This window comes from Cyclopterus lumpus, chromosome 21, assembly GCF_009769545.1.
Source record: "Cyclopterus lumpus isolate fCycLum1 chromosome 21, fCycLum1.pri, whole genome shotgun sequence".
Taxonomy (NCBI): Eukaryota; Metazoa; Chordata; class Actinopteri; order Perciformes; family Cyclopteridae; genus Cyclopterus; species Cyclopterus lumpus.
Window position 1 is genome coordinate 25060759 of NC_046986.1, and position 119546 is coordinate 25180304.

General features: G+C 44.7%; 4 protein-coding genes across 14 annotated transcripts; 3 read left to right on the top strand and 1 right to left on the bottom strand.

Annotated features, from left to right (window-relative positions):
• Window positions 1–43861: 43861 nt before the first annotated feature.
• On the top strand, window positions 43862–52067 carry gtpbp8 (GTP binding protein 8 (putative)). Of its 8 annotated transcripts, none has more exons than XM_034562036.1 (9): window positions 43929–44127; window positions 45057–45251; window positions 45365–45518; window positions 46840–46938; window positions 47303–47433; window positions 48966–49065; window positions 49737–49793; window positions 51141–51259; window positions 51882–52067. In XM_034562036.1, exons 2-9 carry the CDS (start codon window positions 45082–45084, stop codon window positions 51970–51972), a joined length of 921 nt encoding a protein of 306 aa, XP_034417927.1. In that variant the 5' UTR covers window positions 43929–44127; window positions 45057–45081; the 3' UTR covers window positions 51973–52067. The 8 variants fall into 8 exon arrangements, 7 of the variants coding, with proteins under 7 accessions (XP_034417930.1, XP_034417927.1, XP_034417924.1 ...); XM_034562033.1 differs by having other exon boundaries at window positions 44116–44220; XM_034562037.1 differs by lacking the exon at window positions 43929–44127 and adding an exon at window positions 44142–44220 and having other exon boundaries at window positions 45023–45251.
• Window positions 52068–67242: 15175 nt separating this feature from the next.
• On the top strand, window positions 67243–71933 carry slc10a2 (solute carrier family 10 member 2). The gene is made up of 6 exons (XM_034562295.1): window positions 67243–67746; window positions 69374–69492; window positions 69727–69815; window positions 69937–70112; window positions 70253–70410; window positions 71746–71933. Exons 1-6 carry the CDS (start codon window positions 67349–67351, stop codon window positions 71931–71933), a joined length of 1128 nt encoding a protein of 375 aa, XP_034418186.1. The 5' UTR covers window positions 67243–67348.
• Window positions 71934–78751: 6818 nt separating this feature from the next.
• si:dkey-3d4.3 (ras guanine nucleotide exchange factor F) lies at window positions 78752–93591 on the top strand. The gene is made up of 8 exons (XM_034561647.1): window positions 78752–78844; window positions 82233–82412; window positions 87972–88054; window positions 88150–88228; window positions 89699–89745; window positions 90416–90536; window positions 90978–91167; window positions 91912–93591. The coding sequence occupies exons 2-8, from the start codon at window positions 82253–82255 to the stop codon at window positions 92540–92542; spliced, it is 1311 nt and encodes a 436-aa protein (XP_034417538.1). The 5' UTR covers window positions 78752–78844; window positions 82233–82252; the 3' UTR covers window positions 92543–93591.
• A 4954-nt stretch (window positions 93592–98545) lies between these two features.
• mmadhcb (metabolism of cobalamin associated Db) lies at window positions 98546–106452 on the bottom strand. Of its 4 annotated transcripts, none has more exons than XM_034562201.1 (8): window positions 106408–106452; window positions 105825–105871; window positions 105057–105201; window positions 104620–104822; window positions 101243–101351; window positions 100911–101041; window positions 99965–100051; window positions 98546–98912 (listed from the first exon to the last, which is right to left on the bottom strand). In XM_034562201.1, exons 2-8 carry the CDS (start codon window positions 105831–105833, stop codon window positions 98718–98720), a joined length of 879 nt encoding a protein of 292 aa, XP_034418092.1. In that variant the 5' UTR covers window positions 105834–105871; window positions 106408–106452; the 3' UTR covers window positions 98546–98717. The 4 variants fall into 4 exon arrangements, with proteins under 4 accessions (XP_034418092.1, XP_034418093.1, XP_034418091.1 ...); XM_034562202.1 differs by lacking the exon at window positions 106408–106452 and adding an exon at window positions 105975–106123; XM_034562200.1 differs by having other exon boundaries at window positions 98550–98912; window positions 106195–106445.
• Window positions 106453–119546: the final 13094 nt, after the last annotated feature.

The window sequence follows — 119546 nt, forward strand, 5'->3', positions numbered from 1 at the left end:
ACAGTCTTGTTGGTGGAATTGTGACTAGGGCATCTCAAAGGTTAACAAGGCCACAAGTAACTATCTCTCTGACCCCATTTCTACCTGGTATTATCATGTTAATCGTTATGTATGCATCATTGTCCTCACAAGGAAAACAAGTCAACAACAGATGTTGCCAAAATACACACTGGTTTATTAATAGGAATACCACCCAATTGGCTAGGCTACATCTGGAGGTCACAGAGATCGCATTGTGATTGGATCTCAAGCTGGCAATAAAAAAATTACAACCTCTGTTGGTTTTTGTGTGGCTCAGATCAACTTCTTTTTCAGGACATTATGTTACTCAACAAAAGTTAGGTTGAGCCAACAAAACAACTTAGTCAGGTCCAGGAAAAACATCACGGTTGGGCTCAGGACAAATTTGTAAATGTTTTTGTACTGTTTAGAAGAAGAATCATATTTTTATTATTAATACAATTATTAATAATTGGGACAACTGTGGCACAGTGGAAGAGCAGGGTGGCACCTTGCATGGTGCCATCAGTGTGTGAATGGGTGTGAATGGGTGAATGATGACATGTAGTGTAGAAGTACTTTGAGTGTTCGGAAGACTAGAAAAGTGCTTGATTGGTGATGCACCATCATATCTTAAGGAGCTTGTAGTACCATATTGCCCCACTAGAGAGCTGCGCTCACTAATTGCGGGGCTACTTGTGGTTCCTAGAGTCCTAAAGAGTAGGATGGGAGCCAGAGCCTTCAGTTATCAAGCTCCTCTTTTATGGAACCAGCTTCCACTTTCAGTCCGGGAGGCAGACACAGTCACCTCATCAAGAATAGACTTAAGACTTTCCTGTTTGATAGTGCTTATAGTTAGGGCTGAATCAGGTTTGCCCTGGTCCAGCCCCTTGATATGCTGCTATAGGCTTATAGGCTGCTGGGAGATGTTTTAGGATACACTGAGCACCTCTCTCCTCTTCTCTCTCTCCTTATGGACAGATGTACGTCTCTTTATTGCACATTACATACTCTACTTCTTCCTCGGAGTCTTTGTGCCTTCTCGTCTCACAGGTTTCCATTGGTCGGGGCTGTGTCTGGATCCGGTCCTGGCTCCTGGGCCCTGCCCCCTGTCTTCTTGCCCCTGCTTCCTGCCTCCTGCCTCCATGGCCCTGCTGATGCCTCTCCTCTCTACCTCCTTCTGTTCCATGGATTGTGGAAATCTGGATTGTGGTCCATGCCTACTACTAATTAATCATAGATTTCTGTCATATTCATTGAATGTGTTGTAACTATATAATGCTGTTCATCTGTACACATGACATCTATTGCTTCTGTCCATCCGGGGAGAGGGATCCTCCTCTGTTGCTCTCCTGAAGCTCTCCTGAGTTGTTCCTGTGAGGTCAAAGGTCAGGGATGTCGTATGTGTACAGATTGTAAAGCCCTCTGAGGATAATTTGTAATGCGTGATTATGGGCTATACAAAATAAACTGAATTGAAATTGAATTATACAAGTACAGTTGTATATATACTCTCAACCACACACACACACACAATACTGCAAAAAAGATAGATGTAAACTTTTTTTTTTACTGTGATCAAAATCAGTAAATAAGTCAAGGCACTTAAAAAATATATATAATCATTGTAAATTCACACAGGGCATCTAAGAGGTTGTCAATCTTGTTCTTTGGTCTGTGATATTTTGTTTATTTATCATAATTTCTAGTAACGTCAAAGCATCATCCATGCTACAAACAACGCTCAATGCAACAGATTAACAGAAAGAAAGAGAACACGTGATGTTATGAGTACAGAAACGTGCAGTACTTTAATTAAAATAATGTCATCCCCATTTTTCAAATGTAACATTGAGACAAAGATAATGTCTTTTATTATGTAACGTCAGCCGAGTTAGCAAGACTAAGAAGCCTATGGATTTGGTTGGCTGTCCCCAACTGTCATGTGATCTAACAATCATCCATCACTGGACATGGCCGCCTGATGCTGCCTTTGTCTCTGTGTAGGTGGTGGCGTAAGGTTGGGGGGGGCGGGGTGTGGGGGCCTGGTAAGAGTAAAAGTGTGTAATCATGTGTTACGTCCCCGTAGACCAACTAACCAGACAGAAAGAAGTCAAGAGTGAAAAGAATCATGAAATCCCTGCAATTCCAGAGTGTACCCCGAGGAATCTCATTAAGGAGCTCCACAGGTCGATGGCGCAGACTCACTCTGCTGTTTTTCTTACAGAGCAGTCCATGGAGGATTTAACTGGATAATGGTATTGGTTTCCCATCAGGGCAGGAGCAGGAAGACCACAGTGGATGAGGACGGCCTCCCTCTCTCACTGCGCTGTTCTCCGCTTCTTGACTGAGTAATTATTCCTTAAGCCCACCTTCCCAGGCAACAAAAATAGAATTGATTTCCCATTATGTGAAGCATCGCTCCTGCTGGGGAGGTCCTGTCAGGGTGACCGGGCAGCAAGCCGACATGTTTAACCCGGGAGCCCGGGACTGGCTGTGAGCTGCCGCGCGGCGCTATCGATGTGATCCTCTGCTTCATTTCCTAAAACAAAGCCGACGCGCTGTTGGTCCACCTTTCTGCCCCCAAAGAGTCGCTCATCCACGGTCAGAAAAGACAGGGGGAGGGGCCAGGCCCACACACTCATACACTCCTGTGTTTATTGACTTGAAAGAGAGTGAGTTTTAAAAAGGTCTCTGCACTGATACAATGGGTGGGGTTGATTGGAAATCATTCAGTCTGATGTCAAAGGTTAAAGATGATACCAAATTGTTATTTCTTGAGTTGATATAACATTTTGTGAGAGCATTACACAAGAGCCTAAACCTAAGCTTCCGCTGCATACATATGTTTATTTATCTATGCACGCCGCAGTAGTCTGACGAAGTTTCGCTCCACTGGTTGTTTCAATGCTGCGTAATGCCTTTAAGACGTACTTATGATACGTAAATGATACTTTGGACTAACCTAAAAAAATCACTCTAATTTGTGACAAGTAAATTTATTAGTTTTTCTCAAATTATATTTTTGATTTGGTTGAAACCTAAAATTCATACAAAGTAAAATTATTATTTTTTATAAAGTCTATTTTTTTACTTTGGTACAACTTAATTTTTTTATTTGGAAAAACCTAATATTTTGTATTACATGAAAGCAAAGATTTTACTTTACACTAAAGTAATTAAAACACTCCAATTTTGTTACACCTAAATTTATTAGTTTTTCTCAAATTATATTTTGTTACAGGTTATTTTATTAATCACAAGTTACATTACACAATAATCAGACATTTAATTTAGTCCAAAGTAAAAAAAAAGTTACTTTGTGTAGGGTATATATATATATATATATATATATATATATATATATATATATATATATATATATATATATATATTCTACAACTTAAAACTTTTACCATGGACAAAAGCAACATTTGCTAGAGTATAAAACATTTTGTTACAATCAGTGTAATTTAGTTTACACTAAATAAAAACCAAAATATTGACAAAAGATCAACATAAATCTTAACATGAACAATATGGTTACATCTCTAAATTGCTAGTGTGCAATCTTGGAACAAGGGTTTGTGGATAATGTTAAATCCTTTGTTATGCATAACAAATATGTATAACATGCATAACAAGGGTTAAACCCTTTGAACAACTGTTTGTGCATAACCCACTGTAACAAAAACATTACCAGTGCTACTGAATTGTCGTGAATTTAGCATTTTTCACATTTTCAGTGTGCAGAATTAATACAAAATGAACATTTTTCAAACAAAGTCTGTTTCTTTACCTTCCATTATCATGGAGTGTATTTTAATACAAGTTATATAACAGAATAAAAACACATGTTGTATCCAAATGTCTTTTCATTGGTCCAATATTTAGAGTTTGAGACTCAGAGTGCACACTCTGCGCGTCATCTTTTTTGGTTCAATCTCCATGATTATTTTTTGGAGAGCATCAAAAGTGTATTTGAGGTCACTTGGGTAGCTCAAGTTTAGAGCATAAATGAGCCCAAATAACATAGCACATGCATGCGCTACTGATGGCAAATCATTAAGGACTTTCACACCATCGATAACAATTCCAATGTCGTGTGGTGGCTGGAGGCGATCCTCCTCCTCCCTGAAGACAAAAACTGCCATTTTGCACCTCTCAAGCTCGGACCAAGCTTCATCCTTTTGAACAACCTGATAAAAGACAAGACCCGTTAAGAACGACAGCAGTTGTTGCGGCTATGAAAAATTCATATCATAGAGGAAATTAAAACCAGTATACTAATGGTGCGTTCACACCAAACTTTTTGCAAAGTCAATGCACAGACGCGTTTAGACGCAAATTCTAGCGGAGCGACACGATAGACGGGAATCGCGTGGCGCGAATTTTCAACTTTGGCGAAAGCCAAATCAGCGTTGAGATGCTCCGCCCGTAATCACTGTCCTGCCGTTGTTGAATAAGAAAAAAATGGAGGACACTCATCGTACCCAGACGCAGTTCCTGGAGAAGACGGTGAAATTCACCGAGCTGTGTGCGGCGACGGGTGATGTTATGAACCCAAATACGAGGGACTGATGTTTGTGGTATTTCCAGAACAAGTATAGAGTAGGAATAGTAGTTATTTATTTCATGGTGGATGGCAGAAGTTATAACTATTTTTACGGAGACAATCCACGCCCTCTTTTCGCATTTAACGCATCTGTGCATTGACTTTGCATGGGATCCACTCACGTTTGGTGTGAACGCAGCACGCGAATGAACACAACTTGTCGGGCGACTAAACTCACGCGAATAAACCGTTGCGAATAAACCGTTGCGAATAAACCGTTGCGAATATTCGCGACGCGTTTGGTGTGAACGCAGCATAATGGAATGTTTTCTTTTGTCTAAAGCGTATGTAATTAAAGCAAAATTACTTACCAGATAGTCCTTGATACAAGCTACACAATCAGGCACTTAAGCAGACACACTCTTTTTAGATTCACCTCAAGGCTCTAGGTAAAAGCACACACGCACACAAAATTATATTTTGTAAGGCTAGTATTAGGTACATTGTTATCTTTTAAATAACAAAGATGACAGTTTTAATAATTACTTACTTAATTGGTAAATGCAGAACACAGAAGGGAACTGAGATGCCGATTTTGATTTTCTCGATAAAGAAAACAACTAAACATGAAATGTGCCGCACTCACTTGACATTTGATCGGATGGTCAATAGCAATATTGCACTTTTTGCAAGGTCCTAATGTACACACGCTTTGAGCAAACCATTTTAAAGACCTTTGAAACTAAAAAGATTAACGTAATGCATCTGTCAGCAGGTAAACTCTGACGCCAAAGTCGTAAGCAAAGCAAGTACATACGTGATCAAGAACTTCCAGTATATTCCGGGTTTTCTCTCCGGTAACTCCTCCCTTTTTTTTGATGATCTCCATCAGTCTGCCTTAGTGCTTGTTCAAAGAAGCGAGGAAGCGTGGTTGAAGTGGCACAGTTGTAATTCTTGTAAATTCAGCATTGATCTTTAAAAAATAAAAAACATGTTATAAAAATTTTATAAAACATGTTGCATTGCAGATGTGAGTTTGTTAGGTTTCTTATAATAGGAGAAAATATTGTTTACTTTACAAGCCACCACTGACTTATTACTACCATTGATTGAAAAAGTCACATACCTCATCCACCGAGAACAATGCAGGCCATCTCTCTTTTAACTCTTCCACGCAGCACTAAGGTCTAATAATACCAGTACGGAGATGAGTCCTTTATCTGATGCAATTAGGAGGTCATTATCCAACTATGTAGTGACTCAAAGGATAGGGATCTGTCAGTTCATCCACACCAACAAGCCGTAGTTCTTTAGGACTAGATATGACCAAGCCACAAGCTCGATAATGTTCCAGGTACCAGACATCCACTTTTTTGAGAATGAAAATGAGTTCCTCTTGTAGAACAATCATTTGAACAATTTCCCAAAACTCTGGAAGTCCAGCCAGCGACCCATGGGCTACCACCATTCCAATCCTATAGTTGAAGCCGCTGTAGGATACATGTTTTGCCAGGTTCACATTGTCCATATGTGGGTGTTTCTGTTTCACTGCAAGTGCAATATCTTCATTAATAACATCAAGGGGAAGTGTTGACACATCAGTAACCTCCAAAGATGGCTTAGAAAATCTGCACATATAAAGATTATATGCAGTCTGAAATTGGTGCCTTTGCGCTAATGAGTACAGTACATTTTTGTAACAGTTTGTGTGACGGATTACTCTTTTGAAGAAGCTATGTTTTGATTCAAATCTCAAAGTCCATAGAGCAACAAGGGGGCCAAACTGGCCTATCAACTGTGCATAATGCTCCAAGTAATGATCCATCCATCCATTTTTAATACCGCTTATCCTCATTAGGGTCACGGGGGTGCTGGAGCCTATCCCAGCTGACATAGGGCGAAGGCAGGGGACACCCTGGACAGGCCGCCAGTCCATCGAGGGCACATGTAGGGACATACAACCATTCACTCTCACATTCTTTTTTCATGGGGGAAAACTTCTTTGAATACTGTCCTGTGTTCAGATATCTTGAAGTCAAGATATGAAATAGAGTCCTCAGTGTGAAAAGGTGCAACCACAAGTTCTACAATGTCCTTCAATTCACAAAGAACATGCCACGCTGGTTCGTTTGAAGGAACTCTGGGTCCGACCAAGAGGGGAAGAAATCTCAGTAGGCTCCAATTCTCGTGGTCATTTCCTCCAATTGTTCTTTTTGTGGCATAGATGATCGGCACACGATGAGGACGATTTGTCTTATCAGTACACTTAAATGGAAATGTTGTTATGGCTTCATTTAAATCACCCAATGTAAAATATTTTTTTGAGATTAACACAGTAAGATAAAGAGCAAGCTCAACAGAGATAATGCCTTCAAAGAGATCATGAGCTATATCTGGGGGAAAACTTTGCGTCACATTAAAATATGAGAAATGTTCTGACAGCACACACTTCCTTTTTACACCAAAATGATTAACCAAGGATTTCTCTTCAATAGCTTTCAGATGAGAAACATGAATGTGCTCAGTTCTCACACAAAATGCTCCTGAATTGACTTCTTTGGTTTGAATGTCTACATTTTCTGCTGTACAAAATCTGCAAACATATTTACCATATGTTTTCCAAGAAACCTGCAATACTGTGGGCCCCAAGATTGTCTGCTACGACACAATGAACAAAGCCTTTGAAAGTGTTCCCCAACTTGGCAATAAATAGTCCTTGTTGTTCTAATATAGTAAGATCATCTACCTAGGGCTTTAATACACTGTCATAACCATAGCACTTAACATCCTCACTACGAATAAGTGCAGCTAAATATATATTAGACAGCGATGAGTTAAAACTACTAGCTAAGTTCCCCAATACCCAATACACTCCAAAGATTTTATGTTTTTTTCTGGATGTCCCCAGTGGATTACAGATTTCAAAATCATCTACATACAAAATAAGTGTGCAAGTTATTGGTGTTTAAAATTCTACAAATATAATAAATATTGCAAAAATACTGAAAGTATTGCTTTTAATTTTGTCTATAGGGAGTGCTTTTTGCTTTTAGGCAAAGTAAAAAAACATGTTTAAACCGGAAACCATGATTTTTGATTAGACCAAATTAATAAATGCACTTTACATGAATGACACAGTTGTTTCACTTTTTTCAGTGTGCTCGTAGTACTTCATGTGTGTAGTACTTCATGTGTGTAGTACTTCATGCGCGTAGTACTTCATGTGTGTAGTACTTCATGTGTGTAGTACTTCATGTGTGTAGTACTTCATGTGTGTAGTACTTCATGTGTGTAGTACTTCATGTGTGTAGTACTTCATGTGTGTAGTACTTCATACGTGTAGTACTTCATGCATTGAATTTTTTGTCAGACTTCTGTAGCTCTTACATCCACCAAACTATCAAGTTGCGTTGCTCTATATTATGAAGGTTTTTGAAGAGGGGTTTATTCATATATCATTTATAGCCGGATTTATGCAACATTGTATTACTAAAAACATGGAGAAAATAGATTTTTATGGTTGTTGACGGTATTTTCTCATTCATGAGTGATACGAAGAGGTATCCAAAATTCCCTCTGTGAAAACCTTTGACTCTAATATGACAACGAAATAAGAACCTGGCTTTATCTAATGTTCAGATTTATGTTCTGAAAATATATGTAAATTAGTGCATAGGACATGCCTCATTTTCATCTGTAAACGCAACTTTTAAAAACATTGAATACAAAAAGTAATTATCTTTATGTAAGTAATCAACTGGGGATATTTAATGGTGTTAATTATTAGTTAACTATTTAGTTATTTTTTTAATTAATTGTTATTGTGGAACAGATGTGAAATGTCATAAAAAAACAGCATTTCTTTTCACTCTGCCCCTCCACGTCTGACTGGATGATTTGTACAACAATGACTGTGCCACCTTGAAGAGCAAAGGATTTGCAAATTAGGAAACAACATAAAACAAAGGCTATGAAGTGCAAACTAATGTTTGTGCATTTTTTATGGGAGTCATGTCAGCTCAGTTTGTCTGCCGTCACCCCTCATGGCACTAAGAGTGAGAACCTGTGAAGGTTTCTATTCAATAACTCCCTTTCCCTGCAGCATCATATTATCCATCTGATAGAAAAGCTGAAGGCTTGGGTTTCATTTCAGAGAAAAAGACTATGTTTTTTGTTTTGAAGCAAAGAAAAACTCTCCACTTTTGTATTTGGTTTATGATAATGGGGAAAGCATTCACACACATGTCTCTTCTCAACACATACCTACCTATTTCAGACCCCGTTAGCCAGGATGCTCGGAGGCTTACCATTAAAAGCACTGCCGGTGCCTGTCATTGTGTTCTGTATGGTGGACTTGGCCGGCTCTTTAGACTCACTATTACACGCTCTTTTACAAAGCTGTTCCATATCATCTACATATTCTCTACAATTTTATTCTCCCAAGTAAGGCGAGGAACTAACTGTGCTTCTGGATTTACATCCTGTTTTTTCTTTCTGGGCACGATTGAGACAAGCTTCCGTGTCTTTGCACCCTTAAAACATCTTTCTTTTTGATTTGGTGACAGGAAGGTTTTATTCATTCATAAAATGTATAATATTTATTAAAACCCACCTCCTACTCCACCTGTATCGTAGCATTATTGAACTCCTGTACTGCCCCACCTGCTACTTCACCACGCTCCCCCTCACCAATAGAAACAAGCTCCTGAAAATCACCAACAAATCTTCTGAAATAATTGGCCTCCCCAGCACACCCTGCCTTTCCAAATTAATCTGAATTCGTAATAATCTATTTATTTTTTATTTGTATTTACAGATTTATTAATGGCCTGATATTTAAACCAAAATGTACTATATTTAATAATTTATTGCGCAAAACCAATCAGTTCTGTGTAAATTCATTGTGCATCCCCATATAGCGAGAATGGAATAATCCTTCGCTTCATCAATCAATTTTTCCCATCACTGCGACGATTCAGTTCTGAGATTGTCAGTCAACATCTTCCTAGACCAAATCATCGAATCGTCACCACTTGTAAGAAGAATCGATTCATTTTTATTTTGGCCCCTCTCATGGGTTGACAAGAAATATGGAGCTCAATCAACCTCTATTATTCTTTTTTTGTAAAGGATACCAACGACTGAGCAAACTCGGAGACACAGATATCTGGTAAACTACAAATGTCTTACTCCAGTACACATCTGTGTTGTCGAGCAGCCCGAAACACGAGAACATTTGTAACATCAAAGTTTTGCCACAGTTTCATTCAGTCAGTCAAATACTCTCTCGTTGCTGATTGCTGTGGGATGGACTCAGTGTTCCCTTTGCTTAACACTGTTTTCATCCCAGTTCACAGCCACACTGTCCTCCTAAGCAGGTGCCAACCACAGCAGGCTGACTCGCCCAGGGCCCCGAGCGGCTGGAACTCATTAGAAAAGGCGGAGCATGTTTTGGTGCCGGCACAGCCCGTATTCATCCAGAACCCAATGTGAGACATTCCTTGGGGCGGGGAGAGGTTAATCAGAGGGGCAAAAACAATGAGCTCAAGTCCTGCAGATAGGAAGGGGGAGGAAGAGGGGGAAGAGGAGGAGGAGGTGGGCAGATGATAGTCGCTGTCCGAGGGTGTACGAAGGACGGCGTGGTGGGTCGCCTGTGAAATGAGGAAATGCATCAGGAAATGCACAAGGACGGTCAGGATGCTGCGCAGCATATTTCTGTTCTGTATACTGAGTCACAGCATATCAAGACATGGGAGAGGTTATTATGTATATGTGTTACAAGGGAAAGCATTGCACCCTAGATACTAGCACACACACACTCACACACTCACTCCGTTGTATTGTCTCGTCACAAATAGAGACTTGACACTGACAATCTGACTCACCTTCAAGGTGTGGTTTTCTATACAGCCCCCTTACCCTGACCAATGGGTCCTCTACAGCCCCCCTACCCTGACCAACGGGTCCTAATGCAACCACATTGGCCAAACTATCTACATTGGTGCTGCTGTGTATGACGGCCCAGTTCTCCACTGGCTATACCTCGCGTTGTGTTCCAAGGCTATTGGACAAGGGAATTCAATGAAGCTAGCCCCTGAATGTTTGACAGCTGAATTGCAGTAGCATTGAACAGAAATGCACAAACTACACCACCTTTGCAAATATAGAAATCAATATCCCTCCTAAAAATAAAATTTCACAAATGAAATTGACTGGAAACCCGAGGAAATGTTCTTGTTCGCTTTTAGATCATATTTATCTCACCCCATTTCTAACGGGAAGCTCCATCCATGTAACGTGGGAGCAGATCTCAAATATAATGGATTGCGGCTAGCTTGCACAGTTGGATATGCACACCACGGCCCATTTCAACCACTAATGGTGCGGCCGAGTGTCGGTCCAAGGCAAGTCCAGCTGTAGGACTCAGCAGTTAGCTTTTTATGAGACACTCAGTGGACAACCCCTTGGCCCCCGGCCCACGCCAGGCCCACCACATTGTTCTGGCCCTGCCAAACACACACATGGCCTGTGGGACACAAATACAGACTGGCAAACATAGCTACGAAGAGGAATGCGTCAGGGACTAATCTACACATTTTCCTGGATGACTGGGAAAAATAAGTAAAAACACACTCTCCCCTGAAGGATCTTTAAAAAAACCTGTTGATAGCACCCTTCTCCACCGCAGCTACTGGACACACTCATTAGCATATCTGGGGATTTTCCCTTGTTAACATGCACCAGTCTTATTTGTTTGTGCCTCGGTTATCAGCCGGCACCATATGCTGTGTAGGTGGTAGCGAAGAGTCTAGACAGATCCTTTGGCAACTGTATCTGCTGGCCCCCTGAGACGCTCCGCTTAGTTAAACTGCTTCAAGAGATGAGTTTATTCATCCTGTGTGTGCATCTGAAAAGGCCAATGATACAAATTCTCATCCACAGGCATTAGGCAAAAGTGTGTATGTCCGCATGTGTGCACTACATTCACTTGTGTTCAGGGTTTCTCTTATCTCACCTCTTTTGAGGCTGGATGTGTTCTAGTCCACCGCTCCACCTGTACAACTCGGTCTTTGTTGCTCTGCAGTTGCAAGTGAATTCGACATAGGGACACGGTTACAGTCTATTTTTCTGACTGTATGTCCTTCTGGCTCAACTTCTCTGTTCAGTTCTTCTACACTACAATGCAGACAGAGACAGATTTCCCACAACCCCCATAGTTACTTATGCCTGTTGGGCTTCCCACTCCAGTGCGCAGTTTTCAAAGATAACAGTGACAGATTTACCTTAGAATTTGTGAAAACTTTTGAGCCAATTAACTTCAGAAAAACTAGACCAAAGCAGGCTTCACATTCCTTTTTTATTTTACCAGCTGAAATGGTGGATGCTTTGAGGTTTTATCAGCTGTGGATAGCAAGCTAACTACTGGTTTGAATGTTTCTTGCCGACTCGTGTGAAAATAAATAGCCTCCAATTCATCCTGCACAAGTGATTTTGTTGCCAAATGACCGCTCTGTCCTGTGGGAACATATGTTCCATATTTAATGATTCGTTCCATTTACTGTGGTTAGTTATCCTCAAAACCTCAATGGAGCTTTGACTCACATGGATCAATAGTTAGTGACTGAATGACGAAGCTAATCCTTTGAAAGCACGAGTCAAAGAGATGGAACAGCAGATGGAGCATGGAAGCTTTATAAACACTTGTTTATAATCTGTGTTCCCGTTAATTTGTCAAAAGACTTATTCTTTTACAAAGAGTTGATGGAATTTTCCTCAGTGTAGTGTGCTACATGACCAGTGTTACATGACCACACCTTCCTGGTCTGTAGGGGGGAGACCTCATCCACCAGCAGCAGAGAAGTTACCAATGTGACATCGGATCTCACCTGCAGGGGCTCCGTGTTCTCAGTCGAAGCCAGATTTCCGATAGCGGGGACGGGTTGCCCGGACAGGCTGCTTGGACACGGGCCAGCATCACAAGCTGTGAAAAGGTCCTGGGCCGCCCGCACATATCGCCGGCGTCACATTTGTTCTAGCTCTTCTTTGCTTCCCCTGCCATCTGTGGTCTTAATGAAGCTGTCGAGAAGCTGTCATTCACTCATGGGTGGCTGTGCCTCACAGCACGACGGCCAACATTTAGCCAACAGGGACTCGGCACAGCCTTAAGCACCAGACGGTGATGCTTGTCAGCAACTTTTTACCTGTGATGATACAAGCCGGTTAAAATAAAGATCTTCGCTCATGCTCGTTCTGGGGAGAATCAGCTCACAAGGGTGTTTGAACTGAATGAATAATGACGAATCACAGCATGCCATAAAGCCTTGGACCAGAGTGAGATGGATAGTCGCAAGGAACAAAAGAGAAAGTCCTCCTCTTGGTGGCGGAGGAGTCATGGCAACAGCGGACCACTGGGAAGTTGCTGAATGACAGAAGGGATTTTGATTCTTGTTTAGATGGTGTCACACATGGCTACGGCGTAACCGGCTTTGTGGCGCTCTGCATATCCACGCCCTCCTGTTTATTCACTGCCAACGTCCAGTGGCAGAGTGGTGCCTCCCTCTGCCGAAAGGTAATTCACCAAAGACAATCCGGAGCTGGAGGGAAGGGACCTGGGTTTATTAGACATACATTTGCTTCTTTGGAGTTCTTTTAAAACAACCACAACGCCTCCGCTGTTTTAAAAGACCACACTCTGTTATGTCACAAGCTAAAGTGGTGTCCCCCTTGGAAACCAACCCTGGAGAAAACCTACCTGAACCAGATGTGTATAAGGGGTAGGGCGTCCCCGACTAAGAATGTACACACTCAAACAATGTTTTTTTTGTTTTCTTGCACATTGATCTTTATCTGTTTTAGCTTTACTGTCTGTCTCTCCAGAAAAATAGTAGAGAGTAGAGTATTGTTTGAGATATATGTTACAATATTGGACATCCCTGTGTGTGTGTGTGTGTGTGTGTGTGTGTGTGTGTGTGTGTGTGTGTGTCTGTGTGTGTGTGTGTGTGTGTGTGTGTGTGTGTGCGTGTGTGTGTGTGTGTGCGTGAGCGTGTGCGCGTGCGTGTGTGTGTGTGTGCATGAGCGTGTGCGTGTGTGTGTGTGTGTGTGTGTGTGCGTGAGCGTGTGCGTGTGTGTGTGTGTGTGCATGAGCGTGTGCGTGTGTGTGTGTGCGTGAGCGTGTGCATGTGCGCGTGCGTGTGTGTGTGTGTGTGTGCGTGAGCGTGTGTGTGTGCGCGTGCGTGTGTGTGCTTGCGCGTGCATCCAGACTGGATGGAAACGGCAGAGAGGTGAAGGGACAGTCAACGAGAGAGAGAGACAAGCCATGAACAGCTGGTTTTAGAGCATCATTCATGAATTCAAAATATATATAGCGCTTTGATAGTGCAACATTCTTATGAGAGTTTTATGGTTAATAAATATTTTGATGTATGTAGTCATTTTGAAACATTAGCCTCATGTTGTTGTTCATGAGTCGTTTGCCAAGCCCCTGCTCCAATATCCTTAGAAATCCTTAGTGTGCATGGTTCATTCATGCACACTAAGGAGATTGATTGAAAGCACACAAGTTATTTTTATATTTTTAACAGTAATATTAATGGCTGATATTTATTCTGAAGTAGGAACCTCTGGTTATGACAAGTGAAGCCAAAGCGGAAGTGTCGTTTAGGGCCATTAGGGGGCGACTCCTCTTGTTCCATAGATGTTTATATAAAATGACTCTACTTCTCTCTTGATTTATTCCCTCAGTAAACATTGTAAAGATGAGTTTATGGTCTCAATCACCAGTTTTATGATGATGTTCATTTAGTAAATGATGGTCCATTTAGAGTCAAATAGACCTTTAAGCAGGGTATGCTTCAGGGTGCAGATACAAGAGCCGTTTACTGCACGTCACTCCTCCGCAGTCTAAATATGGGCACTTCTGTTCATTGGTTGCACAACTCCGAAATGCCGATGGCCAAAATGCTGAACTTGAAGCATTAAAACCACAATCCACAAACCAATGGGTGTACTCAGAACAACCACGTCCACTTCTGATGGGTAAAACCAAGCAATTCTGCGTAAAAGCAGACATTCAGCACCCCCATATAACCAGAATGGAATGGTCCGTCGTTTCATAACCACATTTGTCTACTGTGAGATTAGCAGCCAAATAGATTGAATGGTTGAATAGTCGACTATTTGGGGTCCCCTTTTTTAAGAGAGACCCGGTCCAAAAAGCCCCATCTGAAATGCTTTTGACCCAAACAGCCTGCATTGAATGTCTGTGCATGTCCTTGGTAAAAAAAAACTTCACTCTTAATTACTGTTCTAACTCAGTTTTACCTCTCATCACACTAATGTCATAATCACCCTCAGGCGGTAGCTCTGCCATGACGGGGAGTTTAGGAGGAAAAAGAAAAAAGCACAAATAGATTTCAGCGTCTTTGAGGGGAGACCGTTAACCATGAGAAAGTGTTGCGGGAGTCACTTTCTTTTTCCACTGGAGGCTTTGTGAGAGGTGGAGGCATTTTGGGGAGATGCGCGGTGCCAAATGGGGGAAGAGTATGCGGTCCAAAGAGCCAGAGGTTGTTCTGGACTATGAAGAGTGTGGCCACGCTGACGTTAGCCAGCGGCCCCCTATTAGACAGAAGAAGGGTAGTGCCGAGCCAAAAGAGGCAGAGGGAGCCGGCCAAAGCCAGCAGCACATCTCGGCGGCTGTGGGCCCTTCTCATCTGCAGGCTGCTAAGCCTGGACAAACACCCACAACCACAGAGGCTTGGAACGCACCGCTGCTCAGTCCCTTTCATTTAACCCATCACTCTTTCATTCATCCAACTCCAGCCTCTCTCTTTCACTCAGTTTCTCCCTCCACCTTTTGGCTCCCCCTCTATCTGTTTTTTGCCCTCACGCTTTTCTTTGTCTCCCCCACTTGTCGATATGCTGAACCTATTTAGTATTGCTAAGAGGGCAAAAGAATGTCGGATAATAAAATAACACAGAGAACGAGAGTGTCGTGGGTGAGGATGGAACTGCTCTCTATTTAAGAGTGCAGGGCAAATAAACATGGCTCTGGAGGGTGAGCCTGGACTACCTCAGCGTGGGGCCCCAGAAAACAGAGCTTTTCCATTTAATAAAGCTGGAGGAAAATTCATTTCACTCCCATAGCTGAGGTCTTTATGAACAAAGACCATTATGATGTTCCTGCCTACTGAGCCTGAGGCACTCATTTTTTTAAAGGGTATGTATCCAGGATAGACTTAGCTTAGACTCAGCTTCATAATTTACACATTAGCAGGTCGCAAAAATAACCTTCTACTGGCGGCCATTAAAGAAAATATCCATCCTCAAAGCCTTTACCGTTGGTAAAGAACATTTACAGCCATCGTTTGGCAAAGTATATCTTTTTTATACAGATAGCTGGCATAATGGAGTTTGATGTTGAATCAAAGAGCAAGTGCTTCTTTTCTCTTCATGGCAGAGGCAGAAATACCAATACCCTGTCAGAGTGCCTTCAATAGACCAGAATGCATTGCAGCCAGAGGAAATGCAGCTTGAGGTCGCTGCTGCTTCCTCCTCCTTAAAGCACAGCCAGACATCTTCTCTGAAGATTGTCGAAAGGCATAATGACAATAACTTGTAATTTAGCGTGGAGCACGGATATTGTTGCTCTGGTTTCCTGTATACACTGGATAAGAGCACTGGTTCTAGCATGTTCGACGCGTCCTGAAGTAGTGAACGCACCAGAGAAGGGCTCAAAGTCATTGGACCAGTCGGTGGATGGCTGTAGATTCACTTGTAAAGAAGGCCAGCTGTGTGCTGGGATGCCCACTAGATCCAGTGGAAGTGGTGGGAGGGAGGAGAATGGTGGCTATGCCATCATCCCTGATGGAGAACATCTCCCACCCCCCAAGCAGGACACTCTGACAACTCTGTGCAGGTCCTTCAGTGGCCGGCTGCTTCACCCGCAGTGTGAAGGAGACACATCCCTCCGTCCTGCTGCTGTCAGGCTGCACAACCAACACTGCTCCCAGTAGACCACACTTACCAGAGAACAACACGGCGAATTACTCATTCATTCATGTGCAATATCACTATCAATACCAATGTATGTATGTGCAATATAAACACTTCATATGTCCTACGTCATATGTGCAATAATGTCTTCTATTTCTATTCTCTTGTTGCACTTTCCACTTTGCTTCTGTAATACTCCAAATGTCCCCGTTGTGAGATAATAAAGGACTATCTCATTTTATCTTATCGTGTCAGGGTCTGGACCCACAGGTGGCTCGCAAGAGATTTCATTAGGTTCACTAAATATATGAGCAGAATTTCTTCCTTGTTTCCTACTTATAACATTGAATATAATATGAAAGGTGAGCATATATTCTGTTTGTTTTAATGATTTTAAAATGCATTTATTTGGTCTCATTTATAGTATTTAACATGTTTGTTAACATTCATGAAATGTATATAAGTCTTGGCAACCAAATGGCTGGTTGACCTATTGAAGATGATCTAATAAAATGTGGAAATGGCTACAAAAAAGAATGAAAAGAAAGAAACCTTCATTTCTGCACTAATTTGCTCGTCTTACATTTTTTAGATGAGGCCTGTTGTGAATTGGGTTGCGACATTTTATAATTTCTAAAAAAACACTGATCTATATGACCTTCATAAGTAAACAAGACCATCAGCGAGTAGATTATCTATTTCTATGTAGTTATTCCTAATGCTCATCCTTGGTGCCATCAAATTGGATTCTGGTCAAATCAGATGACATCATGCAGGTTCACCAGAACCTTCGTCAGCAATCAGCCCACCACAGACCAGATCAGAGCAGACTGTCACAGCCCGCTGGAGGTTTCCAAAGGAAGGCTGGTGCTTGAAAACGTTACTACTTCTGTCCACAGGGAAAGGGTTTTTTCTATTTTTGGGGAGTTTTTCCTGATCCGATGTGAGGTCCTGGGACAGGGATGTCGTATGTGTACAGATTGTAAAGCCCTCTGAGGATAATTTGTGATTTGTGATATTGGGCTATACAAAATAAACTGGATTGAATTGTATAGCTTGAGATGAAACACATGAGGCCTGTTTTTCCTCTTCCCCTTGAGTTGTACAAGGCCTGTACTTGCATACACATGAGATTGGTATCAATCTTCTCCGGTACTTTCAGAAGCATAGCAACTAGGCGAAAATGTTGAAATATTCCATGACCATAATGTTCAGTGCTACTCAGTTTACACTCCTCCTCTGCCCTCTCGGCGTGGCCTGAGCTGGGTGCTGGGTGTGCCCGCGCGGGTCTCAGGAGATGAGGCTCAAAGCGACAGGACGGAACAAGGCTGGATGCTCTACGGGGGCCAAACGGATCCTCCTCACCTCGCGGAGCAGCACTGTCCTTTGGAGCGCTGAGGACAAAGAAGGGGAGTGTTAGGTTGTAGTGGATTTTATATATATTTGCACATGTAGATAAGAGAAGTGTATGTTTTAAAGTAATACATAAAGAAAGATATGATAATTAATTTGGGATATTATGAGGAATATTCTGGAGGAATGTATTATGAAACATAAGAGAGGATCACTGTTCTATTATTCTGTTTTAATGACAAATGCAATGATTAACTGTATGATGCATGAGAATGAATGAATGTTTTATTGTTTAGACAATGGTTAAAATGGATGCCGATTGAAACCTAACGTGTTGCTTTTATTCTGAAGGCAGGATAAAAGGGTTTTATTCTGAAGGGGAACTTCCTGTCCTTGACCGGAAGAGTGAGCTTTGACACCGCTAATTTATCAATTGGCTTAGCGAACAGAACTGCGGCATCCTTTGAACTGACCAATAGAACTAACCTTTAGGTGTGAATTCATTTGCATGACCATACTAACGACCAAGCATTTGTTCTGGGGGTGATGGTTCTACTGGTCTGGAGACATGGTTCTACTGGTCTGGAGACATGGTTCTGCTGGTCTGGAGACATGGTTCTACTGGTCTGAAGACATGGTTCTACTGGTCTGAAGACATGGTTCTGCTGGTCTGGAGACATGGTTCTACTGGTCTGAAGACATGGTTCTACTGGTCTGGAGACATGGTTCTACTGGTCTGAAGACATGGTTCTACTGGTCTGGAGACATGGTTCTACTGGTCTGAAGACATGGTTCTACTGGTCTGAAGACATGGTTCTACTGGTCTGGAGACATGGTTCTACTGGTCTGAAGACTCGAGACAGTCTGTTGCTCCTTGGGAGCTGCAGTCCGTCTGTGGAGAGTTCCTCCTTTCTGGCCCCACGATCGTGAACGCTACATGAGTATTATCTTTGCCATTAAATATTGTTAAACTTTAACTCGAATCCTGAATTTCTTGCGGCCACGGGACCCGGAGCTTTGAACACGAATCTTACAGGAGCCACCGGGACCGTGCACCCAGCAGTACGCTGAGCGGGATCACCAGCTCCTTCTCTCTCATTACACACCTCCCTCACTTTGTCTCGTCACCTCCTCTGTCACTTTCTTCCTGTCTCTCGGTCTCACACACACACCACACATAGAGATCGCGTCGGTGAGTGGGTGTTGTAAACTGTATGGGGGGGGGGGGGGGGGGGGGGGGGGGGGGGGGTTTATTGACTGACACTGAAGAGAACTCTCACTATTACGATGTTATTTTTGGAGCCCCTTTGTCCGGTCGTCATTAGTGTCTGCTTGGAATGCTTTCCACTGTAGCCCTTAGCAACCTTTATGAACGGACATTTTAAACCTTCTTGTTAATCTGTGCACCATGTCAGTATTTAAGTTAATAATAAGATGAATTATGACAGCACATGTGAATTTAAATCTGTACTTTTCGGAAATGTGCATCATTTAAAAAAGAACAACAGTTCAATCAGGGAGAGACCAGTTCGATAAAGATAGGATGCATGTTTATTGTTAACAGATGATATGAAATGATGAAGTCTCAGAGTCTTTGGCACTTGGACTCCACGGGGAGATTTGTAATTGAGGGCCGACGCCCCGATCAGCAACGAGATAGATCCCCCCGTGGAGTCCAGACCTGGTGGTGATGAGCTGATAGAATGATGAGTTGATGAAGCTGATGGATCTGTGAAGACTGGGCGGAGATGGGGAGGTGGAGGGGTGCGTAACAGCAGCATGAAAGAACTGAAGGTAGAGAGACAGTCATATTTAAATGAGACAGCAGCAAGATGATTGGCTAACCAGGTCATTGTTTCCGTGTGCTTATTGGATAGAGGGGATCAGCTGATCTGCGCAGGTGGTGTCATGATTGACAGAGCGGAACAATGACAGCAAGTAAACAATGAGTAAGCATGGGTGAGGAATGATTGGCAGACATGAGGAATAAATGGCGCGCTTGAGGGGTCTGGTCTTCCTGTCTGAACTTGCGCTTATAGCTCCATATCTCTCCCCCAATCGGGACATTGTGATTATATATATATATTTTTTTTTAGAAAGCTCTTTACAAGAAGGTTGCCATCTTTATTAAAACATGCACGAGTTTCCTAAAGTTGAAATCATTAACCCTAACAGTTTCATTACTAATAATCTTAACAAATTGGCTAAGAAGCACAGGAGAGATTTATAAATTCATAATTTAAAGCACAATCTTCTTTAAACAGAACACATTTGTAATTATTGTTTGGCCTTAACTTTAACCTGAAACTTTTGGCATGCAGACAACCACAAACTGAGGTCAGAACATTGACGTGGCTGCCACATTTAAGAATACATGAACAATGTTGTTTAACCCTGTCCTGTAGCTTGTGCTGATGTACATGTTCTATACGGGCCACCACATGCAAAAGCATTGTTTTTCAAGTACTGGTCAAAATACACATTCAGGTGTTTATTTTACTAAGTTGCCTTATTTGCATCTGTATTTTCCTAAATTCACCAAAAAATGTAACCATTAGATAACACTGCATTTGCATATTTTAACAACATTTTAGAAAACTTGTAGTGCAAAAAAAAATGGTCTTAATGTAAGTAATCAAAAGAGGAAGTTTCATGGTGATATCTATTAGTTATTTTATTTCTCCATAGTCAGTGGTGAATTTTACAAAACATATTTTTGAAGGACATTCATTTGTTCTCAGACTCTGATCCAGAAATCTCCACTTCAGTCCAACTAGCACACAGCAAACGTTCCAGTTTCATTCCTCTCTATATTCTGAAGGTTTTTATAGAGGGGTTTGTTCTGATATCATTTATAGCAGGATGTATACAACATTTGATTACTATGGTTGTTGATAGTATTTTCTGATTTATGAGATAAACAAAATGTAAAAAATGTTGACTCTAATATGCCAACATCATGGAACAAGACTTTTGAACCTGGCTTCATCCAATGTGTAAATGTATGTTCTGGATATGTATGAAAATTACATTTTGATTGAGATAATATCTCATTTGCAATTTCAATTAGCTCAGTTGAGGTTAAATCACGATGTGTACTGCATGTGTGACATTAAACATTAAACATTTCATGAAAAGCTTTTTAATACAAAATAAATAAATTATCATAACGTAAGTCATCAATTGTGTTTCATAGCAATATGTGTTATTTGAATGTTTGACCATGTTAACATGCGGTTACAGCAGCTTCCCAAACGAGCCGGCTTAGTATCGGCTTGAATGCAACTGAAAAGCTGTTGATTTGTGTTTGACTTTTTCATTTGAAAATAATACTACCCTATAATTAAAATCAAGTATGCGTGATGGGGGTTTCTATTTTAGTCCCACTTTTCTCTCGACCCAAATGTTGGAAACGCGAAGAAACCTCAGCCTGCCTCGGGCTGTAATTCAAACTCCAATTTCAGAAGTGACCAGGAAAAACACGGCTGAGAAGACATGGCTGGAGATCTATAATAAAGAAATGATAATAATAAAAACTGGGATAAACCCGAGTAACAAGCTTTAGGTCTACCTCCCGTGGCTGCCATCTCCGGGGAACTCTTGCAGAGCAACAGATGGTAAACTCTGAGTGACTCGGCCACGGCTCCTTCATGCATGGTCCTCTACTGACACCTGCTGGTTACATGCAGCGGGGACGATTCCGCTTACACTTACAAATAATAAACACATAATGACCTTACTAGCCATGGTGTGAAAGGCTTAATGAAAACTACTATTGTGAAGCATCCATCTCCCCTCAAACAGGTTCAGGAATGGCTTAATTAAAGTGAAGTTCAGACATCCATTGTGAGAGGTGATGAAAAGATCTCCACACAGACTCAATGATAAACACATGTGAATCTTCTCACTATCTGGGTCAATTATAGACAACAGACACTAAAGAATATATCATAACCATATAGAACAAATGCCCCCCCCCCCTCCTTTTTGATACAAAAGAAGGATGAAAAATGACATGGAATGTGAGGAGGTGAGAGCAGATGGATTATGAACTATGAATGTATAACAAATGAACCGAGCAGGGGGTTTAGGACTGCCAGACCGGGTCTATCAATCAGCGCTCTAACAAGACAGTGGGCAGCGTGTTGACGTTTCAAAGAGAATGGCTCGCAGGAGGTACTAACTCTACCCGCTCGGCCTCTCAGTGGGCTTGTTTGTGTGGGGCTTTGTGAGGTTGTGACCTCATCATGGACCTGGCCCTCTAATGGGTTTTATGTTCTCAGATCTCTCTTTCTCTTTTCTTTTTGCCGGTTGTTGCAGATTGATATTGTTTTGGTCCAGAGTGAAAGGTCTTCATCGCTCTTGTGAATTGAGGTCCGGGCTTGTCTGGTGGTCCCATGTCTTCTCCTTTAGCGTCACCATCAGTTGTCAAAATGTGATCCATCACTTTAGCTGATGAGAACAAATTCCTACTGAACAAAATCTGGTCATCCACATGTTGAGGATGCTAACATGCTATGGCAGCCTGAGCAACCTGTTAGCAATGGCACAGAGTAATGAGTGTGCAAGATAATGTTTTTGGAATTGTTGAAGTGCCCTCTCATCTGATGACCCCTTTTTCTTTTTAAATATTGCCTTTGTGGGTGGAATAAAATTACAGTTGGTTGGAGTTTTTGATTTTGATGTGGTGTCATATTAAAATAATGTTAACCCTAATGTTGATATGGCTTACAGATCCCCCAACGAGGGGACACACACACACACACTACTCCTCCAGCTTTATGACTTCATCTACAGACACAAGAGGGAAGAGACTGAAGGAAAGCGTGTTGCGCTACGCTGGCTGAGCTGTCTGGGAAACACCTCACGGTGGGTGGGTGGGTTCTGAGGTAGCCGCCTCCTTAAAGTCTCGTTCCCTGGACGATGTTCTGGACTTTATGTATTTGACCTCACAAACACCCTATTCCTTTTCTTCCTCTTCCTTTTCCTCTTCTTCTTTGTCCTCTTCTTTCTTTTCTTCTTCTTCTTCTTCTTCTTCTTCTTCTTCTTCTTCTTCTTCTTCTTCTTCTTCTTCTTCTTCTTCTTCTTCTTCTTCTTCTTACCATAATTCTATAATAGGAATGAAGAATAGTTTCAGATGTTAATAATGTAATAATACTAACAATATGAATAGTATTAGTTAAAAGATGGGGTAAATATAGAACTGTCCTCCCTCTGAACACACCTCTCCTCCTCCTGCTGCTGCAGAGGGACTCCCCTCACTCTGTTTCCCTCTATGTCCAAATACAGACGATGTGGCCTCATTGTCCCCATCGTCCAGCCGGGGTTCCCACCTGCCATCGGCACCACACAGACGGATCTCGGGGGCCCGCGGGTGGGGTGGGGGGTTCTGGGACAAGCGTCCCAAGCAGCCGTGTCCAATAAACACATTGTGAGTGCAGGCTGTGCTGTCAGAGTCCAGCGAGTCACAATGAGAACGGTGCCCCGCCGCCAGGGCTCGAGGCATTGTATAGGGAGTGAGACAGAGGGGATTTGGAGGACAGTGCACCCCCTCCTCAACCCACTGTCCTCTCAAAGAGTCACAGAGGTGTGGAGAAGTGAACAATGGGCCCCCACAGTCAGACCTTTTTCTCTTCTCTCTTTTTATCTTGTGAAGCATGATACAATACGTTGACTCCGTACTTGGTTGTGTTAACGCAGTGCTGGAGAAAGTGTCGCTGTGAGAGACATACTATGCTAACTAACTACGATGCTAGGACGGAAACCGTCAGACATGTACACATGGAGGACAGTCCAGGACTTTAAAGCGTTACATGACTCACATTATTCTAGGGGTTCAGTCAGGTACAAAAGATGAAGACGTGTACATATTATCTGGTTGTTTGATAGTGAAGTCAGAACTACAAGCATACTTAAAACTGGGAGGGGGGCTGACATCAGGTGTGATGCATTGTGAAGGAATGATGAAACTATCTGCAGCTTAAATTAATTCTGTTTTTGAGTGTGTGTCAACTGCAGCTCTAGTTCCGGTCTGAAGGTGAAAACAAGTATGCCGAGTGGAACTTTCCACTCTCAGTCGGGCTCTCTTTGTTAAAGTAAATCTATTTGCTTTCTGCTTTTCTGTCAGAAAAGAAAATGACATCCCTCAATTCAAAAGTCAAGGTCAGTGCAAAGAAACCCTCGTTCTCTGGCAATAGATGGAGCTCACTGAATGCAGACACATGCGCTAAAGTGTATACGGCCCTCTCGTGCACGCGCACACATGCACTCCCCTCCTCTCAGCTTCCTTCCGGCTCAGCCTTTATGAGGAAAGCTGTGTGAAACGGACACAGCCATTATCTGTCTTGTTCTGCCCCTCTGCCCGTCTCTCACACAACAGGGACGGTCTCCTATCAGAATGAAAGGACTGCAGCCGCTTTGTTAAAGATCCTGGTTTAAGGTCACTGGTCGGCTTGTGAAGGCATGCAAATACCAGCATGAGTTCAAAGAGCTGGTCTCGGAGCAGTGGTCAGGCACGCTGCTCTGGGAGTTTTTGTGAATAGGACTCGCAGGCATTGGTATCTTTGTAAACGTAGCTGTGCTCGGCCTCCCGTCAACACCCAGTAGTCAGTAGGTCACTTAGGTCGTTTGTAACCCTGTGGCCAGGGAGATATAATCTTCACAAACTCACTTTCAGTGTTGATGACAGTAAAGGTTTTGGTATTAAAAAAAAAAAAGCTCCTCTTTTATGGAACCAGCTTCCACTTTCAGTCCAGGAGGCAGACACAGTCACCTCATTTAAGAATAGACTTAAGACTTTCCTCTTTAAGAGTGCTTATAGTTAGGGCTGAATCAGGTTTGCCCTGGTCGAGCCCCTTGATATGCTGCTATAGGCTTATAGGCTGCTGGGGGATGTTTTAGGATACACTGAGCACCTATCTCCTCTTCTCTCTCTCCTTATGGATGAATTTACATCTCTCCATTGCACCTTATTAACTCTGCTTCCTCCCCGGAGTCGTTGTGACTTTACGTCTCATAGGGTCCATTGGACCTGGAGGTGTCTGATGCCTGGTGAGCCGGCCTCCCGCGTTGGCCCTGCTGATGCGCCCCGCCCCCCCTCCTCTCTACCTCCTTCTGTTTCATGGATTGGAGTTCCATTCATACATTGTCATATTCATGTAATGTGTTTATGTAACTTTGTAAATGCTGTTCATTCTGTACACATGACATCTATTGCTTCTGTCCATCCGGGGAGAGGGATCCTCCTCTGTTGCTCTCCTGAAGGTTTCTTCCCTTTTTTCCCTGTCAAAGGTTATTTTTGGGGAGTTTTTCCTGATCCGATGTGAGGTCAAAGGTCAGGGATGTCGTATGTGTACAGATTGTAAAGCCCTCTGAGGCAAATTTGTAATTTGTGATATTTGGGCTATACAAAATAAACTGAATTGAATTATTCAGCATCACAGTGTGCATCGTCCTGTGTTGTTGAAACATCCACATCCTCTCCAGCTTCCCATACATTTCCTTTTTCTTTGTTTGGTACTACGTGACCAGTTCAGTGCATCATATCGATGCATTGTATTTGTGTGTCCACCACAAAAAAGGATCATTATTGTCTGTCCATTGGCATCGTTTCCGGGGTGCCAATAGGTTTTAACACATTACAATTGTATTTCTGTCACACCAGGTTGTATGGGGTCAGATCAGTCTCAATAATTGCAAATGCACACAGAGAGACTTACAAATGCAGACACAAAGATTTACAAATGTGCACAGAACAATTTACAAATACGTTCGATTTACAAATGCACACAGAAGGATTTACAAATAAATTAGACTCACAAATGCACGCAGAACGACGTGTCTGTGTTTGTTTATTTGTCAATCGCACTACATTTGTTTGTCACTTCAACATAGACCTAGCTGTAGCCAATCAGATGTCGCCCTCATTTTCAGCCAATCACATGAGCGCATCTCCCCCTCCCTCCTTACGGGGCTGCCATTAGTTTCGCATTTTGCAGAGGGATACACAGTTAATGTACACCCCCCCCCCCCCCCCCCCCCCCCCCATTGTTGTAAGTCATTGAAAGTTCGGTTTAATCTGTTAAATCTTGTAGAAAATCTTGGCGCGGCACGAATGACGCGAATAGAGCGAAGCGAAAAGTTCGCCCGCTGTCATTCAGACGTCGTCGGTGAAAGTCACCGAGCTGTGATGTTATGTATAAATATATATATATATATATATATATATATATATATATATATATATATATATGTTATTAATGTTATAAACCCAAACACGAGGGCGTTAGATGTTCCGACGTTTATGGGATGTCCACAACAAGTATAAAGTAGAAATAGTGGATGATGGAAGTTATAACTGTTTCCACGGAGTAAAGCCACGGAGATAAGCCACGCCCCCTCTAAGGCGCAAATAAAGCGAATGACGCTCATGTGATTGGTTGAAAATGAGGGCGACATCTGATTGGCTACAGATAGGTCTGTTTAAAAAAAATGCATTTGCGAATAACATCCACGGCAGGGGAGTCTCATAAATCTACACACACATGTGAAGAATCCACAAACAAATGCAGTGCGATTGACAAATAAATTAAAAAACAGACACGTCGTTCTGCGTGCATTTGTGAGTCTAATTTATTTGTAAATCCTTCTGTGTGCATTTTTAAATCAAACATATTTGTAAATTGTTCTGTGCGCATTTGTAAATCTTGTGTTTGTATTTGCAAGTCTGTCTGTGTGCATTTGCAATTATTGAGACTGATCTGAGCCCATAAGGTTGCCTTGACAGCGCTTTAGTCGTGTTTTTGCATTTTCATCTGGACGGATATTTTGTGCAGTAAAGAAAAAAAGTGTGTGAATAATGCAGCGTACGTGTGGACCAGACACTGTAATCTACACATCTTCTTACTGTTGTGCAATTTTTTCTTTTCTTTCTTATTTTTTGTATTCTTTATAATAAGATTCCCGTCACTTTCTGTCTCTATTACCATAACACTCCACGTCCTCCCTCCATTCACTTTGGAGTCATGGCTGACAATGACCTCCTATTGGTGAAAGAGCCATTATTTTTGGTTATGTGAAAATGGAGCCTCAGCTTTCATTATTTTTATGTCCTGCTACTTATATTTTTGTCTGGGGTCAACCATGAATCTTCCTTAGACAATTGCAGCCAAGTGGAAACCTTCCCGCCTGCGGTCGTGTCACCTCCCAAGGCTCCAGTGTTATAACTCAGAGAGCCTCTGCAGAGGGCCTTGCTTTGCTGCATCACCTTCATTAACCACCATGCTGGAAGCTTCTCTGTCATCCCTGGTTCAATGACTCGCCTCTCAACTCCAGCTTAGCTTCATCCAAGTTTATTTTTCCACTTATCTGTTGCGAGGACGAAGGCAGAGACAGAGGGAAAGAAAGGGGAGATACTCGGAGCTGGGGACGCATTTTTTAATCTGTTATTCCCCTGTATTGGCACGGGCGTCTCCAGTGTGGGGATTAAGTATCTAGACAGTGATGGAGCTCGGCGCTGACCCCGAGGGCGGCAGAGGACTGGAGGAGGAGAGGGGAAACAAAATAAATCATCTCTGTGGAATGAAAGAGAGAACGATGGTAGACACAAGGAGGCGGTGGAGCAGTGTGTGTGTGTGTGTGTGTGTGTGTGTGTGTGCGTGTGTGTGAGTGTGACGGACAAAGAGAAGCGATACAGAGAAGAGAAAGTAAGGTGCTGGCAGCGGTAATGGTCTCGTTGAGGGAGGGAGCAGTCTAAATCCTGAATCATGACCCTCGAAGTCTAAAGGTTACCTCACAGAGTTGCACAATACAGCTCTGTGCCCGTATCACCGTGCTTTCACACCTCATTTCCACATGGATGAATTCATCAGATGGATAAACAAGTTCAAGAGCCAATGCCATATTCTTCAGCATGCAGTTTTCTTTTCTTTCACAGCGGCACAGGGCTTCAGTGTTGCTTCTGAGGGAATGGTGTCCTGGGGTTTTTAATTGGACTCGGATGCATTTTCATATGACCCAGTAAGAGGAAGATCGTGTGTGCGCATGTTGTTTCAGATGTTATTTATTGTTGGAGCCTGTAAACATCAGTTTGACTCCATTTCCCCTCGAGCTGTCATAGAGTGTAGCTTCCAACTGAACCAAAAGAAGCCAAATGGGCCAGGAATCTAAACTAATCTTAACTCTAACACTGCAATCATCAAAGAAAAGAAGTTGCAGCATTTATGATTCTGTCTAACGTTTTTTGATTAAATGTATTTGTGAGACGTCAAAAACAAATGTAATACGGCAGAAGATGTGTTCCTTTGAAACATAATTAAGGCTGCAGTTTTGAGTGGAACGTCATTTTCAGGAGAACAGGCTGCAGCGACGTGCTGCTGCGCTTGTTTGTTTATTTTGTTCTAATATAAAAAAAGGTTAACACTTTTCCTTCATTGCCTTAGGAGAGTTATGAGTGCTGGCTCCTCTGTGATCCTCTTGCTATAAAAGGATGCCCGAATCAAACTTTCTCTACATAGATGCACATTTGCATGTTTCTGCGCAGCACTACATTTCCACCCTGTCTTCCCCCAGTGGAACACTTCTACTAAATCAATAGCATTCGGAAGAAAACCACCAAATACTCCAGATTCCTGATCTGTGTTGTTCCCCTCATTGTGTTGCTGCAGACCTCACAGCGTCACCCCCAAACCTCTGCACTCTGACATCTTCAGCGTTTTGTTTCCCTGCATTTCCTTCCCGGGGCTTTGTTTGTCAGGATTGCTTCCTGGCTCAAGGTCACTCCTCCTCATTCAACTCCCTCTCCTCTGCGTATCGATGCCAGTACAGCCTCTTGGCCGCTAAAGCTGAATCGATATCCCTGAGCGCTCAGCGCTTGTGCTCTAATATCCTCCAAACACCACCTGCCAAAATATTTATGCTATATTCATGGGAGATGCTTAGAGAGAGACACGAAAGAACAAGGAAAGACACAGCCGGCGGCCTGGTAGGATCTTCCTTAGAACATCGGGCAGCTCATGGGATTTATAGTTTAATGCAATTCTTATTAAAAGTTGCAGAGTCAGTATAGAGCTTAGTTTAGTTGTTTTTTTTCAGTCTGAGCTCCACACGACCGCCTGGTGAGGAGGCTGAATATTATTGATGTTCTAGGTCATTCACTCTTTTTTCACAAGTGGCCATTCCTCTGATTGTTCTGTTTACTTAACAGAGTCAGAGAGAGTAATGAGAGTGGAAACGGTGAAGGGAGCCAGCTTAGGCCTGATTAAATGATACAGCTTCTAGAAACAGTTGTCCACTTGTCCACACACTGACCACCGGTAGATTGAGGATGTCCGGGCCTGGCGGCTTCCAGCCCGGGCCAGATCAACAGACAGAACAAAGATACAGCCCAGGGTTAATCTCAAGTTGTCTTTCTGCCTTTGACGTGAGTGTGTGTATGGCAGCTGTGTGTGTCTGTATGAGGTGCATTGATGGTTTGACCTTTTGACTCCTCTGTACTTTATCCCCCTGGACAAACAAAAGCTCAAGTATTTGGCTTTTTGTATTCTGGTGGTGCACGCCCCATTGTGTGCAGCAGGAGGTTAACATGTGAATAAACGGTTTAATGGGTCTGGAAAGGTCACTTGGGTCAAGCTCTGTGATGATTCAGTGTCAGATTAGAGCTCCATCAGTGTGTGTGTGGGTGTTTGTGGGTGGCTGGTCAGCATTGCAGCTGGATGTGTTTGTTGCGATACATTGCCAAAAAGATCACAAAACCTGCTGCATGGTGCCTCAAAACCCTGCAGACTTTGTCTGTTGTACATCAATCAAGCTCAATGAGAGAACTGCAGCAAAACACATGGGATTGGAGAGAGGCAGACAGCGACTGAGGAGCCAAAAAACAATGTTGATGATGGTGATGATGATGATGATGATGATGATGATGATGGCGAGAGACTGGCTTGATGGCGTGGGTGGGCAGGTTGTTTGGAGACAATACATTTTGTATGATATCTTTCTTTTTATTTTATTGATATGCACCCTGGGGAGGTAAATGCCACCACAGCCCACGCGCCACAGATGTCTACTTGGTGGACAATTGATCGGTCTGGCATTTGATCCTCTGGCTCATGGTGAAGGATGCGCTGATGGAGTCATGAGAGCACCCATCGCCGCCCTCCCCTCTGTTCCCTGTCCGTCCCTCTTATTCCCTCCGCCCTGCTCCTTCCATCATTAAGCTGTCCTTTCTGCTGCTGTACACCCCTCACTGTCTTGTTTCCCACACAAGTGTCTCTGAAAAAAGAACAACGTCTGAGGTGTATCTTTTTAAAGGTTTTGTCCATGGGTTGTCTGGTGCTAAAAGCCTTATAAACGGCTGATGGCGAAAAAGATCCAACTATTAAGCACCCCATCATCTCGTCTTCATCTCCCTGGGCAATAATGAAGGGCTTAAGTAATGTAGCCGCCAGCCTTTAATGTGCTAAGTAATCCAAGGAGCACATAACTACTTTTATTCTTGTTTCAATTGAAGCTATTTAATTAACTGCCGAACACATGTGTAACACTCGTTTAACAATGCACAAGACACACACGCAATGAAGGAGACAGGAAAGATCGACAGAAACAGGGAATTAATCAGTTACATATTTAATTTTCTAGTTTAATAAGGCACTCGATTCATATGGTATTCTCTTAAATGGGTGATGAATGAAAAGAGGCGCAGGCATTACCACACGCCACATGAGAATATAAAAGACCCCACCGCAAAAGGACTGGGAGAAAATGAGAGCTGTAATTGGATACCGTGTGAATTAATTTGTTCACATGAATCACATCAGGTCATAAAAGCCAGATGGAGCTGAGGGGAGGATTGGCATAAGGTGGTGAAGGCAGATATTTAACCATGCGTAGCGGTGCTTTCACAGGTCTGCACTGCCACCGTGTGGAGAGAAGAGGGTTGCCAAGCTGTGGGAGAGCCATGAGTGTATCCCTGTGATTCATTTGGAAGGGCTTCCAGCTAAAAGCGAAAGAGGCACAAAATACGCAAAATATTCGACACTTCTCAAATAAAAATTGCTTTTCAGACCATCAATCAGAGCTAGCTAAATACGAGAGGGGATCTCTTGTCCCTGTCGGGAGGAATGTGGGGAGCAAGTACTGTGAGGAGGAGGCAAACCACTTGCTCTCATGAACCTGTGAAACCTGACCACCTTCCTGACCATTGATGACACTCCATTTCTTACGGGGAGACTCGAAGAGAAAGAATGCAGTGTGGGAGAGTTGCTCTTATCACTGCCACCTTCTCCAACCAAATCTAGGATGACGTTTCTTTGGCATGCTCTACGTTAACGTCAGTATTGTAATCCTCAAAAATCCCCACCTAGAGGGTGATGGAGGATGTATGTGACGGCTAGAACTGTATCTTCCCCCGTAGACGGAATGTTGCCGTGTGATTCAGCAGCCATGCTGCAACACCCTTATTTTAGCCTCCTCAGGGTGTCAGTCCATCATTACTTCCAAGGCACAATGTCTCTTTTGCATTGTGACATATCTCCCAAGAAAAATGGGTGTTGGGATGTAACAGTGCACAAAGGTTTGCATCTTATTTCGCGAGCTCTCTAAAATTTGACTGCAAATGTTTGCAAAATCAGGGTTTCAGGGCCAAACATCCAACTGCTTTTCCTTGTTACTTTTGTCTCAATTTCACCCCATATAGGGGGCAAGGTTTTTAAAAGGTTAAATGTGTCAGTTTGTCATTTCAGCAGTCAGAGGGTGGGACAATTATTCTGTAATTGCTTTATTAGCTGCAACCATTGTGCAGACTAACTTGTCTGGAACATAATTAAGAAAGGACATGACATTATTATTTACAAGCAGTAAAAGAGGACGTGTAAGTGCTGTTATAACACAACAAATAGACTATTACTACTGCTGCTGATACTACATATATTATGGCTGCTGCTACTACATCTATAACTGTAAGACCCTGTTAGTGTTGTGTCTGTCTCCCCAGTGTCTGCTAATCACTCATTCCCTTCACCTGCCCTCAACCACTCCTCTGCCTCCTTAATTACTTATGCCCTACACCTGTGGTTTTCCCCCTATATATACTCCCATTATTTCCCTTGTCCTCTGCCAGATTGTTGTTTGTCCTCCGTGTGGCTCTCAAGCCTGTGTTTTTTGCTTGTGAGTTCTCAGTAAAAGTTATTTTGTTCATGTGCCTGGACTCCTGCCTATTTCTCTCTGCGCCTGAGCCTTACCCTTCCATCCCGTTGATAGTACAATCTGGCCATGACTGGCTCAGCAGAGGACAGCGCCATGCGCTCAGCTCTCCAGGCGCAGGAAGGACATCTATTCGACCATGAGCAGTTGCTCTCCGGGTTGACCAGTGGGATCCAGGGGCTCCACGACTGTCAGAGTGCTTATCAGACTGCCATGAGGGATCAAATGCAGGATCTCCAACTCCAGGTGCGTCCAGTTGGACCAGCACCGCCAGAACCGCCGGCCCCATTGGCTCCAGGGCCCTCACCTAACTCGCAACCCGAGCCTCGAGTTCCACAGAACTTTACTTTAGAAATAGTGTTTATTTCTTTCATGGTGGATGGCGGAAGTTATAACTGTTTTTACGGAGACAAGCCACAGAGTTAAGCCACGCCCCCTTTTCCAGTCTAACGCGTCTGTGCATTGACTTTGCATGGTATCCAATCGCGCGTTTGGTGAGAACGCAGCACGCAAATGAACACAACGAATATTCGCAATGCGTTTGGTGTGAACGCAGCATGACTCTCCGACAGGGGAGCAGCCAGGCTGCTGATTATGCAATCTGCTTCCGCACCCTGGCTGCGGACAGTCAATGGAACGTCCCCTCCCTCTCAGATGCCTTCTTGTGTGGTCTCTCTGACGACATCAAGGATCAGATCGCACCTCTTGACCTCCCTACGGACCTTGATGCCTTGGTTGCCTTGGTTATCAGGATAGATAACCGGCTGCACGAGAGTAGAAGTGAGAGACACCAGGCCGATAGGAGACCTCCCGGTTCCTGGAGGCAATCTAATCCACCATGTCTGCCTTACAGGGACCCCTGGGAGATGGGAGGAACCCATGCAGTTGGGCCATACTCTGCTCTCGGAGGAGCGCTACCGCCAACTTAAGGAGGGGAGGTGCCTTTATGTCTTTACTGCGGGCAGCTGGGACACTTCCCGGCGAGGTGCCCGTCAAAAGATCAGGCTCGCCAGTCGGAGGATTACTGGTGAGCCGAGCCTCGTCCTCACGCCCTTCCAGACCCCTGACGCACAGTCTCTTGTCTTCCCCTGCTGTTTCCCTGGAGCTTGCGGTATTTATCGATTCAGGAGCAGATGAGAGCTTCATCGATCGGGGCCTGGCAGAGCAACTCCAGCTACGGTTGGTACCTCTCGAGGCTCCTCTGCATGCCAACGCCTTAGACAGCAGTCTGCTCTGTCGTGTGACTCACCGTACTCCACCTCTAGGCCTCCTCATGTCAGGTAACCACTCTGACCAGTACACCATGTCATTGACTCACATCAGTTACCCATCATTCTTGGTTATCCCTGGTTACTGGAACATAACCCACATGTTGATTGGCTTACAGGGTCCATAGTGGGATGGCGCACCCAATGTCATGCATCCTGTCTCCGGTCTGCCTCTCCTAACGTACCTTCCAGGCCTTTATGCCCTGTTACAAATGCCGCGGACGTCTCTGGGGTTCCCTCCATATACCAGGACCTCAGGGAGGTGTTTTGTAAGTCTCTAGCAACCTGCCTTTCTCCTCATCTACCCTATGACTGCGCTATCGACCTCCTCGCCAGGGCCTTCTCTCCCAAGGGACGCCTCTACTCTCTATCTGCTCTGGAGACACAGGCAATGAGCAGGTACATAAAGGACTCCATGGACGCTGGTATTATTCGCCCTTCCTCATCCCCAGCTGGAGCTGGTTTCTTTTTTGTGAGCAAGAAGGACAAGTCACTACGTCCCTGCATCGACTACCGAGGCCTCAACGACATCACGGTTAAGAATCGGTTCCCACTCATTTCCTCCGCCTTTGAACTATTGCAAGGAGCCTCCATCTTCACCAAGCTTGACCTAAGAAACGCTTATGTCAGAATCAGGGAGGGGGACGAGTGGAAGACAGCGTTCAATACCCCCAGTGGCCACTATGAGTACCTTGTCATGCCGTTTGGCCTCACTAACGCCCCAGCCGTGTTTCAGGCCCTGGTTAATGATGTCCTAAGGGACATGTTGAATGAGTTTGTGTTTGTGTACCTGGATGACATTTTTCCAAGAATGAAGGGGAACATGAACAGCATGTCCGGAGAGTTCTGCAACGGCTGCTGAAGAATCAGCTGTTGCCAAGGCAGAGAAGTGTGAGTTCCACCAACGCTCTGTCTTCCTGGGCTTCATCGTGGCACCCGGGAGCATCCAGATGAATGATGCCAAGGTGAGTGTTGATTCGGACTGGCCGGTCCCATCTGACCGAAAGCAGCTACAGAGGTTTTTGGGATTTGCTAATTTTTAAAGACTCTTTATTAGGAACTATAGTTCTGTGGCTGCTCCCTTCCATGCTCTCACCTCTCCAGGTACCAGGTTCCTGTGGAATCCTCAAGCTGGAGAGGCATTCAGAGTCCTCAAGAAGCGGTTCACCACTGCTCCCATCCTCAACCTGCCCGACCCCGAACTCCAGTTCATCGTCGAGGTTGACGCCTCCAATTTGAGGGTAGGATGGGTTCTCTCGCAGCACTCCCGCAAGGACAACAAGGTCCACCCATGTGCCTTCTTCTCCAAGAGGTTATCCCCAGCAGAGAGGAACAATGACATGGGCAACTGTGAGCTGTTGGCCCTCAAACTGGCACTAGAGGAGTGGAGACACTGGTTGGAGGGGGTTGGACAACCATTTCTAGGATGAACCGACCACAAGAACCTGGAGTATATAACAGCGAAGAGGCTAAACTCCAGACAGGCCAGGTGGGCTTTATTCTTTAATCATTTTGACCTTATCCTATCATCCGGGTTCTAGGAATGTGAAACCGGATGCCCTCTCCCGCCAGTTTGAGGCCGAGGATTCCCCCAGGGACCCCACTTCCATCCTGGCTCCTTGTGTGGTGATCTGGGGCATCGAGAGTGAGGTTAAACGAGCCATTGACGGGGCACAGTCTCCTAACAGCTGCCCCCCGAACCGCCTCTTCGTCACCGCAAGCCTACACTCCCGAGTCCTGCAGTGGGGACATTCCTCCAGACTCAGCTGCCATCTAGGGGTAGGGCGGACAGTCAGCTTCCTCAGGCAGCGGTTCTGGTGGCCATCACTGGAGGCGGACCTAGGAGTTTGTGGCCACCTGCCAGGTCTGCGCCCAGAATAAGACTTCCCGGCAGCGCCCATCGGGGCTACTACACCCTCCGGTGCGTCGACGGCCTTGGTCGCACGTCTCCCTGGACTTCGTGACCGGCCTTTCCCTGTCCGAGGGTAACTCTGTCATTCTCACCATTGTTGACCGGTTCTCCAAGATGGCCCACTTTGTTCCCCTGCCCAAGCTCCCCTCTGCTAAACAGACTGCTGAGAATATGCTCTCCCAGGTCTTTTGTCTTAATGGTCTCCCACAGGATGTAGTCTCCGACCGGGGGCCTCAGCACAGGCTCTGGTTCAGGGGTGTCACCTTACGTGGAGAAGGGCGTGAGCGGAGCTGCTTCGGACGTCGGACCGCTACAAGAGAGCAGTGGACAGACACCGCACCCCAGCTCCACGCTACCGGGAGGGGCAGAGGGTCTGGTTGTCCACGAAGGATCTTACCCTTCGTGGAGAGTCTCGCAAACTGGCGCCCAGGTTCATTGGCCCGTTCTCCATTTCCAGAATAATTAACCCTGCGGCGGTCCGGTTATAACTTCCAAGGACCATGCGGGTCCACCTGACATTCCACGTCTCCAAGGTGAAGCCTGTAAGGATCAGCCCACTGGTTCCCGCCTCCAAGCCTCCTTCTCTACACCTGAGCCTTACCCTTCTATCCCATTATTTATAACTACGGCTGCTGCTACTACATCTATAACTACTGCTGCTACTACATCTATTACTGATGCTGCTACTACATCTATAACTACTGCTGCTGCTACTACATATATTACTACTGCTGCAGCTACTACATCTATAACTACTGCTGCTGCTGCTGCTGCTGCTACAACATATATAACTACTGCTGCTGCTGCTGCTACTACTACATCTACATTACATTACATGTAATTTAGCTGACGCTTTTATCCAAAGCAACTTACAATAAGTGCATTAAACCATGAGTCCAAACGCAGGACAACAAGAATCAAGCAAGTACAATTTCTTCAATAAAGTTAAACTACAAAGTGCTATCAGTAAGAGCCATTTAAGTGCTACCAAAGTGCTACTACGGCTCTACCTTCCCTTTTCAAGGTATAGTAAAAAAAGATGTGTTATTATTTTGCGACAGAAGATGTAGAGACTTTCTGGTGTCTTGATGTCAATGGGGAGCTCGTTCCACCAATGAGGAGCCAGCACAGCAAACAGTCGTGACTTCGTAGAGTGTTTAGCTTGTAGTGACGGAGCTACAAGCCGATTGGCAGAAGCCGAGCGAAGTGAACGAGGTGGGGTGTACGGTTTGACCATGTCCTGGATGTAGACCGGACCCGATCTGTTTGCAGCACGGTACGCAAGTACCAATGTTTTGAAGCGGATGCGGGCGGCCCCCGGTAACCAGTGAAGGTCGCGGAGTAGTGTGGGTACATTTTGGGAGGTTGAAGACCAGTCGAGCAGCTGCATTCTGGATGAGCTGTAGAGGTCAAATGGCATTAGCAGGTAGACCTGCCAGGAGGGAGTTGCAATAGTCTAGCCATGAGATAACCAGAGCCTGGACCAGAACCTGTGCAGCCTTCTGAGTAAGAGGTTGTCTTCTCCTGATGTTGCAGTCAGAATCATTTTAAGTGCTGCTGACATTGAGTAATATAAGTTGGCACACACATAAGTAGAAGATTTTCTATTTTCGTTTGTGAAATAAATGCCTGCAGATGATTATAGGTGGGACTTATGGTCTGGAAAACACAATGGGAGCATAGCATAAAGCCTTACCTAGTCCAAGTAAAAAGTAGATTATAATTATAATATGTTTTACTAAGGGTATGTTTAGGCGTTTTTCCAATAGAGGCCATTTGGAGACTCCATTTTAGGTCCTAATGAAAGGTGAAACCGAGGTATCATATACACATTCACTATTGCACTATTGTTAGCGTCAACAAGAACGTATCATGCTACTTCCTGCCTTCAAAGTAAAAGCACTTGTTTCCATGCTCTTCTCGAGTTTTTTTTTTATTCCACAGGCCTTGACTATATTAGAAGCCACTTTGACTGTCAGGCTGAGAATCACGTCATTGAGGGCTCCCAATCATCTGAGGAAGAGGACTTCTTTTCCTCCTTGAAGAAGACCGGCCCTCTTGAAATGACCCAGCAGTTGGATGCGTACTTGGGGTGCCCAACAGGAGACACAGTAGTGTATGTACTGAAGTCCTTCCCAGCTCTGTGCCAGCTTTCAATTAAGTTTAATACGCCCTGCCTCAGCAGCCTGTGAAAGACTGTTTAGTGTTGCAGGGCTCATCTTCAGGCCAAGAAGAGCATACATTGGCTCAAATAACTTTGAGAACCTGCTGCTTTTGCAGCTGAACAAAACCTATTGATAGTGTTGTTGTACATACGGGATTGAGTCCAAAGGTCTCAAGGTCTCTTCCAATAAAGGTTATTGATAACATTCTACTGAAGTTTGTCTTCCGCTCCATGAAACGCATGTTAATGCTCAGTAGTACACATATGGTACTTTAATGTATTTGCATTGTAATAAAATGTGATAATTTTCAATGGGCATATATGCAGCTGAAACGGGTAGCCTAGTGCATCTCACATTTTTTAATACAACATTATAGTCATTATGGCCTTTAGAAAAATTATTGTTTTGAGGGGGAGGTGGGGTAGTGCACTATAGGCCCCTGAGACGCGGCTTAAGAGTTAGTCCTTAATGGAAAAAAAAATTCCCTTACATTACTTTTACTTTTATGCTTTTAAGTAGTTTTGAAACCAGTACTTTTACACTTTTACTTAAGTAAAAAGCTTGAGTTGATACTTCAACTTTTACAGAAGTATTTTTAAACCCTAGTATCTATACTTCTACTTGAGTAATAAATGTGAATACTTTTGACACTGCTCGATAGCCCCACTGAAGAAAAAGACAGTGAGTCAAAGGAGGTTTGCTCCCTGGTATAACCCTCAGACCCGCAAACTTCACGAAAGCATATGGCGTTCCACCAATCTGGAAGAATCACGCTTAGTTAGCGAGATAGCCTTAAAACATATAAAAAGGCTCTCCGTAATGCCAGAGCAGCCTATTACTCATCAGTAATAGAGAAAAATAAGAACAACCCCAGGGTGTCACACCTGTATGTCAAGTTGGGTTTTTGTCCTGTCTCCATGTTTGTTTTGTGAGTTCCTGTTTTATTTTGGAAATTAACTCTCCTCTCGTTTTCAGGTTCGTTACCCTTCCTCATGTGTCACCAGTCTGATTGTCTTCCCTGATTCCTGATTGTGTCCACCTGTTTCCCCACTTCCCTCATGTGTACTTATAGTCGGCGTCTCCCCTTGTCCTGTGCCAGTGTGTCAGGTCCTTTCACCTTGCATCCCCGCCTTATGTCATGGTCAAGTCCAAGTCTTAGTTTTGTCTATGCCGAACCTAGTTATAGAGTATTATTTTCTCCTTTCCTCGCTAAGAGGTTTTTTTGTTGTTTTCCCGCTATGTTCAGAATTTCCCCGTTCATCCCTTTTCGGAGGAGTTTTTTGTTTCCAGGAATGTTCCTGTGATTTTTTTTGTTAATGATGGTTAGGTAAACCTCTTCTCTGCGTCCGAATCCTCCTCAACAGTTCCCTCCCCCCGTGACAGTACACACTGGCCAGAATGGACTCGGGAGAGAGGGACCAGCTGACTGCGGCGCTGTGCACTCAAGCCTCAAGGCTGGCGCAGCATGCGGATCTGGTGGCTGGCCTCGATCGAGGAGTCAGGGGACTAGCTCAAAGCCAGGTGGGGTTTAAGGCCACCTTGACCACACAGGTGGGACTTCTCAGCACCCAGGTGGAGCAGATCTTCACCCTCCTCGCCACGAACCCAGCCGCTGCTCTCGAGCAACCTCCCACGCCTTCTGAGCCCTCTTCCGTAGCCACACATGCTGACGCATGCACCAGGCTGGCACCCCCGGAACGATACTCTGGGACCATCGGACAAAGTAGGTCATTCATCATTGAATGTGAAATGCACTTTGAGCACTCCTCTTCACTTTCACACAGAAAGATCCAAGGTCGCCTTCATGATGTCTCATCTCACGGGAAGGGCCAGGGCGTGGGCCACCGCTGATTGGGCCAGGAATTCCACAGTTTGTGCTTCGCCTCAGAGGTTTTCCGACGCTCTCAAACTCGTCTTTGACCGTGTAGCGACAGACCGAGAAAGGGCTGGGGAGCTCAGCCGGTTGAAGCAGGGAGGAGAGTGTTATGTGCAGCTGCAGGTAACTGGACCCAAATGCCGTCAACGAGGGAAAGGCAACTTTATTGCACAACAGGCTTCAACGCAGACAAAACAAGCTCACACGCAAGATCTTCAGCGATCAACACAAGACGAACCGACAAAGGGGAATGACACCAACAGGACTTAAATACAGAGGGCTGGTGCAGGTGATTGGACACAGGAGGAAACAATCAGGGACAGGGCAGACAATCACAGGGACAGGAAGTGCAGAGAAACAGAGGACACGAGAGACAAGGACTTCAAAATAAAACAGGAAACACGACACTACAGATCCACTACAGATCCTGACAGAGAGCCTGTTTGTGATTACGCCATTCGCTTTCGCACCCTGGCGACGGAGAGCGGGTGGAACACCACGGTCCTATACAATGTTTTTCTGAAAGGACTTTCAGATCCGATCCAGGACCTCTTGGTCCCATTGGACCTCCCTCCGGACCTCAATTCCCTCATCGCCCTCGCCATCCGCACAGACAACCGGCTGCGGGAACGGAGGCAGCAGCGCGGGTCTAGGTCGACAGTCACTGCATCGAGTTCTTCAGCGGCTCTCAGGCACGCCGCACCACGTCGGATCTCGCCTGAGCAACATTCACGACCTCCCGACGGAGGAAAGGAGGAGCCCATGCAGAAGGGAAGGGCCCGGCTCTCTCAGGAGGAGCGGAAGCGGCACTATCAGGAGGGCAGATGCTTTTACTGTGGCAAGCAGGGCCACCTCATCGCCGCCTGCCCCATGAAGGCCAACCTGTTGGTCAGTCATGTCCCAGCAGTTACTCTCACCCCACGACGATTAACCACAGTGAAGATTAAATACCACAATAAAGACCTTGAGCTGGGAGTACTGATTGACTCAGGGGCAGATGAGAGCCTGATCGACTGGGGTTTAGCGCAGAGACTGGGGCTTCGGGTTAACCCACTGAGTAAGCCTGTCAAGGCGAGCGCGCTCAATGGGAGTGCATAAGGTTGTACCTTATACGCTCACCTCTGCACCATCTCATCCTCGGGTATCCGTGGCTAGTTTGCCACAACCCACACGTAGATTGGCGGACCGGGGACATTATGGCTTGGGGGGAGAGTTGTAGGAACCGATGTCGGGAATCACAGTTCCAGGAGAAGAACCCTACTCTTAACAGTGTTTTTACTCACTCTGTCCCAGACTCGGAGATCACCGATCTGACACGGGTGCCAAGCTGCTACCATCATCTCGTGGAGGTTTTTAGTAAAAGCAAAGCCACAGCCCTACCACCTCATCGCGCATATGATCCCATTGATCTACTTCCTGGCTTCACCATCCCGAAGGGCCGTCTTTATTCGGTTTCTGGGCCTGAGAGGCAGACCATGAAAAACAGATATCCCCTTGCCCTCATAACTACATTATCAACAGGCACAGATTTTCACCAAACTGGACCTACGCAACGCTTATCATCTGGTCCGCATTAGGGAAGGGGATGAGTGGAAAACAGGATACTACACGCCATCCGGACATTATGAATATCTTGTCATGCCTTTTGGTCTCACCAACGCCCCAGCAGTTTTTCAGTCGATGATAAACGACGTGTTGAGAGAATTTTTATATGTTTATATTTTATAGAATTTTGTATGTTTATATTAATGACATTCTGATTTATGCCCCCGACCTAGACACTCATAAGAATCATGTTGAACTCGTCCTGCAACGTCTCCTAGACAACGGGTTATACGTTAACGCAGAAAAGAGTGAATTTCATGCCAATACTGTCTCCTTCCTGGGCTTTATCGTAGCCCCTGGAAGGGTTCAGATGGACCCGGCTAAAGTAAGCGCTGTAGCCGAATGGCCAACACCTGATAGCCGCAAAAGAGTGCAGCAGTTCCTTGGTTTTGCCAACTTTTACAGCCGGTTTATCAGAGGTTTTAGCGCGACAGCAGCTCCGCTCCATGCTCTCACTTCTGGTGCCGTTTCACTGGTCCGTGGACGTAGCCTTCCGAGAGCTTAAGCGGCGGTTCACCACCGCACCCATCCTCACACTCCCCGATCCCGCTCGCCAGTTCGTGGTAGAGGTGGACGCCTCTAATGACGGGATCGGGGCAATTCTCTCCCAGCGAGTTGGACAACAAGCTTCACCCCTGTGCTTTCTTATCACGACGACTGACGGCGGCGGAACGGAACTACGGCGTGGGAGATCGTGAGCTGCTGGCGGTGAAGGTGGCGCTGGAGGAGTGGCGGCACTGGCTGGAGGGGGCACAGCACCCGTTTCTGGTTTGGACAGACCACAAGAACCTGCAGTATATTAAGAAAGCTAAACGTTTAAATTCCCGCCAAGCCCGCTGGTCTTTGTTTTTTAAACGTTTTGATTTTTCCCTATCCTACAGACCGGGGTCAAAGAATACCAAGCCTGATGGCCTGTCCCGTCTTTTCAGCCCCGAGCCTGTGGCCATGGAACCTGAGCCCATCCTTCCACTTAACTGTGTGGTTGGAGCGGTTACCTGGCCTATAGAAACCGAGGTGAAACAGGCTAACGGTGAGACCCCTCCACCTCGTGGGTGCCCAGATAATCGTCTGTTTGTCCCTGTTAATCTGCGCCCACTGGGCTCACTTGTCTTTGCTCACCTGCCATCCGGGCGTACGTCGGACCATGTTCGCCATCACGCAGAGGTTCTGGTGGCCGTCCATGGAGCCGGAGGTCCGGGAGTACGTTGAGGCATGTTCCGTCTGCGCCAGGAACAAGAACTCCTCCAGAACCCGTGCAGGCTTGCTGCAGCCGCTGCCCATTCCGTCCCGGCCGTGGGCAGAAACCTCTATGGGTAACACCACGGTTTTGACCGTAGTGGACAGATTCTCTAAAATAGCAAATTTTTTAGCCTTACCCACGTTGCCGTCAGCTAGGCTACCCGTTTTCAATGCCCATTGACAATTATCACATTTTATTACAATGCGAATACATTAAAGTACCATGTGTACTACTGAGCATTAACATGCGTTTCATGGAGCGGAAGACATGACTATAACTAGTTGCCTATAAGTATTGTAATAGTGCAAAAAGTCAAACTTCAGTGGAATGTTATCAATAACCTTTATTGGAAGAGACCTTGAGACCTTTGGACTCAGTCCCGTATGTACAACAACACTACCAATAGGCCTTGTTCAGCTGCAAAAGCAGCAGGTTCTCAAAGTTATTTGAGCCAATGTATGCTCTTCTTGGCCTGGAGATGAGCCCTGCAACACTAAACAGTCTTTCACAGGCTGCTGAGGCAGGGAGTGCCGTATTAAACTTAAGTGAAAGCTGGCACAGAGCTGGGAAGGACTTCAGTACATACACTACTGTGTCTCCTGTTGGGCACCCCAGGTACGCATCCAACTGCTGGGTCATTTCAAGAGGGCCGGTCTTCTTCAAGGAGGAAAAGAAGTCCTCTTCCTCAGATGATTGGGAGCCCTCAATGACGGGATTCTCAGCCTGACAGTCAAAGTGGCTTCTAATATAGTCAAGGCCTGTGGAATAAAAAAAACGTGTTTGATTACATGATTGACTTTTATTGTGAAGAGCATGGAAACAAGAAGTGCTTTTACTTTGAAGGCAGGAAGTAGCATGATACGTTCTTGTTGACGCTAACAATGTTGAGGTTACGTGTGGAGAAATATACATGTCAGGTGCAAGAGCGCGTTCTAAATCGCTTTAAGAGTTTGTAATGCTGCAGTTCAATAGTAAAGTGATTCCGTTCATACAAGACGTGTCCTGGTCCTCATTGAAGCTCCACTTCATTACACCCACCAAACGAACTAGCAACGTTGAATCATAGCCTAGCTACTGCTAAGCAAGCAAACCATGGCATGTCTTGGCATGCACCTAGGCATAGCAAACATGGCACATTTACGTTACTAGGTTACTACAATATTTTGTTAATAATCGACTGATAATAACAAACTGTCAGCTTACCTCAATATGCTTTTTCCATTAAAAAAAAAGCCATTAGCTCGTGGCACTTGTTGCGCAGAGCTTGTAGCGCATTCGAAATGAATTGCTATCTTGTTGGCTATCATCAACCTCCTCGCTGATACTTGGTTGGGAGTGGGATATTTCACTCGAGTTCTCTGATATTGACATCTTTGTAAGAGGCTTTTCTGCTGTCCTTGCTGGAGAGTGACGTGATTTGTAACTGTTGATTTGTGTCATCTGCAGGTGCATCGCATAGAAACCAATATGGTGACGGAATGGTATATGTTTATACTTCTCATCCAACCAGAATCAAATTCACTCTATCCGGATGGCGCGATTTATCTGGCTAGGTTTTTTGTGTGTGCTTTAGAGCGATGACGAGCCGGAATGAAAACAATCCAAAATGAAATAGTAACAAGGCTATTTTTAAAATGTAGGGAGTAGAACGTACAGATATTTGCGTGAAAATGTAAGGAGTAGAAGTAAAAAGTCGTCTGAAAAACAAATACTCCAGGTATAAATACCCAACATTTCTACTTAAGTAAAGAAGTATTTGTACTTCGTTACTTGACACCTCAGGATGCTGTTGCAGTCGTCCAGTCGAGAGGTGATGAAGACGAGGATGAGTTTCATTGTCTGAAGAGGAGAAGACGGGGCGTAGACGGGCAATGTTTTTAAGATGAAAGAAGGTGGTTTTTGTGATGTGCTTGACGTGGTGTTCAAAGGAGGGGGTTGGATCAAAGATGACACCAAAGTTACAGATGTGAGTGGAGTTGTGTGATTTGTTTAGTGGTTTGGGGTTGATGAAGATGAAGATTTGTCGCTTTTGAGTTTGAGGGAGTGGGCTTGCATCCAGGTATTTAATGACTTGGCATCTCATAATTATGACGTAGTATCTCATAGTTATGACTTAGCATCTCATCATTAATAAGTCATAAGGAGATGCTCAGTCAGAATTATGAGACCATTTTTCATAATTATGAGATAGTATCTTATTATAATAACTCTTTATTTTTGTCATCATATTGTCTGTAATGGGCTTCTATAAAATAATAATTTAATATATTAGTTTATAAAAATAATTTAAAAAACAGCGGAAACCTTAATTTTGTTTTGTTTTAGTCGGACTCATTAGAGCGCTGCACGCAATATGGAGGACAGTGAAAACAATTCGTAACAGGACTGTCTTAATAGCAGTTGACAAGTCAGGGTTTATTCATTCCTTGTTCGCAGTGAACATATCGGAACTTCGGTAAGTCGTGAGCAATGTTCCATGTAACGGGAATGTGTTGCTAGTAGGAGCTGTCGAGGGACAACATCCGGTTTGCAGCAAATGCCACACATGTATAAACTAAGTATTAGGTAGGCTCACGTTACGTTACACGCGTGTGGTGTTTTTATGAAGGAGCTGAAAGCCGGCGTTGTAGTTTTTTAAACATGTAAAAAAAATATATAAAATGCTCTCCTGTGTGTTGCTCGTGTTCTTTAAGCTTTTAGCTACATGTGTAATGTCCTTGATAAATAAGAGGTGTTTTAGTGACGTCATACTGGAATCCCCCGAAGCTGGTTTAAACTGTGCTTTATGGAGCAACAAAGGACATTCTACATTCAGATAATAATGAAGAATGTGTCAGATGAGGCTGCGTTTCCTTTAACAGTGTGATCATGTCGCTGTCCTGTTCTCGGCTGCAGGCTGGTCTGAGATCTGCAGAGGAAGATGTTTTGTCTCTGGCCGTCCCTGTGGCTTCAGCCCGGGACACAGGTTTGCTTCGTCAACTGGCAGAGAGTCCATAAACTTGCCTCGCTTCAGAAAGCTACAGCGCTCCCCCAGAAGAAAGTCCAGAGCTTGCTCTACCCCTTTAGTGCACTGGAGGCGTACCTGGACAGGTAGTGTGTCTAGTTTCATATGGAATGTGTGTGTGTATTCAAGAGGGCACCTGTTTTGTCTTTGTGCACATATTCTTTCAGAGCCTGAAATGTATTTATGTGTTTGTGTTCAGGTCTGTGGACAGGACACAGTTCCAGCTCTTCCATCCCAGTCTGGAGGACATGGTTAAAGCAGAGAAGTTCTTCTGCTCCACACAGTCTCACAGGATCGATTACTACGTCTCTGCAGAAAGGATGGACCATGTTCCTGCACTGAAACCTCCGGAGGTTAGTGTGCATCTTTAGTCCCACCGTTAACAACTGTGCTCCGAACCAAAATCTAAAAGCAGAGAGCTGTGCGAAAACAACCGCAGGGTCTTGCTCAATTCTTGCTGCAACACACTGTGATGTAATCTGTCAAGAGACTACTCTGCCCGAGCACACGTTCCTGGTCGATCGCTCTATGGCATGAGCACGTACTCCTGCTTTTGACCTCAGAGTAGTTGCTGCTGTGGTCATTTCCCAGAGTTGTGAACTTCTGCCTCATAGTTTTGCTGATAAATTTATGGATTTGTTCCTCCCAACTGGACCACCGGCAACCTGGGTAACCTCCCATGGTCATACTGGGGAGCACAATGAGGAACGTGTCTCAAGCCTCACATGTTCCCATTCATTTGATACAGTTAGATGGAGAAACATTTACAAAATAACTTATTTGTTTGACTTCAAATTAAATTTGTGTAGCAATGCTCTGGAGGAAATGTATTTTATGGCCTGTGTGTAAAGATTACAGTTCTTGTCCTCTCCGCCGTGAGCAAGGTGGATGTTGTGTTGCTGTCACATTGGCAAGCCTCAAATGTTTTCCAGCTGCAGCAGTCCAACCACACTGGACCAACCACATCAGACAGAAATGCAGATTATTCTTTACTGACCTCATGTCATCGAGGCGCCCAAGCATCCATCCTCAAAGGTGGTAACTTTGAAATCAAGAGCATACTGAATGCCTCCACATGGCTGTGAACGCGGCGACGGCTGAGCGTGTAGATAACCTATAAAGCCTACCTCCGGCTCGCCGCACCACTCAGGGTCAACTTGTTTGTTCATCTTCTAAACCCGTGGCGGTTCACGCTGCCCTTCCTCAACCCACCGCGTGGCCCCTCGGCTCGTGGGAAATGTAGCCTTGTGTCTCTTCCCCTCCTGCAGCCTTATCCATAATGAAGCAGCAGCTGACGCTTGATGATAATATTTATAACCCCGTGAACAGAGGTGATCACCGGAGGGCTCGGAATGGAACACTGTGTTGACGGGACAGCGCGGCCTCTTTGGCATGCCAAGTTGGTTCCCGCTCTACCTCCCCGCTCCGTCAGAGGTTGATGTATTTGGGGCATGCCGGCAGCTTGAGCCTCCCATCTGTCGGGTGTCGGAGAGATGGATGAGACGAGTAGTGTCCTTGCTACTGCAGTGGCAAAGTGGTAGCAGCCCGTGATTTTCAGAGCATGCTGGGTAAAGGGTTCACTGAACGAGTGAATGTTGAAATAAGTTCTTCAGGAAAGTACGCACGCTCAAACTCTAACAAACTCCAGGATTAAAGGACTGTGTGTATCCTCAGGTGTGTTTCATCGGCAGAAGCAACGTGGGCAAGTCCTCTCTCATCAAGTGTCTGTTCTCCCTGACTCCCGAGCTCGAGGTCCGAGTCTCCAAAACTCCAGTGAGTAGTCCTAGCCCACACACAGCACGTCTGTTTCAGTTTCAAAGTCCTGTGAGGTAATATTACGTAGAGTTAGAGTGGGAATCGTTTGCTGGTAAACCCGTTTTATAGTCCCTTGCTGACAACTGGGAGTCCATCCTCAGATCCTGATAATGGGTCCTCAGTATCACGTCTCACAAGTTGGTATGAAGGATACTTTAGGGACTATAACAACTACATCCTATTCATACTCCGTTGTATGGTCTATGACCATACTATTGCATCACACTATATGTAAATGAAATTAGCAAAGTGTGATTTAACAAAAGAAGATAGATTTGCATTTGATTTGTCTTGATCAGAGTTGAGCTCATGTCCTCCTCAGGGTCACACGAAGAAGATGAACTTCTTCAGAGTGGGTAAAGCTTTCACCGTCGTTGACATGCCAGGCTACGGACACAGAGCACCCACAGACTTTGTGGACATGGTGGAGCCGTATCTCCACACCAGGAAGAAGTAAGACGTTTACCTCACCCAGCGTCCTGTTTGGGTACTAGAGTCACAGGTTCGAGCACCAACACAGACAATGGATAGCCCTCATAGACGCTTGATCCACTTCTGGAGGCCCACAGTAGGACTGTCACCAACCATCTGTGAACCACATTAGAATGATTATCTCGGTGTGGTATAGTAATACTCATAATTTACTCTTTATCAACTGTAGTTTCACATCCTTTGGTTGAAATAAAACATTTTGGTTGAAACAATTTACAAAGACAAAGATGCAGAATTACAAAATAATGAGTTCTACCAAAGCACTCGGTAGAAACACTGGTGCGATTATGAGTCGTGTTGGTATCTGCGAACAAATGATAGGACATTGAGTTCATTATAATATTAATATTCAGGAATGATTATAATAATTTTTGTATGAGGCCCGCTCAAAGAAAGAAGAAACTATTTAAAAAAAAAAAAATGTTTTTATACTTTCCAGCAGAATGTTCTGAGACACAGGCCTGTTCTACGAAAGCATATGAAGTTAGCCTCTTTAGACAACCTTGTACACACTAGGACTGTTCGAATAGATCCCAGCTTCATTCATAATGTGGACATTTAATTTCATAATCAACTCAAATGCTGCTCAGCGGTTTTCCTTTTTTTCTGTGTGTATTCATTAAGTTTGAACGCAGTAGTTGAGCACAGTTTCAGATAAAGATGAGGCTAATCATGAGCGTAGAATTTGACTCGATCATATCATCTGCTCCTCTGTTTCCAAAGTACAGGGCTTGCCACACACACGCACAGACACACCAGGGGAAGTGAAGTGAAGATAACGTCGTCGGTACCAGATACCAACAGACTCTGCTGTGAGTAATATTAGAGTTTGCCACCTGATGCCAGTAGAGGCTGTGTGGGATTCTTTGACTCGTAAAGTCAAATAGAAGAGCCAGCTTTTGCACATCTGTAGAATATCTATGATTGTCAATATAAAACCAGCACACTGACTTTTTTAATCTCGAGAACCAGGTCATTCATATTGGGGGTTTTGTTTTAAGGATTCTTTTTGGGTGATGACATAAATAAATATGACGACAGACAGTCTAAGGTTTATTCAAGAGCTTCAGCAGAATCTATGAATGTTCAGATCAATGCCTACTTTACACAGAGTACAGACAAAGCCTTTGGCATCGACATGGCTTCTCAGAGAGTTGGTGTGAACTGTGGCCTAAGAGAAGGACAATATTAATAAACATTTGCAGTACCATCGCGATGAGGCTGACCTCTTGTGTTAATAATCTCTCCTGTTATGTCCTTCTGGATGTGTACTGTATTTGTTGTTTACAGCCATGTTGGCCATGATGAACCAAACCCTTTGACGAATGATGTGAGTCATAATGAATGCTAATGATTTTTATCCAAGGTTACTGTGGTTACAGTCTTCTGCACCTGAACCTGTGTTGGTCAACGTTTGTGTTCTTATTTCTATGAATGGAGAAAGGTCATTGGTCTCTGTGCCATGTAAACGTGGCCAATGTCTCCTCTCTCAGTCTGGTGAGGACGTTCCTGTTGGTCGATGGCAGTGTTGGTCTGCAGAAGGCCGACATGATCGCCCTGGAGATGTGTGAAGAGATGAGACGTCCATACGTGGTAGGAAATAGTAACATCTAGAATTCGAACAGATCTCAGCTTGAAGGCTGAATATATGAGTATGACTGAAGGAAACTAGATTATATTTCTTTCATCCGTGTCATCACAGTCAGGATTATTATGTTCTCTCTCTCTCTCGATTTGATTATCAATTCGAGCAGACTTCTCAAATGTTTTTGGGGTTTTCATTTGTCTTCTACTGTTGTTAAAGTAAAATATTTTCGATTTGGTCCGGTGGTAACCAAAAACAAGACATTTAAGCTATTTAATTACAAACTCCTGCCAGATAGCAGTCTGCTGTGTGTCTGCATGTTGCGACAGGCAAATCAGAACCTGCTACAACCTGTGTGTGTGTGTGTGTGTGTGTGTGTGTGTGTGTGTGTGTGTGTGTGTGTGTGTGTGTGTGTGTGTGTGTGTGTGTGTGTGTGTGTGTGTGTGTGTGTGTGTGTGTGTGTGTGTGTGTGTGTGTGTGTGTGTGTGTGTGTGTGTGTGTGTGTGTGTGTGTGTGTGTGTGTGTGTGTGTGTGTGTGTGTGTGTGTGTGTGTGTGTGTGTGTGTGTGTGTGTGTGTGTGTGTGTGTGTGTGTGTGTGTGTGTGTGTGTGTGTGTGTGTGTGTGTGTGTGTGTGTGTGTGTGTGTGTGTGTGTGTGTGTGTGTGTGTGGGGTCACACAGCGCCTGCCTGTACCTGCAAACCGCTTCATCCGCTGTGCCAACAAACTACTTAAACCGGTTAGTGGGCACAAATTAAATTATGTACAATCAAAATGTAATGTCATCAGTTAAAAAGAAAATACAAAAAGTCAGCCAACTACTAAGTCACAAGAATAGTTCAAATACATTATTTTTAAAACACACGTGTAATAGTGAGGAAACTTGGACACAGCTCTCTGTCTTCATGTCACTGTCGTCTCTTACAACACTAGAGGTTAGCTTGCTCATTTCAGTAGATGCGCCAGCAGCACAATACATAGACGTCTTTGACACAACTTTATCACCGTACCCTCTTCACATCCCGTTGATGAATCAAGACCAGATTGTACGTATTGCACCTTTTTAGATCTTGAGGAACGGCAGATTGCATGATGGAAACACATAGTTTCCACTCTTTGGTCCACCCCCCCCCTCTCCTCTTCACATTTGAATCATTCTTCTTACAAATCTTCATCATTAAGTCCACAGTGAATTAATGCTGAATGTATTCACTCAGCTATTTAAAAACTGCTGTTCCCTCTGAGGCGGTTTAATGAAGCACACTCTGCACTCAATTATTCATGCTCTCCGGTTATTAAACACTTTGACCATTAGTAAGGCTGTGACAGTACCACTTTTAACAAAGATGAACTCTCCCTGCTGAAAGGCAAAGGAAGCGTGAAGGAATGACCTGAAACACACTTTAAAGAAAGTTGAAGTTGAGTATTTCTCTACATTTAGCAAACTACTCGGTGCTGTCTCTGCCCACAGACTCTCCTTTCACCTTTTGGGGAGCAAGACACAAGACCTTCCTGGGTCTTGAGGAGCAGCAGTGTTCGTTGATGGGCCAACTCTAACATACTGCATCACTTTTAGATGAAAAGAAATATCAGGAATGCTACTGGACCAACGACAGGAACAGCTCATCTGTAGCAGAAACAAGATCCCTGACTGAAGCAATTGTTGATCAGTTGTAGCCCCTCCCAGCCGGTTAGAGGAGAGAGCCAGCAGTCAATGACGCTGTAACAGTCGAAAAGGGCTTTTCAAAAAGTGTGAATCACTGTAATAGTTTCCTGTGCTCGTTGAGCCTGCCGTTCTAAATGAGCATAGGAAACATTAGGATGATGGATCCAGTAGTTTGTGAGATTAACTGTGGACAGACGGACAGATGCACACATGACAAACACGTAATCTCCTGGCGGAGGTTCAAGTTGTTCCTTTGCCGTTTTGTTGTGGTCATATGGGATACGATGTAAAGGATGAGGCTCACAATGCTGCCTGTAATGATTTGCTGACACGTCTCTTTATCACTTGCTTGCTGATAGCTCCATGTTCATATTTTCCATGAAGGTAGAATTGTAATGTGCCAAACATTTTGTGTTGCAGATGGTGGTGACAAAGATTGACAAATGTGGGTCCGGAACACTGCTGTGCAACCTAATGGATCTTCAGGATGTGGTCAAAACACAAACCACAAGCTGCTTCCCTCAGCCACTCCTGGTCAGGTGAGTCTCACATTCTCTTTGAGGCTGATGATATCTTGTGTTTCGTACCATTAACAAAGCTCAATGAAAAGGTACATCTTACGAACAAGTCTATGTATACAACGCCTAATACATCTTCTGCCTCTTTGCCATTGTTCCCGGCAAACTATTAAAAACCCAGTGTCATCCTGGGTGACATAACCATGAACACACACACACACACACTGTCATGTATTCATATTACTCACCAAGACAAATAGTATGCATCTTTGAGGTCTAATAAATGGCTTGAGTTAATTGCCTTCCCTTATAAAAACATTTACAAAGATAATTTCAGTCTTTCAATCCAGAAATGTTTCCGTCCATGATTCCTGTCTTTATTGGTGCAATGCAGCATCTCTTTGTGTGTTAGTGCCATAATCATATTGATGTTGAATTATGACGTAAAAATGATTATCATACAAGTGTTGACAGTAATAACTGAGAGTTGTTCTTGCAGTTTTAAATGGCACATTACATTACATTTCATTTAGCTGACGCTTTTATCCAAAGCGATTTACAATCATCCACCGTAGACACATCTACGGGGAGCAATTCCAGACACTTTATCGAACACGTATGTCTCTGTCTCTCTTTGCAACAGCTCCCTCCAGTTCTGGGGGATCTACCTCCTGAGATGCTTCATTGCTCATGTAACAGGCAGCATCAGGTTAACGGACACCTCTCGGAGCTGACCCGAGGACAACTTAGCCTCGCTGGCTGGATCCACACCACCCACAATGCAACTGCTTCAAATACTTTTATTTTCTAATAAAATGTAAAAACACTCCTTTGTTGTTCTGGCTGGTGGTCATTTTACAATTTAATATTAGAGATAAGATGAAGTACGTTTCAGTTCATCTCAAAGGTGTTAGATCAAGCTCTGTGCAGACCAGTCAACCTCTTCCACACCAAACTGGTAAAGCATTTGTTTAGGAAGCTGGCTTTGTGCACGGGACCATGTTGAATCAGGAAGTGCAAGAAAGTGCACTGTCCATTGTCCAATCCATGAAAAACAATAATAAAGTCAAAAGTATGTGGACTGAAAGAATGACCTGAAACTACAACGTATAGATCAGAGTGGGGTTCTGCTTGGAGCAGACTGGGGAGTATAACTGAGAATCTCCCCATTACATTTAATTTAGCTGAAGCTTTTATCCAGAGCAACTTATATTCATACACCTAAGAGACACAGCTATGGGGAGCAATTCAGGGTTAAGTGTTTTGCTCAAGGACACATCAACTAGGGTGGGCCATGAGCGGGGATCGAACCGCCGAACCTCTGATAGAAAGACGGACCTGCAGTCGTGGACGGGGTACTGTAAAGTACATAAAGATAAGTATAAAGGACCTGGTACCAGAAGTTCAGTTTATTTTGTATAGCCCAATATCAAAAATTACAATCTGTACACATACAACATCCCTGACCTTTGACCTCACATCGGATCAGGAAAAACTCCCCAAAAATAACCTTTCACAGGGAAAAAAGGGAAGAAACCTTCAGGAGAGCAACAGAGGAGGATCCCTGTCCCCGGATGGACAGAAGCAATAGATGTCATGTGTACAGAATGAACAGAGTTACAGAGTTATATAAACACATTACATGAATATGACAATGTATGAATGGAACTCCAATCCATGAAACAGAAGGAGGTAGAGAGGAGGGGGGGCGGGGCGCATCAGCAAGGCAGATGTAAATTCATCCATAAGGAGAGAGAGAAGAGGAGATAGGTGCTCAGTGTATCCTAAAACATCCCCCAGCAGCCTATAAGCCTATAGCAGCATATCAAGGGGCTGGACCAGGGCAAACCTGATTCAGCCCTAACTATAAGCGCTATTAAAGAGGAAAGTCTTAAGTCTATTCTTGAATGAGGTGACTATGTCTGCCTCCTGGACTGAAAGTGGAAGCTGGTTCCATAAAAGAGGAGCTTGATAACTGAAGGCTCTGGCTCCCATCCTACTTTTTAGGACTCTAGGAACCACAAGTAGCCCAACATTTAGTGAGCAGCTCTCTAGTGGGGCAATATGGTACTACAAGCTCCTTACGATATGATGGTGCATCACCAATCAGAAGTGAGTCACGTTGAGTCGAACCCTTCAGTGGAAATGAGGCAATAGTCTTCCCTCATGTTGGTTACTTTTCCCCTACATTGTCTACGAGGTTCCCACTGAGAGTCTATGAGAAAATTACTCTGATATATTCCCTTAGTAAACATGAGGGTATATGGTCTCAATCTTTAGTTTCAAGTATTCTTCAAAACATGGTTCATTTAGACTCTAACAGACCATAAAGCAGGGTATGCTTTAGGGCGGGGATACAAGGTGACAGGTTGCCTGTTGCAGTCCTAATAAGGTTACTTCCACTCATTGGTTGCAAATAGCCAAGATGGCGGCGGCCAAAAGGTTGATTTTGAAGCATCAAAACTGCATTCCACAAACCAATGGGTGACAGCTGATGACCACGTCTTGATCCACAGCGTTGCAAAAGGGTAACAGCCACCTTCCGGTTCCCCATCAGGTTAGCACTGTTTGCATTGTCAGTACTTCCACTCGTAGTCTGCACTGTTAGCTCTGTCAGTATTTCCACTCGTAGTCTGCACTGTTAGCACTGTTATCTCTGTCGGTACGTCCACTCGTAGTCTGCACTGTTAGCACTGTTAGCTCTGTCAATACTTCCACTCGTAGTCTGCGCTGTTAGCACTGTTAGCTCTATCAGTACTTCCACTCGTAGTCTGCGCTGTTAGCTCTGTTAGTACTTCCACTCGTAGTCTGCACTGTTAGCTCTGTCAGTACTTCCACTCGTAGTCTGCACTGTTAGCGCTGTTAGCTCTGTCGGTACGTCCACTCGTAGTCTGCACTGTTAGCACTGTTAGCTCTGTCAGTACTTCCACTCGTAGTCTGCACTGTTAGCACTGTTAGCTCTGTCAGTACTTGCACTCGTAGTCTGCGCTGTTAGCTCTGTTAGTAGGCTACTTCCACTCGTAGTCTGCACTGTTAGCACTGTTAGCTCTGTCAGTACTTCCACTCGTAGTCTGCACTGTTAGCGCTGTTAGCTCTGTCAGCTCTGTCAGTACTTCCACTCGTAGTCTGCACTGTTAGCGCTGTTAGCTCTGTCAATACTTCCACTCGTAGTCTGCGCTGTTAGCTCTGTTAGTACTTCGACTCGTAGTCTGCGCTGTTAGCTCTGTCAGTACTTCCACTCGTAGTCTGCGCTGTTAGCTCTGTTAGTACTTCCACTCGTAGTCTGCACTGTTAGCTCTGTCAGTACTTCCACTCGTAGTCTGCGCTGTTAGCTCTGTTAGTAGGCTACTTCCACTCGTAGTCTGCACTGTTAGCACTGTTAGCTCTGTCAGTACTTCCACTCGTAGTCTGCACTGTTAGCGCTGTTAGCTCTGTCAGTACTTCCACTCGTAGTCTGCACTGTTAGCGCTGTTAGCTCTGTCAATACTTCCACTCGTAGTCTGCGCTGTTAGCTCTGTTAGTACTTCCACTCGTAGTCTGCACTGTTAGCTCTGTCAGTACTTCCACTCGTAGTCTGCACTGTTAGCGCTGTTAGCTCTGTTAGTACTTCCACTCGTAGTCTGCGCTGTTAGCTCTGTCAGTACTTCCACTCGTAGTCTGCACTGTTAGCGTTGTTAGCTCTGTTAGTACTTCCACTCATAGTCTGCACTGTTAGCGCTGTTAGCTCTGAGCAGCCGGCTATATTGAGAGCTGACCGCTGACGACTTACTGACTCTGTGTCAGCAGGCATGGTATAATATCCAGCACTGGACATGTGACTGCTACTAACAACTCTTAAGGGCTCAATATGCTTCAAACAAAGGTATTTACACCTGCTCCACATGTCATTAAAGGGATAGTTTGAAGCCATATGCTCTCTTCAAAAACACCAGGTTCCTTTAACAAAAACGGTAATTTGGCAAAACATGGGAGTCTCTAAGCTACCACTGTTTCGATTTGTGGCTTTATTTGTGTACTTGTGTGCCTTTGGTGTTAGTTAGTAATGTGGATATAGGGTTTCAGAGAAAGGGTTAAAGTCCTGCATTCTTCCTCACTTCTATGTGAAGTGGTTGAATTATTGTTTTAGAAAGTTATACCACAGTCATTCCATACATAGGAGTCTGTCTCATGAATTATAAACATGAATATCAACACATTTAGTATTTGTTAATCCAATATGCATCAAAAAACCAATATGCATCAAAAAACACATGTATGACAAGAGAAGAGGGCAAGCATGTGACTTGATGCACACAGCATCAAATGCAGTTTGAAATAACACTCATTTACTCAACTACACTGTGATTTTTCTGTCATGAAGTGCATTTATTGGACAATAATATGTCCTTTTAAATGTTCACTCTGAAAACACACTTCCTCAGGGTTTGATTCATTGTGCTTTTAACTGGCACGTTATATTTAGAGACTGGGAAACCTATTTAAATTTCATGGTTTTATTGTTTTATTATGTTGTATAATCACTTACTCACGGTACTAAGGTTTATTATAATCATATGAATCAGACGATAGAGACCATGCATTCAACTCATTGTGCCCTTATGAAACCCCTCACATTGTTAAACACTACATGTAGATCAGACACTAGCCACGTGTCCATTCACACATTTGTATGTGCATTTTGAAGTATCGCTTTAGAAAAGCTGTACAGCCATGCACAAAACTACTGTTCATTCGCTCCGAAACCAGTTGATGGAAACACACCTTATTCACTTTTCTTCTTTTGTGACATTTCAACAGTTCGCTTAACATTTTCTTGACAATAGAATAAAAACATGGCTCCCGTGAAACTGTTCAGAGATGAAGAGTTTGACTCCAAAATGACCCACAGTGAATGATTAGTGACTCGACAGTCTCCAACAGGACACTATGCAGCTAAACGGAGAGTGAAGATTAAAGGGCAACTTTAATGGAATTAAATACCTTTTACATACCTTTATGATTTTGCACAGACATGTGATTAAGGTGATGTTTATCTGTGTCTGCTGGAGGGGGAACAAGTTTATTACCAATAAATAAATAATACAAATTCAGCAGACCCCAAGTGGCCAATAATACAATAAATGCAGCTTTAAAGTTATTTATTTATCTTTTTTTAATTGAATAAGTAAATATTGCATGAATATTTGCGCCTAAATATAGACATCATTTATCATTTTAAAATGGTACCATTCAAATTGACATGTGTCACTTTTTACATTTCTTGATTGCAGTTTTTATTAAGTAAAAAAAATATGTTGACTACTACTGTATATGTTGAGACGACATATGAGTGTTTTGAACTCTGCTTTCCACTCGATCGGTTTCTAGCACTGGAGACTGTTGGCCCTGAACGTGCTCAACAGAAGGACTATGTTGTGGAGAACTGTTTGACTTTGACTGATGATGACAGTGACAACATGGAAGAGAAGAGAAAGAGCGTGAACTAGAGCTGTGTCTCCTAATCAATTTAGATTCGGACCTGCTCTCAAGGTGCAGAACGAGGACAGGATCCTATTTAATCACCGTAATGTATTGTTATGACATGATTCATTTCATTCTGTATATATTCCTAATTAAATGTGTTTCCAAGTCCAAGAGAGAAAGAAAAAAGTGTGAACTGTTTAAAGCAGACTGGAAAGTGTATGGTATGTGGAGAGAGGAAGCAGAAAGATAGGGAGGAACACAAAATATAAGAGGACTATACAATAATAAGATGAGCTGAGCCAGAGTTCAGTAACACAGTTACATTAAGGAAAAACACTAATGATACATTTTCCACCACAATTCCCCCTTTGGTCAGTATAGTGACCATTAAAGTGTTTACAATTTATCGATACATCAATACATACTTCCCCAAAGAATGGTTTACATATGCACATCGATAAGGTTAAAGCATCAGCTGTTTTTGTGAGAAGTAAGCAACTCTATGTTGTAGCAAGCTGAGGAATCTTGACATAATATTAATTAAACCCTGACACGATCTTGGGAGATGAGTCAGCCGACCTCCATCTCCAGGGTTCTGGATTCAAAAGAATAACATGTCAGTGAGGTGGTAACAAGCAATGATCATCACAACTTAAACGAATACATTAAATCACCCGATTATATTTTCATAACAATTATTAGCAACCAATTGTTGATCTAATTGATTCTTTTCCCAGTTAGCATTCATTGGATTATGTATTCTTTATTACACCACATCTAAAAGGAAAAAAAACATGTAATAATAAGGAATATAAGTAGTATTACTCAGGCACCTGAAAAAGATCCCTTTTTCACTCCTCCTCTTCTTCATCAGAGGAAGGAGGGAATGCGATTTGGATTTCAAATTCAACCTTAGAGGGGTCAGACATTAGATCGTGTGCATCGATTTGTGGAAGATTCACCAATTGGGAAACAGTCTGTGTTATGGTTCTTTCAATCCCCCTTTTCAATTCAATTTCAATTCAGTTTATTTTGTATAGCCCAATATCACAAATTACAAATTTGCCTCAGAGGGCTTTACAATCTGTACACATACGACATCCCTGACCTTTGACCTCACATCGAATCAGGAAAAACTCCCCAAAAATAACCTTTGACAGGGAAAAAAGGGAAGAAACCTTCAGGAGAGCAACAGAGGAGGATCCCTCTCCCCGGATGGACAGAAGCAATAGATGTCATGTGTACAGAATGAACAGTGTTACAGAGTTACATAAACACATAACATGAATATGACAATGTATGAATGGAACTCCAATCCATGAAACAGAAGGAGGTAGAGAGGAGGGGGGGCGGGGCGCATCAGCAGGACCAACGGGAGGCCGGCTCACCAGGCATCAGACACCTCCAGGTCCAATGGACCCTATGAGACGTGAAGTCATAACGACTCCGGGGAGGAAGCAGAGTTAATAAGGTGCAATGGAGGGATGTAAATTCATCCATAAGGAGAGAGAGAAGAGGAGATAGGTGCTCAGTGTATCCTAAAACATCCCCCAGCAGCCTATAAGCCTATAGCAGCATATCAAGGGGCTGGACCAGGGCAAACCTGATTCAGCCCTAACTATAAGTGCTATTAAAGAGGAAAGTCTTAAGTCTATTCTTAAATGAGGTGACTGTGTCTGCCTCCAGGACTGAAAGTGGAAGCTGGTTCCATAAAAGAGGAGCTTGATAACTGAAGTCTCTGGCTCCCATCCTACTTTGTAGGACTCTAGGAACCACAAGTAGCCCCGCATTTAGTGAGCGCAGCTCTCTAGTGGGGCAATATGGTACTACAAGCTCCTTAAGATATGATGGTGCATCACCAATCAAGGCTTTGTAGGTGAGGCGAAGAATTTTAAATGTGATTCTTGATTTTACAGGGAGCCAGTGCAGAGCAGCTAATACAGGAGTCATGTGATCTCTTTTCTTAGTTTTTGTGAGTACACGAGCTGCAGCATTCTGGATCAACTGGAGGGACTTAAGAGACTTATTAGAGCAGCCTGATAATAAGGAGTTGCAGTAATCTAGTCTGGAAGTAACGAACGCGTGAACCAGCTTTTCTGCATCTTTTTGAGACAAGATGTGCCTGATTTTTGAAATGTTACGTAGATGAAAAAATGCAGTTCTTGAGATTTGCTTAACGTGGGAGTTAAAGGACAAGTCTCGGTCAAAGATAACGCCGAGATTCTCTACAGTGGTGTTGGATGCCAGGGCAATGCCATCTACAGAAACCACATCACCAGATAATTGATCTCTGAGGTGTTCAGGGCCCAGTAAAATAACTTCAGTTTTGTCTGAGTTTAACATCAGGAAGTTGCAGGTCATCCATGTCTTTATGCCCAAAGGAAGTATATATAACGTAAATAAAATTGGTCCAAGCACAGAACCTTGTGGAACTCCATGATTAACGTTGGTGGTCATCGAGTCTTCATCGTTTACAAATACAAATTGAAAAACGATCTGATGAATAGGATTTAAACCAACTTAGTGCGGTACCTGAAATGCCAATCGACTGATCCAGTCTCTGTAATAGGATGTCATGATCAATGGTGTCGAACGCAGCACTAAGGTCTAATAATACCAGTACAGAGATGAGTCCTTTATCTGATGCAATTAGGAGGTCATTTGTAATTTTCACCAGTGCTGTCTCTGTGCTGTGGTGTTTTCTAAATCCTGACTGAAACTCCTCAAATAAACTATTCTGATGTAGGAAGTCACACAACTGATTTGCGACTACTTTCTGAAGGATCTTAGAGAGGAAGGGAAGGTTAGAGATCGGTCTGTAGTTAGCCAACACCTCTGGATTAAGAGTGGGCTTCTTCAGGAGAGGTTTAATTACAGCTACTTTGAAGGAATGTGGTACATGGCCTGTTAGCAAAGACACATTAACAATATCCAGCAGAGAGGTGCCAATTAAAGGCAACACGTCTTTAAGCAGCCTCGTTGGGATGGGGTCTAAGAGACAGGTAGACGGTTTAGAAGTAGAAACCGTTGAGGACAGGGATGTCGTATGTGTACGGATTGTAAAGCCCTCTGAGGATAATTTGTAATTTGTGATATTGGGCTATATAAAATAAACTGAATTGAATTGAACTTGTGTGCTTTTGATCCATGCTGCCAGTTGATGGTTCGGGAGACATGACGTCCCTCAACTGTGTCCAGCAACAAAAAACAAACAAAAATGCGGAATTTTGCTTGTGTTTGTCATACATGATTTTAATAAATTTCCTTGTGCTGTATGAAATTATTACTGTGACCACAATTAGTTTTAAACCGTTAGTTGATGCATTATAATAACTACTATGTAACCATGTCTTATATTGGCATATCTCTCTTCATGTAATGGTTCAAATGATATCTACCGAAAAGTTATTTTTCATTTGTTGTGTGTTCTTCTATGAACTAGTGCACATGCCCCTGCATTGCAGAACCTGTTAACCACACATTGGTAAGGAGAAGATCTTGGTTTGGGTTAAAATAAGTACGTTTGTTAGATAAAATGAGTATGTTGGTTACACAACTTACACATTGTGTTAGTTAAGTACGAGAGTTACGCAACTAAAGTAATTTGGCCATCTGACTTCCTTAGAGTCCTGGCTCACGATTACAACGGTTGTTTAGGAATTTAAGTGCAGCCTGATATCCTTCATAGTAGAAATGAGAAAAGAATAGCTGTTGAAGTGTTTATCCTTCAGGTTCTTTTAAAACAACATTCTTTTAACTGGCCTCTTTTATCAGAATTGCTAAAGTTGGTTTCCAAATGCTTTTTTGCACAGTGGTACAAATGTGATTGGAAACAGTCTAAAAACTGCATATCAGATCAGCAGGTATGCAGTCATAAACTTTTTATAGAAACTGGTCGACATGGGGTGAAGGTCACATGCTGGAAATCTCATTGTATCCTCTTTCTTCTTCTTTTTTAGCTGGTGGGACAGTTTCCCAAAGGTGTCTTCACTTCCTTATTTTAGTGGAGGTCAGGTACCTGAACTACTGATGGACCTATCAGATTAGATTGCTATCTGCAATAAGATCACCTACGATAATGGCTTCGATATAACACAACTCATTCACACTCTAAGAGCAGAAAGATACTTAACATTTACTGCGTTCTGAATGAAGGACAAGTCCGATAGAGAGAAAAAGATAAAAGCTGATCGGACAGATAAAGATAAAGGCATGATAAGACTCCCTCTGAAGGGCTACCATAAGTATTTAACTGATCTTTCCTCATACTGATTTATACACACAGAGAGAAAAATACCCTGCACACCACTTTATTGTTTATGAGATGTGGACAATAATGTGAATCACGGCACAAAGCTGGATGGATTACTGAACAGGAATATGCTCAAGGGCCCAAAGTGTCAGAGGTATGTGTCACTTAAAGAGATACATACCAACCAGGAAGAGACCCACAATGAACAGAAAGAAACTTAAAAAGACTACAAAAAGACTCAACATGTCTAGCAAGAGGCACAAAGCAACTAGAAAGAGATGCAAAACAACTACAACAAGGGGAAAAACATCCACAGACTGCAAAACGTCCAAAACAAAATTACAAAGAGACAAAAAACAACATAAAAAGCTGCTAAACGACCATAAAGTCTCTGTCTTGCTCCTCCTATGTGAGAGAGGTGCTGAGGCCTGTTGCATGTCTGTGTCCATGGACCCTTTCACTCTTCTGGAACATTTTGAACTCACTACAGTTGCATTAGGATATAATTATTCTAAACAATCATAACATTAAAGTTGCGTATTGCTTTTGAAAAATCTAAATTACAGGAGTAGTTTTAAAAGGTGAAATAAATGAATGCGCTGAAACTGGAAAGTAACTTCTATGAGACTGCTCATCTTGACATAAAGGTTACATCATTAAGAATTTAAGGGGAAAGAAATGGTGGTCGTCAGTCACAGTTTCTATGTCTTACAACATGTCCGGAGAAGATCTGTGTGCTTAATGTACACCAGATACACGTTGAATTCATTCTTCAACAAAATGCATCAGTGGTCTCTTAACATGTGTGTTCTTGTGGTCTCCTAACATGTGTGTTCTTGTGGTCTCCTAACATGTGTGTTCTTGTGGTCTCCTAACATGTGTGTTAGAACCCTGCTGCAATGACATTTCATAATTTACACGTTGAATTCATTCATCAACAAAATGCATCAGTGGTCTCCTAACATGTGTGTTCTTGTGGTCTCCTAATATGTGTGTTATTGTGGTCTCCTAACATGTGTGTTCTTGTGGTCTCCTAATATGTGTGTTATTGTGGTCTCCTAACATGTGTGTTCTTGTGGTCTCCTAATATGTGTGTTCTTGTGGTCTCCTAGCATGTGTGTTCTTGTGGTCTCCTAACATGTGTGTTCTTGTGGTCTCCTAACATGTGTGTTCTTGTGGTCTCCTAACATGTGTGTTCTTGTGGTCTCCTAATATGTGTGTTATTGTGGTCTCCTAACATGTGTGTTCTTGTGGTCTCCTAATATGTGTGTTATTGTGGTCTCCTAGCATGTGTGTTCTTGTGGTCTCTTAACATGTGTGTTCTTGTGGTCTCCTAACGTGTGTGTTATTGTGGTCTCCTAACATGTGTGTTCTTGTGGTCTCCTAACGTGTGTGTTATTGTGGTCTCCTAACATGTGTGTTCTTGTGGTCTCCTAATATGTGTGTTCTTGTGGTCTCCTAATATGTGTGTCATTGTGGTCTCCTAACATGTGTGTTCTTGTGGTCTCCTAACATGTGTGTTATTTGTGGTCTCCTAACATGTGTGTTCTTGTGGTCTCCTAACATGTGTGTTATTGTGGTCTCCTAACATGTGTGTTCTTGTGGTCTCCTAATATGTGTGTTCTTGTGGTCTCCTAACATGTGTGTTCTTGTGGTCTCCTAACATGTGTGTTCTTGTGGTCTCCTAATATGTGTGTTCTTGTGGTCTCCTAACATGTGTGTTCTTGTGGTCTCCTAACATGTGTGTTATTGTGGTCTCCTAACATGTGTGTTCCTGTGGTCTCCTAATATGTGTGTTCTTGTGGTCTCCTAACATGTGTGTTCTTGTGGTCTCCTAACATGTGTGTTCTTGTGGTCTCCTAATATGTGTGTTCTTGTGGTCTCCTAATTTGTGTGTTCTTGTGGTCTCCTAACATGTGTGTTCTTGTGGTCTCCTAACATGTGTGTTATTGTGGTCTCCTAACATATGTGTTCTTGTGGTCTCCTAACATGTGTGTTCTTGTGGTCTCTTAACATGTGTGTTCTTGTGGTCTCCTAACATGTGTGTTCTTGTGGTCTCCTAATATGTGTGTTCTTGTGGTCTCCTAACATGTGTGTTCATGTGTATCAGTGGTCTCCTAATATGTGTGTTCTTGTGGTCTCCTAACATGTGTGTTATTTGTGGTCTCCTAACATGTGTGTTCTTGTGGTCTCCTAACATGTGTGTTCTTGTGGTCTCCTAACATGTGTGTTATTGTGGTCTCCTAACATGTGTGTTCTTGTGGTCTCCTAATATGTGTGTTCTTGTGGTCTCCTAACATGTGTGTTCTTGTGATATGCTAATATGTGTGTTCTTGTGGTCTCCTAACGTGTGTTCTTGTGGTCTCCTAACATGTGTGTTCTTGTGGTCTCCTAACATGTGTGTTCTTGTGGTCTCCTAAAATGTGTGTTCTTGTGGTCTCCTAACATGTGTGTTCATGTGTATCAGTGGTCTCCTAATATGTGTGTTCTTGTGGTCTCCTAACATGTGGGTTCTTGTGGTCTCCTAACATGTGTGTTATTGTGGTCTCCTAACATGGGTGCTCTTGTGGTCTCCTAACATGTGCGTTCATGTGTATCAGTGGTCTCCTAACATGTGTGTTCATGTGTATCAGTGGTCTCCTAACATGTGTGTTCTTGTGGTCTCCAAACATGTGTGTTCATGTGTATCAGTGGTCTCCTAACATGTGTGTTCTTGTGGTCTCCTAACATGTGTGTTCTTGTGGTCTCCTAACATGTGTGTTCTTGTGGTCTCCTAACATGTGTGTTCTTGTGGTCTACTAATATGTGTGTTCTTGTGGTCTCCTAACATGTGTGTTCTTGTGATATGCTAATATGTGTGTTCTTGTGGTCTCCTAACGTGTGTTATTGTGGTCTCCTAACATGTGTGTTATTGTGGTCTCCTAACATGTGTGTTATTGTGGTCACCTAATATGTGTGTTATTGTGGTCACCTAATATGTGTGTTATTGTGGTCTCCTAATATGTGTGTTCTTGTGGTCTCCTAACATGTGTGTTCTTGTGGTCTCCTAACATGTGTGTTCTTGTGGTCTCCTAAAATGTGTGTTCTTGTGGTCTCCTAACATGTGTGTTCATGTGTATCAGTGGTCTCCTAACATGTGTGTTCTTGTGTATCAGTGGTCTTCTAACATGTGTGTTCATGTGTATGTATCAGTGGTCTCCTAACATGTGTGTTCTTGTGTATGTATCAGTGGTCTTCTAACATGTGTGTTCTTGTGTATCAGTGGTCTCCTAACATGTGTGTTCTTGTGTATCAGTGGTCTCCTAACATGTGTGTTCTTGTGTATCAGTGGTCTCCTAACATGTGTGTTCATGTGTATCAGTGGTCTCCTAACATGTGTGTTCTTGTGTATCAGTGGTCTTCTAACATGTGTGTTCTTGTGTATCAGTGGTCTTCTAACATGTGTGTTCTTGTGTATCAGTGGTCTCCTAACATGTGTGTTCTTGTGTATCAGTGGTCTTCTAACATGTGTGTTCATGTGTATGTATCAGTGGTCTCCTAACATGTGTGTTCTTGTGTATGTATCAGTGGTCTTCTAACATGTGTGTTCTTGTGTATCAGTGGTCTCCTAACATGTGTGTTCTTGTGTATCAGTGGTCTCCTAACATGTGTGTTCTTGTGTATCAGTGGTCTCCTAACATGTGTGTTCATGTGTATCAGTGGTCTCCTAACATGTGTGTTCTTGTGTATCAGTGGTCTTCTAACATGTGTGTTCTTGTGTATCAGTGGTCTTCTAACATGTGTGTTCTTGTGTATCAGTGGTCTCCTAACATGTGTGTTCTTGTGTATCAGTGGTCTTCTAACATGTGTGTTCTTGTGTATCAGTGGTCTCCTAACATGTGTGTTCTTGTGTATCAGTGGTCTTCTAACATGTGTGTTCTTGTGTATCAGTGGTCTTCTAACATGTCTGTTCTTGTGTGTCAGTGGTCTTCTAACATGTGTGTTCTTGTGTATCAGTGGTCTCCTAACATGTGTGTTCTTGTGTATCAGTGGTCTTCTAACATGTCTGTTCTTGTGTGTCAGTGGTCTTCTAACATGTCTGTTCTTGTGTATCAGTGGTCTCCTAACATGTGTGTTCTTGTGTATCAGTGGTCTTCTAACATGTGTGTTCTTGTGTATCAGTGGTCTCCTAACATGTGTGTTCATGTGTATCAGTGGTCTCCTAACATGTGTGTTCATGTGTATCAGTGGTCTCCTAACATGTGTGTTCATGTGTATGTATCAGTGGTCTCCTAACATGTGTGTTCTTGTGTATGTATCAGTGGTCTTCTAACATGTGTGTTCTTGTGTATCAGTGGTCTCCTAACATGTGTGTTCTTGTGTATCAGTGGTCTTCTAACATGTGTGTTCTTGTGTATCAGTGGTCTCCTAACCTCCGTAATATTCTGGAGGCAGAAAACTATCTTCTCACAACTGTTTCTCATTTTACTAAAGCCTTGAGATGAAAGTGAGAAAGAAAGTCTGATTATCTATTTTCTGATTCTGATCTAAATTGTTTTCTTCCTGTGTTTGTGACATTTGAACAGTTGAAACTTTTTTATCAGTGAAACAGATAACTGGTGAAAACAAGTTTTGATAGATGATCTTTTCAGAGGCTAAAGTGCACCACTAGCCTATGTTGCAAATAAAAAATATAAAATATACTTTGCCCAAAAGTCTTAACACATAAAAGACACAATGTTGGTGTTAAACGATTGCTACATTGCAGCAAATACTGTAAAATGGTTATTAGTTTAACGTGTTCGACAGTCAAACTCCCCAATTGTCGAGCGCGTAGACCAAATGAGATGCAGCAGTAACAGTACCACAAACTGCCGGTTTCAAGATTCCCATTGAACCAAACCTTGCCTGGCACAGTCTCAACAAAAACATTTAAAGTCATAACATGTCAAATGTTATATAGCAATACATTATACAAATGACATTACTTTTTTTGTGCCTACTCCATTTTATTGCACAGAAGTATAAACAATTTATCCACAAAACGCAACCAATGGGAGGAGTGTTTCCCATGTCTTTATTGTTCAGACTGCAGCACACGCCATTGTTTTAAATGTGCTCAGTGGCTGAATTATTTTGCAGTTTAATATATAATGCATTATCTTTGTGGTGTTACTGGTTGTCTTTTAACTTTATAGTTGTCCTTTAACTTTATTGTTAAAGGACAACTTTACTTTTGACTTTATAATTAAGCACTACCCCGTCCAGACTCTTCAGTAGGACTGGGAAGGTAAGAACAACACAATTGGGTCATTAAACATCATAAAAAGAAGAAAAAAAACAGAAGAAGAGAACAATTCATTTCCTGTCCTTTTTATTTTTTGCACACTGGGCATGTGACGTGAAGTGCCTATAAAATATATACACTCCGACTTGCTTTATAATATTGTCAGGGTGGGTGTGTATATAACATTTGAAACATTAATATAGCAGCAAACCACTATTGTACAGATATAGTGGAGTATTGTCTACCATTCTCTCCCTCTCTCCAAGCAAATAAGCAACGACTGGTAAATCAACTGGTCAACATTGCTTTTAAGTGTCATCTCAGCCATTGAACTCAGCCAATGTCTATTTACAGCTGTGCCCTGATTGACCTTCTTGTATGAGAGATACATCTTGGGAAATGCAGTATTGTACCATGTTGCAAACGTTTTGAAATGTTCCTTGTAATTAAATGTTGCCAGGAAATTGATGAACCTAATATCGTGTTACGGTACACTTTGTCAATTATTTTGTGTTCCATATTTAACTTGGATTTAGATGTATTGACATTTAAGACAATGATATATCATCTTTATTACATCCTGTGTGATTTAATGTTTTAAAAAAAAGACTAATTAACGGGTAAGGGGGGTGTTTTTATAGGCACTCCACAAAGAATACCTTGTATCTATAGGGTGTGCCTGTCTTTGAAGACTGCAAGCATCCTCCCTCCTTACGATCATTGTAGGATGATGATGCTGCATAGCAGAGCTGCCCAATAAAGTTTAAAGAGGCCAAAGGGCAGCAACAGTTGGAACCCTGCTGCAATGACATTTCATAATTTAGAATGATTCTCTTTATATATGCATGTGCTTCTGAACACCGACCCAATAAAAACATTAAGTATTGGTTAATTTTTTATTTATTTTTCAGCTGATCTGCCCTCCCAATTGTATTTGGTTGTTGCAGGGCTGGCATAAAGAGCCGTCAGCTGGACAGTTCTTGTCACTGTCGCCATCATCTTTTTGGATATCGGAGAAGGAGAAACTGGAGTACAGTCTTGTGGAATCTAAGAATTACCAGCTCTCATCCAGTCTTCTCTTTTCAAATTAGGAGCCACTGATTCTTCTTCTCCAATTACTTTGTCCACAATGTCCACATTCATGGCAACGACTGCGGTTACCAATAGCTGCGAACCTCTTTCCACAGTGTGTTCGGGCACAAACTGCCTTGTTCCTCTCAGTAACTTCAATGACACGCTGAGCTTGGTGTTGAGCATAGTGCTCACCATTATGCTCGCCATGGTCATGTTCTCCATGGGCTGCACTGTGGATACCCAAAAGCTGTGGGGCCACATCAGAAGACCTTGGGGCATCGTCATCGGCTTCCTCTGCCAGTTCGGCATCATGCCTTTCACAGCCTTTGCCTTATCACTGGCCTTCGGTGTGCTGCCTGTGCAAGCTGTCGTCATCATCATCATGGGCTGCTGCCCTGGAGGCTCGGGCTCCAACATTATCTGCTACTGGCTGGATGGAGACATGGACTTAAGGTAAGAAAACCAGCGGGGCAAACTGGCTGGTTGGCAGGCTCATTGGATCGTGACAGTTAATGGTGTGTTGTTTGGAGGACTGATCGCTGTCCACATTCTTTTTTCCTAATGGGCCAACAGCCTTGCAAGAAAGAAATATTCTTGATCTGTTTAAAAATAATACTTTCCAACACAACATAATGATGTTACCACGTTTCTAGAGAATAGTCTTTCTCCCACTATATGGCAGCATAAAGTAGACAACGATTTTTTACTGATCACAAGTTGAAAAAATTCCAATACTATTGCGGTTGTAACAAAATATAGATACATATGTGCGTATGAGATACTGTGTTGATTCTCAAAAAAATGGTATGGATTAATAGTTTACATGCAAATGGGATGTGATTCATTCAAATGCAGATCCCAAAGTTCACCAAAAAAAGGTTTTAATGCATATAGTGTTGTGTTCTTTATACTATGACAGTTTTCCTAAAATTAGATTTTAAAGAAATCACTATTCATTACCTTGCTTACAGTATCTCACTGTATTTAATTGTCACCCCTGTGTCTATATCCTGTTTTATTGTTAGAATTCAGTGTTAACCACATACTGCTCCTGGTGCATTAGAAAGCGATGCCAAGGGGTGCCCAAATGTGTTGGAATGAGGACATGTTGCCTAATTATTATATATTTCTGACTTTATACATACATTAAGATAACAATATGGTTTAGTTATAAGATAACAACATGGGTTAGTGACATCTATTGCTTCTGTCCATCCGGGGAGAGGGATCCTCCTCTGTTGCTCTCCTGAAGGTTTCTTCCCTTTTTTCCCTGTCAAAGGTTATTTTTGGGGAGTTTTTCCTGATCCGATGTGAGGTCAAAGGTCAGGGATGTTGTATGTGTACAGATTGTAAAGCCCTCTGAGGCAAATTTGTAATTTGTGATATTGGGCTATACAAAATAAACTGAATCGAATTGAATAAGATAACAACATGGGTTAGTGATAAGATAACGATATGGGTTATTGATGGGTTAGTGATAAGATAACGATATGGGTTATTGATGGGTTAGTGATAAGATAACGATATGGGTTATTGATGGGTTAGTGATAAGATAACGATATGGGTTATTGATGGGTTAGTGATAAGATAACGATATGGGTTATTGATGGGTTAGTGATAAGATAACGATATGGGTTATTGATGGGTTAGTGATATGATAACGATATGGGTTATTGATGGGTTAGTGATAAGATAACGATATGGGTTATTGATGGGTTAGTAATAAGATAACGATATGGGTTATTGATGGGTTAGTGATATGATAACGATATGGGTTATTGATGGGTTAGTGATAAGATAACGATATGGGTTATTGATGGGTTAGTGATAAGATAACGATATGGGTTATTGATAAGATAACAACATGTGTTAGCGATAAGCTAACGATATGGGTTAGTGATAAGATAACAACATGGTTTATTGATAAGATAACAACATTGGTTAGCAATAGGATAACAGCATGGGTTAGTGATTAGAAGACCGTCAAACAGTTGAATATTTAATTTAACTATTACCAGCCAATTTCATATTAGTAGGACATGCGCTACTTGAAAAATAGTGACATATTCTCTCTCTTCAGTATCAGCATGACCGCTTGTTCCTCTATCCTGGCCCTGGGGATGATGCCTCTATGCCTCCTCATTTATACCTCCACATGGACTTCTACCAGCACCATCCAGATCCCATATGACAGTATTGGTAAGTGTGCAACTCATGGTTGATTACTACATATATATATATATATATATATATATATATATATATATATATATATATATATATATATATATATATATATATATACATATATAGCACAGTATATAGCAACCTAAGGACCTTCTATTTTATTGTAGTTTTGTACTAACCAAAGCCCTCTACAGGTTTATTATAACTCTATATGTATGTGATGATATGAATTCTGTGTATACTCAGGCATCACTCTGGTGGCCCTTCTTATCCCAATTGCTCTGGGAATCTATGTTAAACGCAGGTGGCCCCACTGGGCAAAAAAGATCCTCAAGGTAGGATTCTATATAAATGTTTTAAGTGAGTAACAAATAAATGATCACGGTATGTGTTGTGGTAAATGCATACATAGCTTTATTAAAATCCCTTCATTGTCTGTGTATCTGCTGTGCACAGATAGGATCCATTGCCGGATTTGCTCTTATTCTCATCATAGCTGTGGTTGGAGGAATTCTGTACCAGTCCTCCTGGACCATAGCACCCTCCCTATGGATTATTGGAACCATCTACCCCTTCATTGGTTTCGGCCTGGGGTTCCTCTTGGCCCGCTTCACGGGTCAACCCTGGTACAGGTAGGGTGGGAGCATAGTTTATATATAGCCAAGCTTAATTCAGTTTAATTCAGTTTAAATCAGCTTTATAAATCATACAATCATTACTGCATCAACAAACATATGAACTAATGAAATAACTTATTCCCTGTTTGGTTCAGATGTCGAACCATAGCATTGGAGACGGGTTTCCAAAACTCCCAGCTGTGCAGCACTATTGTCCAGCTGTCCTTCAGCCCTGCTGAGTTGGAGGTCATGTTTTCGTTCCCCCTCATCTACAGCATCTTCCAGCTGGTGGTGGCAGTCCTAGCCGTTGGAGGTGAGTGTTATGCAGGCAGATATTTACTCAGCCATTTTGGAACCTTGAGGCTATCGGTCAGATAAGCCTCTGGGGACAAGGTACGATATTTCTGGAGTTCTGGTGTATGCAGCAGATATCTGGGCCATGATTTCCTTTTCCATGCTTTGCTCATTGTTCACAGTTGGATTAGCAAGTTGAGAAACGCAAGACTTGAATTGGAGTTTTGAGATTACGAGTTTCAAGAGTAGCCGGTTTATAAGCAAATTTAAACCAATATAAAACTAAATCATCATTAGATGATTGCTTGTGGGTTTCCAGATTCCATTTCAACCAATTCCATTCCAATCCTTTCAACTAAAGCCTCCTCAAACGTGATTGGTTAATGATACTATGACTAAAAATTTAAACCAGAATATTAAAATCTCATCCCATTGCCTATAAACAGATTTGGCATATGGTTGCCAAATCTGTTTGTTGTAATTACGTACACAGTTTCTCAAACAATGTATCATTTTAGTTGAAACTGGATGTGGACCAGTCATCGACCAGCAAAAGAATGTAGGTGAACATATGCCTAAAGCTGTCTAACCGCTCAATAAGGCTACTCACAGTTCAACAGTTAAACGAAGGCTGTTTGCATTTCACTGGGCTGGGTAAAACTAGAAAATAAGTAGTTTATAGGTGTCGTTCAACCCATGCGGCAACCTCTAGTTCTGAAAAATAAACTTAAATTAGCACTCTCTCTACTAGCTGTGACTCCTGGTTGCAAAAATAATTCTGATTGTATAAATGGCCACATGCCAAACTTAAGGCTTCAAAATGGCAGCATCTGGGGTAGAAAGCAAATATTATAATAATAAGTGACTATGACTATGGTGATGAGTAGATTGCTTTTCTAAATCAAAAATACATTTCATGAATATGTTTCATATCAGCCTCACAATACGCTTGCAGAAACACGTGGTTAATGTGAAACAATTGCAAAGGTTTAGGCAACAAAACTACTTGGTTATGGTTAGATGTTTGTGGTCAAATAATAAAGCAATCTAATAAACGTAGCAACTTAATTACAACTGCCCTTAGCAGACTTTCTTATGTAACAACAAGCATAAACTCAACCTTTACTTTTGGTTTCAGGACAAGAACAGTCTCCACCCCATGCTCTGTGTGAACATTCATCTTTATTATACACATTATGTAACTTTCAACAATGGTGGCTCTGGAAATAACTGTTATAATGAGAACAGGGTGTCCCTAGATATCCAGAGAAAAGGCTTATTCGGTCCAGTTCATTTTTTTAATAAAAAATGTCAAGTGACTGATCACATTTCTGATTTTTTTTCTCCTTTACAGCCTACCAGGCTTATAAAAGGTCATGGGGCCGGGGCTCAGTTGATGCAAACACGGAGGCACCGTCCCTGGAAGCTGGTGACGTTGAATCAGAAACAAAGAAGGGACACGCGTTGGAGAACAGCGTCTTCGAGTTTGACGACAATGGCAACGAGAAGGGTAAGGACGACAGAAAGTTCACCCAGCTGTGAGATGTCAGACCTGCAAATCACAGACTTTGGACTTTCAGTATGAACATCCAGGGCCCTGGCACTACTGGAGAGAGCAGCAGCCATAAGTTAACAGTGTGAACACACACTGCACTCTGCAGGCCGGAGGTGTGCACTACACGTTCGGTTGCAATCTACTTTTAGAAACTTTGGCACAAGCAGAGTTGCCCAAACGTCCTCCCTAGTGTTACCAACAATCAAATAACTGACACACTGTGTTATATTATGTTGAAGGCCCTCCTTTCTCTTAATTTATTAACATATAATTTGAACCAACTTTCACACTCTGTGAGAAAGCCTGTTGGGCCCATGTACAGCGATCAACGCCTTTACTGACCACTTCTAAATATGTCTTATCAATAATTCAGACTAAATATGTAATGCTGTTTAGATTACCACATGTCCATATGTAGATATTTACTGTAGTTTATGCTGAAAGGTGGAATATACAACTGTATACCAATACTGTATATCATGTGTATTCACATTCAACATTTATCTGATGACTCACAGAGTTGTGTCAAATGAGGACAAATGTGTGCACTTTTCACAGCCAATGTTTCACTGTGGTCCAACCAACAGAGCATTACATGTCATTTTTACATGTCATTGTCAGCACAATGCTCTCACGTTTTTAAAAGAGGTTCATGCATTCTCTGTTGTCCTTATTCTCTATTCTGCTGTAGCAGGTGAAATCAGAGCTTTCTACAGACTTGGGCCCTATGTGTTATGTGTTCATTGCTCTTTCAGTTCCTCGCAGTTCTTCTACAGTTCATTTATGTAGCACAGCTGATTCTTGTCATTTTTATAAATATGTAACCCCTATAGTTTTGCACATCTATTTATGGAACATATTCACGGCTAATTTATTTGCCCTCTGTAATGTGCAAATGTAAAGAAATCTGAATTTTATGGAAATACATTAAAGAATTTTACGAAACATAATTTCCTTCCTAATAGGTTTAAGAGCAGTTTCTTCTGAAATCATTTTTTTTTTTCAAAAACATTTTTGTTTGTCTATTTTGTCGTAATAATTCATGTTTTTATGTGAATATGAGTACTAGTATTCAACTCAATAAACATATTACAGTTTTTCTCACTGCCTTGTTTTTTGAAACATCAAAACTGTTTCATGGGACATCTCAATGTTTTCAAGAAATCCTGTTCAAAGACCTTTCCATTACAGTTTCCAGGTTTACAATTCACTGGTCGGCCTATTGACACATCAATGTTTGCAGATGACACCATTTTCTTAGTTGAGGAGATGATTTTAAAATTGTTGTTAAAACAAAGGTTTCTTATTTTTTGAACTACAAGATTACAAGGCATTGTTCACTTATTTTGTCATATTTAAGCTACTGTGGAAGTAGGAGGCAACACCACGTATGAGCACTATAAAGACACGGTTCAGAGCAGAGCAGATTATAGATAATTATTGTAATGCAACAGACTGTTTATTAACTCAGGACAATTAAGTTACATACATTATTTGTAATGTACAAGACAAGCTGCTTATCACCAGAACATATATGTATTTGAGTTTTTAAGTTCAGAGGACCATAAAAAGACATATGTTAAGCATCATATGCAGTATTTAATTCAAATTCAATTCAGTTTATTTTGTAAAGCCCAAAATCACAAATTACAAACTCCCCTCAGAGGGCTTTACAATCTGTACACATACGACATCCCTGACCGAGGACCTCACATCGGATCAGGAAAAACTTTTTCATGGGGAAAAAGGGAAGAAACCTTCAGGAGGACAGAAGCAATAGATGTCATGTGTACAGAATGAACAGCATTACAAAGTTACATAAAGACATTCAATGAATATGACAGAAATCTATGAATAATTAGTAGTAGGCATGGACCACGATTCAGATAACCACAATCCATGTAAACAGAAGGAGGTACAGAGGAGGGGCATCAGCAGGGCCATGGCAGGAGGCAGAGCATAGGAGGCAGGAGGCATTGCGAAGGAGGCAGGGCCAATGAGGCATGAGGCCAGGCCCTTTAGAAAGGAGGCACAAAGAAGGAGGCAAGGCCAATGAGGAAGGAGGCCACGCCCAGGCCAGGGGCAGGTGCAGGAAGCAGCGGCAAGGAGTCAGGGGGCAGGGCCCAGGAGCCAGGACCGGATCCAGACACCTCCAGGTCCAATGGACCCTGTGAGGCGAGAAGTCACAACGACTCAGGGGAGGAAGCAGAGTTAGTAAGGTGCAATGAAGAGATGTAAATGCGTCCATAAAGAGAGAGAGAAGAGGAGATAGGTGCTCAGTGTATCCTAAAACAACCCACAGCAGCCTATAAGCCTATAGCAGCATATCAAGGGGCTGGACCAGGGCAAACCTGATTCAGCCCTAACTATAAGGACTATTAAAGAGGAAAGTCTTAAGTCTGCAAGTCTATTTATTTTTCAGGAGATGTGTATCTCAGTGGTCGCCATGAACTCTGGAATTCTCCACAAAAGGATGAGTTGTATAAATATTGTTCAGTTCATATAAATGTCAATGTATGAATAAAGCATAATTAGATTTCATGATGTAGCAGGTAATCCTCCTTGCCACAAGTGGTGTGGTAAGAGTATAAACTTATTTGCCCTGGATATGAACTAAACTCCATGAACTGAATCTTTCTTTCCCCCTCTGACGTCTATGACTCCAAATTGTCTACACAACACCAACCAAGTTTCATTATTATTAGCATTATAAATATGCATTGATTTTGTTTTCTGGAATATAACACAGGAACAACTGTATGATTGAAACTGTATCTAGTTTGGTGTTTTTTCCACAACAACAATCCGTAGACGAACCTGGTACCTGGTCCATAACTTCAGTTAAAATGATTAAAATAGAGCCACGGGTTACACTATGGTCTCTTGTACACTAATCTGTTTTGTTTGGACTGCTTTGTTCTATACAAGAATGTCAGTATTGTAAAGTCGAATGCTGTTGTGTGTCACACTGAGATCTTTAGATTCCCATTTCAAACGTCAAGGTTTACTGGGAAAGGTAAATACTATTAAACACTATAGTAAGCAGAAGAAGGATACGCAGTAAATGTATCGCTGTATAAATGTGTTACATGTACTTTAAACAGAAAATTTCCCTTTTAATTCTTAAGTCAACAGAAGATTTTGCCCCAAAAAATGCCGCCCATGAAAAAAAGAAAAAAACCCTGCTTGAAAGATAAAAGCTGCAGTAAATCACAAAAATATGTACCTCCACCTACTTGCCAAATATGTGTTTATAGAATCTGGCTGACATATTTTAAATAATTGTGAAGATAATTTAGAGCGTGATGGCTCAAATAAACGAATGTTTAGAAGTTGAGAATCAACTCATCACGTTTGAGCCATGTGCAGGTGTTTGCTGTAGATAATTGTACTCACTCTGAGCAACAAAAAAAAAAAACATTTTTTTTTGTCTTGCCCATAATAATGTAGTAAAATGTTAATATTTACAGACCACACATTCCCAGTACAGTACAATGTCAGAAACATTGCTTTCCAACCATAAACAAATCACACGTTGTACCGTTGTCCCAAGTCCAAGCTGTGACAGCAAAAGCAGCCACACATTGGAACTATGACACCGACGTGCTGTCATGTGATCATGAACGTGTCCAGCTGACGCTAGTGTCATCTCTCCCTCCAGGATGAGCCACAGATCCAGCGCTCCACCAACAGCCGACTTTGACATACTTGCTCCTCCTCCTGATGAGTGCACTGGGGCTGCCTTCAGTTACTGATGGAAATACTGGGAATTCTCACGCTTCCTCGTAAACATGATTGCAACAAAACTTGTATCTCTCATTTGCATACGTTTATTGGTTTATGGAAGAATGGATTTTCAAATTCAAATGATTTTTCCATATGATCAGAGGACATGTTTCCTTTTATTAACGGTGTTTCTTAATGTCCCTGTACACTCACCGTGGCCCACCCACACAGGCGTGTTTGCCTAATGAGGCGCCTCGCTGCGACTAGCGCTGCCTTCAAACAGGGTCCTGTTTAAGAAGAGTCCATACAAACGAATATAACTTATAAAGACATAAGATATACAAATAAAAAGTCCTTAGTATAAAGTGGAAACTTTCTGAAAGCTCAGAGTTCACAAGTTGTGACGTGTTGCCATTGAAGTTCATTTTTAAGTGGATGCCTAATTAGATAATTAGTTTTAGATTTTGTGGTTTAGAGTTTTTCTTTGTAAACTTGTGAACCTCATCTTTGTCTTCCCTTTTGGCCGTTGTATCTCCTGCACTCGCTAGCCTCTAAGTGTTAGCCTTGGTGGCTTCTAGACACTGTTGCCTTCCAGCAGCAACACGACTCACGACTCAACCGCTGGAACCCCAGCATACCATGGACACAACTCCTCATTATGTAAGCACAAGCTCTCCACTTCCATTTGATAATAAGAAATAGCCTACTTTAGTATATTAAATTTCTTTTTTTTAGTCCTGTCTTTTTTTTGCTTTAAATATAAATATATTTTTTTCAATTCGCTTGAAGTTTAAATAGTTGGTAATTAAGAGTAGCGTAGCTATCAGGCTCAATTGTGAATTACAAAAACTAATCTTTGTGGTAGTAGCTGTAGCATGGTACTGTATGTGTGATATTGATCAGGTTATAAATTGAGCTATTATATTCTGGGTGGATAGCACCTTCAATGGCCTACAATTATATGTGTCTTAATTTACCTGAGCAACAGGCTTATTAGCTTTGCCAACAACAGGAAACTCATTGGCTAAGGGCTGAGTCTTAAAGTAGTCCTAAAGTAGTCATGGAAAATGTGTTAGCAAACATTTAAATAACCTCAATAAGTGCACATTCCTCAGGAACTTAGGTACCCAGAACTGATCAAATTGAATAGCATCAGAGACATCAAACTCTATAGTAGCAACATGTTGCAGCGTATTCTTAATGTGAATGTCATTGGAAGTACTTCTATTCAGAAAACATGTATTATTATTGTTGTATCTTTTCAGAATTGCAATCGCTCCAACCAAGAAACTCACTTGAGCATTTCACTGGAATTGGGTCCATGTTTACTTCCTCTGAGCTGATACAATTCACATTTACTTCAGCAGGAATGAAAGAAAAATTGTATTTGTTCCCACATATCCTGATTAGAAGCCCGAACCACCTCAGCTGACTCCTTTTGACACAAAGGAATAGCGGCTCAACTCCAAGTTCCCTCCTGATGTCCTCACTCTATCTCTAAGGCTGAGCCCGGCCACACTACAGAGGAAACTCATCTCCTTACCCTATCTCTAAGACTGAGCCCTACAGAGGAAACTCATCTCCTTACTCTATCTCTAAGGCTGAGCCCTACAGAGGAAACTCATCTCCTCACTCTATCTCTAAGGCTGAGCCCTACAGAGGAAACTCATCTCCTTACCCTATCTCTAAGGCTGAGCCCTACAGAGGAAACTCATCTCCTTACCCTATCTCTAAGGCTGAGCCCTACAGAGGAAACTCATCTCCTTACCCAGCCATCCTACAGAGGAAACTCAGTTTGGCCGCTTGAGTCCGAGACCTCTTTCTTTCGGTCACGACCCAGAGCTTGTGATCTCAGGTGAGGGTCTGAATGTAGACCGGCCGGTAAATCCTTCTTCACCAAGACGGTCAGGTACAGCGCCTGTTTTACTGCTGCAGCCGCACCGATCCGCCTGTCGATTTCCCGCTCCATCTTACCCTCACTTGTGAAAAAGACCCCGAGATACTTGAACTCCTTTGATTGAGGTAGGCATTCTGTCCCCACCTGGAGGAAGCAATCCACCGGTTTCCTGCAGAACGTCATGGCCTTAGATTTGGAGGTGCTGACTCTCATTTCATGCCGCTTCACACTCGGCTGCAAACCGCCCCATTGAATGCTGGAGGTCACGGTCCGAGGAGGCCAACAGGACCACGTCATCTATGAACAGCAGAGAGGCCATCCCGAGACCCTGGAACCTGACGTTCTCTGCCCCCCCCCGGCTGCCCCATGAAAGTCACAAACAAATGCTCATTTCTTGGTCCGTAATTTATAAACATATGTTCCCCTCGCAGATTACATCTGGACCAAAAGCTGTTTCCTACTGGAATTGCTTAAGACCTGGACTGAACGCAAATCTGGTGCATATCTTCTAAATATTTGATTTTACAACAGGTGAAGGAAATTACTTTGAAAACGATTCATCGTGTTTATCCATCCATCCATCCATCCATTATCAGCGCTTATCTGGGGTCGGGTCGCGGTGGCAGCAGGTTCAGCAGGCCGACCCAGGCTTCCCTCTCACCCGCAGCACTTTCCAGCTCATTCTGGGGGATCCCGAGGCGTTCCAAGGCCAGCCGGGAGATATAATCCCTCCAGCGTGTCCTCGGTCTTCCCCGGGGCCTCCTTCCCCGGGGCCTCCTTCCCCGGGGCCTCCTACCTAATCGTTTTTATCCATCCAAGGTATTTCTAAAAACAATTTAAATGGAGATTGAAGTGAACTGATAATGTTGGCATCTGGCTCCAGAGCAAATCAATATTAAATTATTTATTTTATTTTATAAGTGCAAAACTTAGCATTTGTAAATCTAAATGTTTTAATCACAAGCCATCCAATACATAGCATCAATCATATATTCTAAAACTAGAAAAGATAGTAAAACCTTAAATATGTTCCCATTATTCATGCCATTATCTGTTCATGTATTTGGTGTATGTGTACCATGCATGTTGTCAATAATAAACAACAATACAAGTTGAAACAACAACAACAACAACAACAACACTGCAACAGGAAATAAACGTCTGAAATGTTTCCGTTTTCAGGACATTCCGCGATAGAAGTCGCAGTTTACGAGGAGACCCTGAATGCAGCAAAAGACCGTTTACAAAGAGACAACCACCAACATTTTGGATCTCGTAAGTAACAACATATTCATTACAGCAAGTTCCTTCATACATTAAATGCCCGTCACACTATTTCACGAGGATATAAAGAATGCGGCGCCGACACATAGACTGTCCTATGTCTTATCTGGATCGAATAGCTTTAGCCTACTATTTGGAAGGAAGCTCGAAAAACAAAAGTTCCATCTCCTCGTTTCCTCAACTTCAACGCACCGTGACCGTTATTAACGCCACACAGCTGGCGCTTCATGACTTTATTTTGTCCGAATGGGACACCGATACACGGGACCACTGTGAAGTCAGAACTTCCATAACGTGTCCTTGTATCAAGTAAGCGCGTGATGCGTTTGACGGTCGGTATCGGTTGTCAGAGCAGCCGCTAAGTAACTGTCCTCTAAAGAGATGATGGAAAGAGCCGCGTTTGATCTTTCAGCCAGCGGATGTATTTAACTCGAGGAGTTCAAAGTGTGAGCTGAGCTCGCAGGAAGTCACTCCGGCAAGACGTCGAAACGGAACCGTTTAACGGGAGTAAGCTCACGCTACGACGTGAACCGGGAGAAGAGCCGCTCGTGTTTCGAGGGTCACATTAGTTCGTGTAAATGTGAAGTGTTGGTGAGCACCACAGGCCGACTGAGCCCCACGAAGCCAGCCCAATACGTGAGTATCAGATGACTGGAGTCCAGCCTCTCTGCCCAAGCTTCTTCAACATGAAGTATGGTGTTTATTCAGTTCTACAGTTTATTGGCAGCTTTTACATGGACACATTTACTGTAATGTATTATAAATACACAGAGCAACCAGAAGATTATAGTTGACACTTTATCCACTTGATGCACAAGAGCGGAACTATTAGAAATAACTTCCAATACAATTATAAAAATAATATATTTCAATAAAACAACACAAACCACATACCTCCTCCTTGACTGAGGTCAATGTATTTTATTTGAGTGTATTTAATCCTTTCTTATTGGGCCAGTATTTATTTTTAGTGATGATAATAATAAAGAACATAGCTCTACAGAAAAGTGTTTTTGTTTGTTTTGCGAACCGCTTTGCTCTTTATACAATTAACAATCAGGTGTTTGGACAAGGCAGAGGTAGGTGTGTAACATGAATGTCACGACCTCACAGCTGTTTGCTCATGTGACTGATAAGATGGAGTAGAGGAGCCACAGTGCTGTCAAGGTGAGGAGAGAAGAGAGCACTTCCGCTCCTCGTCGTACATAGTGTGGAGCTGTTGATAACAACAACGCAGAGAACTAAAATATTCAACCTTGCCTCAGAATCCTCATAAATATTGAAAAAGGTTGTTAAAGTTTTGTTAATGGATGTTTCCGTTTTCTAATGAATGGTTGATTAGACGTGTACATGTCTGTTTGTGCTTGAGGAACAATGTAGTAAACTAAATATCTTATGCACAGTCTATAATGTTTATTTAAAAATAAAATAAGCTTGTCTCCATACTATTTAATGAAATGGACCCCCCAAAATGTGGTCAATTTATTTCTGGGTAATCTATTTTATTTAGTTCAACTACATTGTTGTGCACATGTCTCCCAAAATGGCAATTTTTTAAAGACATGCTGCGGTGAAAAAACAAAAGTGAGTGTGTTGGAGCCAACATGTGTGTTTAGCCTGTTGGCACATGGTTGTGGTTCCACATCATTTCCTTGTTGACTTGTATAGCAGCATTAAGGCGAGGAGTATGGCTCCATCACACCCTGCTTTAATTCTTCCATTATCGTAATTGATTGTCAGTCTTTTGGTTTAATGAACAGCATAAAACGCATCTGTAGTTTCTGTTGTCTAGTTTAACAGATTATCTGGAGCTGACGAGTGAACTCTTCTTTCTCATCTCTGTTGAGGGTTACACATGTGCAGTAACGATTGGGCAGAATGTAGAGATTGGCCAGAAAATGACACGAGTTGTTCTGTATAGCGTAAATGAGCTGACAAAGGATATGATAACGTGATATCGGATCGGTGCACAGACTCGCGTACTCAATGATATTTGATACAGAATTGAAGGCGATGCTGGTATCGTGTCGCAACAACTCTAGTTTTTAGTGTTGCATTAGGTGAAAGCTCACAACAGGCTGGGGCATGTTGTGATTATATCATGGCCGTTGTTCGGCCTGATGGGAAGCAGATGGTAGACAACACCCTCATCTGTGATATATTCACAACATATCACAGACTGAAGGAATTAGACCTCAAAGCAGTGGTTTGTGGGTAATGTATCACAGTTCTGAAAAGGGAAGCTGATGCAAAAGTATCTTAAAGCTGCATTCTCTCTACTGACCACCAGGGGGCAACTCCTCTGGTTGGAGAGAAGTCTATGAGAAAATGGCTACTTTTCTCTTGTTTATTATGTTCATTTCGTAAATAGTCCATTTAGAGTCAAACAGACCATAAACCAGGGTATGCTTTAGTGCTGTAATTGACAGGTCGCTATACGTGCCTGTCACTCCTCCTCCGTACAAATATCATCACTTCTGCTGACTGGGTGCAAAAAAAGCAAGATCTCAGTCTCTGCTAATCACTAATAATATGTAACTTTTCTTCCTAATTATGTCAAATCATTATGTGTCTTTAATCTAGAATATCCACTGTAGTTGAGCTAAGTCCCAGTGTTGATCTAAATCAGTGGGACCCACTTAAAAAAAATCTGCAGTCTAACAGTCTTTGGGAACAACGGACGTAAATGACTGCCATAGGTATTATTAAATGCTATCACCTAAATAGTACAATAAAAAACAAAAAAGAATTTAAGTAAGAGTAAGTGTATAAGAAACGACGAGAGAGCTTGTCCCCAGAGCCCGGCCTCTCTACAGCACTGTGTCCCCCCTGGCACCAGGGCCTATAGCAGCAGTCAGGTGCTCTGTTAGTCCGGGTCCCAGCTGAACACCAGTCGGCCGAGTTGCCTACAACCATAACAACCAGCACTGCTGACACACAATGGCTCGTCATGCCACATGTTAGTCTGCAGTGCATTGCAGTGTTACTAAGGGATAGTAACCATGGGAGCAGTGATGTGACTGACATGTGGTCGTTGCACATGCATGAACCAAAACAGACAACCACACAGTCTGTGCTCTTACCACCTTGCGCTTAGCATTTTAGCATTAAAACTTTAGCTGAGGGGGCCATGTATGAATTATGAGTTTAGTTTAATGAGAGATCAATAGATCAAGCTGATCGTGGACCCCAAGGCAAACTACTGCTTAGAGACTGACCTATTTGAACTGAAACTGGTCTTTGCAGTTGGAATATTTCATTTTCTCACAAGTTCCAATGAAAATGTAAACTGCATGATGGAAATAAAAATACAAAAACCCTTTGGGTAAATTGTATACTATATTATCATAGCTAAACACCTAAATGTTGCTCCTTTTAGAAAATGGTCCAGTGGCAGCTATGAGTCAAAGCAGTCCCTGCCTGTGGACTCAGCTCCCCCAGAGCAGCCGGTCGCCATGTGACCGCTACAAGCACGCCTGCTGCAGCCATGATGGGAACGTCTATATCCTGGGAGGAAGAAACAGCAGTGGTCTGAGGGACTTCTGGAGGTACAGTGTGGGTAAGGGCCACACATACAGCTACTGTTCACTTTGAGAATTATTATATGTTGACAGAGCGCTTATCTTTGAACCAGCGCAGCTTTTCACACGTTCAGCGGTGCAGGAAACACACAGACCAATTACATGCGTTGAAAATCACATCACAAGATGCTACTCGGCCAATCAAATATGTGTATTCTGGTAAGCATCGCGGCTCAATTGAGGCATACACAGACTGTAGGAGGAGAGGCTGGAGGAGGAGAGACTAGAGGAGGAGAGACTGGAGAAGGAGAGGCTAGAGGAAGAGAGACTGGAGGAGGAGAGGCTGGAGAAGGAGAGGCTGGAGGAGGATAGACTGGAGGAGGAGAGGCTGGAGAAGGAGAGGCTGGAGGAGGATAGACTGGAGGTCGAGAGGCTAGAGGCAGAGAGACTGGAGGAGGATGGACTGTAGGAGGAGAGGTTAGAGGAAGAGAGACTGGATGAGAAGAGGCTAGAGGAGGAGAGGCTGGAGGAGGAGAGACTGGAGAAGGAGAGTCTAGAGGAGGAGAGACTGGAGGAGGAGAGGCTGGAGAAGGATAGACTGGAGGAGGATAGGCTAGAGGAGGAGAGACTGGATGAGGAGAGAATGGAGGAGAAGAGGCTGGAGGAGGATGGACTGTAGGAGGAGAGGCTGGAGAAGGAGAGGCTGGAGGAGGATAGACTGGAGGAGGAGAGGTTAGAGGAGGAGAGACTGGAGGAGAAGAGGCTAGAGGAGGAGAGGTTGGAGGATGAGAGACTGGAGGAGGATAGGCTAGAGGAGGAGAGACTGGAGGAGGATGGACTGTAGGAGGAGAGGTTAGAGGAGGAGAGACTGGAGGAGGAGAGACTGGAGGAGGAGAGGCTGGAGAAGGAGAGACTGGAGGAGGATATACTTGAGGAGGAGAGGTTAGAGGAGGAGAGACGGGAGGAGAAGAGGCTAGAGGAGGAGAGGCTGGAGGATGAGAGACTGGAGGAGGATAGGCTAGAGGAGGAGAGACTGGAGGAGGATGGACTGTATGAGGAGAGGTTAGAGGAGGAGAGACTGGAGAAGGAGAGGCTAGAGGAGGAGAGACTGGAGGAGGAGAGGCTGGAGGAGGAGAGACTGGAGGAGTAGAGACTGGAGGAAGAGAGGCTGGAGGAGGAGAGACTGGAGGAGGAGAGACTGGAGGAGGAGAGGCTGGAGGAGGAGAGACTGGAGGAGGAGAGACTGGAGAAGGAGAGACTGGAGAAGGAGAGGCTAGAGGAGGAGAGGCTGGAGGAGGAGAGACTGGAGGAGGAGAGGCTGGAGGAGGAGAGGTTAGAGGAGGAGGAGAGGCTGGAGGAGGAGAGACTGGAGGTGGAGAGGCTAGAGGCAGAGAGACTGGAGGAGGAGAGGTTAGAGGAGGAGAGACTGGAGGAGGATAGGCTAGAGGAGGAGAGGTTAGAGGAGGAGAGACTGGAGGAGGATAGACTGTAGGAGGAGAGGTTAGAGGAGGAGAGACTGGAGGAGGATAGACTGGAGGAGGAGAGGTTAGAGGAGGAGAGACTGGAGGAGGAGAGGCTGGAGAAGGAGAGACTGGAGGAGGATATACTTGAGGAGGAGAGGTTAGAGGAGGAGAGACTGGAGGAGAAGAGGCTAGAGGAGGAGAGGCTGGAGGATGAGAGACTGAAGGAGGATAGGCTAGAGGAGGAGAGACTGGAGGAGGATGGACTGTATGAGGAGAGGTTAGAGGAGGAGAGACTGGAGGAGGATAGACTGGAGGTCGAGAGGCTAGAGGCAGAGAGACTGGAGGAGGATGGACTGTAGGAGGAGAGGTTAGAGGAAGAGAGACTGGATGAGAAGAGGCTAGAGGAGGAGAGGCTGGAGGAGGAGAGACTGGAGAAGGAGAGTCTAGAGGAGGAGAGACTGGAGGAGGAGAGGCTGGAGAAGGATAGACTGGAGGAGGATAGGCTAGAGGAGGAGAGACTGGATGAGGAGAGAATGGAGGAGAAGAGGCTGGAGGAGGATGGACTGTAGGAGGAGAGGCTGGAGAAGGAGAGGCTGGAGGAGGATAGGCTAGAGGAGGAGAGACTGGAGGAGGAGAGGCTGGAGAAGGAGAGGCTGGAGGAGGATAGACTGGAGGAGGAGAGGTTAGAGGAGGAGAGACTGGAGGAGAAGAGGCTAGAGGAGGAGAGGTTGGAGGATGAGAGACTGGAGGAGGATAGGCTAGAGGAGGAGAGACTGGAGGAGGATGGACTGTAGGAGGAGAGGTTAGAGGAGGAGAGACTGGAGGAGGATAGACTGGAGGAGGAGAGGTTAGAGGAGGAGAGACTGGAGGAGGAGAGGCTGGAGAAGGAGAGACTGGAGGAGGATATACTTGAGGAGGAGAGGTTAGAGGAGGAGAGACGGGAGGAGAAGAGGCTAGAGGAGGAGAGGCTGGAGGATGAGAGACTGGAGGAGGATAGGCTAGAGGAGGAGAGACTGGAGGAGGATGGACTGTATGAGGAGAGGTTAGAGGAGGAGAGACTGGAGAAGGAGAGGCTAGAGGAGGAGAGACTGGAGGAGGAGAGGCTGGAGGAGGAGAGACTGGAGGAGTAGAGACTGGAGGAAGAGAGGCTGGAGGAGGAGAGACTGGAGGAGGAGAGACTGGAGGAGGAGAGGCTGGAGGAGGAGAGACTGGAGGAGGAGAGACTGGAGAAGGAGAGACTGGAGAAGGAGAGGCTAGAGGAGGAGAGGCTGGAGGAGGAGAGACTGGAGGAGGAGAGGCTGGAGGAGGAGAGGTTAGAGGAGGAGGAGAGGCTGGAGGAGGAGAGACTGGAGGTGGAGAGGCTAGAGGCAGAGAGACTGGAGGAGGAGAGGTTAGAGGAGGAGAGACTGGAGGAGGATAGGCTAGAGGAGGAGAGGTTAGAGGAGGAGAGACTGGAGGAGGATAGACTGTAGGAGGAGAGGTTAGAGGAGGAGAGACTGGAGGAGGATAGACTGGAGGAGGAGAGGTTAGAGGAGGAGAGACTGGAGGAGGAGAGGCTGGAGAAGGAGAGACTGGAGGAGGATATACTTGAGGAGGAGAGGTTAGAGGAGGAGAGACTGGAGGAGAAGAGGCTAGAGGAGGAGAGGCTGGAGGATGAGAGACTGAAGGAGGATAGGCTAGAGGAGGAGAGACTGGAGGAGGATGGACTGTATGAGGAGAGGTTAGAGGAGGAGAGACTGGAGAAGGAGAGGCTAGAGGAGGAGAGACTGGAGGAGGAGAGGCTGGAGGAGGAGAGACTGGAGGAGTAGAGACTGGAGGAGGAGAGGCTGGAGGAGGAGAGACTGGAGGAGGAGAGGCTGGAGGAAGAGAGACTGGAGGAGGAGAGACTGGAGAAGGAGAGACTGGAGAAGGAGAGGCTAGAGGAGGAGAGGCTGGAGGAGGATAGACTGTAGGAGGAGAGGTTAGAGGAGGATAGGCTGGAGGAGGAGAGGCTGGAGGAGGAGAGACTGGAGGAGGAGAGGCTGGAGGAGGAGAGACTGGAGGAGGAGAGACTGGAGGAGGAGAGGCTGGAGGAGGAGAGGCTGGAGGAGGAGAGGCTGGAGGAGGAGAGGTTAGAGGAGGAGGAGAGGCTGGAGGAGGAGAGACTGGAGGTGGAGAGGCTAGAGGCAGAGAGACTGGAGGAGGAGAGGTTAGAGGAGGAGAGACTGGAGGAGGATAGGCTAGAGGAGGAGAGGTTAGAGGAGGAGAGACTGGAGGAGGATAGACTCTAGGAGGAGAGGTTAGAGGAGGAGAGACTGGAGGAGGATAGACTGTAGGAGGAGAGGTTAGAGGAGGAGAGACTGGAGGAGGAGAGACTGGAGGAGGATAGGCTAGAGGAGGAGAGGTTAGAGGAGGAGAGACTGGAGGAGGATAGACTCTAGGAGGAGAGGTTAGAGGAGGAGAGACTGGAGGAGGATAGACTGTAGGAGGAGAGGTTAGAGGAGGAGAGACTGGAGGAGGATAGACTGTAGGAGGAGAGGTTAGAGGAGGAGAGACTGGAGGAGGATAGACTCTAGGAGGAGAGGTTAGAGGAGGAGAGACTGGAGGAGGAGAGACTGGAGGAGGATAGACTGTAGGAGGAGAGGTTAGAGGAGGAGAGACTGGAGGAGGAGAGACTGGGGGAGGATATTTCCGAACAGTAAGAACAGAACCTGAGTGAGAGAAGATATTTCACATGTTGTTCTCCATCAAGAGAAATGAAGAGTCTTTAACCAGACTTTATTCTTCTATAACCAAGAAGACTCTTATATGTTTATTCTTCTATAACCAAGAAGACTCTTATATGTTTATTTTTCTATAACCAAGATGCAGTGGTTGCTGGTGGAATTTGTTTTTGGTAGGGCCATCCAATCAATTTCAGCAACCATCCCAGTATGATTCAATGCAAAAAAACTATCAAACACGCATTTCTACTTTTGTAGTTAAATATTTAACATTTATTCCAACACTGACATAATAAGGACATCTTATTCAGTATATTAATATATGATATGATATATACATATATATATATATATATATATATATATATATATATATATACTGTATGTATCATTTATTAACATTCAGTATAATACGATATATAAATAACATATAATATAAATATACAATATAAATATATTATAATAAAATATACATATTGTATAATATGAATCACATATATATATATATATATATATATATATATATATATATAAAATCTAATAGAACATATTTATATATTAAGATGTTTGTTGTCTTCTTGTGAGGTTGAAAAAGCATATATTTTTCGCAGATATCCTATTTAAAACTATTACTGGGTATATTCCATATTTCCAAAACACAAATATTGACAATTTGTATAATTTAGAAATATTATTATAATAATTTTTGTACACTTTTTTTGTGGCTATTGGCCAGCCGCCACAATGTGTCACGTCTCATGTGTTCAGAGAACATGCCGATCATTAAAAGCGTCAATGTGAAGCTTTTCCACGAGACAAAGCATAACTCTTGGAGCAAACGTACCGACTCACGTCAGAAATGAACGATAAACGATCTTAAGAGCCCAATATGATCAGAATCCTAACTCATTCATTCACTGTCCTACAATAATGTCAACAGAGAGAATAGAGCTGAAACAAGTGTTTTAATAAATTTAGTCCCTGCACACACATTTTTATAAGAAAATAATATAATATTGTGGCTTTTTTTGCTTGACATCACGAGACACCTGAATAAACTGAATGTAAAGCTACAGGGGAAAGACAATTAATGTACATTTAATTTGTTTATGATTCATCCAGTTAAATGTGCAAATAGATAATAAATATTGTTGAGATATTATTTCTTTCTTAATTTTATTTGAAAGCCAGTTGTTGACTACATACAGACATTAAAAGAACTGCTTGGCTACTTCAATACATATGTTAGACATTACTGCGATGTTCTGGACCTTTGCATGAGGACATTTTCTCGAACTGGACCTTGTTTAACATTAGTTGAGTACCCCTGCTTTAGAGGCACACAAAAAGTAATCTTGGCATCATTATTACAGTATTTCAAACGAGGCATGATATATAGAGGAAACTAATCTAATTGTGTGCAATGTTTTAGTTTGTAACGATTGGACAGAGTTGAACTGCACCAGTGAAGCTGCACCAGAAGAACTAGAGGAACATGCTATGGTGGCTCATGAGGTACACACCTTTCAACTTTAGAATGCATAAAAAGAATATGAATTGTCATGTGTTGCTTTTATGAACAATATGTGTAACAACGGTGATCTCTGCAGGGCTTCCTGTACGTGTTTGGAGGCATCCTGGATTCTGCATACACGAGGTGGAGATGTCCCCTCTGGGTGTTTGACTTTGGTGAGTTTCACTGGAGGAGCATGATGCCAAAACGTGTTGCTGCATGTGGACTGCAGTCCCTCGCCTCCACGCCGCAGTGAACATATTCAGTGCTAATACTTCCGTACTGTTGGGGAAACTTCTCCATACTGAAAGTTTGAACAGAGGTTAAAATAAAATGTTAAAATCAACTGTAATAAAAGAACAATTTAACTGAAGCTGACAATTACTAATCATGCAGAAAAGAGTTTCTATTTTTCATACGTCACTTAAAATACCCTGTTACGCAACTCTCTGTGTATGTATGTAATTAGTTTTTATTGTTTTCATCCAACCACATATGTCATTTTACTTGCCATTAGTTTGTGTAGTTATTATTTTCACTGTCCGTACGTGTTTGTGTTCAAATGAAATGAAGTTTCCTGCTCACCACCACATTTTGACATCTTAAATCACCAGAAGTGTAAGCTTTAAGAAGACAATGTATGAACCTTATTTCCATTTTGGTCCAGAACATTTCCACTGCAGGGCAGAACCAAAGTATGAGCTGATTCAGTGTCATTGTTTCATGTCTTTGTAGCAGTTGCATACATCTTCTATAAGAGCTACAGGTGAAAAGGGGGGAATGTAACTAGTAGATAGCACCCAGTTGATTGATCCCTTACATGAAGTATTCTCTGAATCACATGTTTTCTGAAGATGTTTAAATACTGACTTATTACATATGTACTAATTTGCATTTGTTTCCAGAACATTGGAGAAAGCCAGCTTCAACATTTTAGATTTTCAGTATTTTGGATGGAGAGTTTGGATTTTAAATTGGTATCACTCATGAATCAGAACATACTGTCATCAGCAATACATCTAAATGTTTGTAGTAATACAATGTATTATAAATGTAGCTATGAATGATATCAGAACAAAGCACTCAGTAAAACCTTCAGAATATAGAGAGCCATGAAACTGGACCGTTTGCTGTGTGATAGTTGGACTGCATCAGTCTGAGAGAAACCTCATCCAGAGAAAACGGCCTTTAAAGAGATGGATTGTAAAAGTCACCACAGGCTAATATGGTAAATTATGTACATTTAAGACCATCATTGTTTTGCTTTACAAGTTTTCTGAAGTTTTCTGTTTGAATATTGAAATAAGACATTATCAAACGGCAACTTTTGGTAGATTTAGGAGAAATTTATGTTTTCACCTGTGGTGTCTCGCCTTAAATTGAAAAGCTCACATAGGGAGTCTATTGTTTATATTTGTTTGTATTTTGAAGGAGCAGAGCTCCCAGTTTTCTTTATTATTATCCATTATTTTTGTTTTCACCAATTATAATTGTGTGTATAAGACTTTTTCGGGGTAAGGTGTCCATACATCTCAATCTGCTGCCTGTGTGACATTAACTCACCATCATTGCATAATATATCATTTATGTCTAGCTTCTTTTTTAACCTGAGCTCTACTTTATTTTCCTTTTGGTGTTTGTTTCAGCAAAACAGAAGTGGGTGCACTGCCAGAGGCAGCCCCGCCCAGCTCAGGTACCGAGAGACTTTCACCATGATGACAAGTAGAAACACATCATATCAAGTATTTTAGTCTGTGTTCCTATTGACAATAGATCCTGTTTTAAATATGTAATGCACAATATTGTAACAATGAAAGAACAAAGTAAAAGAAGTGCATGTGTTGTACTTGTAGACAGACATTAGAATGTACTGAACTGAATGACAAGTGATTTCGTGTTTATCTTCACAAACATGTTTGAATGAACTTCAAATGCTCAATGCTCAGAAATATCTCCAGCATACATTTTACAAAGCTATATTTATTGTTGGGTGAATGTGTTGGCTTAAAAGAGATCTTCACAGTGGGACAAGAGAGAGAAACTTAAGTTCTGATAACATCCAGAGTTTCTGAAAAGAATTACAAGTTTGGAGGGACTTCTCAGCTCCCGGTTGTCTTGAACGCAGCATGATGTGTTCAGGTGTTCCCTGTGCACACTCACAGACCCCCAAATCAACAACCACATCAGATCTGGAATTCTGTGGACTCCATGCAACCTAAACAAGAGAAATAGAGAAACATTAAGTCCAAAATAATTATGAAAAGTAAAGTTGAGCGTAGTTTCAGGTTGCTATTGAGCATAGAGTGCTGGGGTTTCTTCGTAAAATGCCAACTCTCGTAGTCTATTTGTGTTTCTGTGTTCAGACCCAAATGCCAACCAACAGAAAAGCCCACAGTGCTGTGGTTGTCGGCTCGGCCATGCTGGTGTATGGAGGCTTTGTAGACATGAAAGGATCCTCGCAGGACTTCTGGAGTTTGGACTTGGGTGAGTTTAAAGTTACTTTTATTGAAGTTGCATGTGGTCGGGTGCATGAGAGGATTGGAATGTCTCTGTCTTTATCACATGGATAACTGCAGTCAGATGCAGAAAAATTGCAAAATTACACCTAAACGTTATGGGGGTGTTTATGAGGTATTGTCATTAGCGCAATATTCTTTGTGAATCAGGCTTTGAGACGGGGCAGATAGAGGTTGCAAATGTATCTCAACAGAGGTCACAAAGAGTGTTATTCTTATTCGTACATAATGTATTGTTCATCCGCCATTTGTGCAGCATATTGTTAAATCCTGTTACGTCAGGTATTAGTTGACTCTGTTCAGTCACTCACCCTGTGTGTGTGTGTGTGTGTGTGTGTGTGTGTGTGTGTGTGTGTGTGTGTGTGTGTGTGTGTGTGTGTGTGTGTGTGTGTGTGTGTGTGTGTGTCAGATACCATGGCTTGGTCCCTGCTGAGTGGCCCTCAGCAGAGCTCATTAGGCCCCGGCCCCAGACACAGTCACTCAGCCGTGGCCAACCAGAGCTGCATGTACCTGTTTGGGGGCTTGAAAGGCTTGCGTGAGCAGAGGGACTTCTGGAAGTGGAATTCCACCAGCCACACGTGGAGTTCCCTCAAAAACAAGTGAGAATGGCATCTGTCCCGTTGTCCTTGTTGGGTGGTGCTTTGCGTCCGCAGCTAACGACACGCGTATCGACTCGCCGGCTCCAACAGTTGTTTGATATTTACTCCTGGGATTGTCACACCTAGGCCTCCGTAGGTTCTCTATGTGATGCTGCATTGCAAGCTGTAATGTTCTCCTTTAATGATATTGTTCCTTGTAATGCAGTAGTAAAATGCATCACTGATTTTCAGTTATTACATCCCATTAACTAGCCTGCTATTAACACTGTTACTGTTTTTATAGTCAACATTGAATGTTGATGCATACAGCAGGGCAGATGCCATTTCACCAACACAGGGTGACATGAGGACATGCCTGTAGTAGTAGTTTATATAGTAGATAATAGAGGCAACATAAAGAGTTAGAAATGGCCATTCAAAAATAATCTTGCTAACACTTATCATAAGGAGACCAATCATAAACTGTACTAATGCATGACTCATGATGGCTTAATGCAGGATGTGCCATGAAAGCAAGAGTTCACTCTGAATAGATCATCAGTGAAAGACATGAAATGATATGCAAGTCCATTTGCTCGGCCTCCTCTCGTCGTTTCTTTTCACAGTATGTGTTGTACGTGTTCAGTATAACAGGATTTCCACCCCATCACTGTCCCAGCTGGAGGTTGTGCACAAAGAGATAAGACCAGCGCACACAATAGACATTAGTGCTCCTTCCTGCTGACCTCTGCTTGTTTTCCTCAGATCCGGGCCCTCCAGGCTGATGGGACACTCGGCTGTGGCCTACAAGGACAGTATGCTTATTTTTGGGGGAGGCGAGAGCCAGAACTCTCCAAAGAACTGCCTGTGGAGGTACAACTTCACCACGCAGAGCTGGGGGCAGGTCGCCACACTCCCGGGCTCCAATCCCCCCGACAAGATCCACCACTGCTGTGCTGGGCTTGGTCCCAGCTACAAGTCCAACAGCAGCAGCTCCAGCTCAGGAATCCAACCGGGGCTGCTGGGAGGGAAACTGAGGCCCTTCAAGAACAAGTGCTTCCCTGCCCCACTCACGTTTCTAGGCTCAGAGGGCGCTATAGAGCTGGAGACGTTCAGCCCGGACCGATGCTACGGAAGCAAAACACTCGCACCATCCTCCAACCTGGACACCAGCACAGAGGGCTTGATGGGGACAGACGCACAGCGGATTGGAAACTGTTTGACCTTTGAGAACAAGTCTTTCAGGACCCAGTGGAGTCCTACGGAGGACCCGCTGGACGAGGAGGACCAAGATGTCGACCAGCATCTGCCCGATCTGCTGCTGGTGCTGGGGGGGAGACCCTGCACCAGACACAGTCCTATCTCCATCTGGCAAATGACTCTGACGGACTCCTAAAGCCGAAGAACAAAAATCGTTATGAACATCTTGAGAAATGTGAAAAATAAAGCATCAGTGTTAGATTATCACTTTGAGGGGATACTGACATTCTGTGTAAAGAAAATAACTACTATTTTTATAATACTGTCACTTTGGTGGATTTTTTTTTATGTTGTTTTTTTTAATGTTGTGAATACATACTTTTCCTTTTTGCTATACTGAAATTGGGGAAATTAAAGTGAGCACAGACCATGCTGTGACTCGATTTCAAGCTTTCACTGTCTGTAGTAGCCCGGTGAGGGAACACCATGGGGAATGAGCCTATGGCCCAACATTACTTTCAGGAACACATCTAAACATTTTCTTTATTTCTATTTCTGTAAATGTTTGGATCAGATCCAGAAAATGCACCTGCAGTTACCACTTATCACCAGAGGAGTCGCCAAAGAGACTGGAACGGAGATCTTTCACCTCATACAAAAGAGGAGTCTGGTGACCATGAACTGTTTCTGTTGTCCTGTTTGTGAGTTCTATACACACACACACACACACACCATCATACTGCCTCAAACTCACTAGAGCACCAATCGTGTATTAATCCACAGCTGAAATCTCACTTTAGGTTAATTGATGACTAAATTGCTCGTATAGGTGTGACTGAGTCTGAGTTGTACGTCTAGACTAGGAAACGGATGGTTTTGGTCTTTTTATTTGTTGACTAAAAAACTTTTACAACATATGTCTATTGTAGCGCTTTATGTAAGAAATATGATACCTACAATTTATTTGATGTATTAATAACACATAATTCAGCATTTTCATAATCATTGCTGCCATTATTCATAAATAAGTAATACAGAGTTATTTTCAAACAAATCCTCCTGTTATTGTCAGTGAGCATTCAGCTCTCATACAAAAATAACGCTTTCTGAAACTAGTGATAAAGTGCGTGGTTACAATAACACACAATTCTGAGCTTGGATGTCCACGCAGAGTGTGTTATCATACCTACTTTGCCTCATGATTCTGTAGTGTTATGTGGAAAATTAATAAAAGAGGCAGTCGTATCTTGACTGACTTTATTAGCACAACATTAGCATAACTCACGCCTCCTCCTGACATCACACACCTGGTCACTCCACTCTGCACTTATAATAAAATAGTACCATTACATTCCACTATCCGAACCGCTTCTCCTTTTTAGGGTGGAGCCGATCCCAGCTGACATTGGGCGAAGGCGGGTTCACTTGGAGGGTCGCCAGTCTATCACAGGGCTCATACAGAGACAGACGACCATTCACGGGCAATTTAGAGTCCAATGCATGTCTTTGGACTGTGGGAGGAAGCTGGAGAACCCGGAGGGAACCCACACTGACACAGGAAGAACATGTAAACTCCACACAGAAGGACCGCCCAGCCCGGGATCCGAACCTGGGGCCCTCTTGCTGTGAGGCGATGGTGCTAGCAACTACACCACCATGCAGCTAAAAATAGTACCATTACATTAAATCACCCTTTCTTTTGAGTCTTTTAAGACATGCTGCAAAAGGCATCCCATCGTCTGTCAACATATTCTGTATGAATAACTGGTCGGAACAATGATGCCAGGCCTTAGAGGCAGGAGGCACAGAGAAGGAGGCAGGGCCATTGGGAAGGAGGCCAGGTCCAGGCCAGAGGCAGGATACTGGAAGCAGGGGCAAGGAGTCAGGACCAGCTTCAGACACAGCCAGGTCCAATGGACCCTATGAGAAGTCACAAAGACTCTGGGGAGGAAGTAGAATGAGTAATGTGCAATGGAGAGATGTAAATTCATCCATAAGTAGAGAAGAGGAGAGAGGACCTCAGTGTATCCTAAAACGTTCCCCAGCAGCCCATAGTTGCCCTTGAGCAAGACTCTGAACCCCTAGTTGCTCCCCGGGCACTTCACTGCAGCCCACTGCAGTGAAGTCCACTGTAAAGAATCTCGGCGTTATCTTTGACCGAGACTTGTCCTTTAACTCCCACGGTAAGCAAATCTCAAGGATTGCATTTTTTCATCTACGTAACATTTCAAAAATCAGGCACATCTTGTCTCAAAAAGATGCAGAAAAGCTGGTTCATGCGTTTGTTACTTCCAGACTAGATTACTGCAACTCCTTATTATCAGGCTGCTCTAATAAGTCTCTTAAATCCCTCCAGTTGATCCAGAATGCTGCAGCTCGTGTACTCACAAAAACTAAGAAAAGAGATCACATTACTCCTGTATTAGCTGCTCTGCACTGGCTCCCTGTAAAATCAAGAATCACATTTAAAATTCTTCTCCTCACCTACAAAGCCTTGATTGGTGATGCACCATCATATCTTGAGGAGCTTGTAGTACCATATTGCCCCACTAGAGAGCTGCGCTCACTAAATGCGGGGCTACTTGTGGTTCCTAGAGTCCTAAAAAGTAGGATGGGAGCCAGAGACTTCAGTTATCAAGCTCCTCTTTTATGGAACCAGCTTCCACTTTCAGTCCGGGAGGCAGACACAGTCACCTCATTTAAGAATAGACTTAAGACTTTCCTCTTTAATAGTGCTTATAGTTAGGGCTGAATCAGGTTTGCCCTGGTCCAACCCCTTGATATGCTGCTATAGGCTTATAGGCTGCTGGGGGATGTTTTAGGATACACTGAGCACCTCTCTCCTCTTCTCTCTCTCCTTATGGATACATTTACATCTCTCCATTGCACCTTATTAACTCTGCTTCCTCCCCGGAGTCGTTATGACTTCACGTCTCATAGGGTCCATTGGACCTGGAGATGTCTGATGCCTGGTGAGCCGGCCTCCCACCTTGGCCCTGCTGATGCCCCGCCCCCTCCTCTCTACCTCCTTCTGTTTCATGGATTGGAGTTCCATTCATACATTGTCATATTCATGTAATGTGTTTATGTAACTTTGTAAATGCTGTTCATTCTGTACACATGACATCTATTGCTTCTGTCCATCCGGGGAGAGGGATCCTCCTCTGTTGCTCTCTGAAGGTTTCTTCACTTTTTTCCCTGTCAAAGGTTATTTTTGGGGAGTTTTTCCTGATTCGATGTGAGGTCAAAGGTCAGGGATGTCGTATGTGTACAGATTGTAAAGCCCTCTGAGGCAAATTTGTAATTTGTGATATTGGGCTATACAAAATAAACTGAATTGAATTGAAAATTGAACTGCTCCTTAAAGAAGAATTTCCCAAATTACAAATCTGCCTCAGAGGACTATGATGCACACACATACCAGGGGGCGAAGAACGTATATCAATCAATATAAATACAAAAACCTGGTCCGATGGGAGTATGTAGATTACAGGTGGTTTATTATTCATATCCATTCCTACACAGCAAGTATCAACTTTTCAATTCATCATTGCTTTGTTTAATAAAACACAGTTCGTAATATAATTTAGTCAAAGTCATTTTGTGTGCAGAGTTGTTGCTGTGAGCACTGATATTTATTTGATTTAGTTTCTTGAGTGAATGCAGAGCAGAGCCTGGATGAGGAGACGCAGAGTGAAAGTGTGTCCCCTTTCTACCAGTAGGTGGCAGAATAAGTGTGTTTAAACCATAGATTCAGTTCTATTTGTGTCTTTGTTAATTATCTGTTCTGATTATTTGCAACCTAGTCATAAACATCATGTATTTACTTGTTATATTGGTGTCATTTTAGAATCAAACATTCCTCCTACATGGAAGAGTCATGTGTTGTTCATGAAGCAATAATTAATGACGCTTGAAAAATAATAGAGATGTTTTTTTATTTTTTATTAAACACTAAGCATAATTGACCTACCACATTGATTAAGGTGTCACACTAAACAGAAGAGGCCAAAGGGCAAAGATCAGAAGATATAATGTTGCTGTGGTCCAAATAAAATGACTTCAGTTTTATTGCCATTGAGATACAGAAAGTATTTAAAAGAAATTCCAAATCTCACAAGATGAATTGGTTCTTTTCTTTCTCGTGACCCCTGAGTGATCTGTGGATCTGTAGGGGGATGCAGAACTTCAGACTGGGAACCAATGCAGCAGATTACCAGCTCGTTAGCAGCCTGGCTCTGTCTCCTAACAGGAAGTCCCCGTCCAACAGCACTGGTTCGCCTGCTTTGGGAGGAGAGAAAACTCCTGTGCCTCGAAATGTACGTGAGATTGCAGTTTAGTGATATTGGAATGTAATTGTGACGGAGATAGAAATGTTTAGACAAGTTATTGCTAGTGACACAGAAACATCATCATCTTGAAATACAATATTACTCTTTCGTTTTAAATGTGATTAATTTGACCTATCATCACAAAAGGTTAAATGTCACATTTAGCCTCAGTACACTCTGTTGGCCTTTACAGTGTTTCAATGATCAGATCCCTTCCAGGTAGCAGGTGCTTGTGATTCTATACAAAAAGTGAACAAAGACACATTCTGTTGGTCATCCGGGGAGAGGGATCCTCCTCTGTTGCTCTCCTGAAGGTTTCTTCCCTTTTCTTGGGAGTTTTTCCTGATTGGTGAGGTCCTGGGACAGGGATGTTGTATGTGTACAGATTGTAAATCCCTCTGCGGGGAGTGTGTAATTTGTGATGTTGGGCTATAGAAAATCAAGTCGTGGCTGTTAAGTTATCTACCCAGATTCTCACTCTGCGATGTTGTTGGTTTCTGACCTCGGCCCACTGCACACCACCGCCTCGTGACAGACCTGCTAGAAGCCATACCGCTCCCTAAAACCGTCTGTATTATGAAATATGACACACTAACGATGCTGGTCCTATTTCAACAGGTGATGCTTGCAGCTAAAATAGGTTTTATTAAGGTTGCTCTTTTCAGCTCATAACTCTTATGCTAGGTGTGCCTTCAGAAATATCTTTCCCTGATGTTAATGTGTTTCCAGACATTGGCTACCCCAGAGTGAAAGTGTCGGTCTCACCTGGTGCAGTTTTAAAAATTATGTATGGAAGGACAAGCCAATTGCTAAGTGCTCTTTCATTGTTACACTCAATTAGCTCACTGCAGAAATTATTTTGCAAAAGGGTGAATATGTATATGGAAGTTTATCATAAAGATAGATCAATATGTTGTTTTTTAGTAACGTCACACAAGACAGCAAAAATAGCAGTGATAACACAGGGAGATTACATCTACTGTCCAATGCAGGTTATAATTATGTTTGTTCAACTGGTCATTAAGATCAAAGCAAAACTTCAGAACTCGTATCCCATCAACCATTTCTTCTGTAGCTCTCACAAACTGTGTGCGTATCCGTCCCAGGTGATTTTCACGTTTCATGCAGTCAAGCCGGAACCCGGTACTGACTCCACAGGTAATTGCATCCTTTTGGTCGCTTATCAGAACTGTTAAACATGTATTACCATAATTACTTCAAGTTCTCTACAATAACATTGTTGACACCATTTCCCCAAACTTGTAGTTTTGTTTTTAGAATTCAATTCAGTTTATTTTGTAGAACCCAAAATCACGAAAGTGTAAGTTTTTTGTGCACTATACAGTCAAAACAAAAAACATTTAGAGTATCATTAATTTCAGCTTTCTTCTAAATAGTCGTTTTCACACATTTAAGCAGCAGGATCTATTTTCTGCATCTTGAAGTCTCCAAGAATGTACATTTTAATAGGGTGAAGTGTATATTGTAGTCACACCTACAGTAGAGTTCATGTTTATGTAACTCTGTTCATCTGGTCACATGACATCTATTGCTTCTGTCCATCCAGGGAGAGGGATCCTCCTCTGTTGCTCTCCTGAAGGTTTCTTCCCTTTTTTCCCTGTCAAAGGTTATTTTTGGGGAGTTTTTCCTGATCCGATGTGAGGTCAAAGGTCAGGGATGTCGTATGTGTACAGATTGTAAAGCCCTCTGAGGCAAATTTGTAATTTGTGATATTGGGCTATACAAAATAAACTGAATTGAAAATAAACTGAATTGAATGACATGAAAACAGTTCAGACCACACAATAAGATGAGACCGAGGACAGAGTTCCTGAGAGTGTTCAGAATCTAAAATGTTCCACAAACCTGCCGTTTAGTCAAGAACCAGTTTAATATGAAGACCCAAGCTTTCAGATTGCAATCTAGGAATAGAAATCAATACATACATATTAGAAGGCAAAAACACAAAGAAGGAAGTTCATAATGTTCTTAAATAATTGTGTTAGTTTAAATGGCAACCCAGTGTTTCTGAGCATGTGTTCAGCTGCTCCGCAACGTCTTCATAATGAGGCTGCTGGGTGGTGCGCTGGTGAATATCGTCCCCACAAAAACATGCGTCCCCCAAAGAGAGTGTCGGATGACTCTGCAGCATCCCAGGTCCTCGATCTGGAAGCCCAGGTGGCGGTATCGGTCATCCGTCTCAAACAGTGTGTTGTTGGTGTACGAGCCAAAGAACTGGGGAGCAACACACATTCATCATATAGTTATATATGATATTATCCATCGTCAGAAAAAAAGATTAACTAACTGATACAATTCTCTTCAATACGAGTTTTGCTGTTTTTTAAGAAATATAAAATGTATTTGTCATTTAACTGACCATTCATTGTTGGTGAACGGTTCATTAACATCCCAAATGGTGACAGTGTAAGAGTGCATGTAGCTAGGGGCGGGGCTTAGGTGTCTGACAACACAGAGAGGAGAGTGCTGCTTCTAAACAACAATGGCGGCTACTGAAGAAGTTAGAGTACCTGCTGCAGTATTATCAGTTATAAAACAACTAGAGTATTTATTCATTGAATGAAGAGTAAAGAACGACACTGAAGGCTTCTGTAGAAAAGATGACTGACTTCAGTAAGAGTTTGATTGACAGATGGTTCATCCAAACAGTTTCCAATGAAGCTGTACAGATGCTTCTGTGTAACAACCAGTGTGGTGGGTCAGGTTAGTCTTTTCTTGAACTCTGGATGCATTCATGACATCTCTACATTGAACATCAAAGTGGTTCTGGGGACCTCGTCGCCTGCAGCTTGTTCCTTCATCAATGTGCACTTTGCTGCACAGTTGAGCCGGAGGTAGTTTGGGGATTCGTGGGGACTACAACTTAACTGAGAAGAGATCTGTCTAAATAGTACCAATGCAGGCTGATAAAACAAATATCTGGAAAAGTTTCCATTTTGGATTTGGTATGACACGTTCCACTGTATTCTGTGACCTGCAGCATTGTAGCAAGTTTTAACTGATAAAGCTGCTGACCGATGATGTAGCCAGCAGTAGGAAACAGCCTTCAATCGTGGCAGAAAGAATTAGAGAGGCGGCACATGGAGACCGACACTGAAATAAGAACAGGGCAGATTCTTTCCACAAAGATGTCTTCATTCCACCAAACAAACTACCTAAACATTGAATGCACTTATTGTGTGTCGCTTTGGACAAAAGCATCAGCTAAATGAAATGTAAAAAGCTTTGATGAAATGCTATGGAACTGAGTGACAGCTTCATCGTACCGCCAGGCCGGAGGAGGGGTCGATGAAGTCCGCCCAGAAGCCCTCCCTCTGCAGAGCGGAGCAGATCTCCTTCGCTCCATCAACAAACTGCAAAGCAGAGACACAATTAGCCGACTCAGTGGCTTCAGTCATTAGTGATTTTGTGTTTGATGGTGATTTACCGTCTTCAGCACCCATGTGTGCCAAATTATTCATTATGCAATACTACTGTGACCATAAATGTATTCATTCTAAGGATTTGTGGAAATGGAATTCTTTGTTTATTTGAATTAAAAAAAATCGTAATTGTGCTTTGAGGGAATTATTGTCTCTATATATATTGTCTGGAGACAATAATTCCCTCAAAGCGCAATTACGATTTTTTTATTCAAATAAACAAAGAATTCCATTTCCACAAATCCTTAGAATGAATACATTTTCATTTTTTCTGAAAGCATAAATTATCTCCAGCTCATCCGCGTGAGCCTCCCGGTGTGTCAGCAGGTGAACTGACTGCAGTGACAATGTTGCTTTTGGAAAAATATTGGATTTTGTAAATGTAAATTTCATCTCTTTTTTATAAATGTTTGCTTTTGGGCTTTAAAAACACTCTGGAATTACTGAAAATGTTAGAAGTCAGTAACAGTCTTAAAAATATTTTGAATGTCGACGTTATGAATGAAGCTTTAAACTTTTCGGTTCAGCCCTTCTGAAACCAAGTAGGCGAGTATGAGATAATATTTGGTTCAGTTCAGTTTGTCTGTTTGTCAACAGCATTACAGACTCACTACCAGCCCGATGTTCAAGAGACTCGGTGGAGCGGATCCAAATCCTGGGGCCTTTGTGGAGGTCTGGACTCTCTGGTTGAGAATACATTATTGTAGCGCAGACTGTCTCCATGGTTCTTGTAGTCCAAGGCTGGAGTGTGTCCCATTCTACCCAAACATAGAACAACATAGCAGCTCACCTTGTCAAGCATCTGCTCCCTCTCCTGTTCCACCTCAGCAGACCATGACGTCATATCGTTCTGGGTCTTTTGGGTCACTGTGACCACCATCATACCAGTGGATGGTGCTTCAGGAAACATGGACTGGAACTCTGGAACATCAGCAAACATACACATCATCAGCAGTAAGAGCAACACCTCAATAATGTTTCTCTCCAGAAGGGTTCAAAAAGACAAAACTGTTAACAAAGGATCACATTACCTGTTTTTAGTAGCCAATCAAAATTAAGAAGATGAACATGGATGTTATGGATAATTGTGCAAGTTGCTCCAGGGCAGTCTCAGTTCTGTACCTTTCTTGAGAAGTTCAGGGCAGGATTGTATGGCACACTCCAGACTGGAGCTGTCAAAGTACGGTGCAGCTCTGTTGCCATTCTGAGACGAGGATCGGTCATCTTTCTCCTGAGAGAGAGACAGAGAGAGAGAGAGAGAGACAAAGACACAGAGAGAGAGAGAGAGACAGAGAGAGAGAGACAGAGAGACACACAGAGAGAGAGACACAGAGAGAGACAGAGACACAGAGAGAGACACAGAGAGAGAGAGAGAGACAGAGAGAGAGAGACAGAGAGACACAAAGAGAGAGAGACACAGAGAGAGACAGAGACACAGAGAGAGAGAGAGAGAGACAGAGAGAGAGAGAGAGAGAGACAGAGAGAGACAGAGAGAGAGAGAGAGACACAGAGAGAGACAGAGACACAGAGAGAGAGAGAGAGAGACAGAGAGACACAGAGAGAGAGACACAGAGAGAGACAGAGACACAGAGAGAGAGACACAGAGAGAGACAGAGACACAGAGAGAGAGACACAGAGAGAGAGACACAGAGAGAGAGACACAGAGAGAGAGACACAGAGAGAGAGAGAGAGACAGAGAGACACAGAGACAGAGAGACACAGAGAGAGAGACAGACAAAGAGATGATCAACACTAAAGGGACGCTTACTTGAGGAGGCCGGTCAAGCTATGCAGTCCTCTGATAAACATGTAGTCCGACTGTGGGAGGCTGTGTGTCAATTAGTATGTTAGCTTTTGTAGTTCGTTACCTCGTTGTAAATGTTAAACAAGTGCCTGCCCTATTTGAGAGTAACGTACTATTTTTGTTCCAGAAGAACTGACCATCAAGTTAAAGTAATAACACTGAGCATCAGACCAACCATCAAAACATCCAGGTGAGAACCTTTTTACTATTGGTAAAAAGAAAGGTTTCTCACCACAACATCAGTCTCATATGTTTTACTTCCGTCTGCTCCTTTTACATACACTGTTTTAATGAACCATTTTGTGTCACTCTGAATGCAATCATTAATAAGAGAATATCTAGAAGTGTGATTTGATGGATTACATCATTGGCAATGTTCAATGTTTCTATAACGGGCCATGTGCTGTTCTGAGGCATAATTATGGCTGGCCAGGATTACTTCTGTTGTTACATTGTTAAATGCTACGCTAACAAACCTTTAATGTTGCTGCATATTCTGGATCCTAAAGTGTGATCTCCTTTCATGGATGGATAGTTACGTGGCTGGATTATTTGGAGGAGAGAAGGTCAAATTGGTAAGTAAGTTAAAGCAACAGTTGAAGGATTTCTGATTCTCCCTATCTGCTGGTCTTGTATTGTGGACCAAGAGCTGATGGTCCTGTCTATAATATTAATATATATATATATATATATATATATATATATATATATATATATATATATATATATATATATATATATATCCATCCATCCATCCCATCCGCTTATCCGGGGTCGGGTCGTGGTGGCAGCAGGTTCAGCAGGCCGACCCAGGCTTCCCTCTCACCCGCAACACTTTCCAGCTCATTCTGGGGGATCCCGAGGCGTTCCAAGGCCAGCCGGGAGATATAATCCCTCCAGCGTGTCCTCGGTCTTCCCCGGGGCCTCCTACCAGTTGGACGTGCCCGGAAAACCTCTAATGGGAGGCGTCCAGGAGGCATCCTGACTAGATGCCCGAACCACCTCAGCTGACTCCTTTGGACACGAAGGAGCAGCGACTCGACTCCGAGCTCCCCCCTGATGTCCGAGCTCCTTACCCTATCTCTAAGGCTGAGCCCGGCCACCCTACGGAGGAAGCTCATTTCGGCCGCTTGTATCCCAGATCTCGTTCTTTCGGTCACGACCCAGAGTTCGTGACCATAGGTGAGGGTTGGAACGTAGACCAGACCAGTAAATGGAGAGCTTTGCCTTCCGGCTCAGCTCCCTCTTCACTAAGACGGACCGGTACAGCGCCTGTTTTACTGCTGCAGCCGCACCGATCCGCCTATCGATCTCCCGCTCCACCTTACCCTCACTCGTGAACAAGACCCCGAGATACTTGAACTCCTTCGCTTGGGGTAGGCAGTTTGCCCCCACCTGGAGGGAGCAATCTGCCGGTTTCCGGCAGAGCACCATGGCCTCAGATTTGGAGGTGCTAACTCTCATCCCTGCCGCTTCGCACTCGGCTGCAAAACGCCCCAGTGAATGCTGGAGGTCACGGTCCGAGGAGGCAAACAGGACCACATCATCCGCAAACAGCAGAGAGGCGATCCCGAGACTCCCGAACCGGATCCTCTCCGCCCCCTGGCTGCGCCTAGATATCCTGTCCATGAAGGTCACGAACAGGACCGGTGATAAAGGGCAGCCCTGGCGGAGGCCAACACCCACCGGGAACGTGTCTGACTTACTACCGAGGAGACGAACACAGCTCCTACTGCAGGTGTACAGAGACCGGATGGCCCGTGCCAACGGGTCCGGCACCCCATACTCCCGCAGCACCCCCCACAAAAACCACCGAGGGACCCGGTCGAAAGCCTTCTCCAGGTCTACAAAGCACATGTAAACTGGTTGGGCAAACTCCCAGGACCCCTCCAGTAATCTTGCGAGGGTAAAGAGCTGGTCCACTGTTCCACGACCGGGACGGAATCCGCACTGTTCGTCTTGAATCTGAGGTTCGACAAGCGGTCGGAGCCTCCTCTCCAGCACCCTGGCATAAGCTTTTCCCGGGAGGCTGAGCAGTGTGATACCACGATAGTTCGAGCACACTCTCCGGTCCCTCTTCTTGAAGATGGGAACCACCACCCCGGTCTGCCAGTCCATGGGCACTGTTCCCGACCCCCATGCGACACTGAAAAGGCGTGTCAACCAAGACAGCCCAACAATGTCCAGCGCTTTCAGCATCTCAGGGCGGATCTCATCCACCCCTGGCGCCTTGCCACCAAGGAGCTTTTTGACTAACTTAGCGACCTCTGCCAGGGATATGGGTGAATCCACCCCAAAGTCTTCCGGCGCTGCCCCCTCTCCGGGGGACATGTTGGCCGGGTTTAGGAGTTCCTCAAAGTGCTCTTTCCACCGCCCGACGATGTCCGGATGGTTTGCCAGAACTTCCTTGAGGCCAACCGAAAGTCCTTCTCCATGGCCTCCCCGAACTCCTCCCATGCCCGAGTTTCAGCCTCCGCGACCATCGCCGCTACAGCCCTTCTGGCCCGCCGGTACCCGTCAGCTGCTTCAGGAGACCCCTGGGCCAGTTTGACGGCTTCCCTCACCTATATATATATATATATATATATATATATATATATATATATATATATATATACTGAAACCAGGTCTGATATTTTCTAACCCTAAATCGCCAGAAAGAATAAACTACTGGTGTTAACATTACTATACTTACAAAGAACTCTCCCATGACCTGGGCCAGAATGAACTCATGTCTCTCACTGCTGGACGGGGAAGATAGTACGTCAGGGACCATGTTTTGTGCCAGGCTCTTCTGCTCGGCTAATCCCTGCAGATGGCAGTCAAATCCCACTTTACCAGGCAGCTGGAAGCGCTGGTCCTGAGGTCCAAAAGGGCCCATGCTCTCATCGGGCCACACTGTCGACAGTCCATAAACAGAAAGACTCGTTATTCACAGGTAAGATACAATTATGAATGAATCAGAGGAAGAAGCTGCACAGCTATTTAACCATCGTGTTGCCTTTGATACCCTTTAAAGCGTTGTTTTCCTACTCAAAATGACTGGTCACAAAGTAGGATCTGTACAAGGCTTCTCATTTTATATTATAGCATCAGCTCCAGCTAATTCATGTTTAAACCCAAACATCCTACCCATGTCAGAGGGAGTGATGGCTATGCGGGGCTCATCAGAGCCCGATGATCCAGCAGCAGAGAAGGCTCTGGCTCCAGCCACACGGTGCACCAACACATGAAGCCCTGGGAGGTAACTGACCAGTCTGGCTCTGCTGCACAGCACCTGTTGTTGATTCAACTGTGTGATCATTTTGAATGATGGAGTTCATAAAGAGAGGCGTTTCTATTATTTAGCCTCCCTTTATATGTACACGCACATGCAACCGTTTCAAATAAGGCCGTCTTCACATTAACAGATATTTTCCTCTCCATTAAACACTCACTCAACCTTCATTTAACAAAATGTCCAACCATGTAATTTGAAGGACGACCTCCTTTATCCTGAGCTACAGCCGCCCCTTCTACAGTTGTCTTTAAGTAGTGTAGAAACATGAAAGTGTCTCTAGAGACAGTGTTTGTTCGTTCTGAGCTACAGTAGAAACATGGTGGTGCAACATGGAGGACTCCGAGAGGACCTGCTCCCTATGTAGACTTGAAGAGCTTTAGTAACAGACTGGTGTACTCTTAACGTGTTTGTTTATCATGCGTTATTATACATTTGAACTTTACTATTGCACTGTTTATTGTCACGCACCAATCACCATACCAAATGAACCCTTTCTGATTCCAAGGTAACAAAAACACAACAATTCTTAGTCTCAAACTTAGTTCTGAATATTATATGAAATCTTCTGCCAATACATTCTTGCTCTCTACTCACTCAAACACAGTTATGTGTGGACTTACTCTGGCCATCCTGGTAGGCCTGTTCTCCTGCAATGCCAGTTATGTTTCTGTGAGAGAGGTGAAGCAGTCAGGAACGAGCATCCCCAAACACACACGATGAATATTACAACCTCAACCCAGTGAGAAAGAGCAACAGGTCAACGTGTTAACCTAGTATTCTGGGATCCATGTGTATAGAAGTGTCATTCGGTCACATTCAGTATACAGACAGCTGTATTGAGATGATAGGGCCACCTTACAGTGACTGGTCACTTCTTCTCTTACAGAGTGTCCTCTAACGTCACTGAATCTGATGAGTCACGGGGCACAACCTAATGTGATCTCTGATGTCACTTAGCGAGGCTAACAGCAGAGCAAGAACTTAACTTACCTAACGGCGTAAAGTACAAAGTAGAAGCCAGCGTTACTTAGCGGCCATAGGAGTGTTAGACCCAACTCGTCGTTCTATCTGCTAGCGTCACGTGATATTTTCTATTACTCGTGCAGTTCAAAAGACCGAAGTCACTTAAGGCTAGTTAGCATAACCGCAGAAGCTAATGCTAAATAAATTCATCCCGCAAGTAGCCTGTCCCTGCAGATTCACCTTGAATTCGCGCATGCGCTGTTTTGATTTAGAATCGTCTCTTTCTGTTGTGTTTTTATTCGCTTGGTAAACAACCATAGTACGCATTACCGCCACCTATTGACCGCAGTGTGGATGTATCTGGCTTTTCTGGATATACATATTGTGATGTATATCAGAATGAGCTTTATTTGTCCGAGTATGCATGCACATACAAGGAATCGCTCACAATGTACTTACACAGAAAGAGAAATAACAGCTAGGGACAAGGACCACAAACCTGGAAAGTTAATACAAAATAAAATGTTCTTAGTAGAGCCCGTCCTCTAGTCTAGTGGGCTCAGAGCAGTAGAGCGCGTCCTCTTGTCTAGTGGGCTCAGTGCAGTAGAGCGCGTCCTCTAGTCTAGTGGGCTCAGTGCAGTAGAGCCCGTCCTCTAGTGGACTCACAGCAGTAGAGCCCGTCCTCTAGTGGACTCAATGCAGTAGAGCCTGTCCGCTAGTGGACTCACAGCAGTAGAGCCCGTCCTCTAGTGGACTCACAGCAGTAGAGCCCGTCCTCTAGTGGACTCACAGCAGTAGAGCCCGTCCTCTAGTGGACTCACAGCAGTAGAGCCCGTCCTCTAGTGGACTCAATGCAGTAGAGCCCGTCCTCCAGTGGACTCAATGCAGTAGAGCCCGTCCTCTAGTGGACTCAATGCAGTAGAGCCTGTCCCCTAGTGGACTCACAGCAGTAGAGCCTGTCCTCTAGTGGACTCAATGCAGTAGAGCCCGTCCTCTAGTGGACTTAATGCCGTAGAGCCCGTCCTCTAGTGGACTCAATGCAGTAGAGCCTGTCCGCTAGTGGACTCACAGCAGTAGAGCCCGTCCTCTAGTGGACTCACAGCAGTAGAGCCCGTCCTCTAGTGGACTCACAGCAGTAGAGCCCGTCCTCTAGTGGACTCAATGCAGTAGAGCCCGTCCTCCAGTGGACTCAATGCAGTAGAGCCCGTCCTCTAGTGGACTCAATGCAGTAGAGCCTGTCCCCTAGTGGACTCACAGCAGTAGAGCCTGTCCTCTAGTGGACTCAATGCAGTAGAGCCCGTCCTCTAGTGGACTTAATGCCGTAGAGCCCGTCCTCTAGTGGACTCACAGCAGTAGAGCCCGTCCTCTAGTGGACTCAATGCAGTAGAGCCTGTCCCCTAGTGGACTCACAGCAGTAGAGCCTGTCCTCTAGTGGACTCACAGCAGTAGAGCCCGTCCTCTAGTGGGCTCACAGCAGTAGAGCCCGTCCTCTAGTGGGCTCAGTGCAGTAGAGCCCGTCCTCTAGTGGACTCACAGCAGTAGAGCCCGTCCTCTAGTGGACTCAATGCAGTAGAGCCTGTCCGCTAGTGGACTCACAGCAGTAGAGCCCGTCCTCTAGTGGACTCACAGCAGTAGAGCCCGTCCTCTAGTGGACTCACAGCAGTAGAGCCCGTCCTCTAGTGGACTCAATGCAGTAGAGGCCGTCCTCTAGTGGGCTCAGTGCACTAGAGCCTGTCCTCTAGTGGACTCAATGCAGTAGAGCCGGTCCTCTAGTGGGCTCAGTGCAGTAGAGACGGTCCTCTAGTGGGCTCACTGCAGTAGAGCCTGTCCCCTAGTGGACTTAATGCAGTAGAGCCTGTCCTCTAGTGAGCTCACAGCAGTAGTAGAGCCCGTCCTCTAGTGGACTCAATGCAGTAGAGCCTGTCCTCTAGTGGGCTCACAGCAGTAGAGCCCGTCCTCTAGTGGGCTCACATCAGTAGAGCCCGTCCTCTAGTGGACTCACAGCAGTAGAGCCCGTCCTCTAGTGGACTTAATGCAGTAGAGCCTGTCCCCTAGTGGACTCAATGCAGTAGAGCCTGTCCCCTAGTGGACTCACAGCAGTAGAGCCTGTCCTCTAGTGGACTCACAGCAGTAGAGCCCGTACTCTAGTGGACTCAATGCAGTAGAGCCTGTCCTCTAGTGGGCTCACAGCAGTAGAGCCCGTCCTCTAGTGGGCTCGCAGCAGTAGAGCCCGTCCTCTAGTGGGCTCACAGCAGTAGAGCCCGTCCTCTAGTGGACTCAATGCAGTAGAGCACGTCCTCTAGTGGACTCAATGCAGTAGAGCCCGTCCTCTAGTGGGCTCAGTGCACTAGAGCCTGTCCTCTAGTGGACTCAATGCAGTAGAGCCGGTCCTCTAGTGGGCTCAGTGCAGTAGAGCCGGTCCTCTAGTGGGCTCACTGCAGTAGAGCCTGTCCCCTAGTGGACTCAATGCAGTAGAGCCTGTCCTCTAGTGGGCTCACAGCAGTAGTAGAGCCCGTCCTCTAGTGGACTCAATGCAGTAGAGCCTGTCCTCTAGTGGGCTCACAGCAGTAGAGCCCGTCCTCTAGTGGGCTCACATCAGTAGAGCCCGTCCTCTAGTGGACTCACAGCAGTAGAGCCCGTCCTCTAGTGGACTCAATGCAGTAGAGTCTGTCCTCTAGTGGGCTCACAGCAGTAGAGCCCGTCCTCTAGTGGACTCAATGCAGTAGAGTCCGTCCTCTAGTGGGCTCACAGCAGTAGAGCCCGTCCTCTAGTGGACTCACAGCAGTAGAGCCCGTCCTCTAGTGGACTCACAGCAGGAGAGCCCGTCCTCTAGTGGACTCAATGCAGTAGAGCCCGTCCTCTAGTGGGCTCACAGCAGTAGAGCCCGTCCTCTAGTGGACTCACAGTAGTAGAGCCCGTCCTCTAGTGGACTCAGTGCAGTAGAGTCCGTCCTCTAGTGGACTCACAGCAGTAGAGCCCGTCCTCTAGTGGACTCACAGTAGTAGAGCCCGTCCTCTAGTGGACTCACAGCAGTAGAGCCCGTCCTCTAGTGGACTCAATGCAGTAGAGCCTGTCCTCTAGTGGGCTCACAGCAGTAGAGCCCGTCCTCTAGTGGGCTCGCAGCAGTAGAGCCCGTCATCTAGTGGGCTCACAGCAGTAGAGCCCGTCCTCTAGTGGACTCAATGCAGTAGAGCACGTCCTCTAGTGGACTCAATGCAGTAGAGCCCGTCCTCTGGTGGGCTCAGTGCAGTAAAGTCCGTCCTCTAGTGGACTCACAGCAGTAGAGCCCGTCCTCTAGTGGGCTCACAGCAGTAGAGTCCGTCCTCTAGGGGACTCACAGTAGTAGAGCCCGTCCTCTAGTGGACTCAGTGCAGTAGAGTCCGTCCTCTAGTGGACTCACAGCAGTAGAGCCCGTCCTCTAGTGGAGTCAATAAAGTAGAGCCTGTCCTCTAGTGGACTCAATGCAGTAGAGCCGGTCCTCTAGTGGGCTCAGTGCAGTAGAGCCTGTCCCCTAGTGGACTCAATGCAGTAGAGCCTGTCCTCTAGTGGGCTCACAGCAGTAGTAGAGCCCGTCCTCTAGTGGACTCAATGCAGTAGAGCCTGTCCTCTAGTGGGCTCACAGCAGTAGAGCCCGTCCTCTAGTGGGCTCACATCAGTAGAGCCCGTCCTCTAGTGGACTCACAGCAGTAGAGCCCGTCCTCTAGTGGACTCAATGCAGTAGAGTCTGTCCTCTAGTGGGCTCACAGCAGTAGAGCCCGTCCTCTAGTGGACTCAATGCAGTAGAGTCCGTCCTCTAGTGGGCTCACAGCAGTAGAGCCCGTCCTCTAGTGGACTCACAGCAGTAGAGCCCGTCCTCTAGTGGGCTCACAGCAGTAGAGCAAGTCCTTTAGTGGACTCAATGCAGTAGAGCCTGTCCACTAGTGGACTCAATGCAGTAGAGCCTGTCCCCTAGTGGACTCACAGCAGTAGAGCCCGTCCTCTAGTGGACTCACAGCAGTAGAGCCCGTCCTCTAGTGGACTCAATGCAGTAGAGCCTGTCCTCTAGTGGGCTCACAGCAGTAGAGCCCGTCCTCTAGTGGGCTTGCAGCAGTAGAGCCCGTCCTCTAGTGGGCTCACAGCAGTAGAGCCTGTCCTCTAGTGGACTCAATGCAGTAGAGCACGTCCTCTAGTGGACTCAATGCAGTAGAGCCCGTCCTCTAGTGGGCTCAGTGCACTAGAGCCTGTCCTCTAGTGGACTCAATGCAGTAGAGCCGGTCCTCTAGTGGGCTCAGTGCAGTAGAGCCGGTCCTCTAGTGGGCTCACTGCAGTAGAGCCTGTCCCCTAGTGGACTCAATGCAGTAGAGCCTGTCCTCTAGTGGGCTCACAGCAGTAGTAGAGCCCGTCCTCCAGTGGACTCAATGCAGTAGAGCCTGTCCTCTAGTGGGCTCACAGCAGTAGAGCCCGTCCTCTAGTGGGCTCACATCAGTAGAGCCCGTCCTCTAGTGGACTCACAGCAGTAGAGCCCGTCCTCTAGTGGACTCAATGCAGTAGAGTCTGTCCTCTAGTGGGCTCACAGCAGTAGAGCCCGTCCTCTAGTGGACTCAATGCAGTAGAGTCCGTCCTCTAGTGGGCTCACAGCAGTAGAGCCCGTCCTCTAGTGGGTTTGCAGCAGTAGAGCCCGTCCTCTAGTGGGCTCACAGCAGTAGAGCCCGTCCTCTAGTGGACTCAATGCAGTAGAGCACGTCCTCTAGTGGACTCAATGCAGTAGAGCCCGTCCTCTAGTGGGCTCAGTGCAGTAGAGTCCGTCCTCTAGTGGACTCACAGTAGTAGAGCCCGTCCTCTAGTGGACTCAGTGCAGTAGAGTCCGTCCTCTAGTGGACTCACAGCAGTAGAGCCCGTCCTCTAGTGGACTCAATGCAGTAGAGCCTGTCCTCTAGTGGACTCAATGCAGTAGAGCCTGTCCTCTAGTGGACTCAATGCAGTAGAGCCTGTCCTCTAGTGGGCTCACAGCAGTAGAGCCCGTCCTCTAGTGGGCTCGCAGCAGTAGAGCCCGTCCTCTAGTGGGCTCACAGCAGTAGAGCTCGTCCTCTAGTGGACTCAATGCAGTAGAGCACGTCCTCTAGTGGACTCAATGCAGTAGAGCCCGTCCTCTAGTGGGCTCAGTGCACTAGAGCCTGTCCTCTAGTGGACTCAATGCAGTAGAGCCGGTCCTCTAGTGGGCTCAGTGCAGTAGAGCCGGTCCTCTAGTGGGCTCACTGCAGTAGAGCCTGTCCCCTAGTGGACTCAATGCAGTAGAGCCTGTCCTCTAGTGGGCTCACAGCAGTAGTAGAGCCCGTCCTCTAGTGGACTCAATGCAGTAGAGTCCGTCCTCTAGTGGGCTCACAGCAGTAGAGCCCGTCCTGTAGTGGACTCACAGCAGTAGAGCCCGTCCTCTAGTGGGCTCACAGCAGTAGAGCCCGTCCTCTAGTGGACTCAATGCAGTAGAGCCTGTCCCCTAGTGGACTCAATGCAGTAGAGCCTGTCCCCTAGTGGACTCACAGCAGTAGAGCCTGTCCTCTAGTGGACTCACAGCAGTAGAGCCCGTCCTCTAGTGGACTCAATGCAGTAGAGCCTGTCCTCTAGTGGGCTCACAGCAGTAGAGCCCGTCCTCTAGTGGGCTTGCAGCAGTAGAGCCCGTCCTCTAGTGGACTCAATGCAGTAGAGCCTGTCCCCTAGTGGACTCACAGCAGTAGAGCCTGTCCTCTAGTGGACTCACAGCAGTAGAGCCCGTCCTCTAGTGGACTCAATGCAGTAGAGCCTGTCCTCTAGTGGGCTCACAGCAGTAGAGCCCGTCCTCTAGTGGGCTTGCAGCAGTAGAGCCCGTCCTCTAGTGGACTCAATGCAGTAGAGCACGTCCTCTAGTGGACTCAATGCAGTAGAGCCCGTCCTCTAGTGGGCTCAGTGCACTAGAGCCTGTCCTCTAGTGGACTCAATGCAGTAGAGCCGGTCCTCTAGTGGGCTCAGTGCAGTAGAGCCGGTCCTCTAGTGGGCTCACTGCAGTAGAGCCTGTCCCCTAGTGGACTCAATGCAGTAGAGCCTGTCCTCTAGTGGGCTCACAGCAGTAGTAGAGCCTGTCCTCTAGTGGGCTCACAGCAGTAGTAGAGCCCGTCCTCCAGTGGACTCAATGCAGTAGAGTCTGTCCTCTAGTGGGCTCACAGCAGTAGAGCCCGTCCTCTAGTGGACTCAATGCAGTAGAGTCCGTCCTCTAGTGGGCTCACAGCAGTAGAGCCCGTCCTCTAGTGGACTCACAGCAGTAGAGCCCGTCCTCTAGTGGACTCAATGCAGTAGAGCCCGTCCTCTAGTGGGCTCACAGCAGTAGAGCCCGTCGTCTAGTGGACTCACAGTAGTAGAGCCCGTCCTCTAGTGGACTCAGTGCAGTAGAGTCTGTCCTCTAGTGGACTCACAGCAGTAGAGCCCGTCCTCTAGTGGGCTCACAGCAGTAGAGCCCGTCCTCTAGTGGACTCACAGTAGTAGAGCCCGTCCTCTAGTGGACTCAGTGCAGTAGAGTCCGTCCTCTAGTGGACTCACAGCAGTAGAGCCCGTCCTCTAGTGGACTCACAGTAGTAGAGCCCGTCCTCTAGTGGACTCACAGCAGTAGAGCCCGTCCTCTAGTGGACTCAATGCAGTAGAGCCTGTCCTCTAGTGGGCTCACAGCAATAGAGCCCGTCCTCTAGTGGGTTTGCAGCAGTAGAGCCCGTCCTCTAGTGGGCTCACAGCAGTAGAGCCCGTCCTCTAGTGGACTCAATGCAGTAGAGCCCGTCCTCTAGTGGGCTCAGTGCAGTAGAGTCCGTCCTCTAGTGGACTCACAGCAGTAGAGCCCGTCCTCTAGTGGGCTCACAGCAGTAGAGCCCGTCCTCTAGTGGACTCACAGTAGTAGAGCCCGTCCTCTAGTGGACTCAGTGCAGTAGAGTCCGACCTCTAGTGGACTCACAGCAGTAGAGCCCGTCCTCTAGTGGACTCAATGCAGTAGAGCCTGTCCTCTAGTGGGCTCACAGCAGTAGAGCCCGTCCTCTAGTGGGCTCGCAGCAGTAGAGCCCGTCCTCTAGTGGGCTCACAGCAGTAGAGCTCGTCCTCTAGTGGACTCAATGCAGTAGAGCACGTCCTCTAGTGGACTCAATGCAGTAGAGCCCGTCCTCTAGTGGGCTCAGTGCACTAGAGCCTGTCCTCTAGTGGACTCAATGCAGTAGAGCCGGTCCTCTAGTGGGCTCAGTGCAGTAGAGCCGGTCCTCTAGTGGGCTCACTGCAGTAGAGCCTGTCCCCTAGTGGACTCAATGCAGTAGAGCCTGTCCTCTAGTGGGCTCACAGCAGTAGTAGAGCCCGTCCTCTAGTGGACTTAATGCAGTAGAGCCTGTCCTCTAGTGGGCTCACAGCAGTAGAGCCCGTCCTCTAGTGGGCTCACATCAGTAGAGCCAGTCCTCTAGTGGACTCACAGCAGTAGAGCCCGTCCTCTAGTGGGCTCACATCAGTAGAGCCAGTCCTCTAGTGGGCTCACAGCAGTAGTAGAGCCCGTCCTCTAGTGGACTTAATGCAGTAGAGCCTGTCCTCTAGTGGGCTCACAGCAGTAGAGCCCGTCCTCTAGTGGGCTCACAGCAGTAGAGTCTGTCCTCTAGTGGGCTCACAGCAGTAGAGCCCGTCCTCTAGTGGACTCAATGCAGTAGAGTCCGTCCTCTAGTGGGCTCACAGCAGTAGAGCCCGTCCTCTAGTGGACTCACAGCAGTAGAGCCCGTCCTCTAGTGGACTCAATGCAGTAGAGCCCGTCCTCTAGTGGACTCAATGCAGTAGAGCCCGTCCTCTAGTGGACTCACAGTAGTAGAGCCCGTCCTCTAGTGGACTCAGTGCAGTAGAGTCCGTCCTCTAGTGGACTCACAGCAGTAGAGCCCGTCCTCTAGTGGGCTCACAGCAGTAGAGCCCGTCCTCTAGTGGACTCAATGCAGTAGAGCCTGTCCCCTAGTGGACTCAATGCAGTAGAGCCTGTCCCCTAGTGGAGTCACAGCAGTAGAGCCTGTCCTCTAGTGGACTCAATGCAGTAGAGCCTGTCCCCTAGTGGAGTCACAGCAGTAGAGCCTGTCCTCTAGTGGACTCACAGCAGTAGAGCCCGTCCTCTAGTGGACTCAATGCAGTAGAGCCTGTCCTCTAGTGGGCTCACAGCAGTAGAGCCCGTCCTCTAGTGGGCTCGCAGCATTAGAGCCCGTCCTCTAGTGGGCTCACAGCAGTAGAGCCCGTCCTCTAGTGGACTCAATGCAGTAGAGCACGTCCTCTAGTGGACTCAATGCAGTAGAGCCCGTCCTCTAGTGGGCTCAGTGCACTAGAGCCTGTCCTCTAGTGGACTCAATGCAGTAGAGCCGGTCCTCTAGTGGGCTCAGTGCAGTAGAGCCGGTCCTCTAGTGGGCTCACTGCAGTAGAGCCTGTCCCCTAGTGGACTCAATGCAGTAGAGCCTGTCCTCTAGTGGGCTCACAGCAGTAGTAGAGCCCGTCCTCCAGTGGACTCAATGCAGTAGAGCCTGTCCTCTAGTGGGCTCACAGCAGTAGAGCCCGTCCTCTAGTGGGCTCACATCAGTAGAGCCCGTCCTCTAGTGGACTCACAGCAGTAGAGCCCGTCCTCTAGTGGACTCAATGCAGTAGAGCCTGTCCTCTAGTGGGCTCACAGCAGTAGAGCCCGTCCTCTAGTGGGCTCACAGCAGTAGAGCCCGTCCTCTAGTGGGCTCGCAGCAGTAGAGCCCGTCCTCTAGTGGGCTCACAGCAGTAGAGCTCATCCTCTAGTGGACTCAATGCAGTAGAGCACGTCCTCTAGTGGACTCAATGCAGTAGAGCCCGTCCTCTAGTGGGCTCAGTGCACTAGAGCCTGTCCTCTAGTGGACTCAATGCAGTAGAGCCAGTCCTCTAGTGGGCTCAGTGCAGTAGAGCCGGTCCTCTAGTGGGCTCACTGCAGTAGAGCCTGTCCCCTAGTGGACTCAATGCAGTAGAGCCTGTCCTCTAGTGGGCTCACAGCAGTAGTAGAGCCTGTCCTGTAGTGGACTCAATGCAGTAGAGCCTGTCCTCTAGTGGGCTCACAGCAGTAGAGCCCGTCCTCTAGTGGGCTCACATCAGTAGAGCCAGTCCTCTAGTGGACTCACAGCAGTAGAGCCCGTCCTCTAGTGGACTCAATGCAGTAGAGTCTGTCCTCTAGTGGGCTCACAGCAGTAGAGCCCGTCCTCTAGTGGACTCAATGCAGTAGAGTCCGTCCTCTAGTGGGCTGACAGCAGTAGAGCCCGTCCTCTAGTGGACTCACAGCAGTAGAGCCCGTCCTCTAGTGGACTCACTGCAGTAGAGCCCGTCCTCTAGTGGGCTCACAGCAGTAGAGCCCGTCCTCTAGTGGACTCACAGTAGTAGAGCCCGTCCTCTAGTGGACTCAGTGCAGTAGAGTCCGTCCTCTAGTGGACTCAATGCAGTAGAGCCCGTCCTCTAGTGGGCTCACAGCAGTAGAGCCCGTCCTCTAGTGGACTCAATGCAGTAGAGCCTGTCCCCTAGTGGACTCAATGCAGTAGAGCCTGTCCCCTAGTGGACTCACAGCAGTAGAGCCTGTCCTCTAGTGGACTCACAGCAGTAGAGCCCGTCCTCTAGTGGACTCAATGCAGTAGAGCCTGTCCTCTAGTGGGCTCACAGCAGTAGAGCCCGTCCTCTAGTGGGCTCGCAGCATTAGAGCCCGTCCTCTAGTGGGCTCACAGCAGTAGAGCCCGTCCTCTAGTGGACTCAATGCAGTAGAGCACGTCCTCTAGTGGACTCAATGCAGTAGAGCACGTCCTCTAGTGGGCTCACATCAGTAGAGCCCGTCCTCTAGTGGACTCACAGCAGTAGAGCCCGTCCTCTAGTGGACTCAATGCAGTAGAGCCTGTCCTCTAGTGGGCTCACAGCAGTAGAGCCCGTCCTCTAGTGGGCTCGCAGCAGTAGAGCCCGTCCTCTAGTGGGCTCGCAGCAGTAGAGCCCGTCCTCTAGTGGGCTCACAGCAGTAGAGCTCATCCTCTAGTGGACTCAATGCAGTAGAGCACGTCCTCTAGTGGACTCAATGCAGTAGAGCCCGTCCTCTAGTGGGCTCAGTGCACTAGAGCCTGTCCTCTAGTGGACTCAATGCAGTAGAGCCAGTCCTCTAGTGGGCTCAGTGCAGTAGAGCCGGTCCTCTAGTGGGCTCACTGCAGTAGAGCCTGTCCCCTAGTGGACTCAATGCAGTAGAGCCTGTCCTCTAGTGGGCTCACAGCAGTAGTAGAGCCTGTCCTCTAGTGGACTCAATGCAGTAGAGCCTGTCCTCTAGTGGGCTCACAGCAGTAGAGCCCGTCCTCTAGTGGGCTCACATCAGTAGAGCCAGTCCTCTAGTGGACTCACAGCAGTAGAGCCCGTCCTCTAGTGGACTCAATGCAGTAGAGTCTGTCCTCTAGTGGGCTCACAGCAGTAGAGCCCGTCCTCTAGTGGACTCAATGCAGTAGAGTCCGTCCTCTAGTGGGCTGACAGCAGTAGAGCCCGTCCTCTAGTGGACTCACAGCAGTAGAGCCCGTCCTCTAGTGGACTCAATGCAGTAGAGCCCGTCCTCTAGTGGGCTCACAGCAGTAGAGCCCGTCCTCTAGTGGACTCACAGTAGTAGAGCCCGTCCTCTAGTGGACTCAGTGCAGTAGAGTCCGTCCTCTAGTGGACTCACAGCAGTAGAGCCCGTCCTCTAGTGGGCTCACAGCAGTAGAGCCCGTCCTCTAGTGGACTCAATGCAGTAGAGCCTGTCCCCTAGTGGACTCAATGCAGTAGAGCCTGTCCCCTAGTGGACTCACAGCAGTAGAGCCTGTCCTCTAGTGGACTCACAGCAGTAGAGCCCGTCCTCTAGTGGACTCAATGCAGTAGAGCCTGTCCTCTAGTGGGCTCACAGCAGTAGAGCCCGTCCTCTAGTGGGCTCGCAGCATTAGAGCCCGTCCTCTAGTGGGCTCACAGCAGTAGAGCCCGTCCTCTAGTGGACTCAATGCAGTAGAGCACGTCCTCTAGTGGACTCAATGCAGTAGAGCACGTCCTCTAGTGGACTCAATGCAGTAGAGCCCGTCCTCTAGTGGGCTCAGTGCACTAGAGCCTGTCCTCTAGTGGACTCAATGCAGTAGAGCCGGTCCTCTAGTGGGCTCAGTGCAGTAGAGCCGGTCCTCTAGTGGGCTCACTGCAGTAGAGCCTGTCCCCTAGTGGACTCAATGCAGTAGAGCCTGTCCTCTAGTGGGCTCACAGCAGTAGTAGAGCCCGTCCTCCAGTGGACTCAATGCAGTAGAGCCTGTCCTCTAGTGGGCTCACAGCAGTAGAGCCCGTCCTCTAGTGGGCTCACATCAGTAGAGCCCGTCCTCTAGTGGACTCACAGCAGTAGAGCCCGTCCTCTAGTGGACTCAATGCAGTAGAGCCCGTCCTCTAGTGGGCTCACAGCAGTAGAGCCCGTCCTCTAGTGGACTCACAGTAGTAGAGCCCGTCCTCTAGTGGACTCAGTGCAGTAGAGTCCGTCCTCTAGTGGACTCACAGCAGTAGAGCCCGTCCTCTAGTGGGCTCACAGCAGTAGAGCCCGTCCTCTAGTGGACTCACAGTAGTAGAGCCCGTCCTCTAGTGGACTCAGTGCAGTAGAGTCCGTCCTCTAGTGGACTCACAGCAGTAGAGCCCGTCCTCTAGTGGGCTCACAGCAGTAGAGCCCGTCCTCTAGTGGACTCACAGTAGTAGAGCCCGTCCTCTAGTGGACTCAGTGCAGTAGAGTCCGACCTCTAGTGGACTCACAGCAGTAGAGCCCGTCCTCTAGTGGACTCAATGCAGTAGAGCCTGTCCTCTAGTGGGCTCACAGCAGTAGAGCCCGTCCTCTAGTGGGCTCGCAGCAGTAGAGCCCGTCCTCTAGTGGGCTCACAGCAGTAGAGCTCGTCCTCTAGTGGACTCAATGCAGTAGAGCACGTCCTCTAGTGGACTCAATGCAGTAGAGCCCGTCCTCTAGTGGGCTCAGTGCACTAGAGCCTGTCCTCTAGTGGACTCAATGCAGTAGAGCCGGTCCTCTAGTGGGCTCAGTGCAGTAGAGCCGGTCCTCTAGTGGGCTCACTGCAGTAGAGCCTGTCCCCTAGTGGACTCAATGCAGTAGAGCCTGTCCTCTAGTGGGCTCACAGCAGTAGTAGAGCCCGTCCTCTAGTGGACTTAATGCAGTAGAGCCTGTCCTCTAGTGGGCTCACAGCAGTAGAGCCCGTCCTCTAGTGGGCTCACATCAGTAGAGCCAGTCCTCTAGTGGACTCACAGCAGTAGAGCCCGTCCTCTAGTGGGCTCACATCAGTAGAGCCAGTCCTCTAGTGGGCTCACAGCAGTAGTAGAGCCCGTCCTCTAGTGGACTTAATGCAGTAGAGCCTGTCCTCTAGTGGGCTCACAGCAGTAGAGCCCGTCCTCTAGTGGGCTCACAGCAGTAGAGCCCGTCCTCTAGTGGACTCACAGCAGTAGAGTCTGTCCTCTAGTGGGCTCACAGCAGTAGAGCCCGTCCTCTAGTGGACTCAATGCAGTAGAGTCCGTCCTCTAGTGGGCTCACAGCAGTAGAGCCCGTCCTCTAGTGGACTCACAGCAGTAGAGCCCGTCCTCTAGTGGACTCAATGCAGTAGAGCCCGTCCTCTAGTGGACTCAATGCAGTAGAGCCCGTCCTCTAGTGGACTCACAGTAGTAGAGCCCGTCCTCTAGTGGACTCAGTGCAGTAGAGTCCGTCCTCTAGTGGACTCACAGCAGTAGAGCCCGTCCTCTAGTGGGCTCACAGCAGTAGAGCCCGTCCTCTAGTGGACTCAATGCAGTAGAGCCTGTCCCCTAGTGGACTCAATGCAGTAGAGCCTGTCCCCTAGTGGAGTCACAGCAGTAGAGCCTGTCCTCTAGTGGACTCAATGCAGTAGAGCCTGTCCCCTAGTGGAGTCACAGCAGTAGAGCCTGTCCTCTAGTGGACTCACAGCAGTAGAGCCCGTCCTCTAGTGGACTCAATGCAGTAGAGCCTGTCCTCTAGTGGGCTCACAGCAGTAGAGCCCGTCCTCTAGTGGGCTCGCAGCATTAGAGCCCGTCCTCTAGTGGGCTCACAGCAGTAGAGCCCGTCCTCTAGTGGACTCAATGCAGTAGAGCACGTCCTCTAGTGGACTCAATGCAGTAGAGCCCGTCCTCTAGTGGGCTCAGTGCACTAGAGCCTGTCCTCTAGTGGACTCAATGCAGTAGAGCCGGTCCTCTAGTGGGCTCAGTGCAGTAGAGCCGGTCCTCTAGTGGGCTCACTGCAGTAGAGCCTGTCCCCTAGTGGACTCAATGCAGTAGAGCCTGTCCTCTAGTGGGCTCACAGCAGTAGTAGAGCCCGTCCTCCAGTGGACTCAATGCAGTAGAGCCTGTCC

Excerpts from the sequence above, each read along its gene's own strand:
- slc10a2 (XM_034562295.1), top strand. The coding sequence starts at position 67,349 with ATGTCCACATTCATGGCAACGACTGCGGTTACCAATAGCTGCGAACCT. Across the intron at positions 69,493-69,726 it reads GATCCCATATGACAGTATTG|GCATCACTCTGGTGGCCCTT; the intron begins GTAAGTGTGCAA and ends GTGTATACTCAG. Across the intron at positions 70,411-71,745 it reads GGCAGTCCTAGCCGTTGGAG|CCTACCAGGCTTATAAAAGG; the intron begins GTGAGTGTTATG and ends TCTCCTTTACAG.
- gtpbp8 (XM_034562036.1), top strand. The coding sequence starts at position 45,082 with ATGTTTTGTCTCTGGCCGTCCCTGTGGCTTCAGCCCGGGACACAGGTT. Across the intron at positions 47,434-48,965 it reads TATCTCCACACCAGGAAGAA|TCTGGTGAGGACGTTCCTGT; the intron begins GTAAGACGTTTA and ends CTCCTCTCTCAG. Across the intron at positions 49,794-51,140 it reads CCAACAAACTACTTAAACCG|ATGGTGGTGACAAAGATTGA; the intron begins GTTAGTGGGCAC and ends TTTGTGTTGCAG.
- si:dkey-3d4.3 (XM_034561647.1), top strand. The coding sequence starts at position 82,253 with ATGAGTCAAAGCAGTCCCTGCCTGTGGACTCAGCTCCCCCAGAGCAGC. Across the intron at positions 82,413-87,971 it reads CTTCTGGAGGTACAGTGTGG|TTTGTAACGATTGGACAGAG; the intron begins GTAAGGGCCACA and ends GCAATGTTTTAG. Across the intron at positions 91,168-91,911 it reads TGGAGTTCCCTCAAAAACAA|ATCCGGGCCCTCCAGGCTGA; the intron begins GTGAGAATGGCA and ends TGTTTTCCTCAG.
- mmadhcb (XM_034562201.1), bottom strand. Across the intron at positions 101,352-104,619 it reads AGGTCATGGGAGAGTTCTTT|GAGAAAGATGACCGATCCTC; the intron begins GTAAGTATAGTA and ends TCTCTCTCTCAG. Across the intron at positions 101,042-101,242 it reads CCCTGAACTTCTCAAGAAAG|AGTTCCAGTCCATGTTTCCT; the intron begins GTACAGAACTGA and ends CTGATGTTCCAG.